Below are 144,179 nucleotides of genomic sequence, written 5' to 3'. Positions count from 1 at the left end.
TCTGATAAAGTGACTGTTTTAGGAAGACCTGGAGGTGGTGAGAGAGGGAGTTACATAGCTATAGGGGAGGAGTGTTCTGGGCAGAAGGTACAGAAAGTGTAAGGGCCCTGAGGTAGAACTATGCCCAATAGTGAAAGCAGGCATTCTCAACAGGGAAGACATTGTCCTAAGGGGGTGAAAATTCATTCTTGAAGGATGAAAAAAAATCTTACTCTTTTAATATATAAAGCACATATAGAGATGGTAGATAAATACAGTATATAGTGTATCCATGGTATTAAAATGTCCTGGAGGGCTGGGGGGCACAACTAGGAAAAAAGTGTCTAAAAAGACATTTCTGTTTTGCCCCTGGTGGGAGCAATAATTTTAAAAAGTGGAGAAACAGTGAGTTAGAGGAACAGAAAGGAGGACCAGGTGGCTGGAGTAGAGTGAACAAGAGAAAAAGTAGAAGGAGAAGAGGACAGAAAAAAATGGGGAGTGGTCTTGTAGGTCATTGTAAACCCTTCGGCTTTTACTCTGAGAAAATGAGGGACATTGCAGGTTTATGAAAGAGGAGTGATGTGACTTAGGTTTGAAAAAGAGTCCTCTGGCTGCTGTGTTGAGATTAGACTGTAAAGAGACCAGTTGGAGGTTATTCCCATAGCACAAATGAGAGATGATGGCCCTTGGTCTCGGATGGTAGAGGTGGAGATGGTGAGAAGTAGTGGATTCTGTATACATTTTAAAGATAAGACTGATAGGATATGCATGTATGGAATGTGGGGTGTGAAAGAAGGAGAAGAGTCAAGTATGACCCCAAGATTTGGCCGGAAGAACTGGAAGGGGATAGAGTTGCCATTGTTGTAGAGGGGGACCATTGAGAGAGGAGTAGGGCGAGGACTGTCAGGAGCTTGAGTTTGGTATGTTAAGTTTGAGGTGTCTATCATATATCCAAATACAGATGTTGAGTAGGCAATTGAATTTAAAAGTCTGGAGCTCAGGGGAGAGACCCAGGCTGGAGATATAAATCTGGGAATTGTACATGAGACATGGCAATGATATTAAAAAGGTGGAGGAGAGGAGGAAAAGAGGAATAGAGGAACAAAAACAGAGGAGACAAAGAGAAAACTAATACAATGGTAGATCCAAACCCAAACATATCAATAGTTATATTAAATATTAATGGATTAAACACTCCAACTAAAACACAGAGATTGTCAGATGGAGATTTTATATATATTCACTATCTAAAAGAAATGCAGTTTAGGGGCCAGCCTGGTAGCATAGTGGTTAAGTTCACGTGCTCCGCTTGGGTGGCCTGGGGTTTGCCAGTTTGGATGCTGGGCGCAGACTGACGCACTGCTCATCAAGCCATGCTGTGGCGGCATCCATATACAAAAAAAAAGTAGAGGAAGATGGACACAGGTGTTAGCTCAGAACTAATCTTCCTCAGCAAAAAGAGGAGGATTGGCAATGGATGTTAGTTCAGAGCCAGTCTTCCTTACAAAAGAAATAAAAATAAAAAAATAAAAGAAATGTGGTTTAAATATAGAAACACATATAAGCTGAAAGCAAATGGATGGAAAAAGATATGCTATGAAAACGGTAAGCATAAGAAGGCTGGAGTGGCTATATTAATACCAGATAAAATAGACTTCAAGATAAAAAGTATTCCCGGAGATAAAGAGGGGCATTTCATCATGACTAAAATGGTCAATTCATCAGGAAGACATAACAACCATAAATGTGTATGTGTCTGATAACAGAGGTTCAAAATACATGGAGCAAATATTGATATAATTAAAGAGAGAAAGACACATTTCCACAATTATAGTTGGAGATTTTAACACCCCTCTCTTAGCAATTGATAGAACAACTAGGCAAAGATCAGGAAAGACACAGATGATCTGAACACTATCAACTACATTTTTAGAACACTATACCTGACAAGGACAGAACACATGTTCTTTTCAAATACATAAGGTACGTTCACCAGAATTGACTACACACTGGGCTATAAAAAAATCTCAATAAATTTTAAAATATTGAAATCATCCAAAGTATATTCTCTTACTACAATGAAATTAAATTATAAATCAATAACAATAAGATAACTAGGAAAATCCCAAATATTTGAAAATTAAACAATACGTTTCTTTTTTCCCTCCAGCTTTATTGAGATATAATTGACATATAATATTGTAAACATCACACTTCTGGATCAAAGAAGAAATTATAAGGGAAACTCGAAAAGATTTTGAAATGAATGAGAGTAAAAATACAATATATCATTATTTGCGGAATGCAGCCAAAGCAATACTTACAGAGAAATATAGACTATAATCTTTTAATTTAGAATCTTGATGCCCAACGTAGCTCCCCCATTCTTTATTCTGAGTATTTCTGAACTTTTAATCCTTTCTCAACAAGGGAGAAGATCTCACCAAATGAGTGAAGCTCTGCAAGCTTATTGCGGAGTCCTACCCTGAACTCCAAGGAGCCCAAGTTTCTCCAGGCCAGCTGCTTGGGCTACAGAACTCAGAGCAGAAGGCAGCCCTCCCGTACAAAAGGGGCAGGCTTGCTTTGAGAGAGATTTCTGGAAGGTTAGTGAATAAAGGCCATGAAGTACAGTAGGCTTCTGCAAAGTCCAAAACTTGAAACATCACTATCCTAAATAAACTCTATAAAGCTCTGAAAACTGTAAGGATTTCTTCCCCGCTCCAGTCTAGATACGTCAGTTTTTTGGTTTTAGGTCCAACCCTGATTCCGTTTTCTAGATAAATAAACCCTCCCAAGACCTGATCCTGCAGCTTTGCTTGAGCAGACCTCCTCTGACGTCGGTGGAAGGTCTGCCAAAGTAAGGACATCACAGCTGAAGCTTGAGCTAGTATTTGATCAGACACCTACAAGCCTCTGTGATGGGGCTGTGCCTCTAGAAGAAAGATGGAGCCTCAACAGCAGTTCTGCTCAAGTGTCACCAGGCACAAACGGTTTCTAATCACAGTGTCATCGTAAAAGTCATATTTCTCACTCCTCCTTTGAATGCAGAGGGTGTCAGTGTTGAAACTCGTTTTGCCACCTCACACACCGCAACACTGATTTCTCAGCTGCCTCTTGGTCTCCACATGCTCTTCTTTCCCTTCAACCCATTTCTTTGTTAACTCAGATCGTAGACCCTCCCCCAAACTAGAGGGCGTCCCCTCCATTCAACAGGCCACGTTCAAACCAGGCCTGGCCCTTGAAGCTGCCTGAGGAGGCCCTACTCCCTTCAGCCTCCCCTCTGGGGCCTAGTGACCTTCACTACCTGGAAGGCCTTCCTTTGTCAAACCTACAAACTTTACAGAATTTTAAAATTACATTGCCCCTTGGAGCATCCTTAGTTGAGGCAAAGAACAGTTGAGCACCATCCCTCTGGTGAAACCCCTTCAGGTATCTGAAGACCGTTGTAAGACACGGCCCAACCCTTTTCGTTATGCTAATCATTCCAGTTCCTGTCCAAAGTTTACTCACCATTGGAGCTGTGACCTCTCCTCTAGCTCTGGGTACCGTGCCCTTCTTGCAGAGTTCAGTGCCGGATGCCACACTGTCTGGTAAGGGTCTGACCAGGATGGAGAACGCAACCCTCAGCTAAATTGTCAGCCCTGCCTTCCCCTTAGCAGTTCTGAGCTCCTGTGGTGTGGGCCGCCATTCTTCCCTCAGCACCCCCTGCCTTCATGACTCTGGTTTTCGAGAGCAATGAGGGGCAGAACTTGTGGCAAAGGTTAAGAGATGGGGAGCAGGGGGAAGAGGGAAGTCCTGTGCGTTGTGAACAACACTAATTCCATCTGTTTTGCTTCTTGGTGCACTAGATGGGATGAGAAGGCTTCATAGCTGCCTCAGTGCCTTCTCTGCCAAGAAGAGATGCCCAGACCTTAACTTTTTTTTTTTTTTTTTTTTGTGAGGAGATCAGCCCTGTGCTAACATCCGCCAATCCTCCTCTTTTTTTTGCTGAGGAAGACGGCCCTGGGCTAACATCTGTGCCCATCTTCCTCCACTTTACATGGGACGCCGCCACAGCATGGCTTGCCAAGCAGTGCGTCGGTGCGCGCCCGGGATCCGAACCAGCGAACGCCGGGCCGCCGCAGCGGAGCGCGCGCACTTAACCGCTTGCGCCACTGGGCCGGCCCCCCACACCTTAACTTTTGTGTGAAGAACTCCCTGCACCATGTACACCCCAGAGACGGCCTCTTCTACTCACAGCACAGGTGAGTAGGCGGCTCCCCGGCTGCAGAGGCAGCTTCAGGGCCACAACCTCCAGCTTCACACGGAGTCTCCAGAGCAATGGAAGGCCTGGAAGGGCCTGCTGGGGATGGAGCAGGAGGGACATTGCCTGTGTCTAGGCCTGCCTCTGCCAGCTTCACCCACGTCCACTTGGCCCTGCGCACTCTGCATGAGGAGAAGAGCTTAAGATTGACAGTGAGAGAACCTACCTGCTCGGCACCCCCAACCCGTGGCTGAGGAGCCTTCACCCTCTGATGTTTGCAGCAAGAGGCGCCAACGCCACAGAGCCAGGAGGAGCCAGGGGAGGTCTGCCTCCCCCGTCTCACTACCCCGACTCCCTCAGGGAGCACCCGGGACCAAAGAAGAGGCCTCCTTCCCCAGAAGAAAAAGGGCTCCTCCCGCATACTTATTTAACTCCTGGCAGAACAGCTAGAGGTGAGGAGTCAGGAAGAGCTGCTGCCTAGAAAAAGGAAGAAGCACAAAGCTCTGAGTTCAAAATAGGTCCCCAGCACATTCTATAAATTTACGTTATGGAAATACCGTCAGTCTTCACATTTTAGAGCTAATTGCTTGAATGATCACCTCAGCAGTGGATATGAGCGTATTACTAGGAGAAGGAAGGGGACGAGCAGGGGCTGCAGAGGGCAGAGGCGAGGGGAGCGTGGGGAGGAGAGAAGGAGCTGTGGCAGGAATTCGGATTGGCTTCCTAGCTCCAGTGGCTCTATTGGCCCACAAATTCCCTCCCACCTTTCCATCTTTTTTATGAGCATCTATGGGCTTCTATACCTAGAAGCCATGTGTGACTCACTCCCTTTGTCCACAACCCCTCTAGAAGAGGCCTTTCCCCTTTGAATCCCCGTTTATTTTTCCCCAACACCACCCTGACCCTTCTGACAAGGTTCGCTTGGTTCAACCTGAGAAACAACCTTTGACTCTAAGTTGGGTTGTTGGAGCAGAGGGTGCAAAGAAAAAAACTACTTTCGCTCATAATTAAACTCATTAATTCCACTGGAAGCCAGGACAAGATGAGCTGGATTCAGACCTTCTTCTAAGCAAGCAAGGGGTGTCAGCTCAGGCCAGCCATCGGATGGTTAAGGAGACACCTGTCTGGCCAGGACGCTGGGTACCAGGCCAGTAGCCCCCAGTACCCTAACAGTGGCATATAATCTATTGTCCAAACTGGAACACTTCTGAGAGTGAAAGTCAGGGCTGCTTGAGGGGCAGGACAGCAAACATTAACTGGACCTGCCTAGGGAAACCCAGATGTACAGTCACCCTCCCCAAGATGCTGATTACCCTTCAGCTGAAATGGGGGAAATTTGGGGCATAGAGGACTGTGGTTGGCATCTGGAGAAGCACAACCCCACCTGCTCTGCCTTCCTCTGGAATTCCGGAGGAAGAAAAGCAATCAACCCAACTGGATTTAGGGGTGGTTTTAGAGTCTAACAGCAAGAGGCTGATAAAAGGATCACAAAAACAAAGGTAGGTTTCTATTTTATTATATTGAACAACTCTGTTTTGCATGTCTGGCAGGCACGCAGGAACCCCTGCCCAGGGCGGTCTTCAGCATAGCTGGATGGAGAGATCCTGCTGCACATGTACGTCAAGTGCCCCTCAGGTCTCGAGGGCCTGTAGGCACAGGTGAGGAAGCCTCTCATGTCACTCCTGGAATTTCCTGGACATCTGCCCTCACCTACCTAAGGCAGGACCCCCTCCCTGGAACCTCACCCATTCACTGCCTAGAGGAACCACCCCAGCAGATTAACATTAGTGCTCCTCCAGGCCACTTGAGCGCTAGTGGGTGAGGTAGTGGAAATGAAGTCCTTCTGCTGGATCACTAGGCCCCTACCTGGATGCTGCCTCCCATTGCTCCCAGGGCTGCCAGCTGCCATAAGTGACACTGTGTCATTCACAGCCTTCAATGCACCAAAGCTGTGCCACGTCCTATGAAGAACTGGGGCAACCGCCCTATTCACTCCTTGGCAACTTTATTCTTTCAAACATGTTGGGGTCATCCTTGACTCCTCTCTTTCTCTCACACTATACATGTAGTTCATCAGGCGATGCTGTTGGGCTGCCTTCACAGTCTTCCCAGAATCCTATCTCTTGTCACTACTGTTGCTGCCTTAGCCTGGTCCAAGCCCCCAGCATCTCACACCTGGATCATGGCAGTAGCCTCCTGCAGGGGATCCCTGCTTCTCCCCTCACCACCACCCCATTCACTCTTTCTCAACACACAGCCCTTTAAAATGTAAGTCGGATCGTGTCCCTGCTCTGAGCAAAACCCTCCAAGGGGCCCATCTCACTCAGACTAAAAGCCAAAGTTCTTATGATCCCTACAAGGCCCACATGATCTGGGCACCATTACCTATCCAGCACATCTCCTGCCAGTCTCCCTGCAGATCACTTCACCCACCACACGCTAGGCATGCTCTAGCCTGGGGACCTTTGCTCTACTGTTCCTCTGCTTGATGTTCCCCCAGATGTGGCCAACTCATTCATCTCCTTCAAGTCCTGGCTTCCATGTCACCTGTCGACAACTCTATTTAAATGGCAATCAGTTCTCCTACCACCAGCACATCTGAATTTTCGTATCCTCCTCTGCCTTTTCTTTATTTGTATCACTTATGGTCTCACTCACCATATCATTTACTTATCTATTATGTTGACCATTTATTGTCTGTCTCCCCATGCAAGTATGCGTGCTCCATGGGGACAAGGCATTCTTTGTTCACTGATGTATCCCAAGGACCTATGGCATTTTCTGGCACATGAGTAGATGCTCAATTAATATCTGCTGCATGCATGGGCAAAAAGAACCTCTCTCTTGACCAATAGACGTCCCAACTTACCACTTGGACGCTGAAGCCACCCTACCGGTGCTCTGTGACTCCCGGAGTCCTGATGAAAACACCCCTTCCTGCCAATTGATAGGTCCGTCTGAGTCTCAGAGATCAGTGCACAACTGAGATTAAACTGGCATCACTGGTTTAAATCAAAGGCGGAAGGAAATTCGAGAAAGAGCTGGATGCAGCCTCTTCCACGTGCCTCCATATCAGAGGAAACAGAGTGCGGTGAAGCAGCTTGATCTGCTTCAAAGAGCTGCGTTCAACTCCCAACCACCCAGTTACCACTTGGGCAGGTGAATGACATCCACCCCGCAGGGTGGTGGCGTTGGTTATACAGATTATTTTGTGCAATCACCTAATAAATAGCAGGTGCTTGATAAATGATTGAACTTAAGTATCTGCCTTTTTAGCCCAAGAAGCAGGGCTGTATTTGCCATTAAAAGTGGGTTCAGCATTTCCTAGGCCCATTACTGTTGTCTGGGCACCACCAGCTCGGTTGGCAGCTGCCTCATATGAGTAACACCTAATCGTCCTGGCCGTGTGAGCGAACTGGCCTGGAATGGACAGCTGGAAGCTAAGAGAAATGCAGTGCACAAAGCAATCACTTACACAAAAATAACCGACTGGTTAAATATGCTAGTTGTCTTCACGCTTTCCAACTGAAGGATGGCACAAATGAAGATACAGTATACAGTGAAGGTCATACACACATACGTTCCCAGGTCAAATTAAACACCCTCAAGTGTTAACTGCTAAATCTGAAGATTTTTCAGCTTTCTTCTTCTTCAGGGAAAGAAAAGAAATCTGAGCTTTGCTTACAGAGCAGCCACTGGTACTGCGCGCAGCTCTGCTACGGTAGGAGCGGCACCCGCTCGCTAGTCCGTGCTCAGTCGTGAACTAGCCTCTCTCTGGAGAAGGGAGGGATGCTGTTTCATGCCGTAGGTTTGGTTTGGATTCTGCTTCCTTGTCTTCCCCTCTGTGATCTAAGTGAAAAAGCAAAGATCAGAACTAAGCGGGCCCGTACCGACATCATCAGCCTCCTGATGTCTCTTTTTCCTTTTAATTTCTCGCCAACTCCTTAGAATTACAACCCTCATTATCTTAATAACGCCTGCTTTTCACCAAATTATATAGATATAATGCATACTATGTATTTAGTCCATTCCGTGTGCCAAACACTGAGCTACGTACGTGTTTTACGTTATCTCATTTAATTGTCACAACCGCCATCCAAGGAAGGTCACACCATCCCCATGTGACACGTGAGGAAGCTCGCCCTCCCAGAGCCTATCTGCCCAAGGTCTCGTGATTAGAAATCAGCAGAGTTGAGATTTGAACTCAGGTCCACCTGAATTTTTTTCCACTGATTGTCCTGGCTGACAATTTAGTGTTCACAGTGGAGATTAATTCATCTTGCTCTGTCCTATAAACCTAGAGGAAGCCCATGTACCCATGTGCAAGCTGAGTTCAGCTTGTCCCCAGTCCTCTCATGATGCTGACCTGCCTTAGTTTCTCTGTCATCCAACCCAAACCCTACTGAGAACAGAGCCCTGCCCTCAACTACTTTGTGGGTTCCTTGCAAGGTGGGACCTTCGTGGTCCAGTCTAGACACTCACAAAGTGGTCATGGTTGTTGAACTAGACCCCAGTCTCCTCGCCCATGGCCTAGTCATTTTTCCTAGTTCATCCAGACCCCACCCCTGAGGACCAGTCCTGCTATCAGCCCCCGGCTGGCATCTTCCTGTGTAGACTGATCACTGTTCACTTTGGGCTATTGTCCACCTTTACTCCTGACCCTGTGCCACCCACTTGCCAGTGGCACGCTCATCAGATGGCCCTCTTTTCCCCCAGCTACCGTTCTCCTATTTCCAATTAGCCCAGTTTCTTTCTCCTCCAAACCAGTCTGTGGCACGTTGGTACCAGCACATTTTTCAGTCAAGCCTGCTTGCGTGATGAGAGTGTGGGGTTAGTAGGCCTCTGCTGGCCACCAGCTTTTGGATTTTTCAGAGTGGCTAAAATAAGGGAGGCAGACTGCTTCCTGCAACAGCCCAGCACATCCTTCCTGCAGGTTTCGTGTTGCTCCAATGATTTCCTCCTCTGTTCCTTCCCTTTGTCCTAGGCACTGCCCTAGTCTGCTCATCTCCAAGAGCACGTCTAAGTGGTTTGTCCATAGGCTTATCGGAATAGTGACCTCGAGGACATTTTCCAGCTCTGAAAACTCTAACTCTACAATTTAAACAACAAACGATAAACCTGCAGCCAAAGAAATAGCCCAAACAGCCAAGAACTACTATGCACAAGGCAGGTACTCCAAATGCTGCAAATTTGAGAGCGGTAGTGGGCCCTGCTTACATGCAGACAGCTACAGAACTATCAGTTCAAATGGAACAATTAGAAAGTTTCAGATAAAGGGCTGAGGGAATTTGCCAGAGGGTATGATTGCTTCCAGTTTGAGGGTGGGGGGTTTACTCATTCAACAAATCTTTCTTAAGCACGTATGTGCCAGGTCCTGTTCTAGGCTCTAGAGACACCTCAGTAAACAAACCAGGCAGATACAGTCCACGCCCTTGTGGAGTTTATTGCTCAAGTGGTGGGAGGAAAGTCACAAATACATCAAAAATAAAATGAGATGAGCTTTTCTGAGGCTTATAGATAAATCAGTGTAAACTTAGAGAATGACTTAATGCCACGATGAAGAAAGTTTCCAGAGGAATAGGGTAAGAGTGGCCAGGAAGGGAAGGCCCCCTAAGAAGGTGCCATTGCAGATCTGGATGGTAAGAAGGATCAGCCACATGAGAATCTAGGGGAAAGAAATTCCAGGCAGGGGAAACAGCTCGAGATAGCAGAGTGGATTTGGGGTGAGAAGTGGCATTGGCACAGCTAATGAAGGATGCTGGGTGCAGATGCATAGAGGGAGAGGAGGGCATCCCCAGTCCCCACAGAAAGCTGGAGGAAAGGTGGTAAGGTCCAGAGCATGTCATTGGAGGGTAGACTAAATTGGCTGGAAAGTGGGGTTGAGGTGGGCAGTCGTGTGAGCGGGTGGGGACGGCCCTGGGACAGCTTTCGGGCTGGGATGAGCCACCTAGAGACCTTTGAGTCCTTTCCACCCCCCACTTAGGAGAGGCTAACACTGCCACATGGGGCAAAGCAGCTGGTGAGGACACTCAGAAGGGAGCTTGGTGAAGCAGGCAGAGGGCTTGAATATCTCCAGCCACAGTTCCTTCCAGGCTGGTTTTGTGCTACTATTTGCTGAACCAAAATCAGGACCTTGTCCGTCAAGTCACTTATACTACAGGACAGGCTCTCTGAGGCCAGGGTTGATGTCTGCAGCACAGTCCTGCTCTGAACACACGGTGCTGTCCATCTACCTAACCCTGCAAAAGAATCCACTGTCCACCCAACATGGGTAGCTCTGGAAAACAGCTTGGCTAGAGCAGAGGAAGAAGAGGTTTTCAAGATGATAAAGCCAACAGCGACTCAGTCGTGGAAAGAAATGAATAATCATAACAACAGCCAACATGCCGCGCGCGCTTGCGTCATTTCAGGCGCTGTGCCAAGGGCTTTCCGTGCATTGTCTTGTTTATCCCTCCAGCAGTCCTACATACACGATAAAGCACAACCAAGCCTTCTCCGGATCAAGTTGATTGTCAGTGGCAAGTCAACTCTGAAGGGACAGAACCTGGGCTGGAATTCAGAAGGTCAGACTCCTGAAACAGTGCTCAATATATCCCCCCAAAAGAAGTGTGTTCATTAAAATGAGTTCTCTGTCATCTGCCTGCTTCCTGTCTCTTCGGGGCTGCCCGCCGTTCTAACATTTACTTTGAAAACGTAACCATCCTTCTCTTGCTCCCTCCCTGAAGTTCCTTGGGGAGCCTGTTGTCAGTTTGGATGATCTGGCCGAATGCAGCCCAACACCGCCACCTGCTGTCAGCAGCGGGATGGCCCAGGTCTAGAAGAGCCAGTGGCCACACACTGTTGAGACTCCTGGTTCTGATGCAGCTTCAAACACTTTGGGTGGGGTTTTTTTTGTTTTTGTTTTTGTTTTTTTCTGACTGCAAAAGAATATGCCCATTGTAAAATTTTTGAGTATGCTTGTAAAGAATGGTTCTAAAAGCCCACTTAAAGGTGGAAAGCCAAATAGCCCTGCTTTGACCTCCATATGGATATTTCTATAATTTTCCTTGACCCTTAAATCCCACCAAATTGTGCCTATACTTGATAAAAGTGTTACGGTTATGTAGCGTAATAGCCTTATTCTTAGGAGAGTCACGCTAAAGTTTGTAGGGGTAAGTTCCACAGTGTCTGCAACTGGCTGTCAGACGGGTTTGGGAAAAAGAGAGCAGGGTGGCAGGAACACTTTCCCCTGCTTGATAAGCTCCGCGACTCCAACCAAACGAAATATGGTAAATCTTACACAGCATTAAATGGAAGAGCTTCATAGTATAATCAACACGAGTGATGATCTGGAAGAGAGAGGATGCAAGGCGAGGGGTCCTCACGATGAGTGGCCACCAAGCCATCACCGCTGGCCTGCAGCAAAGCCTGGGAGATGGCCCTCAAGTTTGAGTTGACTGGTCTACTGATCACAGTTTTTCTTTTCTGGTTGTTACACAGGAGCAGCTCCATCCTCTTGATACCGAACCTCTTAATCTCAAGTTCGTGTGCCCGATGCCCAGCAAGCCAAACACTGAGACATCGGTGCTTGGAGGTGAGAAAGGTTTATTTGAATTGGCCAAAATGAGTAGGTGGGAGCCTGGGTTCCCTCAAATCCGCCTCCCCAAGAACAGAAAGCACGGGGGTTTATAGAGCTAAGGGGCTTCGCAGGAGGGGCTTCAGGGAAACAAAGGGGTCACTCCCGATGACCCTCTGGGCACTCTGACCTCTGGGCTTCAACACCTGCTGAGGACCAGCCATCCCGTCATCAGTGATCGCAAGCTCCCCGAAGACGTGCTCTTTCTCCTGCAAAACAAGCTCACATTTCCTCTGGAAAACAAGCTCTCACAAGTCCTCTGCAAAACAAACTCGCAAATCCTCGAGACCCCTGAGTCACCCCTCAAGTTAAACAGGAAAAACAGCAAATTGGTTTAACATCTACAGTACCCCTCAGATACCCGGCTTCACTCTCCTCTAAAAGTTGGACACATTTCTCCTCATAAGCTCTCACTTTCAGTCCTCAGTAGCAGCTGATATGACATCTCTGTTTTTATGCTAAAGCAGGAAATGCTACATCCTAGCAAAAGGAATCAAAAACAAAATGAAAAATCACAATAGGTTAAGAGGCTCAACTAAGGTCCCCAAAGTGTAAGTTGATACTCTTTGTGGGGAGGGGTGCTTGGGGCAAGAGGAAAGGGAGAGTTTGAAAAGAGCCTGATCAGACTGACAGATCATGTGAACCAGAGATGGCCATCTTTCTGAAGTTAATCACTCCAGTCACCTGAAAAATTTTTGTTGTGGACATATATTTGGCTAAAGTAAATGTTTGAAAATTTCTGCAACTTGTTCACATAATTGGAAACATCATTGAAGGACACAAAGGCAGGGAAAGGGCCTTTGGTAAGCAAGCCTCTCTCCCCCCTGATTTGCATCCTTTTCCTCCGGGCCTGCTGTGAGATTTCTCTAAGGTAATTCACACTGTGTTAGGAACAGTATTCGGAAGTCATATTTTGCAGGGCACAGAGGCTTCACTTCCTTTTGAGGCTGGTCCTGGGTGAAAAAGGATCTGGCAGAGCTCGCCTGCCTACTGTCTTTCTTTTCGGTCATGTCCATCTGCAGTACATGGGAAAGTGTGGCCTGAGGATTTGTCCACGTTTTTACTGACTAAACATTTTTTACTGTGATAATACTAGTAGTATATGCAGAGGTGTGTGGATAAATATTTAACAACAGGTTTTGGGAAGTGAAGGCCGATTTGAGGGTTAGCCCGTTTCCATGGTTGTAAATATTACCATCATGGCCAATTTCAAGCTGCCTATGTGAGGTCACCAAACACAGAGTTGGGAATAGATGTCCACCATTGCACAATCAGTGCTCTAGAGCTTGGCTCTAGGACATCAGTGAAGACCACAGTAGAAAATGCAAAGCATAAGAATCGTATTAAATGGAAGAAGTCTCTCTTCCTTCGCTTCTAGTCATTCTTTTCAAAGTTAGCCACTATTAATTTATGTATATATTCAAAATATACTTAATGCATATGCTTCTCTCTGCATGTGTGTATATCTTTATGCATCTGCTTTTCAAATAATTGCTCAAATGAACTCATACTCTACTTACTGTTTTGTGTCTTGCATCTTTTACTTAATAAAAATCTTGGAGATCTTTCTTTATTAGTACTGCTAAAAACCGAAATTCAACTCAGTAAATTTTAAAGATCTTATTGGCTTTATTCAACCATTCATGAATCGGGCAGCATCCCATCTAGCAGACAGAAAGGAGCAGCTGTACAAAATGGAAGAGTTTTACAGGCAGAAAGGAGTGGAGTGAGGAAGTTACACCAGCAAAAAGCAGATTGGTTGTGGCAAGGTCTCTTTACTTGAGTGGACGGCAGGGTTCTGTGTGGCCAATGATCTCACTGGTGTTGACCAAGTGATTCCTGATTGGTTGAGATTCCACTTCTGGGAAAGACTGAAACTGGAATAAGTTAAGTCTTAGTTTGGTGAACGGTGGGTGGGGTGAGTGGGGCTTAGCGTCAGTGACTCCATTTTGGAGTTTTTTTTACAGTATATACAGTACCTACCGGTCTACAACATTCCCTCTGATGTCTGCATAGCATTCCATTGTGTGAATGTGCCAATGTTAATTACTAGTCTCCTACTGATATTTAGTTTATTTCTCTTTTTTGTTGTTGCTAATATAAACAATGCTGTAATGATCATTCCTGTACCTTGACCTACTTTTGTGAATATATCCATGTAGCAGTGAACTTGCTGGATCTTGCGGTAAGTGCATTTAAAAATTTAAAAATATTACCAAATGAACGCCTGTTTCCTGTGTATTTACCAATATTGAGTTTTATCAAGTTTGTGATTTTTGTAAATATAATTGTTGGAAATTGACATCTTATTGCTTTGATCTGCATTTCATTCGTTCACTCATTCCACAAATATTTATTGAGTGTTTACTATGTACCAGGCACTCTGATGTTTTATAAAAGGCCCAATAAGTAGTGAAGTGAACATGTTCTCATAGACTTTATCAGCTATTTATATTTCTTCTTCTAGGGGCTGCTTGTTTATATCCTGCTGCATTTTTCTTGGGTTGTTCCTATTCTTCTTTTAGATTTGTAGGGACTCTTTGTGAAGACCTCTCCAGTTTTTCATGCATGGCAAGTTTTTCCCCACTTTATTTTTGGTATGTTGAGTTTGTTTAGGATTTTTAAACTTTGTTTTGTTTTTTCCATAGAGAAGTTTTTAGTTCCTATGTAGTAAAAATAATTTTGCTTTATGGCATCTAGGTTTTGTATCTGGCTTAGAAATGACTTCCTCATCCAAGATTATATGTAAATCCTCCCATGATTTCTTCTACAATTTTTATATTTAAACTTTTAACATTTAAATGTTTGATTCATCAACAGAAAGATTCAGATCCAGATTTATAACTTTTAAAATTGCTGGCCAGTTTTCCCTAGTTTTGAATAGTTACTATTTCTACACCAGTTTGAATATCTACTATTGCATGTGGCTGTCCAATTTTCCCAACACCATTTATTGAAGAGACTGTCCTTTCCCCATTGTATGTTCTTGGCTCCTTTGTTTTAAATTAAATGACCATATATTCATGGGTTTATTTCTGGGCTCTTCTATTCCATTGATCTATGTGTCTGTTTTTATAACATCCTAAGTTCATATTTATATTTTCAGACTTTTCTGGACTGCCTATTATTTCTGTTACCTTGTCTGCTAGTTATACAATTTGTGCGTTTTATTTAATATTAATGTAAATAATACATAAAACGTTATAGTAATATGTTTTAATATATGTTTAAGATACCTCCCATTAGCCATTTTTTTCAATCCTGTGAATTTCTTATTATTCCTCATATCAATTAGGATGTTTTTGCCTGTAAGTCACAGAACAACTGACTAAAAATAAGGAAGCCTTGTTATCTCCCACAACGAGAAGAGAGGATGAGCTGTTTCTAGGACTGGTTAACTCAGCTGAAGCAGCGGCGAGGATATAGGCAGGTGTTTTCCATCTTGCTCTGCCATTCTCAGTGAGTGTCAGAAGAAGGCTGCAAAGTTCCTGTAGATGCAACATCCAGCAAAGGATGTTTTATAATGTGTATCTGAGTTTTTCTCCCCCAGTTTTAAAAACATTTTATTTTGGAAAAAGTTTAACATTTACAAAAGTAGATAGACATGATATCTATGATATTTTGTGTGATAAACCCCTGCTCCCATTAGCCAGTTTCAACAATTGTCAACTCATGTTTAATCTTTTTCATCTATATCCCACAAACCACTACCTCCTACCAGATTATTTATTATTTACAAATTCCAGCCATTATTTAATCTCATCCATAAATATTTCAATATGTACACATCCAAAAGTAGTAACTTTTTTAAAAAGCATAATCCAAATATCATAATCATGTGTAAAAATGTTAACAATAATTGCTTAATATTATCAAATATAGTTAGTGTTCAAGCTTCTATGATTGTTTTATAAGTATTTTGCCCTTCTTTCTTTTTAATTTTTTTATTCAATTTATTTAAACAAAAAACAAAAACAGTTCACCCGTTTCTCCCACCATACCCTCCTCCCCATCTCTGGCAACCACCAATCTGTTCTCTGTATCTATAAGCCTAGTTTTATATATATATATTTTTTTTTTTTTTTCCAGATTCCACATATAAGAGAGATCATATGGTATGTGTTTTTCTCTATCTGACTTATTTCACTTAGCGTATAATGCCCTCAAGGTCCATCTATGTAGTTGCAAATTGGCAAGATTTCATCTTTTTATGGCTGAATAATATTCCATCGTATATATATATATTTATATATATATATATATATATATACCACAGTTTCTTCATCCATTCATCCATTGATGGACACTTAGGTTGTTTCCATAGCTTGGCTATTGTAAATAATGTTGCAGTGAGGATGCACATATCTTTTTGAATTAGTGTTTTCTTTTTTTTTTTTCCAGAAAAATACCAGAGGTGCAATTGCTGGATCATATGGTAGTTCTATTTTTATTTCCTGAGGAACTTCCATACTGTTTTCCATAGTGGCTGCACCACTTTACATTTCCACTAACAGTGCACAACGGTACCCTTTTCTCCACATCCTCGCCAACACTTGTTATTTCTAGTCTTTTTGATAATGGTCATTCTAACAGGTGTGAGGTGCTATCTCATTGTGGTTTGAGTTGCATTTCCCTGATGATTAATGATGCAGAGCATCTTTTCATGTGCCCTTTGGCCATCAGTATGTCTTCTTTGGAAAAATGTCTACTTGGATCTTCTGCCCATTTTATAATTGATGGTTTGTTTTTTTGCTCTTGAGTTGTATCAGTTCTTTATATATTTTGGTTATTAGCCTTTTATCAGATATATGATTTACAAGTATTTTCTCCCATTCAGGAGGTTGCCTTTTGATTTTGTTGATGGTTTCCTTCACTGAGCAGAGGCTTTCTAGTTTCATGTAGTCTTATTTGTTTGTTTTTGCTTTTGGTGTCAGATTCAAAACATCACTGCCAAATCCTATGTCAAGAAGCTTACTGCCGGGCCGGCCCGTGGCTTATCGGTTAAGTGTGCACGCTCCGCTGCTGGCGGCCCGGGTTCGGATCCCGGACGCGCACCGACACACTGCTTCTCCGGCCATGCTGAGGCCACGTCCCACATACAGCAACTAGAAGGATGTGCAGCTATGACATACAACTATCTACTGGGGCTTTGGGGGAAAAAATAAATAAATAAAAATTATTAAAAAAATAAAAAAGAAGCTTACTGCCTATGTTTTCTTCAAGGAGTTTTACGGTCTTATGTTTCAAGTCTTTAATCCATTTTGAGTTAATCTTTGTGTATGGTGTAAGCTAGTGGTCCAGTCTCATTCTTTTGCATGTGGCTGTCCAATTTTCCCAACACCATTTATTGAAGAGACTGTCCTTTCCCCATTGTATGTTCTTGGCTCCTTTGTTGTAAATTAATTGACCATATGTTTGTGGGTTTATTTCTGGGCTTTTCTATTCCATTGATCTGTGTGTCTGTTTTTATGTCAATATGATACTCTTTTAGTTACTATAATTTTGTAATATAGTTTGAAATCAGGGAGTGTGATGCCTCCAGCTTTGTTCTTCTTTCTCAAGATTGCTTTGGCTATTCGGAGTCTTTTATAGTTTCGTACAAATTTTAAGATTTTTTGTTCTATTTCTGTGGAAATGCCATTAGAATTTTGATAAGGATTGCACTGAATCTGTATATTGCTTTGGGTAGTATGGACATTTTAACAATATTAATTATTCTAATTCATGAACACAATATCTTTCCATTTATTTGTCTTCTTCAATATCTTTTATTAATGTCTTGTGATTTTCAATATACAGGTCTTTCACCTTATTTCTCCTTGGTTAAATTTAAAGTCCCCTACTATCATTGTGTTGCTGTCTATTTCTCCCTTTAGGTCTGTTAATATTTGTTTTATATATTTAGATGCTCCTGTGTTGGGCACATAAATATTTACAAATGTTATATCTTCTTGTTGTATTGACACCTTTCTCATTACATAATGCCTTTCTTTGTCTCTTATTATAGTCTTTGTTTTAAAGTCTATTTTGTCTGATATAAGTAAAACTACTCCAGCTTTCTTTTGGTTGTCATTGGCATGGAATATCTTTTTCCATCCCTTCACTTTCAGTCTGTCTGTGTCCTTATATCTGAAGTGAGTCACTTGCAGACAGCATATAAAGGGATCCTGTTTTTTAATCCATTCAGCCATTCTATGTCTTTTGATTGGAGACTTTAGTCAATTTACAGTTAAATTAATTGTTGATAGGTATGTGCTTATTGCCATTTTGTTAATTGTTTTTATAGTCCCTCTCTGTTCCTTTCTTCTTCTCTTGCTCTCTTTCTTTGTGATTTGAAGACTTTCCTTAGTGGTATGCTTATATTCCTTTCTCCTTATCTTTTGTGTATTTACTATAGGTTTTTGCTTTGTGGTTACCATGAGGCTTACATATAACAACTTGTATCTATAACAGTCTGTTTTAAGTTGATAATAACTTAAGCTTGATCCCACTGTAAAACTGCACATTATTACTCTCCCCCCACACATTTTGTTTTTGATTTTACATCTTTTTATCTTGTGTATCCCTTAACTAATTATTGTAATCATAGTTATTTTTACTACTTTTGTCTTTTAACCTTCATACTAGCTTTATAAATGATTAGTCGACTATTGTTACTATATACTTACCTTTCCAGTGAGATTTATTCCTTCACATGTGTTTGTTTGTTTTTTTTATAATTTTATTTATTTATTTATTTTTCCTCCCAAAGCCCCAGTAGATAGTTGTATGTCATAGCTGCACATCCTTCTAGTTGCTGTATGTGGGACGCGGCCTCAGCATGGCCGGAGAAGCAGTGCGTCGGTGCGCACCTGGGATCCGAACCCGGGCCGCCAGCAGCGGAGCGTGCACACTTAACCGCTAAGCCACGGGGCCGGCCCTCTTCACGTGTGTTTTGTTACCAATTAGTGCCCTTTCTTTTCAGTTTAAAGAAATCTCTTTAGCATTTCTTGTAAGGCCAGCTTACTGATGAACTCCTTTAGCTTTTGCTTGTCTGAAAAACTCTTTGTTTCTGCTGAAAAATCTCTATTAGTGTTATGGGGATTCCCTTATACATAACAAGTTGTTTTTCGCTTGCTGCTTTTAAGATTCTCTTCTTGTCTTAAACGTTTGACATTTTAGTTATAATGTGTTTTGATGTGGGTCTCTTTGGGTTCCTTTTATTTTGAACTCTCTGGGCTTCCTGGATCTGGATGTCTGTTTCCTTCCCTAGGTTAGAGAAGTTTTCAGCCATTATTTCTTCAAATAAGATTTCTGCCCCTTTCTCTCTCTCCTGCTCCTTCTGGGAGCCCTGTGATGCAAATGTTAGTCTGTTTGATGTTGTCCTGTAAGTCTCTTAAGCTGTCTGCACTTTTTTAAAATTCTTTTTTATTTTTACTATTCTGATTGCTTGAGTTCCACTGGCTTGTCTTTGAGTTGACTGGTCCTTTCTTCTGCTTCATCTAGTCTGCTGATGAAGCCCTCTCATGTATTTTTCAGTTCAGTTACTGTATTCCTCAGCTCTGTGACTTTTATTTGGTACTTTCTGATATTTTTCATCTCTTTATTGAAGTTCTCACTGTGTTCATTTCATCCATATTCTCCCCAGTTCAGTGAGCATTTTTATGACCATTACTTTGAACTCTTTATCAGGTGAACTACTTATCTCTGTTTCATTAAAGGTTTTTCCTGAAGTTTTATCTTGTTTTTTTCATTTGGAACATATTCCTTTGTTTCTTCATTTTTCTTGACTCTCTGTGTTTGTTTCTATACAGTTTATAAAACAACCACCTCTCCCAGTCTTGAAGGAGTGGCCTCATGTAGGAGATGAACCTTATCTTTCAACCCTGCCTCAGCTCCTGATGTCTCTCAAACCTCTGTGCTTGTGCATGCAGCCTACTATATTTTTAATAGCTCCCAGTGGCTGAGGGTATGCCAAGACCTGTCAGTGTCCCAAAGGGGAGGATCGTAGCACCTAGATTCAGTCTGACTGGAAGCCAGACCTTCAGGCATCTATTTTTTAAAAGTATACAAATATATATATGCCTATGGGACTATAAGCATAAGCCCCACTGGCCACCAAAGCCAGGTAATCTGCAGATGTCCCCAGAGCAGCAGTCACAGAAATCAGGGCTCCAGACGAATGTATAAGCTCTTTTCTGGGTGATAGTGGCAAGCTGGAGCAAGGCAGAGGGAGAGTGCCAAGAAGGTGTCCACAGCATACATTCCTTAAGAGCAGCTCCACGGGCCACTAAATTTGTGCCAAACCTAACACCTGCCCCTCAGGCCAAAGCTCCAGGACAAGCAAAGAGTCCTCCTTCACAGAAAGACTGGGGAGCGAGCTTCAGTCCACTGTCTGTGCAGCGCCCTGGGGGTGGCAGCCTGCCAAGAACTGTCTCTCTGATTTCCATAGTCCTGTGGGGCCCAGGAGTGCAAGCCCCGCCTGGCCACCAGAGCCAGGCAATCAGTGGGCATTACATGGGCAGCAGCCCCCAAAACCAGGGCACCAGACATAGAAAACAGGGCACCAGACACATGTAAAGGTCTCCTTCAGGAGACACTGGTGCTCTGGTGTGTGGCAAAGGGTGAGTGCAAAGATAGCATCGGCCCTAAGAGTTCTCTGGAAAGGATTACAGTTAGTCCCAAGATGCACTGTCTGCCAGAGCAGGTGATGTAGAGGTGTCTCCTGGCAACAGTTGCAAAAATCAGGGCACAAGACAGGGGTATGAGCTCCTTTCTGGATGACAACAATTATTACAGTCCCATGGAATCAGGAATGCAAGCTCCCCTGGCCTCCAGAGCCAGGCAATCTAGAGGCGCCCCCTAGGTGGCAACTGCAAAAATCTGGCTCCAGACATGTGCAAAAGCTCCACTGGAGGAGACAGTGGTGCTCTGGAGCATTGCAAAGGGAAACCGCAAAGATGACACCCATCCCGGGAGAGTGTTCCAGCAGGCTCCTAGATGTGTATGTTAAATTAGATGCCTGCTTCTCAGGCCTACACTTTAAGAAAGGCAGGTGAGCCTCCTTCACTTTAAGTCTGGGAATGATGGGCTTCCTCTGACCTGGGCCATGATGGCTTCTCAGATCACTAGAGTCTTGTGGGTCTCCAGCCACAAGCCCCATTGGCTTTCAAAGCCAGATGCTTTGGGGACTCATCTCTCAAGTGTACATCTCAAAAGTTGGGATGCCCGATGAAAGGTTCAAACCCCTTGCTCCTCAGGAAGAAGCTCCAGTTCCGAGTTCCGTCCTGGTTGTGGGGCGCCTTGCTGGGAGTGGGGTTTATGGCGAGATTTTGTCCCAGCCTCTCCTTCCCACCTCAATGTGGTTTTCTTCTCATTGCCTGATGTGTAGGCGTTACTCAGCCAGCCTTTAGGTTTTCTTTAAGAGGAAATTGTTCCATATGTAGCTGTAGACTCAGTGTGTCCCTGGCAGGAGATGAGTTCAGGATCTTCCTATGTCGCCGTCTTGAACCGCCATCCTGAGTGGACTTTAGCCTTTTCAAAAAGAATTTTCCTGATAATCTATACATTTACTTTTCCAGGTGAACATAGGTATTGTTCTATCAAATTCTCCTCCAAAAATCTTGTTGGTATTTAATTGGAATTATGTTGGGAATTATGTTGACTATATTGAGGATTTTGACATTTTTTAAAATATTGAGTCTTCCTATCAAAAATATGTATGTTTGCTATTTAAGCCGTATTTTCTATCCCAAAGAAAAGCTTTAAAGTTTTTTTCACATAGACCCTATCCGTGTCTTTTTTTCCCCCAGCTTTACTGAGAAATAATTCACATATAATGTTGTGTAAGTTTAAAGTGCACAACATGATGATTTGATAAATGTATATATTGCAAAATAATTACCATAATAAGATTAGTTAACGTATCCATCACCTCACGTGATTAAATTTTTTTTGTAGTTAGAGCATTTACTCTCTTAGCAACTTTCAAGTATACACTACAGTATTAACTATATTCATCATGCAGCACGTTGGATCCCCAGAATTTATTCATCTTATAACTGCAAGTTTGTACCCTTTGACCGATGTCTTCCCATTTCCCCAACTCCCAGCCCCTGGTAACCATCAGTCTACTCTCCGTTTCTATGAGTTCAGCTTTTTTAGATTCCACATATAAGTGAGATCATGCAGTATTTGTCTTTCTTTGACTTATTTCACTTAGCATAATGCCCTTGAGGTCCATCTATGTTGTTGCAAATGGCAGGATTTCCTTCTTTTTCAGTGGCTGAATAATCTTCTATTGTATATATACCACATTTTCTTTATCCATTCATCTGGTGATGGACACTTAGGTTGTTTCCATATCGTGGCTATTGTGAATAATGCTGCAGTGAACATGGGGGTGCACATATCTCTTAGAGATAGTGATTTCATTTCCTTCAGATGTATACCCCCAGAAGTAAGATCACTGGATCATGTGGTAGTTCTATTTTTAACTTTTTGCTGAGCCTCCATACTGTTTTCCATAGTGGCTGTACCAATTGACATTCCCACCAAGAGTGTACAGGGTTCCCTTTTTACCACATCCTCACCAACATGTTATCTCTTGTTTTTCTGATGATAGGCATTGTAAGAGGTGTGAGATGATATCTCTTTTTGGTTTTGCTTTGCATTTCTCACATGATTAGTGATGTTGAGTACCTTTTCATGTACCTTTTGGCCATTTGTACGTCTTCTTTGGAAAAATGTCTATTCAGGTCCTTTGCCCATTTTTTAATTGGACTGTTTTTTTGCTATTGAGTTGTATGAGTTCCTCATATATTTTGGATATTAACTTCTTGTCAGATAGATGATTTGCACAGATAGCCTTTTCATTTTGTTGATTGTTTTTCCCCTGTGCAAAAGCTTTTTGTTCAATGCAGTTCTGCTTGTTGATTTCTGCTTTTGTTGCTTGTGCTTTTGGTGTCATATCCAAAAAACCATTGCCAAGACCAATGTCAAGGAACTTCTTTCCCATGTTTTCTTCTAGGAGTTTTATAGTTTCAGGTCTTATATTTAAGTCTTTGATCCATTTCAAGTTAATTTTTGTGAGTGGTGTAAAATAGGGGTCGATTTCGTTATTTTGCATGTGAATATTCAGTTTTCCCAACACTATTTATTGAAGAGACTATCCTATATATGTCTTATTCATTTTATTGATGTAGTAAGTTAAGTCTTTACTTCAATTTTATTTTCTATGTAGCAAAGCTACTGATGTTTGCGTATAAAACTAGTAATTTACTCTCTTACTGAGTTCTCCTTTCTTTAGTAGTTTTCTTTTTATTTTCCAGGTATACATCACTGAAAATAATCATGATTTGCTTTCCTCCTTTCCATTTTTATAGCCCATCTTTTTTCCTGTCTAATTGCATTAGCTAGTATTTCCCAAACAGTACTGGAACAGTACAGAGGTGATAAAAGTCTTTTTTTGTTCTTGAATTTTATGGGATTGCTTCTAGTGTTTTGTCATTAAGCATGATATGATGTTGAGATTCACATGACTGTCTTGTTCTCATTCTTCAGATCTCAGCTTGGAGGTCACATCTTCAAGGAGGCTTTTCTTAACAATATGATCTAAAATCCCTTGTGGGTCTCTAATTTATTATCTTGTTTTATTTTCTTCACAACCTATATTTCTGTATTTATTGTGCATTATGTACTGAACTATGAATTCTTTGTGCATTTACTTCTTAAAAATGTTATTGTTCTTCCTTCACTTAAATGTAAGCTTCACTAGAGCAAGAACCTGATCTGCCTAGTACATAGTACCTTTCTTTTTTTTTTTTAATTGATTTCATAATAGTTTACAACATTGTGAAGTTTTAGTTGTACGTTATTGTTTGTCAGTCACCATGTAAATGCATCCCTTCACCCCTTGTGCCCAGCTCCCAGCCCCCTTCCCCCTGGTAACCACCAAACTGTTGTCTCTGTCTGTGAGTTAGTTTATCTTCCACACATGAGTGAAATCATGCAGTCTTTGCCTTTCTCTGTCTGGCTTATTTCGCTTAACATAATATCCTCCAGGTCCATCGATGTTGCTGCAAATGGGACGATTTTGTCTTTTTTATGGCTGAGTAGTATTCCATTATATATATATACCACATCTTCTTTATCCATTCATCAGCTGAGGGACACTTGGGTTGCTTCCTTTTCTTGGCTATAGTGAAAAATGCTGCAGTGAACACAGGGGTGCATAACCCTCTTTGGACTGTTGATTTCAGGTTCTTTGGATAAATACCCAGTAGTGGGATAGCTGGGTCATAAGGTATTTCTATTTTTAATTTTTCGAGGACTCTCCATACCATTTTCCATAGAGGCTGCACCAGTTTGCACTTCCACCAGCAGTGAATGAGAGTTCCTAAATTAAGAATACCATCCCATTTACAATTGCAACAAAAAGAATAAAATACCTAGGAATAAACTTAACCAAAGTGGTGAAAGAGCTGTACACGGAAAACTATAAAACATTGCTGAAAGAAATTGAAAAAGACACAAAGAAATGGAAAGATATTCCGTGCTCTTGGATTGGAAGAATTAACATAGTTAAGATGTCCATACTTTCTAAAGCCATCTATAGATTCAATGCAATCCCTATCAAAGTTCCAACAACATTTTTCACAGAAATAGAACAAAGAATCCTAAAATTTATGTGGAACAACAAAAGACCCTGAATAGCTAAAGGAATCCTGAGAAAAAAGAACAAAGCTGGAGGTATCACACTCCCTGATTTCAAAATATACCACAAAGCTATAGTAACTAAAACAGCATGGTACTGGCACAAAAACAGACACACAGATCAATGGAATAGAATTGAAAGCCCAGAAATAAACCCACACATCTATGGACAGCTAATCTTTGACAAAGGAGCCAAGAACATACAATGGAGAAAAGAAAGTCTCTTCAAAAAATGGTGTTGGGAAAACTGGATAGCCACATGCAAAAAAATGAAAGTAGACCCTTACGTTACACCATACACAAAAATTAACTCCAAATGGACTAAAGACTTGAATGTAAGACCTGAAACTATGAAACTTCTAGAAGAAAACATAGGCAGTACGCTCTTCGACATCGGTCTTAGCAACATATTTTCAAGCACCATATCTGACCGGGCAAGAGAAACAATAGAAAAAATAAACAAATGGGACTACATCAAACTAAAAAGCTTCTGCACAGCAAAGGAAACCATCAACAAAACGAAAAGACAACCTAACAATTGGGAGAAGATATTTGCAAACCATACATCTGATAAGGGCTTAATCTCCAAAATATATAAAGAACTCATGCATCTCAACAACAAAAAAACTGCCAACCCAATTAAAAAATGGGCAAAAGACCTGAATAGATATTTCTCCAAAGAAGATATACAGATGGCCAACAGACATATGAAAAGATGTTCAAAATCATTAACTATCAGGGAAATGCAAATCAAAACTACAATGAGTTATCACCTCACACCCGTCAGAATGGCTATAATTAACAAGACAGGAAACAACATGTGTTGGAGAGGATGTGGAGAGAAGGGAACTCTCATACACTGCTGGTGGGAGTACAAACTGGTGCAGCCACTATGGAAAACAGTATGGAGATTCCTCAAAAAATCAAGGATAGAACTACCATATGATCCAGCTATTCCACTGCTGGGTATTTATTCAAAGAACTTGAAAACACCAATGCCTAAAGATACATGCACCCCTGTGTTCATTGCAGCATTATTCACAATAGCCAAGACTTGGATGCAATCTAAGTGCCCATCAAGGGACGAATGGATAAAGAAGATGTGGTATATAGACACAATGGAATACTACTCAGCCATAAGAAAGGATGAAATCCAGCCATTTGTGACAACATGGATGGACATTGAGGGTATTATGCAAAGTGAAATAAGTCAGAGGGAGAAGGTCAAATACCGTATGATTTCCTTCATTAAGTAGTAGATAATAACAATAATAAACAAACACATAGAGACAGAGATTGGATTGGTGGTTACCAGAGGGGAAGGGGGGAGGGAGGAGGGTGAAAGGGATAATTCAGCACATGTGTGAGGTGATGGGTTGTAATTAGTATTTGGGTGGTGAACATGATGTAATCTATGCAGAAATAGAAGTATAATGATGTACACCTGAAATTTATACAATGTTATAAACCAATGTTACTGCAATAAACAAAAATTAAAAAAAAAAAGAGTGTACTGCCTATATTTTCTTCCAGGACTTTTATAGTTTCAGATCTTACCTTCAAGTCTTTGATCCATTTTGAGTTAATTTTTGTGTATGGTGAAAGAAAATGGTCTACTTTCATTCTTTTGCATGTGGCTGTCCAGTTTTCCCAGCACGTTTACTGAAGAGACTTTCCTTTTTACATTCTATGTTCTTAGCTCCTTTGTTAAAGATTAGCTGTCCATATATGTGTGGTTTTATTTCTGGGCTTTCAATTCTGTTCCATTGATCTATGTGTCTATTTTTGTACCAGTACCATGCTATTTTAATTATTATAGCTTTGTAGTATATTTTGAGGTCAGGGATTGTGATGCCTCCAGCTTTGTTCTTTTTTCTCAGGGTTGCTTTAGCTATTCGAAGTCTTTTGTTGCCCCATATGAATTTTAGTATTCTTTGTTCTTTTTCCATGAATAATATCACTGGGATTCTGATTGGGATTGCAGTGAATCTGTAGATAGTTTTAGGTAGTATGGACATTTTAACTATGTTTATTCTTCCAATCCATGTGCATGGGATGTCTTTCCAATTCTTTAAGTCATCATTGATTTCTTTCAATAATGCCTTATACTTTTAATTGCATAGGTCTTTCACCTCCTTGGTTAAATTTATTCCTAGATATTTTATTATGTTTGTTGCGATTGTAAATGAGATTGTCATCTTGAGTTCTCTTTCTGTTAGTTCATTATTAGAGTATAGAAATGCAACTGATTTTTGTAAATTGATTTTGTACCCTGCAAATTTGCTGTAGTTGTTGATTATTTCTAATAGTTTTCCAATGGATTCTTTGGGGTTTTCTATATATAAAATCATGTCATCTGCAAACAGGGAGAGTTTCACTTCTTTGTTGCCTATTTGGATTCCTTTTATTCCTTTTTCTTGCCCAATTGTTCTGGCCAAGACTTCCAGTACTATGTTGAATAAGAGTGGTGAGAGTGGGCACCCTTGTCTTGTTCCTGTTCTCAGAGGACTGGCTTTCAGTTTTTCCCCATTGAGTATGATGTTGGCTGTGGGTTTCTCATATATGGCCTTTATCATGTTGAGATACTTTCCTTCTATATTCATTTTGTTGAGAGTTTTTATCATAAACGGATTTGGATCTTGTCAAATGCTTTCTCTGCATCTATTGAGATGATCGTGTGGTTTTTATTCCTTGTTTTGTTAATGTGGTGTATCACATTGATTTGCAGAGGTTGAACCATCCCTGTGACCCTGGTATAAATCCCACTTGATCATAGTGTATGATCCTTTTAATGTATTGCTGTATTCAGTTTGCCAACATTTTGTTGAGGATTTTTGCATCTGTGTTCATCAGTGACATTGGCCTGTAATTTTCCTTCTTTGTATTGTCCTTATCTGGCTTTGGTATCAGGGTGATGTTGGCCTCATAGAATGTGTTAGGAACTGTTCCATCTTCCTCTATTTTTTGGAATAGTTTGAGAAGGCTAGGTATTAAATCTTCTTTGGATGTTTGGTAAAATTCTCCCGAGATGCCATCTGGTCCTGGACTTTTGTTTTTGGGGAGGTTTTTGATTACTGTATCAATCTCTTTACTTGTGATTGGTCTATTCAGATTCTCTATTTCTTCTTGATTCAGTTTTAGGAGGTTGTATGAGTCTAAGAACTTATCCATTTCTTCTAGATTGTCCAATTTGTTGACATATAGTTTTTCATACTATTTTCTTATAATCCTTTGTATTTCAGTGGTATCCATTGTAATTTCTCCTCTTTCATTTCTAATTTTATTTATTTGAGCCTTCTCTCTTTTTTTCTTAGTGAATCTGGGTAGGGGTTTGTCAATTTTGTTTATCTTCTCAAAGAACTAGCTCTTTGTTTCATTGATACTTTCTACTGTTTTTATGGTTTCAATTTCATTTATTTCTGCTCTAATTTTTATTATTTCCCTCCTTCTGCTGACTTTGGGCTTTGTTTGTTCTTTTTCTAGTTGTTAGGTATAATTTAAGATTACTTATTTGACATTTTTCTTGTTTCCTAAGGTGGGCCAGTATTGCTATGAGTTTCCCTCTCAGGACTGATTTTGCTGCATCCCATATGAGTTGGTATGGTGTGTTTTCATTTTTGTTTCTCTCCAGATATTTTTTGATATCTCCTTTAATTTCTTCAGTGATCCATTGGTTGTTCAGTAGCATGTTGTTTAGTCTCCAGATCTTCATCACTTTCCCAGTTTTTTTCTTGTAGTTTATTTCTAGTTTCATAGCATTATGGTCAGAAAAGTTGCTTCTTATGATTTCAATCTTCTTAAATTTATAGAGGCTTGCCTTGTTTCCCAACATACGGTCTATCCTTGAGAATGTTCCACGTGCACTAGAGAATAATGTGTAATCTGCTCTGTTTGGATGGAGTGCTCTCTCTATATCTATTAAGTCCATCTCGTCTAGTTTTTCATTTAAGTCCACAATTTCCTTATTGACTTTCTGTCTGGATGATCTACCCATTGATGTAAATGGGGTGTTAAGATCCCCTACTATTATTGTGTTGTTGTTAATATCTCCTTTTAGGTTTGTTAATAGTTGTTTTACGTACTTTGGTGCTCCTGTGTGGGGTGCATATATATTTATACGTGATAAGTCTTCTTGGTGGAGTGTCCCTTTTATCATTATATATTGCCCCTCTTTGTCTCATTACCTGTTTTTTCTTGTAGTCTACTTTGTCTGATATAAGTATGGCAACACCTGCTTTCTTTTGTTTGTCATTATCTTGGAGTATCATCTTCCATCCTTCACTCCGAGCCTGTGTTTGTCTTTAGAGCTGAGATGTGTTTCCTGGAGGCAGTATATTGTTGGATCTTGTCTTTTAATCCATCCCATCATTCTGTGTCTTTGGATTGGAGAATTCAATACATTTACATTTAGAGTGATTATTGATATATGAGGGCTTAATGTTGCTATTTTATCTCTTATTTTACAATTCTTTTGCATTTGCTTTGTTTCTCATCCTGTGTGTTTCAGACTACCAATTCAGTTGGTAGATCTGTATGATGGTTTTCTTAGTTTTCTCTTTATTTATCGTATGTGTCTCTGTTCTGATTATTTGTTTAGTGGTTACCATGAGGTTTACATAAAAAATCTCATAGATGAGATAGTTCTTTCTGATGGCCTTTTATTTCATTAAACTAAGTCAACTCCATCCCTTTCCTCTTCCCTTTCTAAGTTATTGTTGTCACGACTTATTCCATCTTGTGTTGTGAATTTGTGTTTGAAGTGATGAGTTTGGGCTGGCCCCGTGGATAGCAGCTGGGTGCGCGCACTCTGCTGCTGGCGGCCCAGGTTTGGATCCTGGGCGCACACTGATGCACCGCTTGTCAAGCCATGCTGTGGTGGCATCCCATATAAAGTGGAGGAAGATGGGCACAGATGTTAGCCCAGGGCCAGTCTTCCTCAGCAAAAAAGAGGGGCATTGGCATGGATGTTAGCTCAGGGCTGATCTTCCTCACAAAAATAAAAAAATAAAATAAATAAATAAATAAACTGATGAGGTTATGTTTGTTTGGTGTCTTCCTTCCCCTAATCTTTGATGTTATAATTAAGTGTTTGCTAACCTTTCTGATAGATAGCTGCAATTTTTCTGATTTTGTCTACCTATTTTTCTCCTTGCTCAAAGCTTTGTATCCCCTTTCTCTTTTTTTTTTTTTCAGGCATGAGGGCCTTCTTGAGTATTTCTTGTAGTGGGGGTCTTGTGGCAATGAACTCCCTTAGCTTTTGTTTATCTGGGATAGTTATTATTTCTCTATCATATCTGAGGGATATTTTTGCTGGGTAGAGTATTCTTGGCTGAAGGTTTTTGTCTTTCAGAATTTTGAATATACCATTCCACTCTCTCCTAGCCTGTAAAGTTTCTGCAGAGAAATTGGCTGAAAGCCTGATAGGAACTCCTTTGTACGTTATTTTCTTTTCGTCTAGCTGCCCTTAATATTGTTTCTGTGTCATTGACTTTTGCCAGGTTTACTACTATATGCCTTGGAGAGGGTCTTTTTATGTCACTGTATTTAGGAGATCTATTGACTTCATTCACTTGTATTTCCCACTCCTTCCCCAGGTTTGGGAAATTCTCAGCTATTGTTTCTTTGAACAAGCTATCTGCTCCCTTTTCCCTCTCTTCTGTCTCCGGAATACCTATAATCCTTATGTTGCATTTCCTAATTGAGTCAGATTTTTCTCAGAGAATTTCTTCATTGCTTTTTAGTCTTAGTTCTCTCTCCTCCTCCATCTGGCGCATTTCTGCATTCTTATCCTCAATAATGCTAATTCTTTCCTCCACATTGTCAGCTCTGTTCTTTAAAGATTCCAGATTTTTCTTTATCTCCTCCATTGTGTTATTTATTTATTTATTTATTTTTTAAATCTTTTCTTGGTGCTTTTTTTATTTTATTTTAAGATTTTAATTATTTATTTATTTATTTTCCCCCCAAAGTCCCAGTAGATAGTTGTATGCCATAGTTGCACATCCTTCTAGTTGCTGTATGTGGGACGCAGCCTCAGCATGGCCGGAGAAGCGGTGCGTCGGTGCGCGCCCGGGATCTGAACCCAGGCTGCCAGCAGTGGAGCACGCACTTAACCGCTAAGCCATGGGGCCGGCCTCCATTGTGTTTTTCATCTCCAACATTTCTGATTGGTTTTTCTTTATAGTTTCAATCTCTTTTGTGAAGAAGTTCCTGATTTCATTGAATTGTCTATCTGTGTTTTGTAATTTGTTGAGCTTTTTTATGATAGCTATTTTGAATTCTTTGTCATTTAGGTTCTACATTTCTGTGCCTTCAGGATTGATTTCTGGCTGCTTATCATTTTCCTTCTGGTCTGGAGATTTAACATATTTTTGCATACTGCTTGAGGGTGTGGGCTTATTTTTCCTCATGCTGAAAATGTCTGGTAGCAGCTTCCACCTGCCACCATGGGTGGGGGTCAAGAGCTGTGTATTCAGAGCCCGCCAAGAGCCTTGGGTGCTCTGGCCAACCAGTTGTGTGGGAGCACCGGGTTGGGGGAGGGACTCTTTCTTTTCGCCTGCCCTATCCCAGGGGCTTCTCGCTCTTCCCTCGCTATCTGCTCTCCTGGGGTGCTAGCTTGATGAAGGCATCCCTGCAACAGTTCTGTCCCCTCTGTATGGGAATTTCCCACAGGCTGTGAGAGAACTTGGCGAGTGACAGTTTTCCCACAGAGGGCCGCCCCTCCCCCACTCTCTCTGAGAGCTGTGTGGTCCTGGTCCCAGGGTCGCTGTCATTGGGGAAGGAGAGGAGTTCTCCTTACCTCCTTCCACTTCCTCCAGGGGTTCCAGCACCTCCACCTTCAGATGTAAGGCTGTGTGGGTCTCTCAGACGTCTTTTGTGTTGGTGAATGTCCTCTATTGGTATATGTATGTCCTTTTTGCTTTATCTTAGAGGGGAAGAGTCTAAGTGGGAAAGCTCACTCTGCCATGATGCTGACATCACACCAATACCTTTCTATTTTTGATCAGTGAACACTGGACTTCCCTGCTAAGAAAAAAATGAATGCACTTATATTTTCTCTCATCTTATCACCATCTCCCATTTTATTATTTCAACATTGCCACATTTTACTACACTAATGTACTACATTTCCCATCGTTCTGTAGTTGCATATGTAAATTGCTTCTATATCACCAACACCACTTTTACCACCATTCTCCATTCATCTCTTGGTTATATTTTGTCAGTTGCTGTTTTCTTCAAGGTCTCATGAGTGCAATAATAGTCTCTGACCTTTTCATGTTTGGGAGTCTCTTTATATTTGAACAATTTACTAAGTATAATATTTGGGTCATGGGCTGGCCTCATGGCTTAGCGGTTAAGTGCGTGTGCTCCGCTACTGGTGGCCTGGGTTTGGATCACTGGCACGCACTGACACACCACTTCTCTGGCCATGCTGAGGCCATGTCCCACATACAGCAACTAGAAGGATGTGCAACTATGACATACAACTATCTACTAGGGCTTTGGGGAAACAAAAAAAAGGAGGAGGATTGGCAATAGATGTTAGCTCAGAGCTGGTCTTCCTCAGCAAAAAGAAGAGGATTAGCATGGATGTTAGCTCAGGGCTGATCTTCCTCACAAAAAAAATAATAAATCAAACTGTTAAAAAAAATACTTGGGTCACAATACATTTTCTTAGACATTTCTTAGAACTTCATAGACATTACCCCCATTATTTTTGTCAGAGAATGTTGTTCAAATTGGCATACTTTCTCTCTTCCCTTCTTCTGCTAGTGGGGTCAGAGGTTGTACTGGCTATTTGCTTGTTTGCTTTCAGGTTCATTTTTCTCCCTTTTATTCCCTTCTCAGCATTACAGGGACTATCCCAAGCTCTCTCGCCTTCTTGCTTCTGGCAAAGTTACGCTAGTGTAGGCAGAACTAGAGGAGGAGCGGGAAAGCCTGGGTTTCTCCCTCTCTCTGCTTCAGATGGCATCGTAGTCAGTGGCTTTGTGTTTTCCTGGGATCCAGCTCCCTCCATGCTGCCGCTCTGTCCATACTCCCAGCTCTCTTCTTTGTCATTTCCACCAGTGAGGCCTGCCTTGGTTTTATCCTCCACCAGTTTCAAATTACCTCCTTTCGAAATACCTCAAGTGACTTCCATTTTCTGACTAATTTGGGAGCGATTAGATGTGCTAAACTACATCAAAATTTTCTATCTTCCTTTCTTTCCAACCATCATCTTTCAAAGATTGTAGAACAGTTTTGTGCTTCTTTCATTGTTTTGATATTTGTGGAAGAATATTTTGGCCCTTTAAATACTTTTGTTTTGTTAAGCATTGGGGGATATTTCATCAGCTATCTTATCCTGCAATTCCATTATCAGTATTTTACGTAGTGTCTTTAGAACTCTTGTGCTTGTCAAACAGGTATACAGAGATGTAGCCTGAGACTCTGCATTGGAATTTTAAAAATTAGAGCTCTTGTGAAAAATGTTTATCATTTTAATAGTTTTAGCTCATAAAGATGATAAAATGTCAAGGTATCAAAATGAAAAAAAAAAGTGAAATTTGAGAGGCTTGTTGACTTGAAATTTCAGTGACTCTCTGCTGAAACTCTCCTCTTGAATCACGATTTTTTTTTAAATAAAAATATTTTTGAAAACATTAAGCTTAAATATTAAATACAAAATTAAGCAATCTCACAGAGCAAATATTTTAAATGTATACTTCCTTCACTCATTCATGCAAAAATATTTGAGCACCCACTATGTGACTTTTCTGGGTAATGGGGATACAAAATACACGAAAGAGAGAAAAATTATTGTCCTTGCATTCTTCTTTTCTCATCCAAGGTAATAACCCCAGAACTACCTAAACAGGATAAGAAAACTTATTGTGATCCTCACACACACACATAGCAGGCATCTTAAAAAAGGAAAAAAAATGCCCATTTATGAAGTACATATAATGGCATCAAGTGATTTATGAAGTACATACAATGGCATCCAGTGCCTGTCCAATCTTTATCTTCTTACCTCTGTCACAAAGGCAGGGAGTTCTCACATCCCAGTCATTTTCCTATAGGATGGATATGTGGAGTACAGATGTTCCATTAGTGACACATCTTAGAATGTGACTCAAGTGTTGCCTGCCTACACCCGTCCTAAAAAGTCAGAAGGGTCTGGTTGGATGCCAAGGCATCATCTGAACCAAGAGATGGACCTATCAAAGTGTTCTACCTTGTGAAACCAGGACACAGTCCCCAAATCCCATGCCTCACCCAATCATGCCCTTCAGAAGCTAGGGCCAGTTCCTGCTGGTCCATCTTCCTAAACTCATCACATCAGAAGTAGCATCTTGCTTCTCATTGGCTTATTTACTTCTAAAATGTGTTCACAGGAGGCTAATTATTACTAGTTCAGTTGATTAACTTGCTTAGACCACATTTCATAGTGCTAACAAAACAGGCTTGGAGTTAGGTTTTGGTTACCACCAGTAAATTGTAATAATTTCTTAAAAGAAGAAAAAAAAAAAAAAAAGCTAGTTGCTGTTCCTTTCCTATCGCCCAAGGTGAGAGGACCAAAATCAAACCATGAAGAAAAAATTTTCAGTAATCTTTGTAAATTTTCGTAAATTGATTCTGTCCATAGCCCATTAACATACATAATTCATTCAACAAGTATTTATGGAGTACTTATTATGTATCAGACACTGTTCTTTCATACAAAACTAGAGAAAAACAGCAATGGTGTCCTTTTAGTTGGGAGATCAGGAAAAGGACTCTTGAGCAGGCGACCTTTGAAAAGAAACTGAATGGAGAGCAAACTGTGCAAGTCTCCAAAGAACAGAGCTTTCCAACAGAGAGAAAATGCAAAAAACCCTGAAGTGGGATTGCAGTGAGAAAGGGAGAAACTAGTGGATGCGACAAGATTGTGGTGATATTCAGGGGCCTGAACACAGAAGCCACAGTAGGAGCTTCAGATTTTGTTCTGAGTATGAAATCACTGGAGGCTTACGAACAGAATGTGACACGGTTTATGTTTCACTCTGGCAGCTGTACCTGCAGAACAGATTGTGTATGTATGGCGGTAGTCAGAGGAGTAGAAGCAGAGGAAGGTTAGGAGGTTGTGGCAGTGGTCTGGTTCAAAGATCACTGTGGATTGGACTGTAGTGGCAAACATGGTGGTAGTGAGAAGCTCTCAAATCCAAAATACATTTTGAAGGCAGAGCTTGTGGGTCTTGATGGATTAAATATAGGGTGTCAGAGAAGAAAACCCTCTGTTTGGACCTTGAGCAACTAGGGCAAATGATGGTTATCAATTACTAAAAATAGGAACACTGGAGAACAAAGTCTGAAGCACAGATCAAGAGTTGTTTAGAGAACTTGCCGTGTTAAGCTAAGTATCTGAACTCACCATTGTTAAGAGCTCGAGGAAGAGATCAGGACTGGAGATAATTTGGATAAAATTGACGTAAGAGTGGGATTCTTAAAGAGAAGGGCCTGGATGAGACCACCTAGGCAGACTGCAACTTAGCACACTCCCAAGAAATCAAGACCAAAAAAAAAAAAAAAACAGGTACAGCAAATTACAACAGAATCTCAAGAACCCCAACTTCAAGCCAAAATTCTCACTGAAATAGCTCAACTAAGAAACTACGTTGAGGGGCCGGCCCGGTGGCATAGTGCTTAAGTTTGTGCGGTCCGCTTTGGCGGCCTGGGGTTCACAGGTTCATATCCTGGGCATGGACCTACGCACTGCTTATCAAGCCACGCTGTAGCAGGCGACCCACATATAGACTGGAGGGAGATGGGCACAGATGTTAGCTCAGGGCCAATCTTCCTCACCAAAAAAAAAAAAAAAAAAAAGAAATTATGTTGACAGTATTGAAACATGATGACTGCTATTAAAATTTTCGTAGTAATCTGGTATTTTCTCTCCAATACAAATGCAAATTATGCATTCTAAGGCTTTCAAAACAGTTCTGAAATAACTGCACAATATAGTCAAAACATATTTATTACTTTTTAGCGTCATTGTGTACACTCCAGTACAAATACAAGAATATAGCCATATTTACAGGTATTGAAAAGAAATCTGTATATTCAAACCCTATATCTAAATACAGTAGCTTTAAGTCCTGAACTACAATAGTTCTGGTTTGCAGAGTGAATTTACTTCATATTCTGCCCTCTCCCCTTCGAAATAATCCCTTGAAGCTAAGGCTGTGTTTAAACAGAACAGATTGCTTTTGAAATGGGGTAACAGTGCATTCTTTGAAAAGTTTTAAGCACCTCCTTTCAAGAATTTACAAGTGTGAAACAGATATATAAAATTTAGAAGATAAAACCATTCATTGGGACTATTAAAAGCAGCATGTCTTTAAAAAGGCTGAAGCGTGGAGTTTTCAGTGTGCTTAAAATCTGGTTATAGTCCAAGTTTTAAAAGTAAAAGTTAAACTAGTTAAATAGGAAACAGGAAAAAAAGGTAGGGAAGCTGGTTCTTCAGAGGAAATACTAACAGACCCACCATCACAAAATACATTTTATTACAGTATCAGTTTTTAAGGTCTGAATATAAGACTACTAACATCCTTTTTAAAACAGAAAAATAAAAAATAAAAATCCTGAGGTTTTCTAGGGGCTATTCATATTTCTGTTTCCAAATTATCAGAACCAAGGTGCCCATCAAAATGAGATACATGTTCAAAGCCAAGGCAACAGGCCAACTAGATAAAGAAGTCTCAGATATTATGCCTATTTTAATAAATATTCCCTGGTTAACTCAAAAAGGTTAGTAGCTGGACACCCATGTCTGTACTAAAGTGCGATATTTAAAATAATTTACTACAGAAAAATAAGTGAATCAAGTATTGTAAAAATATTTCCACAAAAATTTTAATTTTCTGTTTAAAAATTCACCAAGAAATTTCAAATTAGGAATCTTCTATAAACACGTGAGCAGTCCACTTAGGAATGTAAACATTTGTTAAAGCAAACGAATAAGGTGACATAGATCAATAAACTATTAGCAAATCAAATTCAAATTTACCTTAAATCACAAGTCAAGTTGCTATCTGATCAGGAAATATTTGCCTACTACATCACAAATTGCTCACTTTCCAGGAAAGACACAGGACTGCATCTAACTTAACACAGTTCTTCGGAGTTTCACTTACATGCACTAAGCAAGTCCAGCAAATGTTAACAATCTCACAGGTATGAACATTTCATGACGATATGACATGTCTTTTCTTACATTTTAAAAGCACTCAAGTTACAGTAAAAAAAAAAAAAAAAAAAAATCAGTTGCCAGGATAAGATTTTAATTCCTCTTAATTACACTGGAACATTTTTTGTATTTTAGACAATATCGTCCATACTATTGCTTACAATTTACTTTTTAAAATTTATTTAAAAGTCTGAGCATTAGCTTCTATACTTTAAATATGCTCAAAGCACAAGAGCAATTTCAAAATTTTAGTATCCCAGAATGTAATAACATTAACGTCTCTCATCACAAAATAAGCCCTTGGTGCTGGCAGTTCTGAAAGCACATGAATACATCTGCCTCAACAGGAAAAAACAAGTCTCTAACTTGGGCAAGTTAAGATTTTGAAATTAAAAAGATTTTTCTGCATAAAGAAACCCTTGTGATTTGATATAATACTGGCAGTGTCATGCTAAGGCCATGTGACCAATATTTTAGCAAAGAAAAAAAAAGCCAAGGTAATTTTATAGTAGCAATAGTTTCTTTTTTTATTTTAATATACTTTAAGAAACAATATACAAAGCTGAGCTTTCCCGCCATTTCCAGATAACAGCAGGAAGCTCCAATTACACCAATTTAGCGTTTTGTGATGGCTAAGAACAGCAGTCAGCACCAGACTTGAACAGTTAGCTACAACACAAACATCCTTCAAAATGAAATGTCATAATAGCAAGACAGGTAAACCAAGGTTTAACAAATGACAACCACTTGGGAAATGACAATCATTCTTGTTGAATTTCATATTTCATTAAATATCTTATACACAATTTCCTGTTAATGTGTTTTAAACAAAACCTCCCTTAAGGAATTATTTCAATTAAGTATAAATAGTCAACAAGAATAGTTCTGATAAAGAATCCCCAGGTAGTTTAAATTCTAATATGCATTGACCGAAGGAAAAGAAAAGTAACAATTTTCGTTTGTTTTAACATGTTTATTACAACAGATACAATTCACATCTGACTAGCTTTGTTTCCTCTTTCCCCTCCCACAACCATGTTCATTGGGCCGTTTCCTTATATGTGAGCAATCCATGTACTTTCAGCACACATGCCCAGCAGTACTTTTAAGTCCATTCTTACAGGGTGCAAATGGATTTCAATAATTTATACAAACAGTGGGTTATGCTCAATCACTGCAAGTTTAAGCTACTGTACACAGGAATGAAAAGGTTATAGAAAAGTGCCATAGCAACAGTGCCTTAAGAAAGGAGAAAAAGAGGAGCCTTAAAAAATGGATAAAATCAGATCAAGGATTTCAGAGGAAAATGGAACACACAGGAAATGAAAAACATTTCTCTGCAAAACAAATGGAGAAGCACTGCTCTTGATCAGGTGCAAGTGTGAAAACAGTTGTTTCATGATATTTTGTACACTGCCCATATGGTTCAAAATCGTATCCTTAGACACAGATCGCCTGGCGCTTGCACTGAATTTTTGAAAATGCAAGATTTCTGAATGATAAATTAACCCCCCAATTTTTTTTTTTTTAAAAAAAGCTAATTTTGCAGACAGGTTTACATGTAAAAGGCTAGGTATTTAGCCACCTCAGCATTGATTAGTTTTGGATGTCTAAGCTCTGTTACACATGGCTTCCCATGGCTTCACTCTACAAAACATATTTACAACGTGAAGAATACATCTACAAGAAATCTACATTTCAAGGGTTTTACAAATCAATCTTGTATCTTTCCCCTGAATTGACTCACAGACCCCGTCCCCTTGTCATTTCCTTTGCCCAGCTTAACGGTCCAAAGTCTACTTAAATGCAGCTCAAAAATGTTAAGATTGGGCAATAGATTTACAGTTCCTGTACTGAAAACCATGTGCAATTATTCACATCTTCACACCATGAAGGAATTCTGATTTTTTAGCTTTTCGAGTTCCTTAATTTGTTGTCTCAAAAATAGTATCCTGAAAAATAAAAGAAGGCATTAGAATCTGTGTGGTCATATAAATGTTACAGAAAAATCAAACTTTTAACTACAGTAATATCTTATGAGTAATTACTAGTTAAGACAAAATAATTAAAAACTGATTAGTCTACAGTTAAGACAAAATAATCATTGAATATATGTGATATATATTAAAGTACTAGGGTGACAAAAGTTAGAATGTTTCCTAGTTTTCTAACAATTTCTCAATAATTAACTTGACTAGAAAGACATTTAAAATGTAGTTGTTCACTGTATCATCACACACACAAGGCAGCAGATATTAAACATGAGATAAACCTATATTACATGTCTTCTGGGCCACAATATAGTAAGTCTAGAATTAACTAGGTGCAAGAGGCTAATTGTTTTGAAGAACAATATAAATGTAGGTTCATAAAAGTGGAGCCTAGTCAAAGTCCAATTGACATGTATATTTAAGACAAAAGACAAAACACAAATGCCATAGCTAACTAGATTTCCATAAACTTCATAAAATCGTTCCTTTTCTGACCCCTCTCTTCTGTGATCTATGACATTTATTGCCAATACCAGTGAATTAGGTATAGTCATATACTGGCTTGATATTTGACTGTGTATACTGTTTCAATAAGTTACAATAATTTCCTGAAGTCAAATCACCTGTTTAGCAAGCCAAAATGAAGTTTTACGTATGTCAGAACTACTTTCAGAGCAATCCTAGAGTAAAAAATTCCCAGTTGATATTCAAAAAGTACCTCCAGATATTTCAGTAATTGAAACATTAGATAAAAACTCCCTTTTCCAAGTTTAGTATAAACCCAACTTGGTTTTTACCAAATATTTGTGGTTTCGAGACAAGATTAACCCTATCTGTGACTTATAGAGACAGGATGTGAAGCCATTGAAAGTTTGTCCTCAATTTTCTAATAGGCACTTAAAAAAATATCTATACTATTTATCAGGATGTAGATATCCTACTTAAGTATGGTAACAGATTATGAAATAATAAGAGCTCAGGTGTAAACAGTAAGAAAACAGATATACATCATTAAACCTGTTGGACAACTAAATTCTTGCTGTAATTTCCAAGATATCTATCAGGGATGCAAGAACAATGTAAACAGAACGTAATCTGAAATTTCAACTAAAGTATGCTCAGCAGTAGAGTGCTACTCTCAATTCAAGAGGGAACTCTTATTAGTTGCCGTCAACAATTCACTTTTCAAATAGTATATTACTGTATCTTATAAAGTTATAACATAAGAAAAAATCCAATGCAGTATTTACCATGGGTTAAGAGAAATAAATCTAGATGCCATTACTGTTCACCAGGAATATTAACAAATTATGAAAACAAAGTTATAGTATTATGGAACATGATATAATACATTAAAGAGAACTTTAAATTTCAGAAATAAAATTTATGTTTTTCAGTCTACTTTAAGATATATATAATGCTAAGAAACATAAAAACTTATTTCAGCAAAAGCCTTACCTTTGCTCTCGCAAAGTTGCTTGAATTTCACATACTCGGACTAGAGATCTTAAATTTTTTAATTCAGTACAAATTTCTGACATGTGAACGCTTCCCATGTTATGGGCTTCTTCTCGTAATCTTGATGCCTATATAATAAAGAAATGAAAATCACATAAAATATGTCACATTCACATACAAAAAATAAAACATTAAATTTCTGAGTAGAACTTGATACAATTACAGAATAATCGTTTTCCCTTTACGTCCACAAAAATGCTGGTGAATCTAAGGGGGAAAATGATTATCTTTTAAAAAACTGTCTCTAATCGTGGAAGGTAATTATTTTAAGATTTCCCCTTCGGGTTTCTTGAGAAAATAGTACTTCTAATCTCAGAAAAGTATAGCACTAGGATAGATGGACTCATGATTTGTGGTTAATAAAAGATGCTGGGTCAGCCAAAGCAGAGTTCACTGTTCAGCCAAAGCAAAGTTCACCAAAGCAGTTTATAACACTGATAAAAGGGCCTCACTGTATTTCTGTATCATGAGATACACAACCTATCTCTTTAAACTTACAGAACATCTCAGATGGTCAGTTATCTGATAAAAGGGAGAAGCCAATGGCAGTAACTGCAATGTCCTAAGGTCCCTCACCCCAAAGCAAAAAATGTTTCCTAACTTCTAGTAGCTAGTCTAGTGGGAGAGTCATAAGATTAATAGTACTAACAGATTCTAAAACTACCAGAGTGGCAGGTTGAGTGGAAAAAGCACACTGGCTTTGAGCCACATTCACTGTATTAACTGGGTCAATTTGGTATAATCTATTGGGTCTTAATGGCCTCGCTGGTAAAATGGGAAAACTCATTATTGCCCTGGTTAGCAGTTTTACGAAGTGGAGAAAATTAACATAAAGCACTTAGCACAGAGTTGAATGCTGAGTACTTGACAATGGTAGCTATAACGATAATTATATTAAAATATTTTATGTGAAACCACAAAAAGTTACCTCATAAATACCCTGTAAGTACATATCAAATGTTTTCTAAAATGACTACAATCTAATTAGAAATTTGTTGTTTTAACTATAGCTTGAATTCAGTGGTCCAGATTAGATTTTCTAACAGTAGAATTAAATTATATTTTGCTAGTCATCCTAAGGTAAAACATCTGCTGTGAATCATGTAACATACCTGCTTCTCTGCATGATCTGCAGGCCATCCTTGAACATGTTTTATGAGATTTTCATTGAAGTGTGCTGCTAGCGTAGGTGTTAATGAACACGTAGGTCGGGCAGATGAATTCTGTGGTACAACTGTTGCATTTGAGGCATTACTATTGGAAGTATGATTTGGACCAGGTGATGGACTTCTCTGGCTACTGGAAAACACAATTGTATGTGTAGTATGTTTAAAAGCAGTTTCTAGGTATCCTAGAAATTGTCTGTCAACATCTTCTAATAATTTAAAGATATCCAAATTCCTAAGACAAATTTGTTTTTTTAATATCAAATAAATAGAATTTAAAATCCAAAGTACATTTGTATCATGTATTTGTCAATACACTTTTGGGGTAAAAAAGAGCCCTTTAAACAATAACGTCAGAGTCAAATTCAAAAACAGTACTCTCCAAATTTGACAGCAAAACCTGTTGATTTTGTATACTACAAACACTAATCAGAATGTAACTAAGAAAGGGTCACATTTTAACAGTTGTAGATATAAGGCACATGTGAATATTATATCTTAAATACATGTAGATAAGGAGGGGAAAAATATGTTGTCTTTGTTTAAATAATAGAACAAAGTATTGAATCAGAGGGTAAAGTAATGTGAAGCAAAATACAGGCATATTATAGGATAGCAATGAATGAGTTTAGTGGCAAAATAAGACCAAAAAAGTAACACTCTGAGATTGGTTATCTTCTTTTAAAACTGTATGGTTTGGGCTAGGGTTTGGGGAATATGGTAGTGAGAACCAAAAATTTAATCACCCAAGTTGATTTCCTACCTGCTTCACCAGACTTGGCTCTGAATGAATTTCAGTTATTTCCAAAAACTAAATCTCCCAAAGGATGAAGAGTTTTCATCACTGAGGATATTTAAAATAATACTGCAGCCTCTAAAGACAATTTAAAAGAAGAATTTCCCAAAAGTGTTCCGAGCAATGGCAACATTGCTGGAGTAAGCAGACAGCTTCCCAAGGTGATTATTTTGAAAGGAACAACTCTCATTTGGATGTGTAAGTTCTGAAATGCTTGTTTAGAAAACAACAATAAAAACAACAGTTGAATTATTTTGCCACCTCAGAGCAAGAAATAAAAATAGGAAAATCAATCAAATGAAAATCATCTGAAGTTGTATTGTTAATTAATAAAGAAAAATGACAACACAATACAGCTCTATCTGACAAGCAATCCATATAGGGTCAGAGTTTCATGAAGCTCCCAGGAAAGCCTGACACACACCAGCTGGAAAATATTGGCCCAAGTTTCAGATGTGAGATTTTTGGCTTCATCAATACACTCAAATCTAAAACCGCTATGAGGATGTTAAAAATGCCGTCATTTACAACAAATAAAGTATTATAAAATCTTGTGCCAAATCTTGTGCCCTCTTTATACAAGCATCACATATTTTGTTGCTTCTATCATATTTCACTAAGTGAAATTCTAAAGAGTCACTTTCTTTAAAACAACCCAGGCTTCCCTACTAGAGACAATAATCTACTTGTTGTAGATGACATTTGTCTTTGTAAATTTTATAATATAAAACTAAATTAGGCTGTCCATGGATTCTTCCAAGATCAAGTACTGTTACACATACATATTTATAATATTCTAACAATGCCATAGTAAGGAAAAAATAATGTTGTCTCAACACACAATATCAACTTACTTTGAGCGCTGAAGACTTCGAGGAGAGACAGGTTCATGACCTTGCTGCTTGTCAGCAGTTACAGGCTGCTGTGTGGCCGATTGTGAAACTGGTCCTTGCTTAACTACTGGAGTACTGACCTGAAATGTCAAAATCTGGTGAGATGGGCTTCTATGACATAGGGCAAATAGCATGCAAACTAGATAAAAGCAAAAGTTCTATCAATGAAACTTTCCAGTTATTTTTATTCTTCAGTGATTTTTAAGAAAATAAGAGTTGTCCTAAGTCTGTTTCATAATAAGATTAATATTAGTGATACAGACATATTTAATTGTGTAAATTATCATTTAGGCCCCCAAATCCACATACTCCTCCAACTCTAGTTATTAATCTTAAACACTGTAAAATCTAGAGATTTAAAGAAGTGGAATCAAACGAGTTTCCAAAGGTCATGTAGTTAGAAGAGAGTCAAGTTTTGAGACTTAATTTCTTCATAAAATGGCCCAAGGCCACAAAATTACTTTCTTAGCACACCAGCATAAGAAACCAGTCCTCCTGTTTTTGAGCCCAGTTTTCTTTCCAATACACTATAATACCTCGTCTGATTTACTGTTACTTCTATATCAATAAAAATAAACGTTACTATATCATGCAAATACAGCTGCTCAAATTTCAACCACACATGGAGAGAATGTATAGATTGGTCTATCAGAGAATGAGCCCACACAAATCCAACTTAAATGGTTTTCATAGAGATGTTACCCTACAAAGGTAGACCAAGAGGTCTATGATTGCCAGTGAGGATACACATACTATTCATATTCAGATGACACAGAAAGAAAACAAGCAATTTTAAGCCCCAAATTAAGGCACCAAGGCAGATGAAGCCATTTGTGATTTAGGTCACATGCACAAGCAGTTTTTTGTTCGGGATTTTTTTTTTGGATGATTAATATTCTCCCAAACAAATATGGATAGCCCTGCTACTTCTGAATATAAAAGAACATGTTCTTTTATAAAACATTTTTATAAAATCTACATAATCAAATGTGCACTTATTTTTAAAAATGACTCGAAAAAGTTTTTGAATGTAAAAACTGCCATCTGCTTAAGGGATTTGAAACTCTAATTTTATAACTGACTGTAAAACTAACACTACCACTTAGTACACTTTTAGTCATTATTTATTGTACTCTTAAGATACCACCCTGAAGACAAGTTTTAAGATCTAAGAATAAGATCTCTTGCTGAAACTCACATTTTAATTCTTCTCTCATCAAAATATAGGCAAACAATAAGGAATCGCATAACAAAAAAATCAACAAACAAACAATAATAACTCAGAATTTTAAAAAAATCTAGATTGACCCTAAACATGCATAGATAAATGACTGAAGTAGGGAAGGGATGAGCCAATAGGAAGACCTTAAAGCTGGCCTACCATCAATTTCAAGCTATGTTTCAATGCATTTATTTTTAGGCTTCTGCTTATGATTTTACTTGAATAAAGAATTCTTTGGCATGAAAGTTTGAAACAGCTCATTGTTTTACAATAACTAAAAAAAATTTCCTCCTGCATTTACCATTAAGAGTAAATATATACCAACTTCCAAATCTCTCAATGTTTTACTGGTGGTATGCTACAAAGCAAAAAATGAGTATGACTGGGATTTGCTTATGAATTTGTGGACAAGACTCAAATGATGTACGACAAAATTTGACTACAGCAGTGTAAGGTCCTGTTCGTAGTCCAGTAAGAACAGGCCAGCAATTTTCTAACTGTGCCCTGAGGAGCCATCCATGGAAGATTTTGCTTGGATAAACACGGGTAAGCACAGCTTAGTAAAATGGGTTGTATTTCAGAAAGAACTAAGCCTCAAATTCTGACTCCGCCACAAAAACTAGATTTAATCAAAAGTTTAGTTTTCTCATCTATTAAATGAGGCAAATAGTGGTTGATTCTCATGATGTGGAAGTTAAATATAATACATATAAAGTTCTTAGCACAGAAACAGACTCATTTCTGAAATAAAAGTATGGGAAAAAAGTCCCTGGGAAACATGTTCTCTCATATCTCTTAGAGTTTAAAAATTCTACAAATATTAAGATTCAATTAGTATATCCTTCTTTATCCTACTGTCCATGTCACAAATCCCAAAGCCAATAAAGAGAACAGACTCAGTGCATAAAAGTGGCAGAGATGCAACTCCCCCCTCGATCCCTCAGTTAACTGACAGTTTCCAACCTGCATCTATTCTCACTCACCAGTCATTCACTCCACCACTATTTCATTCTCAGAAAGGCCCTTTTCTACAATACAGATTCTCCAACATTATTAAACTTGTTTTTCCAAAAGTAAGTGATTTCTTTTCCAAATGTCCCTCAAAGGAAACATACCTTTGGCTGTGATGAAACAGGAGGAGTACTAATCAAAGGTTTGATAGGGACTGTGTTAGTTTGAGGTGTGCTTATTCTTGGAGAGACATACGATCTTGGGGATGATGCATCAGACGTTAAAGACATCGGAGACTGATTAGATGGCTGGGCTGTAAAAGAGTGAAGTAATTAATTTCAAATAAACCCAAAACCTCTGCCATATATATGGGGGAGATCTTTTTATCTCTCTATACGTCCCACGTCCCCCGAAGAGAACATTTATCTGAAAAAGTCAGAATGAAGTACTCACTGGGGCCACGCTGAATAAACGAGCTGTGTGACAGAGATAAGCACACCCAGTGTAGGCCCCCCTCTCTCTTTCTAAGGATGGAGTGAGAAGGTAGGCCTGAACTTATTCTCACATGGAAGGCATCCTCATCATCCTTATTTCTTCTTTCTTATTCTACATTTAGGCCCCATTATGTCCTTTAGTCTCCTGCCTCATGAAGCTAACCAGAGGGTTGTAACAGTCTTTTCACTATTATACTTCAATTTTAGACCAGGTATTCCTGCTCAATTAATCAGCTTTCTGAGTTGGGGTTGGGGAACAAGTCAAAGTGACCCTTTTCATTTCCCTTTTGTTCCTAAGTGTATCTCTTTCCACTGGATACCTTCACAGAGAAGAGGGACAGCTAATTCACAGCAGGACTTGAGCATTCCTGTATCCTCTAGTCAAAAACTATTCTAACGTCAACTTGAACCAAACTTCAACTCTTAAAACATGTTCAATGTTTCGCAAAGATTGAGGGCATATCGTAGTTTACTTTCAGGTTTGGAGTAACATATCTCATTAACAACTTAAATTCTGAATTAAATATATATTACAGATTTGACAGAGATACTGTAAGATAAATATCAAAGCTTGTTCATCTAAAAAGAAAAGGTATATAAAAATATTATGGTATATAGTAGTGTTAAAAATCAAACACAATAAAATCATTATTATAGCTAATCTCTTCAAAGACTAAAAAAAATTGCTATTAATCCCCCCCCAAATCAAGATATAATTCTAGAGATACCTAAGAATATGAATACCTTGTGTAGAGAGCTGAGCAGCTTGAGAGATCAGAGAAGTTATGTTGAAAGCAGATGGTCCAGCAGTAAGAAACTTATGAATTATAGACTGCAGTGAGGCTTGTGTCACAGCTGCTGTAAGAACTAAAAACATAATATATCTTAAATTCAAATAAAAACACCGAGGCATATGTGGCATTAGTAACAACCTGAAAACTGAAGAAGAGCCCAGAAAAAACTGGAGTGTTTCAAATCAGAACTCTCAAAATCAAAGTCTAGAAGATAGGAGTAGGGCCGGCCCTGTGGCTTAGCGGTTAAGTGCGCACACTCCGCTACTGGCGGCCCGGGTTTGGATCCCGGGCGCGCACCGACGCACCGCTTCTCCGGCCATGCTGAGGCCGCGTCCCACATGCAGCAACTAGAAGGATGTGCAGCTATGACATACAACTATCTACTGGGGCTTTGGGGGAAAAAATAAATAAATAAATTATAGAAAATAGGAGTAATATAATAGGTCTAAAGATGTGAAATGATCTGAGGCAGAGGAAAGGAAATTTAATGGGTTTATAATAAAGGAAAATAGTACAGTTTTCTTTACACTATAACTTGGGGGTTCAGTTAAAAAAAAACTCCTGGATAAGACTTTTTTAAAAAACAGTAAAGAGTGTTCACTGGAACTTCTGATTATACCAGAAACATATCCATATAAAGTGCTTAGTACATTACGTGGAATTAACTGGATAAATGGTAGCTATTTCACGCAACTGCTTTATTAGACAAGCTAACCACTCCCTACATGAACACCCACCCCAACAATCTTTTTTAAAAATGGATATTAAAAGCTGAGTACTTAAGAAGACTATGTATTTTTGAAGCATAAGATCTTTTATTATTGACATTTTCTTATGCTACTGTTTCTTCAATCTGTTGCCCCACTTTGCCTAGTAAAACATTAACAAAGGAGAGAATAGAATGGTTATCTTACAGAATAAAATCAAAATACAGAAAAGTTGAGGACAAAAATAGAAGATTAAAGACCAAGTAGCCTGAGATAGCTCCATTTTTAGGGTAAAGGAAGAACTTAACCACGGAACACTACTGTTAAATATATTATGCGAAAGCGTACACATATAGAAAATTTTGCAATGCTCTTAGGATTTAATGTTTGAACCTGAATGGTTTATGAATTAAAACTACATCCACTTTTATTCAGACTTCTTTGAGGTGACTGCCTAAATACTTTAGTAGCATACTGAAAAGCAAAGCTGGAATTAACAGTGCAATTAACCAGGAAAAGTAACAAAATGTTATCCATTACCTCACCTCCTTTCTCAATTATTTTTCAAGTATTGTAAGAAGGAACTATCTGAATTCCTATACTTTTAGTAATTAGCGTATTTTTAATATTCCAAATAATTAATTCCACATATCAGGTTTTTTTTGAAATATGCTAAAAATCAAATGTTTTTATATCAGTTTTAACAAATGCTCTTTACTTCATTTTTACTTAAAAAAAAGTTCATCATACACATTAAGCAGACAGAACAGCTTATCTTTGGTAATTACCAGGTACAAAGCAAGTCTTGAAAAATATACAGAAAATCCAGGTATTGTTAACTTGCTTACAATACCAAAGGCCTTAAACTATGGGGAATATAAATTGCAAAGAATGAAGTTCAAATGTGCATTTCAAAATGAAACAAAGACTATTCCTAAATTGAGGATTTTACTAATTACATAATTTTGCACAATGCAAATGAATTTTTAAAAGTAGTTACTATAAAAATTTACCTTCATTTATTTTGGATATGTCCACATTAGAATTATTAAGTTGCAGTGTGGCTTGCAGAGCAGGAAGCAACTGTCTGAGAAGATTTGGGTCCTGAAGTAATGGAGGTATCGGTGACTGTGGAACAGGAGAAACAGGGATTGCTGAAGCAGATGTTGGAGGTGCAGATGTGGGATTCAGCCCAGAGGCAGACGACGTGGAAGGAGTTGTGCAAGAATGTGATACAGATTTGTCTCCTGATGTAGATTCTAAATAAAAAGGAGATAGCAAGGCTGAAAAAAATTACTTGAACAGAGGAAACTGGAACCAACACCAAACAAGCAACTTCCATGTGCCCGGCACCTAACTCAAGTAATCTCATTTAATCTTTACAGGGTAGCACATAGAAGGGACTCAGTAAATATGTGATTGACTAGAAATAATGAGGTAGGCATTTTTATAGCCCTATTTCACAGGTGAAAAAAATCGAACAAGATTACATAACTTGCTTGAAGTCATAAAACCTGGTAAAGCAGTGATTCAACCACATCCATGTCTGATTCTAAAAGTACCATACTCTGTTTATTAGTAATGGTGTCTCAAACACAGTTATTTATTAACCACACATTCAAATAAAATTCCATTAGGATAAAGGGACAATACAATTCTCCAGAACTTAATTTATATGTCTGGTAAAATAACTTAAGGTGAAAATGTTTATGACAATAACAACCTACCTACCTAAATATGACAATGGCTTTAATACGAATCAGGATAGGCACCATGGTGAGCAAGCCCATATGGGCTAAGTATGTGAGGAGTAAGAGGAGACTCCTACTTTGAACTTTTATATTAACAATTAACTTTTAGAATTACATCTTTCCCTTTTGTAATTAAATATGAGACAATGAGCTATTTCTATTTTTATCATTTAAAGATTATCAGCACTAAAAAGAACACTTTTAATAGCCAAAAAACACCACCCTCAGTATTTTAAAAATAAAAACATGTACAAAATATGCATGGAAAATTATTATTTGAAAGCTGTCATTGCAAATTATTCATATAGATTCAATGCAACTGCAATCAAAACCCCAATAGCATTTTTGGTAGCATTTGACAAGTTCATTCTATAACTTATTTGAAAGAGATAAGGGCTAGTAACAGCCATGAAATTCCTCAAGAAAACAAGATAGATAGTGATGTACCTTTCAGATGTAAAAATTTACATTTAAAACAAAACCAGGGGCCGGCCCAGTGGCGCAAGCGGTTAAGTGCGCGCGCTCCGCTGCGGCGGCCCAGGGTTCGCTGGTTCGGATCCCGGGCGCGCACCGACGCACTGCTTGGTAAGCCATGCTGTGGCGGCGTCCCATATAAAGTGGAGGAAGATAGGCACAGATGTTAGCCCAGGGCCGTCTTCCTCAGCAAAAAAAGAGGAGGATTGGCGGATGTTAGCTCAGGGCTGATCTCCTCACCAAAAAAAAAAAAAACACAATTTAAGGTATACTAAACTTTTGTATATATATTTAAGTCTTTAGAACTAGAAGAGGAAAACACAGCAAGATATCTTTGACTGATATCAGGATGCAGAAAATTACAAAAAGCAAAACAATTAAATCTAAAGTATTGGTAACCAAAATATTTTAAGGAACTCCTCTAAATTAAAAAAGACATTCATGGAGAGACAGTCATAGAAAAAAGAACAAAACATATTTCACAGAAGGAAAAACTCGAATGGTTAAAAAAACGTGAAAGACGCTCCACTTCATTGATAATCAAGAAAATGCAAATTAAAAGCAACAGGATATCCTTTTATGCTCACCAGATTGACAAAAATTTAAAAGTATGACAATACCAAATGTTAGTAAGGAGTAATGGGAACACAACATTTCTTTTAAAGACTAAAATGATCTAACCACACTGGAAAATAATTTGGCATTATCTAGAAAAACTGCAGATGCACATACTTCATGACCCAGTCATTCCCCTTAGTATACATCCTTAGAGAAACTCTGATGTACATAAATCAGGAGAAACATTCAACAATTTTTATAACACTATTATAGCTTGTTTTATTTTAGCACAAAACTAGAAACAAACCAAGTGTCCAACATCAGGAAAATGAACACAAACTGGTATTTTCAAACCATGGAATTTTACTAATACAGTGACTTTAATGGAAGTAAAAGAGAATTAGAAACAGAGGCCCTGTGGGTAACAACATTAAGACTGTACTGAAGATGTTCATACATATTCTCTTACAACATTGGTCTAAAGACTAAACATGAAAATGTGCTAAAGCATCTTTAAATCCCCATACATATCCACTCCTTGAAGATTTTCAAGCTCATATATATATATATATATATATATACATTATATAACTGAATTAAGACTGCTATTATGATGTACAGAAGTTTCAGCAACAATGCATTTGACTATTACACTGCTACCTAATAACTAGATCTTCATTTCCAACTAATAACTGAACATTCATTAACCTTCATGGTCCTAGAGAAGCTGAGAATTACCAGCAAGCTTACTGAAAAGGGACTCCTTTATCAGTCTTTTTAGGACACTACTCTAACGGTCAAAAGAACTAGGGACAATAGCTCTCTAAAATATGGACCTCATAGCTGCTTTAAGTTCATTTCAAGGATGTGTTGATCAATTATGATCAACTCAGACAGCCTAAGACATTTTAATTTTTGTAAGGCAGACATTTTAATTTTTCTAAGGCACACATTTAAAAGGAGGGTCTGTAAGGCTAAAAGATTGCCTATTGCGTTTAGCTTTGCTGTTTTGGATTCATAGACAAGTATAAAGAAACTTGAATGAAATAAGATTTTCCTTGTGAAAACCTGCTGTCAGTTATTACAGTGTATGGGGCAACTACAGACTACAGCAGCAGTTTTCTCCAGATCACATCCCTTAGGGTTCAGCTTAGGGGCATCTTTAATGTTTAGAATTAAACAAGTTCTGTACTTGTACATCCTGCATGAACAATTAAATTAGTACTTATACCCCTCTGCAACGATCCTCTTTTTTGATACTTTTACTGTGGTTTTTGTCTGCTTTTAATGACAGGAGTTGGAGAAGGTGTGAGTTGTTTTCAAATTTGTTTTGGTGCTGCTACATCTATCCATAGATTTGAAAAATTAACACAGGCCTGAAAATTCTTCAGTGTTGCCCTTTAATCCAAGAAGAGGAAACGCCCCCAAATAAGAAAACTAATACATATTACCATAAAGAAATAAAACCACAAAAACTACACATCCTTAACTTCTAATTTTTATAAGTTTATTTACACTGAGGATAGATTTCTTCTGCAGTTTTCTGAGAGATTATCGATGAATAGCAAGGAAACCAGCTGATACTACTTAATACTTATGGTACCCTTGAGCAACTGATATCTCTTTAGGCCAGAATTTCTCTATTAAAAAGTTTGATTTTGGGGCCGGCCAGGTGGCACAGTGGTTAAGTTCACGTGCTCCGTTTCAGTGGTCTGGGGTTCATGGGTTCAGATCCCGGGTGCAGATCTATGCAGCACTCATCAAGCCATGCTGCGGCGGTGTCCCATATATAAAGTAGAGGAAGACTGGCACAGATGTTAGCTCAGCAATAATCTTCCTCATCACAAAAAAAAAAGTTTGATTTTGAGTATGAGTTTTCAAAAAAATGCTTATCAGAATCACCTGTAAAGTTAAAAAAAAAAAATAATACAGATACCAGGGCTCCATCCCAGATCTAATGAACCTGGGGAGACCCAAGCATATGTTGAACTTGTAAGAAAGAGTTCTATGGATGATTCTGGCACCCCTTGCTGCTTATGAAAACATAGAGAACTTCCAAGGTTCCTTTTAACTTTAAAAACAAAAGGAAACAGACAAAACAAAATAAAAAAACATAGCACGAACATGGAGAACTGAAAGGAGAAAGAGTTAAGATCAAAGACAGGAAAGCTAAATCGCTCTTCCTGGCAGGTCTTCAGCATGCTATTTTCACACTGTTTTTAAAAATAGCTCCATTCATCCCTTCTCCCTAAATGACACACCCATACAAATGCCCTTCCAAAGCTCGTTTTAATATTATTTGCCTCAATCTACAAGTATAGTTGAGAATAAATGATGAGTTTAACAATTAATATAAATGTAAAATGCTATCCTGAAAGGCAGTCTTAGTTTTATCACTAAAATATTATAAAATAAAGGTATTGGTTGGGTGCCCCTCTTCTGTGTTCAGAGTGCCCTAAAACAGATTATATTACCCAGAATCTTCTATTATATAGCTTATTATCTTTCCCTTCTATTAGAACATGAACTTCTTCAGGAGACGAATTTTGTTGTATTTATCTCTGTAGCCCTGGTACAAAATGGGACTTGGCACCAGGATGGCATCAACATATATTTGTTGACTGGATGCCTGATTCTGCAATAAAGGCCCAGGTGCATGTATATGTGCTCTCTTTCTTAGTCTCTAGATTCAAACCGTACGATAATGGGGAGGAAAGTCAAAGGTCTCCATAAATAATTGACAAAGCAGACGATGAACAGCTCACTTTACGCTGTTTTCATAAAGCTGAGTAACATTATATAGTTGTTGAGACAAACAACTCATTTAGATTTATTTTAAATAATCTTATAAAATAATCAACCACTTTTTTTTTTCTTTTACACACAAAAGCAACAAAACTACTATTTGGAACAAGTATACAGTCACTGAGTGTGTCTTTTCTATATAGATAATTTTAATTAACAGTTCTGTTTGTCTGAAATCTTTTAAGCTAGAATCTAATCTGTTAGGATGTGAGGCTAATATACCTAATAACACGTTTATACAGATTTGTATCAAACAAATAAATAAAAAATCTGGATCTTTGAAAACAGCTGAAGACGAATAACGAGTTTACATAAGAAGATTAATGTAGTGTTTTGCATTACAAAGCAATTTCAATAGACTCTTCTGCTTTTTAAGAATATCAGCCTCTAGTTTCAATCCTTAAATGCCAACTTTCCCGAGCCATTCAACAAACCTAGGTTACTTTAAGCATTTTTTCACAGTCTTTGGCAATAGAATGGTATCTAGTTTTAGTTCTAGCATTTTAATTGTGTGTGTGTGCCTATGATCTTTTTAAGGATATTTAATGATCTCTTCCTAAGCTATTTTAAATTTAAATGAACTAAATCACTTTCCTACCTGATTATTTCTATGACTTGCAGATCGCTAACCAATTCTTTACTTTAATATGAGCCACAAAATATGTTACCCTTTGATTTTAATTTAAACTGTATATATTTGCTTTGATAAAACCTTTTTCTCTTCCTTTATGCTTATAATTATGAATTATTCATTTATATTTCCAATTTTTACCAGTAGGGGGAGTAACCTACCAAAGACTAGACTTCACATAGAAACCTGTTACCAAAACCTAACTTTCTCAGGTTTAAAGTAACATCACTCATCTCTTCTAATTATAGGCATCCTTTCAAAACACCTAAGAGAGCATACACCAAAGTCAAAATTTGTTTCTGACCTATATTTTTCTGGTATGCCAAATAACTCCGTTTCTATCTATAATAAGATCTAAAGAGATACTGCACTTGAGTAAAAGGTACTAATTTAATTTCTAATCATTAATTTCCTATGACGTTCTGACAGTTGCTGTAATAATACTGAACAGGACATGTGAACACAACTCAAACTACTGATAAAGGCAGCCTGCTTCTTCCATTTTGAAGTAGTGGTATTACACAGGAAAGTACAACATGGAGAAATTATAAAGAAAAACAAAGTATACAAGTATAGTAGAAAAAAATATAAGCTTGCTAGGTGACAACATTTAGTATATAACCTGTGACTTTCATTTTAATTTATTTTTAATTTTATAATTCATCAATATTTTTAATCATGTATCCAGCCAGAACTTCCTCTATGTATTTAGAAATACACATAAATATAATGTCGATGTTTTTTAACATAAACATATATTTTTGCAACTTGCCTTTTTGTTCAACTGAGAAAATCTTCAAGTTAATACACAGAAAGGATAAGCATGTTTTAAAACTTTAAGATTTTACTAAAGTGACCTCTGCAATAACCAACTTACAGACTCACACCAACTGTTTCCCTGAATTCAATCATTAATCGTCACTAAACTTAAGGGTGAAAAAAACCCTCATTTTAATCTAATTTCCAATGTTTTGGTACTCTTTCTCTTGAAATTTTTTATGCTAATAAAATACATATAAAATTTACCATTTTAACTATTTCTAGGTTTACAATTCAGTGGCATTAAGTATATTCACATTGTTGTGCAACCATCACACCACTATTCGTCTCCAGAATTTGTCATCTTTCCAAATAGAAACTCTCTACCCAACTAAACAATAGCTCCCCATCTCCCCAGTAACCACTAATCTATTTTCTGTCTCTACGAATTTTCCCATTCTGGGGTACCTCATCTAAGTGGAATCATACAATATTTGCCCTTTTGTGTCTGGCGTATTTCACTTAGCATAAGGTTTTCACGGTTCATTTGTGTTGTAGCATGTATCAGAATTCATTCCTTTTTAAGGCTGAGTAATATTGCACATATATATACCACATTTTGTTTATCTGCTTTATCTGTTGATGGACACTTGGATTGCTTCCACCTTTTGGCTATTGTGAATAATGCTGCTATGAACACTGGTGTATAAATACTTGTTTGATTCCCTGGCTTTCAATTCTTTTGGTTATATACCTAGGTGTGAAATTGCCTGGATCCTATGGTAATTCTATGTTTCACTTTTTGAGGAACTGCCAAACTGTATCACAGCAGTTGTGTCATTTTACACTCCTACCAGAAAAGCACAAGGGTTCCAATTTCTCTAGGTCCTCAAAACCACTTGTATTTTCCATTGTTGTTTTCATAACAGTCATCATAATGGGTGTGAAGTGGTATTTCATTGTGGTTTTGATTTGCTTTCCCTAATGATTAATGATGTTAAGCACCTTTTCATGTTTATTGGCCATCAGAATATCTTCTTTGGAGAAATGTCTATTCAAGTCCTTTGCCCATTTTTGAACTGGCTTGTTTGTTTCATTTTGTTGTTGAGTTATAGGATTTTATATATTCTGGATGTTAAGCCCTTATCAGATATATGATTTACAAATATTTCCTCCCATTCTGTGGGTTGTCTTTTCTCTCTGGAGTATCCTTTGAGGCACAAAAGGTTTTAATTTTGATGAAATCCAATTTATCTATTTTTCCTTTTGTTGCCTGTGCTTTTGGTGTCGCATCCAAGAAATCACCACTAAATCCAACATCATAAAGACTTTCTCCTGTTTTCCTCTAAGAGTGTTATAGTTTCAGCTCCTAAGTTTTAAGTCTTTGATCCATTTTGAATTCATTTTTGTAACTGCTGTAAGGCAAGGCTGGCAATTTTAAATGCCTCTTCTGTTAACTGTTCATATCTTTTGCTCCTTTTTCTAATGGATTGTCTTTTTCATATTGCTTTGATGAATTCTTAACGTATCCTTAATGTACTGTTATATATGGTGCAAATTCTTTCTCCCAATTTGATACTTGTCTTTCGACCTTTATTGTATTTCTGTCACAGAAAAGTTTTAAATGTCTTATGTGATGAAATTTATCAACTTTTTTTTTAAGGCAAAGGCATTTTGGATCTTGATTAACAGGGCCTTCCCTACCCGTCATGTTACAAACAATATTTTCTAATATTCTTTCATCACAAACTTACCAACTAAAGCAGACTAAATTCCTCCACTAATATATTCAGTTATTCAATAAACATTTGAGTAAATCTATGGCCAATCATTCTAATTTTCCATGAATATTTAGTAATCCTGAAAATTATTTTAAAGCAACAGAGGGATGGAATGTGGTCTCACTGAATAGGTCTGCTTCAGTGGCTACTTTGTTTACTTTTCAAACTTCTCTATGCCAATAAATCATAACTCTAAATTACCAAATAAAAAACTTGTTAATTAATGTCATTGAACTCTTCTGACTCGGGCAATTATTTGGCCAAAGCAATGAACAAGGACCCACATCTGCTGCCTATTTTGTCATTTACAAATCTGGAAGGGAGGGTGGAGTTAGGTCCAGTTTAGAATGATCAATGGGGTTGCCAACTAATAAAAATCAGTTTTAGATTTTTTAGCACATCAGAGTTTCTCTGTTAAAGTAATAAAGTAATCTTGTCCAATCTAAAGTAATCTTGCCCACAGATGTTCAAATGTCACCCTAACAAACAGATATAGATCTAAAAGGAGGTACCTGACCCCTTTGTTTTGCCTCACCTAACACCAGAACTCTTCTCTGCAAAACCAGAGCTTCACAGCTTCTCCACATCTCTGTCCCTCAAGCAAGCCTAGACTTTGACTTATCTTAGGTTCTTTTTCTCGAAAGACACACTGACAGTAAACAGATCTAAGTCTATTGCTGGTATCTTTTAATTAGATGCACAACACATATGACACTCTTCTTTTTCTCCAAATAGATTTTTTAAACCAGGACCAATGCAGGTGCTTCCCCAGCCCTCAACATATTTATCGCCATTCTTTCAGTTATTTATCCATCTACAACAAATATTTACTGAAGCCTATTATTTGTCAAGCACTAGGGATAGAGCAGTGGTTAAGAAAACAAAGATCCTGCTCTTGTACTATTTAACATAGCATCCTACTGTTGACATCCTTAGATACAGTTTTGCTATACTATTAGCACTTAAGACCACAAAACCAATCTTACTTGAACCATCAACCTCTTAATATAAATTATTTGTTAAGGAAAATCCAAATAAGGAAATCACTATGTTGATGAGAAGAGTCAACAGTAAGCTTACTTTAAATACCATGGATGTCTCCACTGAGAAAAAATATATATTTCAAATTAATGGACGCTTCACAAATTTAGACTAACTGGAAAACAATCTGAAAAGATCCAAATTGTTGTACAATTTACTTAAGGAAATAATACTGTCTTCAATCTACATGCAGAGAGAAGTACTTGGAAAGAGTGCACAATTTTCCCTATATAAATATGCACTTCCAAGGTAATGGAGTTTCTTCCTGTAAGTTTAAAATTATATATAAAATTTTCATATAAAGTTTTCCATTAGCAAACATACTTTGTAGAATTTACATTTGAATCACCTAAGGGGCTGGCCCCGTGGTGTAGCAGTTAAGTGCAAGCGCTCTGCATTGGCGGCCCGGGGTTTGCAGCTTCGGATCCCGGGCACACACTGATGCACCGCTTGTCAAGCCATGCTGTGGTGGCATCCCACATAACGTAGAGGAAGATGGGCATAGATGTTAGCCCAGGGCAAATCTTCCTCAGCAAAAAAGGAGGATTGGCATCGGATGTTAGCTCAGGGCTAATCTTCCCCACCAAAAAAATAAAAGAGGAATCACCTAAGATTTGTCAGGAATTCTGAATTACTAGAATCCAAATTAATATAGATTTGTTGTATCTTTCACTACCTGTGGTTTCGTGGAAAGAACACGGACTTTGGAGAAGCTGCCTCTAATACCATGTGTTTAAACTGTGGCAATGTTTAGGCTCTTCATATCTAAGAGACACCACCTTCCCTCAAAATGTTGTTTTAAGGAATAAACTAAAATGTATATAAAACACTTAGCACCAAACCGAGTACACGGTTAATTTTTAATTATTTTAAGTTTGTCAGGAATGGTGCTTGAAACATGGAGGGAGAGGGAAGAAGGTGAACAAATAACAAAATGCAATAAAACCTAACGTCTAACCCTAAATAAGATACAGTCTAATTGAAGGAACTAAAACTATAATGTGTTAAGTGCTATAACAGACCAAGTGTTTGGGAAACAGAGATTGGGAGAGGTTAACTGACATGGAGAACCCAAAGACTTAAAAAGAATGGGAATGGAGGCAAGAAAACGTCCTTTTCAGCTAAGGCTCAAAACATGAAAGAATATAACATGCCCTAAGATATGTACAAGTTTATAACAGATGGATTATAGGGAAGGAAAGAATGGAATGCTGGAGATCAAGCTAATAAGACAGACTGCAATCAGACTGTCAAGTATTTGCTATAATCTTACTAAGAAATCTAAGTATGGACTTTATCCTTTGGATGATGGAAAATCATTAGAAAATTTTAAGCAAAGAAGTGACACAATCCAATTTAAATTTTATAATGATGCCACCATAAGTGGACAGCCTGGGCAGAAGGAAGCAGAGCAGTAATCAGGAGGTTATTTCAAGAGAGATGACCTTTCAATAATGGCAGTGGCATAACAAGAGAAAGGATATACACAAGTAAGATATAGAAGGAAGAATCCAGGATTTGTCAATGGGTGGGTAGGGGTAGGTGGGCAAGAAATGTTGAAAAGGAATAGTTGGGGGATAGTGCTGTCACTTACTGAGAACCTAAGAATAAACTGTGGGAAAAGGGATTTGGGACACACTGTATTCTGAGGAGATATAACAAATAACAAATGCTTATAGAAGGGAAGCAGATATATGTGTGAGTTAGAAATAATGATTTGGGAGTCACTTATGTAGACAAGGTAGTCACAAGAATGACTGCCCAGCAAGAGACACATTGAGCAAGAAAAAACAGTAAAAGACTAAACTTATTGATATTTAAGGGGCAAAAAGGCGATAGGATGTTTTTCTAACTGACAAAGATTTTAAAAACTTTTTCTGAGACTAAATAATCAAAATAAAAATTTAAGAACTGAAAACCATAACATCCTTTAGAAAGTACTACCACATTAACAATTACTGCGTTAATTCAGATTTCATCTCTCAAGAATTCTCTTTGTAAATTTAATTCTATATCAGGGTAAATATGACTTGTACATATGAATTTTGGTAAAAACCATCTTTGGGGAATTTGACAACATTTGCATAAAAGTATGGTTTAGTAAAGTGTAACAACTCATTTGGAAGAAGCTGTTTAATGTATCATGCACTATATGATAAAAGTATGGTTTAGTAAAGTATAACAACTGTTACAAGGGAAATTCAAATAAAAGGAAAGGAAACTAGAAGCAAAAGAAACCCAATTATCTGAACCCTTTGTCAACAAATTAAATCAACATGAAATAATGAATCAGACAATAGATTAAAAGCTTAAAGACTCATCAGGTCCATACAGTATCTTCTTTTTTTTTTTAATAATTTTTATTTATTTATTTTTTTCCCCCAAAGCCCCAGTAGATAGCTGTATGTCATAGTTGCACAGCCTTCTAGTTGTTGTATGTGGGACGCGGCCTCAGCATGGCCGGAGAAGTGGTGTGTCGGTGCGCGCCCGGGATCCGAACCCGGGCCACCAGCAGCGGAGCGCGCGCACTTAACCGCTAAGCCACGGGGCTGGCCCCATGTAGTATCTTCTAAACCCACAGGACATTTAAAAGTTCCTCAACATTTACTGATCCCAATCTGCTAATCAGTCTGCTAATGTACCCATCATTTATTTACTTATTGCCTTTTAACTTTTTTAGTGTCTTAAAACATACTATAAAAGTTTAAGTTTGGAATTGTGAGTGGTCTATGCAAATATACTTATCCCATCACTTTGCTTCTGTTACATGTCACCTCTCAAGTAGTTGACACAATTTTTCTCTCACTCTTTTGAACATGCTATGAACATGTTATTAGCACTGAGTCAAACACGCTATGAACATGTTTTTAGCAGTGAGTTAAATAAACACAATTTGGATTACAAAGTTTAACTTCTCTTCAGACATTAAGACTTCTTATCTTGTGACCCATGACTCAGTTTTCTAATTCACAAACTGAAACCAATAGTTGCACATTATGTAGAAATGATAAGTTTTAAAATGTTTCTATTCATATTAAATTGTAATTAATAGGAAATTCAGACAATTTCAAAACTCAACCATTAAGACAATTATCACAAAAACCAAAAATTACTTCACACAAATATGAAGGGACAGTCATTTGGCTTTGATAAATTATTTAAACCATTACTGTTAAAATTAAGCACTCGACTTCAAGGTGTCAAAGGCAAAAAACAGTACTGAGGCGTCATAATGAAAAATTAAAAGAAAAAGCTGAATATGGCTAACTCTAGACCTAAATCTATGCAGCAACATTCTAAAAGATTTTTTAAAAGAATTTATAATTAAGAGTCTTATTTAGGCTAATGAATATAATGTAATATAATCAGAAACTATAATTCAACGTGCAGCATCTAGTAATAATGGCATACCTTTTCTTTCTGTTTTCTGTGCAGGGACAGAAGATGTGGGTGTAGGCAGTTTTGATAAAGTAGATGCTCCATTAGCATCAAATGATTTCTTTGGCTGGTGATCAGACTGTAGCGTAAATGGACTAGAAGGAACAGTGCTTGGGGTAGCAGTTGGATGAACCACTGGTTTGATGGGGTGCTGTACTGGCGTAGAACTACTGTGAGTCTCTGCTCTTGGCAGTCTGTAGTCTCTGTCATTGTGTCTGCTTGTTTGAGACAAAATATTCTGTGGGAGCAAACTACTGGCATCACTGGAATGCTTGTCTTCCACTTTAGGTCACAGTTCGAAAAAAGAGATGTTGGAATGACGGAAGGGGGAAGAAAAAAGATTACGTTAGAATCCTGTCTTTCACATCAGCTAATTTAGCAACATACTTGTACTTATATCTTTTTATAAAACTGCAAGCCCAGTTAGTGTCTGCAGTTTTGGCACTAGCATATAGCTATCCAAATACTGGAAGAGGAATTTTAGCTCAACTATAAATATTAATCTATACTCAGATTTCAAGTGGGCTACTAGTTTTTGGGAATTCTTTAGAACCACACTGTAGTTTAAAAAAAATATTAAAAAATCAATATATGAAGTTATATAACATTTTACTCAAATAAAAAATTTTTTAATATTTTAAAAACAAAGTAAATGATAAATTTTTTAAAAACATGGATCATAGGTTCTAATAACTGAATTATCCACAGTGGTTCAACTGCAAAAGAATATTGGCTTTATTAGCCTGATTTTTCTGAATACTAAAGTAGCTAATTAGTGGGTTCTAAAGTAGGTTGTGCTAGGGCTTAAATGAACTCATTTTGGGATAGCTGAGTTTATGAAGAACTGTGCATTCAATAAGTAACTCAATTCACGTTTTAAATAATGCTAACAAACATCATCATTATAAAATCAAGTTATGTTATCTGAAAAGAGAAGTCCTACAATCTGCAGCACAGTCAGAAAAATCTACTTGCTATTATCAGTTGTATTAAAAAGAGGTCCTCTTCCAAATTAAAGCCACAAAAATATTTTAAACTGAGAAATAAGTACTTTTGCTTACACAAAAAAATTACAAAAGAAGAAAAATTTCAACACTCGTGGTAACAAAATTTATATTTATCAAAAAATCTCTAGCCTAAATTACAATAGTCTAATCAGTAACTAAAGAATTAGAGCAACTTTTAAGTGGAGAAACATCTTAGGATTCAAGTACATGGTATGTAATGATATTACCAAAGGATGCCCTCCCTGTTGAATATTGTGTTGTTTTTTCCAACTCATGGTTCCTCCAAGTCTAGAGACCAGGACAGCACAAAGGAGGAAGTATGCTTAAACTACAAGTCAGTTTTCAAGTTGTCAGTGCACAACTCCTACATGTTACACCAAAACAAAAGGTACTGGATACTGCCAAAAAACTTCACTCACATCAAAACACAAGGTCTTTAGACTTAATGACTTAATAAATGAACTTCAGTGTTATAAATTACACATATATCATCAGAAAAATGAACAAATAGACTGAGCTATCATAGCAGAATACAAACACCTGTTGCATGATATCAGTAAACTATCAAGTTGCATGCGCATAAAACTTAAGAATACTACAATAGACACTTTTAAGTCAAATAGAAATAATACCATGCCTAATTCCCACCAATCCTGTCACTTGATTACCTAGAACTTTTATTTCCTTGACCAAGAAAACTCCCCTTCAGTTCTGTATTGACTACAGCCAAAATGTATCAAGCAAATGTACTCCCATGAAAATGAAAGATGATACTACTTCTAACATTTGTAAGCTTTGGAGAAAAAAAAAACAGCAGCTGCATTAGAGGAACTGAGAAAGTTACAGCTGCAACAACTTTCTATTACTTGGCAACTCTAGACAGAACATAGTTAAAGCAGTGACTCTGTCTGCACACCCCCCACAAGGACATTTAGCAAATGTCTAGACACGTTTTTGGTTGTCATTTTGGCTGTCTTTCTAAAATCTATTTTTCTACCTTTATCTCTTTACATATAAAATATTCCCAATCCTCCTGCATCCCCTACACACACACACACACACACACACACACACACACTCTCTCTCTCTCTCTCTCTCTCTCTCCTTTTATTAGCAGTTAGGAATTACAAAGCTTTAAGCTTTACCCTATATGAACACCAATATACTAAACATATGGGAAAACTCTGCCAACTGTGCCTATTTTTTGAATAGACAAAGTTAAGCACTTAAATGGCTTAGTGACTGTATTACTACCACACCAAGTATAGCTCAGCTGACCAATTAAAAAAGAAAAAGCAATACAGCTCAAGTACTTGCTCAAACATGATTTAAAACTCAAAAAGTGTGATACATGACTACATTTCAACACAATCACAGATGCATTGACTCATCATTTGCACTTCTAGAAATTTAGCTAAGGAAGTAATCAGATAAGTGGGCAAAAACAGGAATCATAGCATTGTTTATAATAGGAAAAGGCTAAAAACCACCTAAGCATCGAGGATTATTTATAAATGAGGGCACATCCAAAAAATGAAATACCATGCAGTCAAGGTAACAAATGTAGAATTATAAACTGACACGGAAACATATCCTTGAAATATTATTGAACAAAAGAAAAGGTTAAAAACAGTAACATATCTCATTTTTGGCATAAAACACATACATATGTAATTTTTATACATTTATATGCAGACAGAAAAAAGTATATGTCCCCAAATGTTACTGGGTCATGAGATTAAAATTTTTCCCTCTCTTTACCTTTTTAATAACAAATAGTCCTTGCTTTTGAAATCATAAAGAAAAAAACAAACCAAAAAAAACCCCCAATTTCATTGTTTGAAAAAGATGCACACAGATAATTTAAAAACACAACTCTGGTTTTATTTCTTTAAAGATGGCTTATTAAAAAGACAAAAGTAATATTTTTACTCCCATCAATATTTCTATCAAATTTCTAATTACTCCTCTTCATTCACTCTACCCCAAGGGAAAAATGACTTAAATGATAGGTTATTTTGGAAAGAACACGGCAGACATACAAGGCTCTGATCTTTTCCCTCTCTGGGAACTATCAGCCAGGAAGTAGAAAGACCTGGCCCAACAACAAAAAAACTTGTCCTCACACCCATTTGCTACTCTTCCTCGATACTCCTCCCCCAATTTGTTCAGGAGGCCCACAAGCTGTGTGCTTTTTTTTTTTTTCCCTTGGAAAGTAAAACTTTTATCTCATTTTTAACTGTCTGCCAAAAGTCAGTTACTTAAGACATTAAGTAAAATGGGACTAGAACCCAAGCCTTCAGTCTTAAGATACAATATTCTTAATTTCCTAACTTCAGTATTTTAAATGATTTTGTCTTCTGAGAATTAAGTACAATTTTACCAATATAAATCAATATTTTCTGCTGAGACCAAATACATCCTCTACTTTTTTGTTTTGAGTTAGAGGAGAATTCAAATGCTTAAGTCTAAGAATTCACAGAACACATCTTAAAATTTCAAAATTTGACAACGTGCCTAAGAGCTCTATGTGGCATTTAAATTTTATTCTCAGCAAAGGAAGCCACTAGGAATAGAATATGTTTAGTAAAAGCTTCAAATTCAAATATAATTTGAATTAAAAGACAAATGTATCTTACCCATATTGTCCCACATGGACAAAATCTAGCCTTAGAAGAACATTAAGGTGAGCACACAGTATGGAGATGTCACACAGGTCTATGATCATGATGAAATCAGTTTTCAAATATAAGGATAAACAAGTTTCTCACTGATAACACATAACGCCAATAAGTACTTTGATGTCACTATCTGTGTGTGGCTATTATTCAATTATTAGATTAGCACTCAGGGAGTTTTCGAAGGGATTTCAGTGTCCAGTTTAATAGGACACAATTCAGGGTGGGGGGAAGCTCCTGTTTTAAAAAGAAGTCAATCCACAACATGAAATTTTATTTTTTACCAACTCAACTGTATTATAGCCATTATGGGTAGTGATGAATACATATGTGTACTATTTCATTGTGCACCCTTTCCCATTTTAGGAACGAAAATAGTGGAGGTTGGGGGGACAGATCCAACATAAAAGAAACCCTTATGTTTCTATTTATTTTAGTTTACACATGTAAATGGATATGCATATAGATTTGTAAAGCAAAGGAACTACAGGAATGAATCAAACATTATAGTGTTTCACAGAAAAAAATTAAATACTTACTTCCACTGGCAAACCCACTAGTAGCTGTTGCTTGCATCACCTCTCTTCTGTAATCCCTATCTTTTGGGAAGCTATTAACTGCCATCTTGTTTGCTTCTTTTTGCCTCTGTTCTCTAAAAATCAAAATTAGATAAACCCATAAAAATTACATCAGGTACAATGAGTCTACATATAACACTTCTGGCCAAATGCTCAAAAGAACTGAACATGGCCACATCATTTAACTGGTGTGGGAGATGGGATGTAGCAAATAGAACATTAATGTTTCTCACTGATGGCAATATTGTATCAATTATTTATATGCCATTAACCCTACAACCAAAACCCTGCAATATTAATTCTACATATATAATGGAAACATATTATTGTCCTACAAGAAATATAAAGATTTCTATGATAAATTTTAAGGGAGATGCATAAATGTAGATTAATATAAATTTTTAAATTAAATATACAAACAGTTCACAAGGCCCTTGTGGACAGTTTCTTACCTGTCCTGTGTGTTTTTTTTTTTTTAAGGTAAAGAGAAATTATGGAAAACACAGACAATGGGCCAACCACTGCAATTAAAAAGGGAAGTGATGAGTATCACTATAAGAAACCTAAACTTAGAATGTTTTAATGTTCTAAGATGTTAACCTATAGAGTCAAGAATGAGAAATATTATTCAATTATATTAAGAGCAAATACCTTTCAAGCCACTCTTTTGGTTTTTCCCATTGTGAAACTTCCGTTCGACAATTGTAGTAGTATTTTTTCCCAGAAGAGCTAATATGCTCAGACCAGTCATCTGCAGAATCATAAGGCTTAAAAACACATTTTTAAAAATTAGAAAATGTTAAAGACTATCTAATCACTTGATATAAAATATCAAGACTATCAATGGTTTTCAAAGCATACATATGGGAGAAGACTTGAGATGAAGATGCCCTCAACTAGAATGTAATTATCTGCATATATCTCTTAGAAGACCTTAGTCTACGAAAATTTTTAAAGACAACAATGGAAAACCCAATAAAATATCAAATTAAACAGAGTAATAAATATTAGTTTATTAGGCAAAGGAAGAAAAATGCAAAATTAATACCTTGATTTTAGAAAAGCATTACAAAAGTTCCCTGTTATCATAATTTTAATTGCTGAAATCCAGTCACATGGGGAGGGATGTTAGGGAACCCACTCTCAACTGACTGACTTGATGGCATGAGAGCACATCAGTTCCAAACTAAGGCACAATAGTAATCATATATAGTGTAACAGAGAACCACCTGCTTGCACTGACTGTTACTTGGTGGGGAAAAAGCACAAAAAAATTTTTAAATGTAAACACAAAGCTAATTAGAAACTATAAATTTGTTTCACCTTCAAAATCCATGAGACGGGTCAAGTATTAACTAAACCTTGCCTCACGTAATATATAGGATCAGCAGCATCACTCATTTTCCCTTAACTAAAACTGGTCTGTCTTTCGAAAGTTCTCAGATACAGTCTCTTGAAGGTATTTTATAGGCACCGTAAGATTATAATAAGATTAGAAAAATCTGAAAGGCCCAGTTTTCATGGAACTGATTTCAAAAAAGGTAACACTGAAGTGCCTGCACTGGCCCCAGCAAATCTGATTGAATCCCAAGTATACTTCTAGATGAACTATTTTTTCAAAGGAGCTTTGAGATTAAAATGAAACAATGTTATACTCTGGTACTCTATCCTTCTTCTGGGTTCACCACAGCGTATATCTATTTAAAAAAAAGCTTGAGGAAAAGAACTCTTATGTTCTGCCTACTCAGTTATAATTTTACCAAGTAGAAAATGAGCTGAGAGAAATTACGATTTGTCCACAGGTCACAAAACTAGTTAGTGGTAGAAGAAAGGATCAAAACTCAGGTTTCCCGATGTCCATTATTTAATTCACTAAATCAACACCAATTCTGGAAAGGCTGTAATAATTCTGAGGGTAGTTGAAGAAATACTGTAGATTGGGCCATATGTTGTATGCTCTCGGGTTTATGTCCCAAAATAATGAAGCTATTGGAAATCAGCCCTGTGCCTCCAAACCTCTAAAATCAACCGAGAGTTAATTCTCAATCCCACTAACTTCTGAAAGCAGGCTACACCAAGCTGCAGGAACCCATTCAGAGAAGACCAAATTCAAAAAGTTCTCTACCACCCACCACTCCCTATACCTAAACTGTTATGCAAACTGAGATCTTCTGTGGATGTATCTGGAAGATTTGGTTTACTTGGCAAGTGGTTATATGGGATTACTGGGTAGGTCTGAAGACAGAGAACAAGATTTGAGGCAGGTAGACAGAAGACACCAAGAGTAGAGCAGAGTGGTCTAGACCAGTGCTCTTCAAAGTGATGGGTTTGAGAACTGTTTCCTGTCCTGGAGGTAAGGAGCTTGCATCAGAATATGTATAAACACAGTGCTTCCCTCACCAAAAAGTCTTGCTTTAAGAAAAAGAAATTCAGCTCAACTAAACAGTGTATTTAACAACATTTAATTTACATTCTGGCACAACCTTCAGGACAGTTAAAAGTTCACACACCAGAAGCTTGAAGAAGTCTATGACACTGCATGATTTTGCTTATCAAATCCTAGGTCAGTACAAGTTAATGTTCACTTTAACAAAATGTGTCCCAGGGTACAACATTACAATCACATACCAGTAACTTTAGTTTATCTTCTCCACCCCACTTCCATCCTCAAAAAAGGTTAAGGAAAACAAAAAAAAGTAATGGGGTAACTTTTAAAATATTGATGTGTAACAGCAAGTGTTAAATTTCTTTTTTTATTGTTTTTTTTTTTTTCAGTTTTATTGAGGTATAATTGACAAATAAAATATTTAAAGCATACATAGTGATGATATGACACACATGTACATTGTGAAAGGATTCTGCCGATCTAGGTAATCAACACATCCATTATCTCACATACCTTTTTTTTTTTGGTGAGAACATGTAAGTTCTACTCTATTAGCAAATTTCAACTATATAACACAGTGTTATCAATCATTGTCACCATACTATACATTAGATCCTCAGGTGTTTAATTTCTTGATTTTAAAAAAAGAATAGCTAAAATTAAGAACTAAATAAAGAAAAGGCCTGCATGGGCTGGCCCCGGGGCTTAGCGGTTAAGGGTGCACGCTCCGCTACCGGCGGCCCGGGTTCGGATCCCAGGCGCGCACCAATGCACCGCTTCTCCGGCCATGCTGAGGCTGCGTCCCACATACAGCAACTAGAAGGATGTGCAGCTATGACATACAACTATCTACCGGGGCTTTGGGGGAAAAATAAATAAAATTTAAAAAAAAAAGGCCTGCAAACATTTCAAGTTTTCTAAATTAGGCTTGATGTAGTTGCCAACACATGCTGCAAGGCAGCAGCTCTCCAAGTGTCCTCCAGGAACCCCTGAAGGATTCTGAGATCATTTCACAAGATCAAAACTATTTTCATAATACTAAGACGATTCTGTCTTTTTCCTCCTCATTCTATCCCAAGAACACAGTGGGGTTTTCCCAGAGGCTCTACAGGAAATTTGATATCACAAAAGACTGAATGTAGAGCAGATATGAAAAAGTAAGTATCTTCTATTAAGTCAGGCTTTAAAGAGATGTTTGATTTTTTCGTTTTAGAAAGTTATTTTTCATAGAAATATATTTCATATGTTAACATGTACTAGGTTTATGACTGATTTTTAAATAAATCAAGTATTTCAAATTTATCAGTTTTAATTTTTTTTTTTTTATTGATATTTTAATGGTTTCTAACATTGTGAAATTTTGGGTTGTACATTTTTGTTTGTCCATCACCCCATATATGACTCCCTTCACCCCTTGTGCCCACCCCCCACCCCCACTTCCCGGGTAACCACAGTCCAGTTTTCTCTGTCCATGTGTTGGTTTATATTCCACATATGAGTGAGATCATACAGTGTTTGTCTTTCTCTTTCTGGCTTATTTCACTTAACATAATACGCTCCAGGCCCATCCATGTTGTTGCAAATGGGACGATTTTGTCTTTTTTTATGGCTGAGTAGTATTCCATTGTATATATATACCACATTTTCTTAATCCAATCGTCAGTCGAGGGACACTTAGGTTGCTTCCACTTCTTGGCTATGGTGAATAATGCTGCAATGAACATAGGGGTGCATAAGCCTCTTTGGATTGTTGATTTCAGGTGCGTTGGATAGATTCCCAGTAGTGGGATGGCTGGATCATAGGGCATCTCTATTTTTAATTCTTTGAGGAATCTCCATACCGTTTTCCATAGAGGCTGCACCAATTTGCATTCCCACCAACTGTGTATGAGGGTTCCTGTTTCTCCACATCCTCTCCAACATTTGTTGTTTTTTGTCTTGGTGATTATAGCCATTCTAACGGGCGTGAGGTGGTATCTTAGTGTTGTTTTGATTTGCATTTCCCTGATGATTAGTGATGTTGAGCATCTTTTCATGTGCCTATTGGCCATCTGTATATCTTCCTTGGAGAAGTGTCTGTTCATTTCCTTTGCCCATTTTTTGATCGGGTTGTTTGTTTTTTTGTTGTTCAATTGTGTGAGTTCTTTATATATTATGGAGATCAACCCCTTGTCAGATGTATGTTTTGCAAATATTCTCTCCCAGCTGGTTGGTTGTTTGTTCATCTTGATTCTGATTTCATTTGTCTTATAAAAGCTCTTTAGTCTGATAAAGTCCCACTTGTTTATTTTTTCTTTAGTTTCCCTAGTCTGGGTAGGCATGTCATCCGAAAAGATTCCTTTAAACCCAATGTCAAATAGTGTGTTGCCTATATTTTCTTCTATGAGTTTTATAGTTTCAGGTCTCACCTTCAGGTCTTTGATCCATTTTGAGTTAATTTTTGTGAATGGCGATAGCACATGGTCCACTTTCATTCTTTTGCATGTGGATGTCCAGTTTTCCCAACACCATTTATTGAAGAGACTTTCCTTTCTCCATTGCATGTCCTTAGCACCTTTGTCGAAAATTAGCTGTCCGTATATGTGTGGTTTTATTTCTGGGCTTTCAATTCTGTTCCATTGATCTGTGTGTCTGTTTTTGTACCAGTACCATGCTGTTTTGATTACTATTGCTTTGTAGTATGTTTTGAAGTCAGGAATTGTGATGCCTCCTGCTTTGTTCTTTTTCTTTAGGATTTCTTTAGCTATTCGGGGTCTTTTGTTGCCCCATATAAATTTTAGTATTCTTTTTTCTATTTCTGTGAAGAATGTCATTGGGATTCTGATTGGGATTGCATTGAATCTGTAGATTGCTTTAGGTAATATAGACATTTTAACTATGTTTATTCTTCCAATCCACGTGCATGGGATATCTTTCCATTTCTTTATGTCATCGTAGATTTCCCTCAATAATGTCTTGTAGTTCTCATTGTATAGGTCCTTCACCTCCTTGGTAAGATTTATTCCTAGGTATTTTATTCTTTTTGATGCAATTGTAAATGGTATTATCTTTTTGAGCTCTCTTTCTGTTAGTTCATTATTAGCATATAGAAATGCAACTGATTTTTGTAGATTGATTTTGTACCCTGCAACTTTGCTGTAGTTGTTGATTGTTTCTAACAGTTTTCCAACAGATTCTTTAGGGTTTTCTATATATACAATCATGTCATCTGCAAATAGTGAGAGTTTCACTTCTTCGTTACCTATTTGGATTCCTTTTATTCCTTTTTCTTGCCTAATTGCTCTGGCCAAAACCTCCAGTACTATGTTGAACAGGAGTGGTGAGAGTGGGCAGCCCTGCCTCGTTCCTGTTCTCAGAGGAATGGCTTTCAGTCTTTCCCCGTTGAGTATGATGTTAGCTGTGGGTTTGTCATATATGGCCTTTATTATGTTGAGGTACTTTCCTTCTATTCCCATTTTATTGAGAGTTTTTATCATAAATGGATGTTGTATCTTGTCAAATGCCTTCTCTGCGTCTATTGAGATGATCATGTGGTTTTTATTCTTTGTTTTGTTGATGTGATGTATCACGTTGATTGATTTGCGGATGTTGAACCATCCCTGCGTCTCTGGTATAAATCCCACTTGATCATGGTGTATTATCTTTTTAATATATTGTTGTATTCGGTTTGCCAATATTTTGTTGAGGATTTTTGCATCAATGTTCATCAGCGATATTGGCCTGTAATTTTCTTTCTTTGTATTGTCTTTGTCTGGTTTCGGTATCAGGGTGATGTTGGCCTCATAGAATGATTCAGGAAGTGTTCCATCTTCCTCTATTTTTTGGAATAGTTTGAGGAGGATGGGTATTAAATCTTCTTTGAATGTTTGGTAAAATTCACTGGAGAAGCCATCTGGTCCTGGACTTTTATTTTTTGGGAGGTTTTTGATTACTGTTTCAATCTCTTTACTTGTGATTGGTCTATTCAGATTCTCCATTTCTTCTTGGTTCAATTTTGGGAGGTTGTATAAGTCTAAGAATTTATCCATTTCTTCTAGATTGTCCAATTTGTTGGCATATAATTTCTCATAGTATTCTCTTATAATCCTCTGTATTTCCATGGTATCCGTTGTAATTTCTCCTCTTTCATTTCTAATTTTATTTACTTGAGCCTTTTCTCTTTTTTTCTTAGTTAGCCTGGCTAAGGGTTTGTCTATTTTGTTTATCTTCTCGAAGAACCAACTCTTTGTTTCATTAATCCTTTCTACTGTTTTTTTGGTCTCAATATCATTTATTTCTGCTCTGATTTTTATTATTTCTCTCCTTCTGCTGGCTTTGGGCTTTGTTTGTTCTTCTTTTTCTAGTTCTGTTAGGTGTAATTTAAGGTTGCCTATTAGGGCTTTTTCTTGTTTGTTAAGGTGGGCTTGTATCGCTATGAGTTTCCCTCTCAGGACCGCTTTTGCTGCGTCCCATATGGTTTGATATGGCATGTTATCATTTTCGTTTGTTTCCAGATAGTTTTTGATTTCTCCTTTAATTTCATCAATGATCCATTGGTTGTTCAGTAGCATGTTGTTTAATCTCCACATTTTTGTCACTTTCCCAGTTTTTTTTTCCTGGTTCATTTCCAGTTTCATAGCCTTATGGTCTGAAAAGATGCTTGTTATGATTTCAATCTTCTTAAATTTATTGAGGCTTGCTTTGTTTCCCAACATATGGTCTATCCTAGAGAATGTTCCATGCGCGCTTGAGAAGAATGTGTAGTCAGCTGTTTTTGGGTGGAGTGCTCTGTATATGTCTACTAGGTCCATCTCGTCCAGTTTTTCATTTAAGTCTAATATTTCTTTATTAACTTTTTGTCTGGATGATCTATCCATTGCTGTAAGTGGGGTGTTAAGATCCCCTACTATTATTGTGTTGTTGTTGATTTCTCCTTTTAGGTTTGTTAATAGTTGTTTTATGTACATTGGTGCTCCTATGTTGGGTGCATATATATTTATAAGTGATATGTCTTCTTGATGGAGTGTCCCTTTTATCATTATATATTTCCCTTCTTTGTCTTTCTTAACCTGTTTTATCTTGAAGTCTACTTTGTCTGATATGAGTATGGCAACACCTGCTTTCTTTTGTTTGCCATTAGCTTGGAGTATTGTCTTCCATCCTTTCACTCTGAGCCTGTGCTTGTCTTTAGTGCTAAGATGTGTTTCCTGAAGGCAGCATATTGTTGGGTCTTGCTTTTTAATCCATCCTGCCACTCTGTATCTTTTGATTGGAGAGTTCAATCCATTTACATTTAGGGTAATTATTGAAATATGAGGGTTGAATGTTGCTGTTTTGTCACTTATTTTCTGGTTCTTTTGCATTTCCTTTGTTTCTTGTCCCATTTGTTTTGGACTGCCAATTCAGTTTGGTTGTTCTGTCTTATGATTCTTCTAGTTTTCTCTTTGTTTATCATATGTGGTTTTAATTTGATTATTTGTTTAGTGGTTACCTTGAGGTTTGGGTGAAAAATCTTCTGTATGAGATAGTCCATTATCTGATAGCCTCCTATTTCCTTATACTAAGTCAATTCAGTCACTTTCCTCTTCCCCTTCTAAGTTGCTCTTGTTATACCTTATTCTATCTTGTGTTGTGGCTGTGTGTTTACAGTGATGAGGTTAAATTTATTTTTGGTGAATTTCTTCCTTTGATCTTTGAGTTTAGTATTTAAGTGGTTGCTAACCTATTCCGGTAAAGATCTACTATTTCTCTGATTTTGTCTACCTACTTTTCTCCTTACTCCAAGCTTTGTGTTCCCTTTCTCTTCTTGTTTTCAGGCCTGAGGGCCTTCTTGAGTATTTCTTGTAGTGGCGGTCTCGTGGCCATGAACTCCCTTAGCTTTTGTTTATCTAGGAGAGTTACTATTTCTCCATCATATTTGAAGGATATTTTTGCTGGATAGAGTATTCTTGGCTGAAAGTTTTTGTCTTTTAGTATTTTGAATATATCATTCCAGTCTCTTCTAGCCTGAAAAGTTTCTGTTGAGAAATCCGCTGAGAGCCTGATGGGAGTTCCTTTGTACGTTATTTTTTGTTTTTGTCTAGCTGCCCTTAATATTGTTTCTTTGTCGTTGACCCTGGCTAGCCTTACCACTAGGTGTCGTGGTGAAGGCCTTTGTCTGTTAATATATATAGGAGTCCTGTTGGCTTCGCTTACTGGTATTTCCTGCTCCTTCCCCAGATTTGGGAAATTTTCAGCTATTATTTCCTTGAATAGGCTCTCTGTTCCTCTTTCCCTCTCCTCTCCCTCAGGAATACCTATAATTCTTATGTTACATTTTCTAATAGAGTCCGATATTTCTCGGAGTCTTTCTTCATTTCTTTTTAGTCTTAGTTCTCTCTCTTCTTCCATCTGGAGTATATCTGTATTCCTATCCTCTAAAGTACTAATTCTTTCCTCCATATTGTCAGCTCTGTTCTTTAAAGATTCCAGATTCTCCTTTATCTCCTCCATTGTGTTCTTCATCTCCATCAGCCCTGATAGGTTTTTCTTTATGATTTCAATCTCTTTTGTGAAGAAACTCCTAATCTCATTTAATTGTTTGTCTGTGTTGTCTCGTATTTCGTTGAGTGTTTTTATGATAGCTATTTTGAAATCTCTGTCATTTAGTTTATGGATTTCTGTGTCTTCGGGGTTGATTTCTGGGTGCTTGTCATTTTGTTTCTGGTCTGGTGATTTCATATATTTTTGCATTGTGGTTCCTGTGTTGGTTTTGATTTTCCTCATCCTGGAAGTCTCTGGTTGCAACTTCCACCTGCCGCCACTGTGTGGTGGTAAAGGGCTGTGTAGTCTAAGCCCCCTGCGCTCTGCCCCAGTTTTTCTGCTGCGATGCGCAGTTTTGTTTTGTTTTGTTTTGTTTCTTTTCCCCACTGCGATCCACGGGTCCAGTCCAGTTTATTGAGGTCTGCCTCAGACCGCTAGATCTGGTCGAGCTGCAGACTCCGGGTTGCGGGGAGGGGGGAGCTCTCTCTTTTGCCCTCTGGGTCCCTGACGTGGGAAGCTTCTCGTTTGCCCCTCTTTATCCGCTCTCTGGGTTGCTCAGATGTTGATGGTAGCCCTGTGGCTCCTCTGAGCCCTCTGTGCGGGAGTTTCCCACTGGCTGAGAGCGCCCGAAGAGCTACAGTTTCCCGCCGAGGGCCGCCCCTCCCCCCTCTCTGGGAGCCGCGCGGACCGGATCGCTGATCTGATGGGGAGGGAGAGGAGTTCTCCTTACCTCTCCCCACTTCCTCCAGGGGCCCAGCACGTTCCGCTCTCAGATGTGCGGCAGTGTGGATCCCTCCGCTCCAGCTTTTGACTGTCTGGGATTCCGTTGTTGGTCTGTGGCTGTTACTTTTGTTGTATTTTGTGGGGGAAGAATTCACGGGAAAGCTCACTCCGCCATGATGCTGACGTCCTCTTTCCCAGTTTTAATTTTTAATATGGGAAATATTGATGATAGAGTTCACATAAACAAAAGCTCTCTATTTCCATGAATGTAGACAGGTCTTGAGACTAACAAGTATGAAAATGGCTGCTCTAAAAGAATAGCACTAAACAGTTACTGAAGCACCTATCTGCTCTCCTTCAATTCAAAATGTCTTTTAAAACTCTTATGTGAATGCTGCTTTTCTCTTCTTAAAAAAAAAAAGCATCTTTCTACCTTTCCACTTTGTCTTTGAAATATGGAGTCCCACTACTACTTCTCTAAGTTCAACTATGGAAAAGAAACAGTTAATCTTGGAATTAATTTATGAATTATTAATAAAGAATAGTTCATTCAATAACAACATCAAAGATGGCATTCACTGTAACAAAGAATTTCATGGCGTCCTAAGAGTTCTCTGATAAATTTCTATTTTTTTAAATTACGTAGAATATCTTCAGGCAAGATTGGTTACAAAGACTAGATCCTGAGAGCCTCAAACTTAATAGCTCCAAAATATGCAGAAGATATTTAACTGATAATAAGAGGAGTTAGAATATAAATGCAAAGTTCTTTAGGACTGAATTTAAAGTGCTTCCCAGCAACAAATCAAATTTGGTGAAGGATACTCAGAAGATTCCAATTATAATGTCTGTAAGTGCAAATAAAAAATTTTTTTCTAAATGAAGACTCAGAGGTCTCTTTGGGGAAAAAAAAAAATCACAAATATGAATAACTAATCTAAAACATTCTACATAACATCTTTAAGTCCTATCGTGACTTAGATCAGGAAAAAAGAGGCATTCAACAAGCTTTTTCTAAATATACATTTTTTTTTTACGAGAAAGATTAGCCCTGAGCTAACATCCGCTGCCAATCCTCCTCTTTTTGCTGAGGAAGACTGGCCCTGGGCTAACATCCATGCCCATCTTCCTCTACTTTATATGGGATGCCACCATAGCATGGCTTGACAAGCAGCATGTTGGTCCGTGCTCGGGATCAGAATCTGCGAACCCCGGGCCACCCAAAAGGAGCATGTAAACTTAACCGCCTCCCTTTTCCTAAATATTTACCATAGGCTAGGCTTTGTGTTAAACATACTACAATCAATGTTCATCTTAGGACTTAGCAGGGAACTACATGTGAATATCTTAATGTAATACTGAAAAAATATGGTAATTTCAACTCCACTTTCAACAGTTAACTTGATAAAATATATATAAATATAAATCACCCACACAAGCAAATGTCTGTGTAGATAACTCTACATAATATTTTTACTGATGTTCCAAGACAGATTTAAAACATGAAAACCTCTAAGAGAAAAAAACCCCACTTTTTAAAAAAGCTATTCCATATTTTAACCTGGGTTAAAATAGTGTGTTAACCTGGGTTACCTAACATTCACTCGTTCATTTATTCTTTCATTAGGAAAATACTAGATGAAAGGTAATTTTATTTTTACTTACTACTCAAAAAATTCTATTACAAGTGATTTTAAGACAAGGTCAGTTCACAAGTAACCTTCGGAAATGTTCAAAAGCCGACTTCTTAGGTAAGATTAAATGCATAGTTTATAAATGATATATGATGTGTCATGCCTAATGAGTACACTAAAATGAAAAAGACCACTACTTAGAGATTAATCACACACCTACAGCTGAAGTCTACAGAAAGGGAAACCAATTCTGAAAATACATAACATTTAATCCATTCTGGTAATGGTCTTCAGTCTCCACTCACATAAATGAAATCCTCTGACACCCTTTATGACTTGGGTCTTTCAAGCTTATCTGATGCTTATTATTTATTCTTTCTGATTTTACGATGTTAATCCATCTCTTGAAAATCAAAATAATCAGGATCTGTTTTCCCTGAACAAGGAATTTTTTTACCAAAAGAATATTCACATAGCCTGCCTCCGTCCTAACAGCAAATACCAAATCAGAATTGTCAGTGATAAATGGAGCTTTAGGTTAGTATTATCTTAATGGGGCCATTTTTCACAAAAATAGAGATATTCATTCTAAAATCCTGAATACACGCCTTATTGAAAATGACTCATCACAAGCAGTCTGATGGTAACACCTGTGAAGGTTTATCAAGCTGTTATCTCAGCCTCAATAACACCCTTCTATATTTTGTTCTGTGATGCAGGGCTGGGATAAGGCAAAGTACATTCTATTTAGCCAGCTGGCTCTGTTAGATTCTGTCAACAAATACTAGGCATCAGAGGGAGACTGGAGGCAGGAGAAAAGAGAAGCCTAGCAGCCACGGTCAGTCTCAGTTTGCAACTCTCTGCCATCCACCCCAACCAGAACTAGCTTCATCGCACTACTCAGAGGTACTACCACCAGCTCCGCGGGGCTCCTCCCCTAAGCTCCGATAATCCCAAACTCTTCCTATTGCTCCCCAGCCCCAAGGGCTGATCACTATGTATGCGTTACCTCAGTGTTTCCTTTTGTTTTTTCAGTCCTCAATACCTGCAATATCTGCTTAACCAATCCTGTATATGAAATTTTCTGTGTGATCTAGACCCTGATTAATACCATCTTTAAAACTATGCTAAATTTATTTTTATGACAATGTTATTATTGATGTCTCAATTTTCTATAGAAATATACTATCCACACCACTTCAACAAGGGACAAGAAATAATAAACTCTGAGGGTTTTCAATGCCAGTTAACGTATGATGATCATCCAAATATCCAAGGCAAAATCTGCTGGATTCAATCTACACTTCTATAGCCTTCTAGTTGTCCTTTCCTTCCTATAAGGTATTTTCCATACTGCTGATATAATTTTTTAAACTGCAAACATGATGTTACTTCACCAATTATACCCTTCAACAGCTCTCCATCACCTTTATATAAAATTCATATTCCTTGGCAAGATATGTAACTCTTTGTTGTCTGGCCCCAACTTATCTCTGTAACCTGAGCTCCTGCCATTCTTCTGCACTATCAAAATGCTCGCAAGTTCTCCAAACATGCTATGCTTTTTCACACTTCTGTGTCTTTGTAGGTGCTGTTCCTTTACATGCTGCACAAATTTGAAACCTCTTCAACTGGCTAAGTCATACTCAAGCTGTTGGATAGCGTTACTTATACTTTAACAGCTTCCTCACCCAAGGTGGGAGCCCCTCTCCGAAAGCAACTTGAACATGCACTGTTTTGTTTACTTTTTGGTCTGCACCACAGGCCCGAAAGTTTCTTTAACATGGGCCACGCTTTCTTAGTGCTATATATTTACAACCTAGCATATGCTTGGCAAATGGAAACCTTATTAAATTTTTGTTGAATAAATGTATTGGAACTTTCATTTAAACCTTGACTTTAAAAAATTCAAACTGAGTAATAACAGCTACTTCATTAACAGTTACTTCATTTTAGAAATATCTAAAATTCCTCATTGGGTTTCACGCCCTTGAGGACAGGGACCTTACATCACTAGTGTCTAGTAGAGTGCTCAACACACAGTAGACGCTAAATAAATATATGCCCTAAAAAGCATATATATTATGGAAAGAGCAAGCTCAAGTTAAATCACTTTAAGTAACTACAGAAGTTTCACTTTATATCTCAGTTATTCCTATGGTAAAATTTTGCTCTGATGAAATAATACCAAGATGGTATCTTTTGACTATGCTCAGTTCTACTAATAAGGTTAGCTCATTAGTTCAAATACATTGAGAAAAGGTCAACTTTGATTAAAAATTTTTTTAAAGAAAAGACATTAGATTTAACAAGACTTGGTGTGAGGTTTTTGTTTTTTTGCAATAAATTCGAAAAAGAAAAAATTAGGCATGTTTATATACTTACTGCATCTGAAGTTTTGCTCGGATTATTGCTTGGATTAGAAGAATGTGAATTTGAACTATGAAGAGCACTGTGGTTGTGTGAGTTTTCTTGTGGAGAGTAACTGGTCCCTTAAAAAAATAAAGAGCAAAGTGAATTATAAGTAAGTTGTATTTCATGTTTAATTTAAACTGCTCATTATATATCCCTAAATCAGCATTTTACATAAGTATCAGGAATATACACATATTCATACTACTTATAGTATATAAAATATTTGTCAGCCTACTGAAGATGTGGCTTAAAGAGCACATACACTACATGGCTAATAACCTATGGAACAATGTTATTTATAACGAGACGAACAAAACTTTATGTATATCATGTCTAGCAACTTGTATGCTTTTTTTTTAAATAGAAGTTTTATTAGGGAAAGACAGATATACAACGTACATGAAGAAAACAAGCACAAAAATCCAACTGATAACAGAAGTAAAAGTCACAACGATCCAAGGTTTTTGCAATTATTTTTCAGTTTCTTAAATAGTCTCCATGACTTATTTTTTAATATTTTTGCCAATTGTTCAATTAAAACAGTATCAAGTTTTCAAAAAGTTAAGTCTCAGGGAAGGTACTTGCTTTCGTGATGGTAAAAATGACATCAAGTTTCCTAACAACAGGTCCAACTCGACCTAAACATGGCTTTAAAGTAACTCAGGAGCTTTATGAATAACCTACACATTTCAGAGACTATCAGGGGTGATCGTTTTTTATTGTCTTAAGAAAAGCCAAGGTATAAAAATCTAGACATGCAAAAATACTCTGATTAATGATACAAAAAGGTACACCACAAAACTCTAATTTTTAGTATTTCAATTTTATTTCACATATTTATTTTCCAGCATCAAGGTAACATAATTCAACTTATTTTTTTAACTGAGTTAGCAGTGGTGTGGAGGGTACACTATAACGAACAAAAAGTGGAAGTGGGAAGAGCAATTTAAATGGTCCAGTGGTCTAGGAATTAGTTAGCAGTCAGAACCAGAGTTGTTAGGAACAGATATAAATAAGAACTATTTCAATCAACAGGGAAAACTAAATGCATAAGAAAAGTGAACTGGGACAGACAGAAGATGACTATAAGGTTTTAGATATCCAAGTGGAAATGGTGAGCAGATCTATGTAGAACCAGGAATTCTGAAGTGGATCTGGAAGTCTCTTCCATTAGAGTGGAAAGGTAGGAGACTCTTAACTTAGCCTTGCATATAATAAATAAGCAATATGAGCTCCGAATGAAATCAAGAGTATGGCAAGAGAAAAGGCAATGGCCAAGATTTAATCTTGGATGGGGGCCAGCTTATAAGGGAAGCTAGAAGCAGATTCAAAGACTGTAAGTCCTCTTAGAGAACCACTGAACCTGGGGGTGGTCTGAGGACTCCAACATACTCAGTTACTAAGAAAAAGTAATACTCCAAGTTTTGAAGAAAATCTTGAGATCTACGCTGAAATTTGTACTTTTCAGAAGTAACTCAAAGATTTTTTTAAAAGTCAAGTTTACTGCTGAATACAAATAAGAAATGGACTACCAGACTACCATAGTTATACACTACTAGTAGAGTTGAGATTTCCATGGAAATTTCCATAAATATGTGAGCAAAATGGAGAAAAGGCCAATCTTATTGACTGAAATGAACCCCAGAGTAATCCATCAAGAAGCCTGGGTTAGATGCCCTGACATTTATCTGCATACATTCTTGAGCAAGATGCTCTACACTTAAATCTATGAAATAAAAGTGCCACGTTAAAGATTTGTTAAAAGACATGATAGGTAGAGTGCTCTATAAACATAAGTTATATTAGGAATGAGGTCTATTGATCTGTCATGAGGTTAAGATCCAGGAATTCACTCCACTTTAGTGTTGTTCTTATTATCAACGAAAATTTTAAAAATTTACAACTATCCAATTAATTAAGCTTTTACCTCTGAAGAAATGGTATGTCTTTGACCAGCCTGACAGACGTTATCAGATAGCTTTTAGCTCTAGTATATGTGTTTTCACAGGGCATAATGCAATAATCAAAAATCATAAGCATTAAGGCACACTAGCCTAAGTTCAGTCAAGAGAAAACTGAATCAGCTGTTGAGAGGGAAGTCATTTCAGAGACAGGAGCTTTTTGAATAGGGACCAGATTCCACATTCTATGAAATAATTTATCTAGACCACTTAGCAAAACTAACTGAAACTTAAAAAAAGAAGTGAAGAACAAGATAAAGATATACAGATATTTTAATAAAAGACTAAAAATAAACTGACATTCTTAAATAGAATCCAAAACTAAGTAAAAGAGGTTTTATAGAAAGCATGGTATGGTAAAGTAGGCAACAGAACTTTAGATTCCAGCCAGAAGAATGTGCTTAAGAACTAAAGGGAGGGTAGATTTGCCCCAGAATAACATGACTATAATAAGCTAAACCAAGCTAACTCTCTATAACGAAAGCTACAATTTATATTATCTTCCCCAGGGTCAGAGTAATGATGGTGGTGGTGGTGGTGGTGATGATTTTCCAGAGCCACGTCTACAAAAGTGCTACAACACAATGTTACTTTGAAATCTCCTACCTTATCTTAAAAACTCACATGAATTTTTGTATTCTACCCCATGATGAACTTGTGCGTTTCAGGATAAGAATGCAAGCTTTTTTATTAGTAGTATAATATTAATAATACAGTGTAGAATCTAAGGCTGAGCAAAAGAGTAAGTGATTTGTGGATGGTAACACATCCAAAGAAGAGTAGAGCCATACACAAAACTTGAACTCAGAATGTTCATGCTCAATCTAGTATTAGTAACTATTCAAGTGCAGAAAGGAAGATAACATATACGCTGGTGAGACAGAGTCTCACGGATGCTGTGCGGCCCAACAAAGTAATGAGAGCAAAAGCTGTTTCTACGGTCCAGTGCCCTTTGTGTTCTCTGTACATTACCAAGAAAAAGGTTCACTACTTTAAAGAAAAAGAAAATAGCTCCTTGAGAAAAGTAGTATTTGTAGATAAGTGGGATGAAATTAGTTTTAAATGATTCACATTTAAACCAAACTTAAGAAATGAAAGTAGGACTGATAAAGCTAGTCCTAAAGGCTTGGAAGAAAGGGGTACTATTGAGAATTATCTGGGTTTTCTTTTTTTTGGGGGGAGGGGGGAGTGGCGGAAACGAAGGGGTCATATGGTTATGCTTGCCAACTTGAAGAACCTAAAGGGTGAGCAAAGTTCTCCTGTCCAGTGCTTAACCAAAGGTAGATATGAAATGGAGATGTAACATGATTGGATGCTAGTATCAGACTAGAATCTAAGGGTCAGCAAACTACAACCTGCTGGGTGTGTTTTTACTAATAAAAAGTTTCATCACAACACAGCTGCAGCGAATCATTTAATATTATCTATGGCTACTTTTGCTTTTTAATTGTGAAAATGACCGTGTGGCCTACAAGACTAAAATATTTATTATCCAGCTCTTTAAGAAAAAGTTTGCCGACTTCTGGACTAGACGTTAATCTAAGTAGTACAATACAATACAATACAACAATGTGAGATAATGACCTTTTCCCTAACAGAATCTTCAATATTTAAAAGGCAGAATAATCCCTACTTGGCATCCATCAAAACTTCAGAAGCTAGATCTTAAAGGGTAAGGAGGATATAACCTACAATCTGAGAAGAGAAAGGTGGAGCCCTAGGAGAGGACTCTGGGAAACGGGCCAAAAAATGCAGCCGAACACATCTGACTCAGCAACAAATGGGCATTAAACAATTAGATTGCCTCTCATTTAGAAAAGGGAACTTGGATATTAGAGGGAAAACGGGAAGTATATACGGTTCTATATGATCAAACACGGTATGGAAATGCAACTAGCTTTTCCACAAGTGAAACAACAGTTTTCACTCTACTCAGGGGCAAAACATTATGGCATTTATGTCCTTATTTAGAACATGACAACCACTAAAATTCACTACCAGATCCTCAGACCTAGAAATTAAATCTTAATACATAAGGTATATCTATAATACTAAATGAAAGATTTCAAGGACATACACCATCCCAAACTCCTTTTCAAACTAATAAAAGCAGATACCAGGTATGAATGAATAAGGTTCAGCAGTGGATCTCTAACTTCAGTAAATTTAAAAATGTAGATTTCAAGGTTGCATCTCACAAAGAATTTGATTCACAGTATTCGGAATGGGACCCCAAGATCTGAATTTTTAATAAGCATTCTCAAGATAGTTTTGGTGTGGTCAGTATCCGGGCCACACTTAATTCTAAATGTTACGTTGCCTTCCACTGTCTTTGGTCCTCCTCTTAGCACTCCAAAACCAGAAACCACAAACATTTAAAAATATGGGGATTTCACAAAGAAAGCCATACCTCTCATGGGTATTTTTGCCATAACACAGATGTTTTCCTGAAAAACCCTGAATTCTGCAAAACGGTACAGTAAAAACAAAAGTTTTAGGGGAAAAATAGAGTAGCAGCAAATCACTTAAAACTACGCAACTCTGTTATAACCAGAGCACTAACAAAACTTGAATAGCACAGGCAAGCAGCTCAGCATGGTTGTGGATTGCTTCAGGGGATATTAAAAATGCAAAAAACATTAGGATAGAAATGTGGCTTGCTGGGGCTGAGAACATGGAAGTGAAGTTCTGAGCATTGAGGCTACAGGTAAAATGGACAGCGGAGAAAGTGCAACTTGCCAGACAGGGAGCCATGCAAGGCTAGGGAGACAGATTTGAATTTTCTTTAGGGGTCTTGCCTGTGTAGCAGCTGGTTGAGGGCTTTTTCCTTTCTATTTGAAGGTTATAACCCTACTCCTGCTATTCTGATTCTCCTTGCCTAGAAAAAAAAAATTTCACATATGAACCAACACAACTTCAATTTATATAGCTGTCATTCTCCAATTTACCAATTGTATATGAGCTAACTGGTAATGAAAAGCAAGAGTTGTAGCTAACCAGACTATGTCTCTTAGGGAACGGGGAAACATGAGACGGTGTGACAACAACAGGCTTCCATTTGAGTTACTCCCTCTAGATATGTGCTATCCAAATGATAGCCACTAGGCACACACAAGCTATTGAGCACTTGAAATCTGGCTACTCTAAATTAAGATTTGCTGTATGTGTAAAATACACACTGGATTCAAGACTTAGTACAAAAAGAATGTAAAATAGCACATACATATTTTTATATTGATTACATGATGAGCTATTTTTTTGTTAAATAGTATATATTACTAAAATTAATTCCAGATGTCAGCTACTAGAAAATTTAAAATTGCATACATGGTTCACTGGATAGCACTGCTCTAGATGAAGATGCCCACTGATACTTAATGAAAAGGGGCCAGGGATGCCTACTGTGCACAGGACTTTTCTCAAAGAACTGTCCCATGTCTGAAAAAATCAGCTTATAATTAGCTGAGCCTAGAACCTAATTCTGCTTAACATAATATGCTGAATCTTCTTGGAATATAACTGCTATGCAAATTGTACTGCAGAGTACTTAGATTTGTTTCAAACTTTTACCAAGGTGTTTACTACTTGGAAAAATCTCACCACCAAAAACAATGCCATACAATAATGCTGCACTTCTATCTATTATAAGCGAATGATATCAAGATTATTTTGTTAACAGAGTTAGGACCAAAAATTATTAAATGAAAGATGCAGCTCTCACTGAATTTCATTAATAAAGCTTGTTTTAAAAACAGTACTGCTATCTTATATGTTTATCTCAAATGAATACGCTAAATATTTCTAGCACAGTGACACAAATTACTTTGTGAAAATTATGTATTACATTATTACCTTCAAAATTACTCATATCTTTCCTACTCTTATGTGTAGGTAGCATGTAATATTTATGTTTATTAGCAGGCTAGAAATGGAGATTTTACAAAATACTTAAGGGAAGGTGCACATGCAAAAGAATGAAGTTGAGTTAGACCCTTTCCTCACACCATACACAAAACCAATTCAAAATGAATCACAGACCTAAATATAAGAGTTGAAACTCTAAAACTCTTACAAGAAAATACAGGCATAAACCATGACCAAAAGTACAAGCAAAAAAAGAAAAAAAGAGATAAACTAGACTTTGTCCAAATTAAAAACTACAGTGCTTCAAAGGCCACCATCAAGAAAGTGAGAAGACAATCCACAAAATGGGAGAACATATTTGCAAATCATATCCAAAGGACTTTTATCTAGTTTTCTACTAGCAGAAACTCTTACAACTCAATAAAAAAGATAAATAATCCATTTTTAAAATGAGGGACAGATCTCAACAAACATTTCTCCAAAGAAGACATACAAATGGCCAAAAAGCGCATGAAAAGATGCTCTACAACATTAGCCATTAGGGAATTGCAAATTCAACCAGGAATGAGATAACACTTCACACCCATTATGATAGCTACAGTCAAAAAAAAACCAGACTATAACAAGTGTTGTTGAGGATGTAGAGAAACTGGAACCCTTATACACACTGCTGCTGTGAATATAAAATACTCAGCTGCTTTGGAAAACCATCTGGCAGTTCCTGAAAAGGTTAAACATAGAGTTATCATATGACCCAGCAACTCTACTTCTAGGTAAAATGTCCAAGAGAAATAAAAACACGTCCACAAATGTCCACAGCACATTATTCTTTTTTTTTTTTTTGGAGGAAGATTGGCCCTTTGCTAACATCTGTTGCCAATCTTCCTCTTTTTTCCTTTTTCTCCCCAAAGTGCCAGTACATAGCTGTGTATCATAGCTGTAGAGTTGTAGCTCATCTACGTGGGATGCCATCCCAGCACGGCTTGACGAGCAGTGAGCAGGTCCATGCCCAGGATCTGAACCGGCGAACCCCAGGCCACCAAAGCGGAGCATACGAACCCAACCGCTACGCCACCAGGCCGGCCCTACAGCACATTATTCTTAACAGCCAAAAGATGGAAACCAATGTCCATCAACTTATTAATGGATAAATCAAACATGGTATATCTATACAATGGAATATATTTTTTGTGTGCGTGAGGAAGATTAGCCCTGAGCTAACAACTGTTGCCAATCCTCCTCTTTCTGCTGAGGAAGATTGGCCCTGGAGCTAACATCCACGCCCATCTTCCTCTACTCTATATGTGGGATGCCTGCCACGACATGGCTTGGTAAGTGTTGCAGTAGGTCCATGCCCAGGATCTGAACCTGTGATCTATAGAGGCAAATCTATAGAGACAGAAAGGACATTAATGGTTGCCTAGGTCTGGGAGCAAAAGGGTATAGGGGGGGCACTGAGGAGTGATAGCTAGATGGTTTCTTTTTGAGTGATGAAAATGTTCTAAAATTGGTTGTGATGATGGTTGCACAACTGTGAATATATTAAAAACCACGGAATAGCACACTTTAGATGGGTGAACTGCACAGCAGGTGAATTATACATCAATAAAACTGTTACCAAAAAAAGGTCACCATACCTTACATGTTACTTCGACTTGTCTAGCTTAGACAGAAGTCCCTAATTCATCATTTCTCAAACTCTAATTCTATGAGATGCTTTGAATAAAAAATGTTGCATGGTCATGTAAATCTGGAGAAAGCTGTACATGATATTCTCTCACAGAAAATGTCAGTGTACTTTAAAGGCTCTGAGAATTACTGAAGTAAAGAAACTTTAACCTGGGGGGAAAAAAAAAGGAATTATGTCCTGATGCACGATACAACATAGATGAACCTTGAAAACACTATGCTAAGTGAAAGAAGCCAGTCACAAGAGACCATGTATTATATAATCCACTTAGATGAAATGTTCACAAAAGGAAAATTATCAAGACAGAAAGTAGATCAGTGATTGGGGAGTAGGCAGGGAGGGGAAGAAAATGGGGAGTGACTGCTAAAAGATATGTTTTGGGGATGGAGGGTGATAATTGCATGGCACGTGAATTATATCTCAAATTTTTTAAATTAGTCATTTAAAATATCTTTTAAAGGGTGGGGAGGTTGAGAATCACTCATTTAGTGAAAAGAGCACTCAATCAGGCAATCCGAGCTTTAGTCCAGATTTTACCTCTACCTTATAAATAAAAATGAGGAGGTCACCTAACTTCTATGGTTATCTTCACTTGTCAAATAAGGTACTGGTTGAATATGCAATACTGCAAAGATCACAACTAAGTCTGAAATGCTATACTTACGAACGTTATTAACCTCTTTTGACCTCTGCCATCTGACTTTTTACTAAGGGACTAATGAAGATATTAGAGTAAGATTTTTTATCCTCCCTTCTCTTAGCTCTTGGTGAGGGTTTTATTAACAAAGTAACAATAAAAGCCAGGCTCTTCAGCACTGTGGCTTAGCGGTTGGGTGCGCGTGCTCTGCTGCTGGCGGCCCGGGTTCGGATCCCGGGCGCGCATCAACACAGCGCTTCTCTGGCCATGCTGAGGCCATGTCCCACATACAGCAACTAGAAGGATGTGCAGCTATGACATACAACTATCTACTGGGGCTTTGGGGGAAAAAAATAAATAAATAAATAAAATTATAAAAGCCTAGATCCTTTTAATTGCCTATGCCCTCAAGACTCAGTGTCTTATGCTTCTATTTGCTTAGAAAAATTATCAACACATAACTCTCGACTCTTCAGTGATCTCAGACACTTGATTCAGTACCACACAGAGCAAAGAGTCAGTTAGCATTACAGGGCAATGTAGAATTAATCCTAGAGTAAGGATCTCCTTGTTCTTACTGACTCCAGTAGAAATTCACTCAGTTCAGCGTAATATTTAAACTGCTCTCCCACTTTCATTCTCATCTCCATTTCAAAACACTCTCTACAGAACAGTCAAAGTAATCTTTTAAACACGTATCTCAGAATTCATGTTTTTGAATTTTAATGAGTACAGAGGGAAGCCATTCACACTTCTCTGGCCTCACTTACCTTTCCAGCCTCATCCTGCAACACTCACCACCTTCCTAAGCTGACACCTTTAGAGATACAGTACAGCAAACAAGGAGAAAGAGAGGCAGGTCTTGGCATGCCTGTAGGTAATTCTACCTCCTGACTAATCAACTGAGCAAGAAGTAGCTGATTTCAACTTTGGAAACCTCATGGTATCCTCAATCTAAGAATGGGTGAAAAATGAATGCAAAGGAATCTTCAAGTATGTGCTACGCCCTCACATGTTTCACACACTTAAAATCTCAGTTACATTAAGATAGTAAGAGAAATTACAAAGATCATCTAAAACGAGAAGGGGTTTAACCGGGTACAAGGAAGAATAAACTTCAGTCAAGGGACACAATATGAGCAACGGCATAAAAATAGGAAAGCACAGGGTGACAAGGATTCTGAGGGCAATGAGTAAAACTAGTTTGACAGAAACATGAGATGCCTGTATATGAGATAAAAGGGGTGTAAAGCTAAGTTAAGCTAAAGACTACTCAAGGGCCCTGGAAGCGAAACTAAGGAAAAAACGGATTTTATCTTCTGGACAAGGAACTCACAAAATAAATAAAAACCTAATTTTTGTTTTTGAGTATTTTTTTTGATGCTTGTGAACAGTACCAGGTGCATCATGAAAAAAAGCAGACTAAAAGCATACATCTTTAAAGATAAGACAAAAGACTAAAGAAGAGGATTCTTTCTCAAGTAAAGGCTGTCTAATATTTTCCCCAAATTTAAGCCACAAATTCTTTCCTTACATGGCTGGTTGCTCATCGTTCAGGTGTCAATTCACAAGGTTACCCCCTAAAAAAGCCTTTCCCTCACCACCTCCTACCACCTGCCTATCTCTCTGTCATCACCATTTCAAATCACTATTTATTTCCTTTATAGCTTAAATCACAATATGAAATTATCCTGTTTGTCTGTTTTAAATTGTTTGTCTCTTCCACTAGGAGAGAAACTCCCCGAGCACAGGGACCTTGTCTGTCATGCCATGGCTATGATTCCTGTAATTACAACAGTACCTGGGTCTGTCAGTAGACTCTAAAATAAAATAAACGCATGAAAGTAAGCCCCATACTTAAAACAGGAGCCGCTCTTATTGCCAGGGGGTAGTGGGGGATTAAGGATCAACTAACCCAGCCACATTCTTGGAACCTCTAGGCTCCATACAGCATCATTTAAAAACGAATGATATATTGGGGCTGGCCTGGTGGCGCAAGCAGTCACGCGCACACGGTCTGCTGCGGCGGCCCGGGGTTCGCCGGTTTGGATCCCGGGCGCACACCGACACACCGCCTGTCGAGTCATGCTGCGGCGTCCCATATAAAGCGGAGGACATGGGCACGGATGTTAGCCCAGGGCCAGTCTTCCTCAGCAAAAAGAGGATTGGCAACGGATGTTAGCTCAGGGCCAATCTTCCTCACACACATACAAAAAAATATGCTATCAACAGATACTGAGAGAACATTTGATAAATAAAATTCAAACAGACTTCTAACAAAGCATTAACAACTAACTGTAGGAATAAATGGATGTTGCCTTAATATAAAAAAGATAAACTTCAAAGAGGGATGATCTTTACATAATGATCATTTATCACCAAGCAATACCTTTTAATACCAAGAAGAAAATTCCCAATTAAGAGTCTTTTTTTTTATGTTTACTATTTTTTTTGAAATTGCAATAACTGTTTATCTCCTTTTCTAAAATAAAGAACAGGTATTAAATTATAACCAGAAGCTGGAGAAAAACATTAGGAAAGATAAATCCACCCTCAAAGGCTTTTTTCTACATGTACAAATAAATACCCATAGATGGAATCAAACTGATTTCTACTTAACATTCACTCATCAATAAATGCGGTTCTACATCATCATTTTTAATAGCAACATTATACTCCACAGTGCATGCATATATCATAATACGTAATCAGAGGAACATTTATGTTCTCTATTTAGCATTCATCTAGGTGTTGGAATTCCCAACCCATTGAATTAGCAATATCTAACACTGAAAAGAACCATGTTAAAGTCATCTTAATAGCTTTTAAAATCAATTTGGAAATAGTCTTTTAATTCAATGATTGGAATGATAAATACCTTTTAACAAAATCAGCACAAAAATTTGATGATAAAAATTACATTAAAAGCAGATTTTCAGAAAGATGACAGCATGAGAATGTTTCTATATTTGCTCTCTATAAAACCTATCAAAATTAACTCAAAAAAAAACCAAAAAAGGAAATTTAATCAAATCCAACAAGAGTCACAACCCAATAAACTGGAACTGACAAATGATTTCAAGAGACAATTAAATCCATACTCAAGTGCAGAAAAATACTAAAAGCCAACATCCAATTCCTCTTAAGTCTATTAGAAGACATATTTTGAAAACTATGGCAGGCTGAAGAGGTGGGAGAGAAGGGTCGCTTGGCCCAGTAAGTTGACTTTTTTGGCCCAGTTAAGTAGAGAAACTACCTGAATCAGAGCAGAGCCCTGCCACTCTAAATCTCTCCCTGGACCCCCAGATATGATCTCCGGAAAGAGAATTAAACAAATACAGTGGAAGTTCAGAGAAACTAGAATGAACTGCTCTTTTCTCACATTATCCCCCTCCTTCTAACAGACATGTCCCACACCTCTTTCCCTGATCTGGACTCATATTAAAAACCACCAACTTCTAAGAATACAATTAAAATAGTGTCCAGGAGAATAAGAAACAGAATCGAAGAGAACCTAATCACACTTTAGATTCTACATATATATTTTAAACCTATATATATATTTTAAAGGCCCAACAGAATAACTTCACTCAAGATAAGTACACAGAAACCATCCCACACAGAGCCTGTGCAGAGATCAAAGTACGGGTATACAACATAAACAGATGAAGAAAATACTTTGAAAGAAATCTCAGGAAACCAGTAGCTTTTCAGACAAATTCTGTTCTATCTCAAAGAGTAAAGAGAACATGAATTCTATAAAACAAAACAAAACAAAACAAAACAAAACAAGAGATAAGAGGATACAAAAGGAGGAGGGAGCCGGAATAAATGAGGAACTTACAGAAAAGATGAAATGGAAGCAAAAACCACATTAGAAGTAATAAAAGAATCAACACTGCTGAAAGCAATGTCAACCATAAAGAACACAGACCTGAGAAATATCACAAAGCATACAGGGTAAAAGGCCAGAGATGACAGCACTTAGAGATAAGAAGCCAGATATGAACTATGAAGACAACATATGTAAAACTGGAGGTTCTGAAGAAGAGAATAGAAAACAAGGACACTGAAGAGTATAATAAAAGCAAGCTTTCCTGAAATAAAGAAAGATCTCAATCTGGAGACTGAAGTAGGCTCACCATGTACCAAGAAACAGTAATAAAAAACCAATAAAAACTGACACACATCTTCACATCCTGGTGAAGCTGCTGAATTTTAAGCATAAAGAAAGAATTCTTAAAGCATCCATGTAGCAGAAGTATATCATTTACAAAACAAAGAAAGGCTGACCTCCGACTTCCCCATAGAAACACTAAATTCCAGAAGACAATGTAGTAAAGTTTTGTGCTAAGAAAATAAAATGGATGTGACCCAGAGAATTATTTTTCCAATCAGGATGTCATTTACGAGTAAGAAGAATAGGAGGACATTCTCAAATACTCAAGAATTCAAAAATTAAAGCACTCATAACTTGGGCGGGGTGTGGGGTTAGTAGATAAACAGACTAACACTGACAATCCTAAGAAAAATCAAAATAAACTGGCAAATGGAGAAGCTGTACTTTGAAGACCGGCAGCACGCCCCGAATGCAGCTAAACTCATCCGTTTAATATCTGAGATCAAAAGCCACTTAATTACCAAGTGTTTATTTTGATACCTGTTTTGTGCCAAATGACTGACGTTATACAGCAAATGTTAATTTACTCGAAATATACTCTTTAAACTTTTCTTTTGTCGTAATTTTATTTAACAAAATCTGTCAATAACATTCCACCCCCCACCCCCCACAGAGTACTCATTTACCAATATTTAATTTACTGAACATTTACTATAAGCCAAAGATGGTGCAAGACACTAAGAGAATAAGACAGAAATCATTCTTCCCTGGATCTTAGTTTAGTTTCCCAAAGTTAACTACGTATCAAAAGAAACTGAGGTGCTTTTTAAACAGTTACGATTCCTACTTCCATTCTACCACTTTTAATAATCTGAGGATTTTCAGATTTGTTTGCTTGAACTTCCCAGGTGATTCTGATAGATAGCCAGGTTTAGAAACTACAGGTCTGCCACAGTTACAACATGCAATGCAACTTCTTCAAGTGTCCTAAATCTTCAAAGGCACATTAAATAACATCCAGTAATTTTACCATTGACTGTATTTTATCCTATTGTAAATTTTCTGACAATGGCAGTGTAACAGGTATGTCACTTTGCTATAAACGGCAGATTCTAGAGTGTGTCACTGCTTTTTGAACACTCAATTTTTAAATGTCTAAAAATAGAGTAGTAGCAACATGGACCTCTGTGAAAATGTGTAATATCCCAAGAGTTTGATAGGTTAAAAACAAATTACTTTAAATATATTTCACAAAGAGTATGTGTGTTCCAACAAATCTGAAAGTACAGGTTATCAAGAAGAGTTGCTTATATTATTTTCTGAGCAAAATGAAGAACAAATCTAGTACATATCACTCCACATTACACACAAATATTAAACTAGCATCCAATAATCAAATGCCTTTCCTTAAAAAAATTGAGGTATTTGTGTAATGACTTACAGAAGAATGTGTTTAGAGAGGACAACAGACAGAATAACTGGCAACAGTAATAATTTATAATAATATAGTTATGACTGACGACTATGACTTTCTTGCTTGTAGCTGTGATTAAAAAGTTAAGCAGCTAATCTACCATATGATCCAGCAATCGTACTTCTAGGCATTTGTAACAGAGAAATGAAGTTATTTCACACAAAAAATCTGTACATTAATGTACAGCTATGTTGGTTAACAGCCAGAAACTGGAAACAACCCAAATGTCCTTCAATGGTTAAACAAACTGAGGGACATCATACCACAGAACACTACTCAGCAATAAAACAGAAACGCGTTCTTGATACACACATTCTCTTGGTTCTCAAGGGAATTAAGCTGAGTGAATAAAACCAGTCTCAAAAAGCTACATACTGTGATTCCATTTATATAACATTCTGGAAATGACAAAATTATAGAGATTGAGAACAGATTAGTGGTTGCTAGGGGTTAGGGAAGAATAGAAAGAGGGAGGTGGCTGTGGCTATAAAAAGAGTAGCACAGAAATTGTTATGATGAACCGTTCTGTATCTTGACTGTGGTGGTAGTCACATTAATCTACTCATGATAAAATTGCATGGAACTAAACACACACACACACACACACACTGAATGCATGTAAAACTGGTGAAATCTGAACAGGGCCAGTGGACTGTATCAATGTCAATTTCCTGGTTATGATAGTACACTAGTTATGCGAGATGTTACTGTTGCGGCAAACTAGATAAAAGGTATACTGCATCTCTCTATAATATGTTTTACAGATGCAAGCAAATCTACAACTACCTCAAAAACCAAAAAAAAGTTTTTTTAAAAAAGTAAGCCAGCTAAAAACAGTTGGGATTTAAACCCAAGTGTGACTGCTCCTTCTACTTTCCTGCCTGTTGACAAATATGTGTGGTGTGGTTTCGTTCTCTCATTGCCGCTAATCATCAAGTCATTCTTGCTGGAGGTGCTCTTTCATCACTGCTCCTCACTATCCCCACAGAATTTCCTCATCTCCACTAATGTATGTTTAACCACTCCTACTCACTTGTCTAACCCCTTGGCTTTTCTCTCATTCCATCACCATGACTTCAGTCAGTATCAAAACTTTCTCCAAATAAATCATTTTGCCTTCTAGAGACAATACAACAATAACAACCAATCATGTCAATGAACTCTACACTACACTTTCCTTTCTCATTGTTCTTGTTCCTTGATTTTTCTGTTTTTTTAAACACTGGATTTGACACCATTTCAGAAAATCTCTCTTCAAATATTTTAATATAATTCTCCTTAAAAATACAGTAGAGTCTCTTGTGTTATTATTACTAAATTGCCATGAATTTGAACAAGTTGAAAGTAACCAAAAAGACTTAAGATGTTTTATGAGTCAAGATTCACTGTAAAATTCCCAAACCTAACTGATTAGTGCTATAAAATATAGCATTTTAAAAGTTAAACTTTAAGAAATATTTTCAAAAAAAGAAAAAGCAGTGCCACATTTAACCTTCCCCCCCTTTTTAACTCTAAAATCTCATCTGCTTTTCCTCATAGAACACAATCACCAATCTTGACTATAAGCCAAAACTAAGAAAAGACAGAAATATTAGGTATTACTAAACATTCCAAGTATAGAGAAAAAGAGAATACTTGAAAAGAGTAACACTGAAAGAATAATATGGTTCTTTGTGTCTAAATCCAAATAGATTTTTACTCAGTATCATAAAACAAGAAAAACAAAAAACATAAGTTACAGATTTCAGGCACATTATTCCATTTAATCCTCAAGCAAATCTTTGGGGGGGGTAGTAAAAATACCTATTTTACAGTTCAAAAAACAGGAAAATTTTAAACAATGAGCCCAAAGCTACAGAGTTAATAAGTGGAAGACAAACATGGGTTAGAGTCCTTGCTGTAACGCTAACTTGACGTTATTTTCATTGTACCGCAATGCTATTAATGCACCACTATTTACATAATTGACATTTGGAACAGAATAGCTAATATTTAATTACTTTAACCCCTTCAAATAAGGGACAGAATGAAATGCCTAAATATTGTCAATTTTATTAATTTTGTTACCTTTCTTATCTCCTAAAAGTATATTCTTAAACTATAATCAAATTCAGAAACAACTATTAAGCCTCACATTATCTGCTCATTAAATCACCATATTATTCAGCACCTACTATGTGCAAGGACAACGAGTATCAGACCAAAAAGTGTGTGTAAATAGTCAGATCACTCTGTTTGAACCAGATTTTCAATTGATGTCAATCCCCTTAAGGAACTGTGGGAAAAAACATTTAGAAAATCTATTAGAAAACAGAACTCATCTTAAATGCCTGCAGCATATCATGTATCACAATCAGTTCCTGGCTCTCTGTCCTGCTACCCTCTCATCCTAACCCTTTCCTTCCCCCACAATAAGATCCTGATTCAATAGTTTAGAAGAGAAAGCTGTAATATTTCACCTACCATCCCACCTAATGAAAAAACTTAAAAGTTCTGTAATCCTTGTTTCCCCCTTTAGGGTCAAATCCCATTAAAACACACATATCCACACATCCTAATTGTTTCAAACTATCCTTTTCAAAAACACCATTTAAAAGTGAACTTTTCATTTCTAGTTAAATTTTTGCCAAAAGAAAACCTATAAAAGTGCATTTTAGATAAACACAAAATCACAACAAAACAGTCAAATTCACAGGAATGACAAACATCAAAATCAGGACAATTCTGGGAAAGGGGCAGGGGTGAGGGTGGGGTGTCCAGAGGATAATGTGACTGAGAAAGGGCAGGACACAAGGGTCTCCCTTTATCTGTAATGTTTTATTTTTTAAATTAAGTGGAGAGTACACAGCTCTGGAGAGCTACAGCAGATCACCTTGCATTACCCTTCTTTAACTTTGACATCTATCGTTTCATATTAACAGTATATAAACCAAAATATTTTGAAAAGTGCTTTTCAAAACCTATAAAAAAGAAACTCTTTCCAAAATGAAATCTTACCCAGAACGGATATATAAAACAGATAAGAGTAGACAACTGGTCTCTCTTCTCTTGCTCCTAAAAGTGACCTGCAAGATACTTTTGCTCAACACCCATGGCACCAAAGGCTGCATTTTGAAAACATTAAGGAGACCCATTTAGCAACTTTAAGTTTCAAATAAACATTCCCATGTTAACTTAAAAAATGGTGCCACAGTGATCTCTCCAGCTATAATTAAGTAAACGGCAAATAATCAGTATATACACTATAACAGTAATAAGCTGCCTTCTTATTATCAATGAACTGTTAATGCTCCAATCTAAGGCCAACCCTTTAATTTGTACACTAAATCTCAACATTACTCCAGCAATTGTCCCTCCCCAATTTTTTCCTCTACTAGATCAGTCCTATTAGCATATCAATATGCTTCAGTGGCTCCCATCTTTAAAAAAAAAGAAAAAGGAACCCTTTTTTCCTTTAACCCATATCCTACTCCAGCCACAGTTTTGTTCTCTATTCTCCTTTTATTAGCAAAACTTCTCTATAAAGAGTTAGTCAGTCTTCATCTCCTACTCTCTTAAACCACTCCAATCAGGTCTTCATTCCCCCTGGGTCCACTGAAACTGCTCTCAACAAGGTCAACGTGCTCTAGGTCGCCAATTCTCAGTTCTCACATTATCCAACCTACTAGCAGACCTCGACACAAGTGATCATACACATTCCAAGTAAACATTTTCTCCACTTGGCTTCCAGGAGATACTCTCTGTAGGTTCCTTCTTTTCCACTGGCTGCCCCTTCTCAATCTCCTTTGCTAGTTCCTCCTCAAGTTTCTGATTCCTAAACATCATAGTACCACAGGATCAATGTGCAGCTATCCTTTTCTTTTCCCTGTCTATAGCAGGGGTAGGCAAACTTTCTGCTGGTCAAATCAGACCACATCCATTCCTTTACACAATGTCTATGGCTGCATTTACACTATATCGGTAGAGCTGAGTTATTTACAAGAGACTACGACTGCAAAGATGAAAATATTTACTATCTAGCCCTTTACAGAAACTCTGCAGACCCCTGGTCTTGACTCATTTTCTATAGAGTCTGGGTGAAATCTAGTCTCATTGTTTTAAATTCACTCTATATAATGATGACTCTAGCCTGATCTCTTCCTTAAACTTCAGACTCAGCCATCCGCCTACTCCACATCTCCACTGGGTGCCTAAAAAGGATTCTCAGATGTAAGACAACCCAACAACACAAAACTCCTGATTCTCCCCACACCCCAAACCTTCTGTTCTATAGTCTTCTCCATCTCAACAAATGACAATTCCAGCTTACAAGTAGTTAGGCTAAAAGTCTTGGAGTCATTCTTAATTTCCAGTTCATCAGCTGCTTCTTTCAAAATACATCCAGAATTACACCACTTCTACATTCCAAGAAGTCAGTAAGGACAAGAATATCCTGTTTGCAAGGACTAATGAACCTGGACTTGCTGATGACCGAATTGCTAACCAATCAATGAAGTACCAGTCTAGCCTTTTGCCTGGTGACTGAATCTCAAGCCAATCTATGAAGTACAAACCTAGCCTTAGCTCATCTAGCCCCAATGAACTCCTCTTTAATATAACTTACCTCATCTTCCTCCCTTTTTCCCTTAAAAACCCTGAGCCCCTCTCCAGTAATCAGAACACAATTTGGGTTTCTATCTGAATCTGTGCTCCCTGAACCGCAGTTCTTTGATCTCAAATAAACACTTTGCCTCTTAAACTGGTTTCTGTTTTTATAGATTGACACATCCTAATCCAAGCCACCACTGTCTCACTTTCAACTAATGCAACAGTGTCCTAAGTGATCTCCCTGCTTGTCTTATTCACACAGATTAAGTCACTCAATATCCTATGATGGCTTTTCATCTTATTCAGAGTAAAAGCCTAAATCCTTTCCAAAGCCTACAAGGTCCATCTGGCCCTTGCTATAACCTCTCTGAGATCATCTTCTATCACTTCCTCACTCTAAAAACACTGGTGGCTATCTTGTTCAAACACAACACACTCTCACCAGAAGGTCTTCACACTTACTGTTCTCTGCCTGAAATATAGTTCCTTCACCCCAGATTTTCATGCCTACCTTCATTTCTATACATCAACCCTACTTCCCTACTTCCAACATTTCTATAAAACAACCCTTACTTACCAAGATTACCTTATTTCCTCTTATTCAGCTATATTTTTCTATGAGGGAGCACTTTTCGTTAACTCTTACATATTATTTATTATCTCTCCGAAGACGGTGTCAGTTTCTTGAGGGCAGATTTAACCGCTTTGTTTTCTGCAATATCCAGAGTACCTGGCACACAGTAGGTATTCAATATATTTGTGTGTGCTTAATCAATATTTCATGGAAAATATCATGCTCCCCCTAATGTTTTCTTACTTTACATATTTCCATTTGCTACATCAACAAGTTCATCTTGATTGATTTGTACCAAGGTACTACTACACATTCTTCATTCTACAATTTTCTGGTATCTTCTAACCCTTCACTTCTAGTCAACCTTTGATTCTAGGTGCCTACCAATTATATCAACTAAAAAGCCTTCAGTGCACAAAAATTATGTTCCACTCTTTGTAGAGTGTCTTTATTCCCCCCAAGATAAGCCCACCTTGGGATTCCTTGAACATCTTGAGTGCACCAGATTTTATTGATTCTGAAGCAAACTCAGTATTATTTTACTTGCTTTCATTAATATCAACAATTGTAGTCTTTGACACAATGAAATGCAATAATGAAGACCAAAGAGATAAATGGAAAATTCTTAACTTACACAGGTTATATAAAACTTATATAAAACTTCTTATAATTTATATTTATAAAAGTAGATTGCTACACATAACACTGGAGAACAAAGTAAAGTGGCAGCAGGAAAAAAAATGAAGAAAAACAATTTCACAGAGTTCAAGTTTTATCTCTGAAGACTGAGCTTGCTAAATCTCATATCCTTTATATATGTAATAATACTGTTATGACACTAATACAGTTTTATAATACTTTTGTTATATTGCCTCATTATGTGATTTTTACTTGCATTAAAAATGCATTAAACTACGTCTAACAGTTTATTAGTTGATTATACAGGTACTCAAGTTAATTTTAAACACCACAGGGTATAACCACCCATTTTAGAGGTTTTTATTAGAAAAAGACTGTTTCAAGTTAAATAATCTTCACCTAAGCAGCCTTTTCAGAAATGTAACCGAAGTATGCAATTACCAGTCCCAAATGTTTAGGACACCCTCCATCTTAAAATTGCTATACATTAAATGGATTAAAGTGGCAAAGTTTTCATTTAACAAAACTACTGCTAACAGGCAGGAAAAACATAGCCTTTCTCAACTCAAAATAACCCATTCACATCCAGGCTAAAAACTGAGTGCTAACGTAGAACAGTTCACAATTACTGTAACAAACACCAAGAATTTTTTTGTTTTTGTTTTTTGGTGAGGAAGATTGTCGCTGAGCTAACATCTATGCCAGTATTCCTCTATTTTGTATGTGGGATGCTGCCACAGCATGGCTTGATAAGCAGTGTGTAGGTCCGTGCCCAGGGTTGCAAACCTGCGAACCCCGAGCCGCCGAAGTGGGGCTCACGAACTTGACCACTGTGCCATGAAGCTGCCCCACACCTGGAATTTTTTCATGCAACCTAATCGCTAAGATAAAAAAGACATTTCCCGAGAAAACAGGGGTTTGCAAAAATCTTTACAGTATTGTATGTGTGTTTCTGTGGTTTGAATCAAAGGATATTCCCAAGGTTCTCTAGTGTAATCCCCACAAAACGTCACTAAGAATTCGAAGATGCATGAATACTGACAACTCCAACTGGATCCTTATTTAGTCCCAAAATATGTCATACCTTTTTTAGTCCCAAAAAACGTCAAGGGTCATAACGTTTTCTCATGTCCCAGAAAAAAACGAAGGATACTTCTGCAGACTTAAAGGGCCCCTGTGCTCTTAGCATCAAAATTTTAAGTCATAGTTTCTTAAACTTTTAAATATATTTAAATTTTTTTTTAAGTTTTAAAAAATTTTAAAGTCTATCCCAGATTTTCCGCCACTAATCATGCCGTGGAATTATTAGTTCCTCTATTCCATTATAACCCTATCATACATATAGCACAAAGCAGTGGTTGTCACTTTTATGTATATCAATATGACTTTTGGGAGCATGTTAAATATGTAGACATCCAGGTCTCATCACCCAGAGGTTCTGATTCAGTTGGTCTTGAGTGGAACTGAGTAGCATTTTTAAGCACGTCAAGTGATTCTGAGGCAAGTGGTCCACAAACCACTCTTTGAGAAACAATGGTACAAGTTTTTGACCATGAAAAAAAAAAGCCAGCATGTTTCTCTGATATATAATGAATATAGATTTCTCCAAAACAGACTGTAGTACGTTCTGAAGAATTGACAAGACCAGTTAATATTACTGGCAGTATATTTTATAGTATATGTTCACTTTTTATTAAAAAAACAAAACCCTCTATAGACCCTAAATAACTGCACTGGATTTAGTCTTTAAAATTAGATATTTAGTCCTCCGGCAGGAGAAAAGATTCATGAGAAATCAAGCATTTGAACAATCTGTTGCTGCCCTGGGTAAGAACCGCAGTACCAAAGATATCACTATAAACCTTTTGATTATTCCATTTCAATTCACTCAATATGTTATTACTCTCTAGTAATTACTCTTAATCACACATTTTATATATCATTTTCAAACTACCTAAATGACAGAAGATATCTGAAATATCCAGTAAGAAGGAAGAGCAGGGGCCGGCCCAGTGGCACAGCAGTTAAGTGCGCGGGCTCTGCTCCGGCAGCCTGGGATTCACAGGTTCAGATCCCGGGAGCGCACCAATGCACTACTTGTCAGGCCATGCTGTGGCGGCGTCCCATATAAAGTAGAGGAAGATGGACACGGATGTTAGCTCACGGCCAATCTTCCTCAGCAAAGAGAGGAGGATTTGCATTGGATGTTAGCTCAGGGCTGATCTTCCTCACGAAAAAAAGACGATGGAAGACCAAAGATAGAGACTGTGAGGCAAGAATGCCCAAAGAACTCCAAGAATGTCAGTGTGGCTAAAGTTCAGCAAATGAAGAGTAGAATCTAGAGACATAAGGTCAGAAGAGGTAACAACGGGGTAGTAACAAATCACATAGGGCCTGTGGGTCACTGTAAGGACATCTGAGAGGGTTTTGAGCAAAGGGGTAACTTCATACGACTGCTGCACTGAAAATAAACTGAAGAGTTGGAAGGTAGGAAAGCAGAAAGACCGGTTAGGAGGCTCAAGATTATTGGTCTGAGCCAACTGGGAGGCTGTAGTTCTATTAACAAAATACAGAAGACCATGGGAAAAGCAGGTCTGAGAAGGGAAAATGAAAGGCTCAGTTTTGGACACTACAATATAATCACCATAAATAAAGTGTTATATGTGACAGCAGATATGCTAACTATCTAGACTGGGGATTGGCGATCAAAGGAAATAACTCCTACGGTGAAGTCTGAAAACAGGAAGAAATTAACTAGGCAAAAAGTGGCTGGAGGAGAGAGAGTATTCCAGAAGGAAACAGCATGTGTGAAGTACTCATGTGTAACAGAACTTTTATCTTCAAAGAACTGAAGCATTTAGGAGAGCCAGAGAAATACAAAGAGATGTAGCAAGCTGTTTTTCAAACATTTGCACTTTATCTTAAGGGCAGCAGGAAGACAGAGAGAGTTTTACATAAAGAACAAGCAAATGTACTTTTCTTAACAGGTGATTCTGGCCCAGATGCAAAGAATGAACTGGAGGGAGGGGAGCAGCAGTATGCTACTGCTTTAACTCAGGCAAAACAGGACCATGGTCTGAGCTAGAAAAAATGAATAGATTCAAATGCTATTTCAGAGGCAAGATCTAAGAGACTCAGTAAGGGGTACTGGGGATAAGAGAAAATAATGGCATTATGAGTCAAGAGCTAATAAGCAAAGTAAACAAAACCAAGATGCAAAGAGAACCTAAGCTCATACAACCAGTAAATGGAATTCCAGAATGTTTCACCCAAACCTTAGCGCTCATTCCATTCCACAGCTACAGACACCTACATAACGTTACAAATATTTACTCATGATAGATACATGCCTTCTGAAAAATCCATTTTCACCAAAAATAAAATGCTAACTTTAGGTATAAACATTTACACTCTACTTATATACTTGAAACTTAAAATGAGTAATGAAATTCCCTCAATCTTAAATAACACTACATAATTGCATAATGACTTTGTTTATAATACCATTAAGTATCTTATCTTTTAAGTAAAAATCAGAAAAAGCTGTACATTTAAAATACAAAGAATACATAATGATTTCTGGAATATGAAATTAGTATCTCTCTTTTTTTTAAAGAAAACCCACCAGAAACTGGCATTTGGCCAACAGATTAAGTTTAAAATGTTTAATACTCTGTATTTTGAGAGTCAAATTGAGTATTTCCCGTGTTAAAGCAAAAAATGAATACCGTATGGTGGGCAATTTAAGACTAATAAATTGGACACTGTAGTGACAAGGTTACAAACTAAACTACTTTTTATGTAAATAAAACTGATTTTTGCAATACATATAGTACATACAGTAAAAACTTCAGGACTTCTGTTTATAATAGTCTTGAAAATTTTCAATGTTATTTCTCAATTTAAACTTAACAAATACAGAGAAAACTACAGCACTATTCTACCATTCTCTATATAGTGATGAAAATACTAAATGAACATTGGTGGGAAATATTCCAAAGGTCCATCCACACAAACAAACAAAGCCATACATACTACACTACAGTTCTGGCAGGGAGTGAGTTTTAGTTACCATGGTATGGCAGGACACACAGCAAATATCTGAAAGCATAAATTAAAGCACAAAACTCAGAAGGTTCTCCTACACACATCTCAAGCTATTTACTTGGAAAGGACCTTGGAGATTACCAATTCAAGCTCATTGAAAAAAGGGGAAGGAAAAAAAAAAAGCTGCAGCCAAGAAGTTCTATGATTTGCCCATGGTCAAAAAGTTAATAACCAGCAAAACAAAAACTATAACATCCAGTTCTCAAGACTGGTTCCACTTTACATTTTCCACTTTACGTTTTCTCACCTTAATTCTTGTTATCAAGTTAACAACCATCTATCTCCAGCAGCAAACCATCCTAAAACATATCCTAACCCAAAAAGAAACTTTCTTACAGACAATTAGAATCCAGTCAATATTCAGAGTTCTGGCTCTATGAATCAACATTTTCTTTTTTTAGGTTTTAAAATTTTATTTGGTAGTACTTCTTTAACATGATGCTTTGACGTGTATATGTAAAACCCAAAGGCCAACCAATAAGGGTCTTCGGAAATAACACCGTACGAGACAAAACAGAAGTTCTCGATATGCTTCCCTGCCTTCCTCCATTGTTGCCAATCTAAATGCCACTGAAAGGATTACAGAGAGGTAATGTTATGTCATAAAGAAGAGACAAAGCTAACAAACTAAAAACTTAGATACCACTCTGACCAACACATCTGAATTTTTCCACCTGATTTGATCAATTTTGAGCCTACAGAGAGGAAACATCATATAACACACCATTCCAATCTGCAAAAATAAATTAGTGCTTTTTTAAGCCAGAAGACAGCTTTTTAAAAACCACACATATCCTTAAGAATAACACTGAGAGGGGGCCAGCCTGGTGGTGTAGTGGTCAAGTTTACGCGCTCTGCTTTGGCGGCCTGGGGTTCACACGTTCGGATCCCAGGTGCAGACCTACACACAACTCATCAAGCCATGCTGTGGTGGCGGCCCACATACAAAAAATACAGGAAGACCGGCATAGACGCTAGCTCAGGGACAACCTTCCTCAAGCAAAAAGAGGAAGATTGGCAATAGATGTTTGCTTAGCGCCAATCTTCCTCACCAAAAAAAAAAAACGTTAACACAGCGAAAAAATTAGAAAGGTGATGAAGAATGTGATTTCTTAAAAAAACAAACATTAGAACCTCATACAGAAAAAAATAGACAGGAACCTTCAAAGCATTTACCTTAAGGAGTCTCCAATGATGTCAACTCTCAAAACATTTATTTCTCCTCTTTGAGAAACCATTTCAGAGCCTATAGCATATTCATCAAATACCTTAAGCTAATTCTTCAATCACTGAAGACGGGTTTGACTAATAACAATGAATAATTCAATGAAAATACTGGTAAATAAGGTAGAAGGAAAGTTGGCTAATATTGTTTCAGATCAAAAGCAAAATGGGATTAAGAGAAACTAAGAATACTGTGGCTCTTGAATTTTCAACAAGATGTGAATTCAACCCCAAAAGACTTCAACTGAGCCATTGCTGGTTTAAAATAGTTTATATTCTTTCAATGAGTTTACTTTTAGAACTCATAGTTTTACCATCAAAATGCACGAGTTCAAGGGCTGAAGTATGCCATGTTATACTTGCATTCTTTTTTCTCCCTGATACAAAACGATGTTCAGGTAACATTTTAGTCACTTTCAGGAATGAAACCACAAGACAATGAATCACTAATTAAAAATAATTAGAGCAGAGATTCTCAAGGGTAAAGGAAATGGAGCTCCACATGTGAGAATTTCTAGAGAAATTCTTAATCTCAATAAGCTTAAAAAAACCTTACTGAATATTCAAATATAGGGTTATATTTGGAAAACAGACCAACACCAACCAAAAAACACCCCCAAACCCAAAATCCAACCTAACATACTAGTGAAAGTAAAACTATACAATCTCCTTAACTTAGTGGGGCATGAATTTAAGAGGATTTGAAAAATAACGATTTAGGAAAGGAACAGTCAAAAATTAATAAAAAGCCTATAGAATTTTAAATGTCATTTTATTACTCAAATTACATATAGGATTTTATAGGATTACAATAAAGCAACTGATACTAGTCTAACAATCAAGGCCACTTAAGAGATTGCTAATATGTTGGAATTAACATACCAATTATATACACATTTTTTTTAAAGTTTATAATGAAAAGTTTACATAGTTTCCTGAAAGTCTGAATAAACTATTTGCTTCCTTCATAAACGTACAAATGCAACTTCAATCCAACCACTTTAGGAATTCTAGAAGAGTCAATTCTTATTATTTTACTCTTTACTGCATCTGAAAAATTAACTTTCAATTGAACCCAATTAACTCTCTGAAGCTTACTACCACTCAACTGTTTCTGACATGTACTAGATATGTCAAATGGCATATAAGACATTAATTTAACATTGCTGAGCACCTACATTTATATGCCAGGCCCTGATACAATAAAAATTAAAACATCGTCTCTGCCTTCTAGGAGCTCACAGCAGAGCAGGAAGACCACACATGTAAACAATTAAAATTGTAAAAGAGCTGTAACAGAAATAGGTTCAAGGAAGGAAAGTTCCTACAATAAAGAACTAGGATCTTGAAGGGTTAAGAAGTTTGCCAAGAAAAAAAAGGTGGAGTGGAGAGAGGACAGTTTTGGCTTGACAATACTTTATAAAGAGGGACAACAGCATTTGATATTCTAGAACTGGGTAAGTGGTTTTACATGACTGTAGTATAGAGAGAGGAGAGGGTGGCTGAGAAAAGAGAGAAGTTTGGCAATGGTGACTCAGAAGATTTTAAATTCTTCAAATTTTCAAGCTATATTTACAAGCAGAAAATCTATTCTGAGATGCCAGCTTTCTGGCATGAACAAAACAGTGTTTTCTTATTGTTTCAGTGTATACCAGATAGGAAGATTTCCCAGAGAAGTATATGAGGAAGTAGGGAGGAAAATTCATGTTTGGACAATTATGTTGTCAATACAACATAACGAAGACCTATAAAATTCAGGCTTTAAGGGTTAATGAAGGAAATAATATGTTTAAATTTATAGTCTAAAATTTTTACTCAGACAGCAATGTGTTAAGAATGAGACAACAGAGCTGTTAAAAGGATACTGTAACAGTTAAGAAAAGGGCGATGAGGTCTAGAATTCCCCCTAAACACAAGAGAAAAGAAAAGGAAAAGGAGTCAAGGACGACTTCTGAAGCACTAACCAGGACAAGGAATACTCAAGTTAGGAAGAGATTTTAGAAAGGTATCTATGAAACATCATATGAAACATGCCTAATAAGCAAAAACATATGTGGGCCTGGAAATCAAAGGCTAGGATTTGAAGAATGAGAAGCAGCAAGCACAGAACACCTCAGGGAATACTAACTTCTCAGTGCAGGTAAAATAGACTCAGAGCTCAGGAATAAGATTAAAACAGTAGACCAGAAAGGAAAATCAACATCATGAAAAATCAAAAAACTCAATGGGGAAGGAGAAATCACTTCAAAGGACTTAAGTCAAGTCAAGTAAGATAAGGACTGAAAGATTTTCAGTGACCTTGGTAACCAAGAGATTATGAGCAATTGCAAAAAGAGAAATCTCAATAGTGAGAAGTATATAACAGAAATGGGCTAAATTTAAATTAAATAACATTAAAACTTGAGCTTCTGAGTTGCACTAGCCACATTTCAAAGGTCCAACAGGCACATGTGGCTAGTGGCTACCATACGGGACAGTTCAGATATTGAACACTGTCAAACACACAAACGTTCTATTGGACAGGGGCTAACCTAGACTCTCATTCCCAAATGTGAACAGACAACTACAAACAGCAAACATCTGAGGAAGTTAATAACATGGAAGAGATGGACCAAACTCAAAAAGAAATCTTCTGAGAAAACATATTTGACATGGAAAAAACTAAAATATAATTAAAATCTGAGTATTTCTATTTAATCAGATTCATAAAACTACAGGAAGCTATACAAAAATTAAAAGTAGATCGTCCAAAATAAAATTTTCAATAGGTGGATGAAATGACCTTAGCTTTAAATATAATTAGTGTGCTGGAAGAACATGGCAAGGAATTCTCCCAAAAGTAAAATGTATTATCACTCAAAAAGTATCCAAATACCTACTATTTACCAGGCAAGAAATATGTAGAACAGAATCAAAAGATATCTAACATGAGTTCCAAAAGAAGAGTCAGAAACAATTTTAAAAAGAGAGGAAGGGTAGCAGGAAGAGGAGGGAGGAAATGACTCTTAAGGACTATCTTCAGACCAAAACAGCTGTAAGCAAGAAGTATGAAAAAAGACCACACTTATAAAGAGAGACTGGAGAAGTTTTAGATCTTAAGGGAAAAAAACAAAAACAAAAACCCACCTAAAGGCTTTCAAGGTGGGGGTGGGAGAGTACAGTAACAGACACATCATTATGGATAAGCTACCTATAAATAAGAACTAAATTTGATATCAGACTTCTCATCTGCAACAGTGAATGGTAATCATCAATTCAGCACTATCTTCAGAAAAAAAAATAAAGATTCAAGGAAAAATGATTCTTTAATCTAGCCGAAAGACTATTTTTCACGTTTAAGGACAAAATGAAGACATGTCTGGGCATGCAAAGCCTCAAATTACTACTCATAAAAAAAATAATCGTTATGAATCTTTATGCAAACATAAAAATAAAAATGCTTTAAAAAAATGAGAAGTGAAATCAACTACCATACTGAAAAACTTTCTCACCTGTCAGAAAAAAGATCAAGCAAAAATTAAGCATACAAAGGATTTATATTAGGGGCCAGCCCCCTGGCTTAGCGGTTTAGTGCGCGGGCTCCACTATTAGCGGCCCAGGTTCGGATCCTGGGCGCGCACCGACGCACCACTTGTCCAGCCATGCTGAGGCAGTGTCCCACATACAGCAACTAGAAGCATGTGCAACTATGACATACAACTATCTACTGGGGCTTTGGGGGAGAAAAAGGGAAAAAAAGGAGGAGGATTGGCATGGATGTTAGCTCAGGGCTGATCTTCCTCACAAAAAAAAACAAAAAACAAAACAAAGGATGTATATTAGTTATGTATTACATAATTAAAGAACTTGATCTGACAAAGTCCTTTGTACCAAAGAGAAAATACATTATTTTCAAACATCCAAAAAGTATTTACAATAATTAACAAAGTATTCTGAGATAAGGAAAGAAAATCTTAATTCTAAGAAGCCAATGAAATTAGAGTTTAACAGAAAGACAAATAATAATAATTCAAAAAAATACTAATTTATGAAATTTATTTACAAAGTTTAAAACACACTTCTAAATACTCCTGGGCTAAAAAAAGAAAAGTCATAACTGAAATCACATTTAGGCTTGAATAAAAATGAAATCACTCCGTAACTCTGCATCAAAACCTATGCAATATGAACAAAGCCGCAAAGTTTAAAAAATTCACATATTTAAATATTTTCAATAAACAACAAAAAAATTAAAATAAACTAAGTACTCAGAGAAATTAAGGCCAAAAAAGAATCCAATAAAAGTTGAAATAATAAAATACAAATTTTAAACTTTATACCAATCAATTTTCTAAAAGAGAAAGGAAAATCAATAACCATAGGAAAAGTGGGAAAACAGACCAAGTTCTACCCCTCAATAAGGCAACAATACCAGAATTTTAAAGCAGAATTCAACCATAGCTTTCAGAAATAGATAATTCCTATATTATTTAAGCTGCTTCAGGGCACAGAAAAATAAATCTTTCTAACCCAGTCTAAATAATCCTTCTCATTTATGGACATAAAGGAAAAAAAAAGTTAAATAAAATATCAGCACATCAAAATCATAAATATTATGATCAAGAAAAAGTTTTTCAACATTAAAAACGTTTCAACGTTAAGAAACCTATTATAATTTATTACATCAGTAAACTGAAGAAAAACCATATGATCATCTCTCTTAACAGCTATAAAAAAAGCATGAGATTCAACATCCATTCCTGATAAGTACTCTTGCCAAACTAAGAAAAGAAGGAAAGTGCCCTAACTTGGTAAAATATCTACCAGAAAACTAAAAGAAGCATTCTTTAAAGGTGAGACTCCAGAGGTACGTCCATTAAAGTCAGGAACAAGGATGCCCATTATCAACACGAACATTTTTGGATGCTCATCTTTGGCAATATCCAGCCCTGGTGGAGTAGTCATTAAGATTCGACATTGAAGCCCAGGTTCGTTTCCAGTCAGGGAACCATACCACCCATCTGTTGGTTGTCATACTGTGGCAGCTACGTGTTGCTGTGATGCTGAAAGCTATGCCACCAGTATTTCACGTACCAGCAGCATCACCCCTGGCGGACAGGTTTCAGCAGAGCTTCTGGACTAAGACAGACTAGGAAGAAAGACCTGGCCACTCACTTGTGACAAAACTGGCCATGAGTACCCTGTGAATAGCAGCAGAGCACTGTCTCACATAGAGCCTGAAGGTGAAAGGATGGAGCAGAAAGACCAGGCAGGGTTGCACTCTGCTGTACAAAGGGTCACTAGAAGTCAGAATCGATTCCACAGCATTAACGACAACAACCTCTGGCAATAAACAGAAGTAAAAAAAAAAATTATCCAGACGAGAACATACATTTAAGTACATCCTGGATGTTTTTGAAAAACAAGGGGACTTGCCCTAACAAGATGCAGAATATGCTATGTATCTTTAATAGCTTAGGCTGAACCACATGTAATTGATGATTATACTTTTTTTTTTTAATCTACAAAAACAGTAATTTCATTATGATTTAAGCCAAGATAAAGCTACAGTGAGGGGCTGCAGCAGAAATGCACATTCTACCTTGCATAAATGTTGCCCAAGTAATTTTAATAAAGAAAGATAATATGCAATTAGCAGGAACTACATATAATGACCTTAAACAAGCCTTCATTGTTATAAAAGTTTGTTTTCTCTTTGGATACCTTCCTACCAATCTGATTTACGAAAATTAAGTGAACCTTTGTTTTAATATAGAAAATGTAAGACTTTTTAACTCAATCCATTCTACAATATCAAAGCAGAAATGAGAAGTTTCCACATTAGTGAAATTTTGATACGGTCCCCATAAAGCAAAATTCCAAACAAGATTATAACAGCAATAAAGAGGTCACTTAATGATAAATACAAGATGTCCAAAATCTTAACTATCTATGCTCCCATAGCCCCATTTCTCTTAGATTCTCCCAGTATATGAAGTTCAAGCTTGAGGTCTTCTTCAGCATTTCTAATCACTTGCACACTAGAATCTGTTTTTCTCTCAAAATATTCGTATCAACCACAATCCTCTTTAAATTCTACTTCCACCATCTTAATGCAAATCCTAATCACTTCAAATGTACAGTGCAACAAGTAGTGCTAATAACATGGCTTTATATAACCAAAAGTTAGCTAATATCCCCAAAATCAGCATACAAAAGGACAATTTCAAAGTGTCAAAGTATAATGTGCCAATGTGCAAAGACCTAAGGGGGAAAAAGTAGTGAACAGTGTATAATCCCCAAACTATGCTAATAACACGGGACAGACAAAGTCAAACTAAAATAAACAGCTAGAAGTAATAGCACCCAATAGTTCTCCGGCTCTAGACTGACCATACTTAGGTCTTTCCATGCATATACAATCAAAATGAAAACCAACTAACATATTAAACAGTAAAATAAGTTTTCCGATTCCCTGTGTCTGCACTAAAATAATAGTTTAACATTTAAATACTAAAATGAGCACTACATTTTGAAACCTGTTCTTCCCAAGGATCAAGAACATCCCTAAATTACAAGTCAGCACAGTCATGTGTTGCTTAATGACAGGGATACATTCTGAGAAATTCGTTGTTATAAGGCTATATTGTCCTTGTGCAAACATAATAGAGTATACTTAAACAAACCTAGATGGTAGAGCCTACTACACACCTAGGCTATACTGTACAAATCTTATGGGACCATCATTATACATGCAGTCCATTGTTGACTGAAACGTCGTTATGCGCTGACTGTATCAGGGTCTCCGCCACTCCCTGTCATGGTAATAACAAATACAACTGACCCAAATCAAATTAAAGGGGAGATTTTGAGTGGCCAAGTACTTCGTTCTACTTTTCCAAAATAATCAACACTGATATTTAACAATTACATAAAAAAGGAATTATCATAACTACAACAAAAATATAAAATTAAGGTTAGCCTATAGTTTCAGAAAGTACAGCCTTGTGACTTAACCCTCAATATTCTTTATAATTTAAATTTCCCACGATAAATGAGACTCAGATATCTGTGCATACGGTATTAAATTGAAACTTTAAACTCTTGACAAGCAGCCAACAGGCAGCAGAAACCTGACCAAAGTACCACAGAAAAGGCTGCAGGCAGTAGAGAACAGTACTAACAGCCTATCACACTGTGTTCCAACTTCCTAGCTTTTCTCCATCACAACAAATCTTTTCATGACCAACTGGCACACTTTTATTAAGTTAGAAGAGTCTGCAAAATTATTCTTCACAAATCAATTGAATACAGAAATACTTGATCATGATCCTCTCCTCATCTAAGCCAAAATATTCCAAAATAACATATTTTACTGGTATTGCTTTTTGGCTACCAGAAAGGAGTACTTCTATGAATACAGCACAGGTCAGAACCTTTCAGAAGATGCCAATACTATGTCATGCTCTTCTGCTTGTCACACAACTCAGAAGTAATCAAAGATTAAACTGGAAGACTAGCACTATCTAAATATAACAACCATACTCATCTTAGTTTGTCTTAAAACGCAATTCCTCCTTAAGCGTCAATTTTAAGAAAACTGTTTGCTAACACCTGTAGTCAGCCTGAGTATACCAACTTGGGTGAAGGCTATTTTTCAAACAGATAGAAACTAAATTAAGTTGACCACGGTACTGTCTCAGAACAGCTTCACGGCATGGGAATGGGGGGTGTGTGGCTACGGAGTGCTGAAAACAGTTTTATCTAAAGCAACGGCAGTGGCTCCAGATACTACCCAAATATATCTTACGGGCCTATCCAGTTGCTAATACTGGTTAGAAACTTCTCTGCTCCCCGGCATTAGTTCTACCTTGGGGCATCAGACGTCTCTGTCACAGGATACTAAGTTAGCTATTTAATGTGTAACTGCATACAAAATGTACTACTATCTGTGAATCAGGAAAGAAGGTGACAGAGAACAAAGTTTTTTAAAACTCAAGAAAACACAACATATGATTTGGCAAATAACCACTCTAACTTGTAGATTCCTAATGATAAAATTCACATTCCTTAATGTTCAGTTCAGGATTTCTTCTCCTCTCGTGTGTACTCTCCCTAGTTCTGCAGTTTACAAATATCTAAACTAAACCAGCGTTTGTTTAAAAAGTTTTCTAGGCTCCATCACCTATTGCTCTGATTCATGGTAATTCAGATGGAATCAGGGAACTTTAGCAGTAAAAGCTTCTCAGGTGATTCTAATAAGCAGCCAAATTTGGGGAAATTACCCTGTGTTCCGGTTTCTGAGCCCTTACAACTCTCCTAAAAATCTCTGAACTACAAAGTCCTGGGTATGAGCAGGTACCAAATTAGAATTGTCGTGCAGCCCCCTCATGTAGCTCTCATTTGCCAGACTCCTCACAGTTGGCAACTGAGCTACCCAGTATTTTCATTCCTAACTCTAAAGGAAGAAGGAAGCAGTAGTCTGAGACCTAGGGCTGCTGATCTGACACTAACTCTTAATTAGTCACAAGAATAAGATAAATATAAACAATAATTTATAAAAAATAAATCTAATAATTTACTGTGTCACAGTCCAGGCACTTAGCTAAATGCTTTAGAAGTGTTTCAGATACATAATTTCATTTAACCCCACAATAATCCTAGGGGAGTAGACACAAAAATTCAGATTACATAGTGTGCCCAAGGTCACCTAGCTACAAGTATCAGAGCCTGGACTTGAACACAAATCTAACTGAAAGAAGGCTTCACCCATTAGTTAAGAGATATGGTAACTATTAATATTCCCTAAGCACTAACTAAAAAGAACTCCTAGTCAGTCCTCTCAGATTGATATTGTCAACACCAAGTGTCTGTTGAATCTACTATGCAAATATTAAATAGAAGCCAAAAGAAAAGAGACATAATATGAAACCATTTTAATAAAAATTCTGGAAAGGCTATTTATAGAATCCCTCTGATATTTTATGGCATAAGAACGTGTCCTATGAAAAGTACTGATTTAACTCCAAATGATAGAATTCAAGGCAATTTTATCTTCCCTTTTTCTATGCATTTCCTACTTTTTCTATAAATGTGTACTAATAAAGAAAAGTTTTAGTACAAGAAGCACTATATAGTTCAAGGACCCATTAACTCCAACCTTGCCTTGCATAAATATGTTATTTCAGAAATCAGGCATATAAAAAATTTCTTCAGAGAAAGAGGAATATATATAAAGCTAGACAGACCAACAGGGTGATCGTGTTCTCCAGAACGGTGCTGTCCAATTCAGTAGCCACTAACCATATGCAGCAAGCAGGCATATGAAATGTGGCTAGTCCAAACTAAAATGGGCTTAAGTATAAAATACTGGATTTCAAAGACTTTGCACACAAAAAGGATGGTAAAGAATCTTATCAATAGTTTTTAAAATATCAAGTACATACTGAAATGATATTTTAGATATATTAGATTACATAAAATATACTGAAATTAATTTCTTTTCACTTTTACTTCAACATGGCTACTAGAAAACTACAGATGTGATTTGCACTTGAGGTTCACATTACATTCATGACAGTGCTGCTCTAGAACCTTCTTACTCACATGCAGCAGCAACATGGACACCATCTGGGATCTTGTTTAACAGGCAGACCCTTGCGCCCCACCTCCTAACTGTTGGACTAGAACACGCAGTTGAACAACATCCCCAGGTGATTAGTATACACATTCAAGTTTGAGAAGCACTGTTCTAGAAAACTGCAATTTCATGTCCCTTAAATCATAAAGATAATCGCAATATTCTTTTATCTACCTATTTATTGAAATGCCGTGTCAGGCACTGTTCTAGGCAACAGAGATACAAGGGAATAAAATCATTAATAAACTCACTCCCTGTTCTGGTGGAGCTTATACTCCACAGAAGACAAGCAAACAAATTAAAATACCGTCAGTTATACTATAATACTTGTTTTGAAAATGCAAATTTGTTCGAGCACTATTGACATATCAGGAAACTACCTGAGCATAACACAAATTTCCCACTTATATATGAGCGATTTCACCTGTGATAAACACTGGCTGCATCCAGCTGAACCAAGCTACACAAAAGATTTCACGAAGTACACAGACACACACACCTCAAACATCTGCCAGCTACCTCAGTTCATCATATAAATTATGACTCATATCCATCCACAATTGCTGTTACAACTTTCAGAGGGTTATTTCAGACAACCCCCTTCTATTACTTCACAATAACACACAATTGTGACCCACCTCCAACAGATACCCACTTCCACAAGCTAATTTTAGGTCTTTGTCAGGGTAAAGTGTCATGTTTATTGTATTGCTAATGTACTCCTTAATCATTTAATATGTGATGCTATGATTTTTACTGGGTTCCTATCTTTTTTTTCCCCAATAATTTTATTTATTTATTTTTTTCCCCCCAAAGCCCCAGTAGATAGTTGTATGTCATAGCTGCACATCCTTCTAGTTGCTGTATGTGGGACGCGGCCTCAGCATGGCCGGAGAAGCGGTGCGTCAGTGTGCACTCGGGATCCGAACCCGGGCCGCCAGCAGCAGAGCACACGCACTTAACCGCTAAGCCACGGGGCCGGCCCTCCATCTTTTTTTAATGTCCCACTGACAATGTTTTTGAATACTGTGCCCCTAATCACATTTTTCCCATAAATTCTGTGGTGCAACTTTGCACAGCATGGTGACTTTCAGGAACACATATGTCATGTTCCAGCAGAATGACTACAACTAAATAACATCAAGTCACATTAAGTACAAGGAAGAAACAAAGCAGGGGAAAGGACAGAAAATGATGGGGATGGCTGTTTCAGAGGGATCAGGATGGGTAGGCAGGCCTCTATGAGAGGGTGCCATTTAAGCAGACACATTATTGAAGTGAGAGAGTGCACCAGGACATACAGAAAGATGAACATCCCAGAAGGAAGGAGCATAACGTGCAGAACCCTTGAGACAGGAACACGCTTCTTCCTGTAGGGCCAGTATGGACAAAGCAGCACCAACAAGGGGAGGAGTGGCAGGTGAAGAGGCTTAAGAAATACTCACACACCAGATTACACACGCGTTTTTCTAGGCCTTAGTAACAGAGAGCCACTGGAGGGTTTTGAGCATGAGTGACGTGAACTGACTGACATTTTAAATGGACAACTCCATTTTAAAAGGAGCCTGGCTGTGCGGGGAAATAACTGTGTGAGGCAAGAAGGACGAAGGGACACCATTCAGGCGGCTTTTGCAGAGTCCACGTAAGAGAAGTGGGTAGCCAGGACTACAATGGTTTTATTTTCAGTACTACGGAGAAGTGGTTATACTTGGAGAATAATTTGAAGGTAGTTATAAGGTTTTATGTATAGCAAAGAAACTTGCCTTCCAGTGTCAACAATTAACAGTAGGCTAAATACTTTAATTGGATTGTACTTTCATCAGTAAAACAGGAATAATCCCAATCAGCCTATTTCAAAGGGTTGTTACGGGATCAGATAAGAAACAACTAAGAAACAACGTAAAAGAGCTTTGAAAATTATGAAGCATCATATAAATCATAAAAAGGAGACTCTTCATAGGTAATATTTTCAAGCCCTAAATAATTGGTTTCGAAATGACTGACAAACAGTATCTCCAGGACTCAGTATAGGGGTCTCAGAAGCAGAATCCAGTTACATATGTGCTCCCAGTTACAGAAACCCTATCAAGATGCCCCAGCTCATTGCTATCATCCCTCTTTCCAGCATCATAACAAAATGACAGACTACATACACCAAAACTATTCTGCACAACAGAATAAGACAACAAACAAATGCTTAACAGACACAATCTAGAATATCAATTTTCTGTGAATTACGGACCAAAAATGCTGTGTTACACCGCGAACTTTAAATACATCTTACATAACTAAAAAACAGTTCAATTAAGACCGCCTTGAAAGATCAAAGTGAACCATTCCCACATATTTCTGTGAAATAAAAATATCATTATGTCATAAACAATACATAATAACCATTTCTTCAAAAATAAAAATGTTAAAATGTGATGATTATAAGACAAATGACATGGTATGTGTTCAAATACATGCACAAATGTTTAGAGCATACATGTTTTCTAAAACTAAGGAAAAAATACTGAAGAGATGAAATATTAAGACTGCTAATCTGCCAACCTTATTCTGTTTCTCTTGAAATGGAACACCTGTTTCCTGTAGTCTTTTTTTTAACTGACCTAGGGAAATCCAATGCAAACTGCCTAGTTTACTGTCGTACTATAAAGCACAGATCAATAAAAATAGGTAATGTTTATCTCCTATTTTTACTAGACAGAAAAACACAACATTAAATTGTACTGAAATCCAAATATTAGTAAATTTTAGAGTCTGCATGAAATTTCCAAGGTGCTTTGAAAACAAATGTCTGAATATGAGGGCTTGAGAAAAACGGCTTCTTCCTAGAGAAAATTTTGGCAAGCTTTCATGCTGAAACTTATTTTTAAAAGTAAAATAGTGACGTGATAACTTGGTCTAGAACTACACACATACACTGTACCAATGGCAATGCCCTGGCTTTGCTACTGTACTATAAAGAGGTAAGTTGTAACCACTGGGGGAAGTTAGGTGAAAGCACTAAGAGGATACAAGCAAAATCACCTTTACACTAATTTGTGCCATAGTAAACACCCACCAAATCAGCTTTCAATATGCCTACATGTTTAATCTCTGACAGTGTATACAATTTAGAAAGAGTAGAAAAAGGACTAATTTCTAGACTCAACTCTGTCATTACTTGTTCAATTTCATACAAGTAAATTTTCCCTCATTTGTGAAGCTATGAAACAGGGATACTACGTTCTATCTACCTTCCAAGGTCAACATGAGGATCAAATAAGACTGTTCATTTTTATAGTACTTTCTAATATTACAAATGCAAAGCATATTCCATTTTATTCAAAACATAACATTATCTGAATAACCATAAGGCCATGTTGTACAATGTGAAAAGATCCAAACACTAGTAAATTACGTTTTTTAAAAAACTATGAAAACACCAATTAACCCCAAATGGTCCCTACTGAACAATTCCTTCAAATGTTAAGAGTAACTTTTGTATGAAAATACATTTCCAAATTTCTCCAGATACACTTAAATGACAAAACAAGCTAAAAACTTTCAGTACACAGCTAAAAACTTTAAAAGCTTTAGAGACAATCTTACTAAACCACTAAGGGCAATTTTCCTTTGTACTCAAAGATATCTGGATGCTAACTACAAAGCTTTGCAAACGCACTCAAGTCCCACAAATCAGGGAACCAATAAAGAAGAATATTTTTCAATTAACGAATGGAGCTAAGCTATTTCCCCAAAAAAGATATTTCTAACAAGTATTCCAAATATATCTTATTACAGTTAATTCTAAGAGGGATGATGAGAAAAATGGGACAACTCCCAAGAGGTTGAAGTTTTGCGGAACAGCCTTACAGAATCTCTGTAAAGATACCCTTCATTCCTAAACTCATTTATACTAGCATCATTCTTAAATTTTAAGTTACTTGGTAAAATAATCATTTAGAACTAATCCTCCAAAAAAACGTATTTTAACCAAATGGAAAGAGTTTTAAAATTCCAGAGAAGTACAAATTCAACCTGTACTGTATGTTCATACTTGTGACGTTCGGATGTCAACTGCACCTTTAAAAACATGTCTAAGCTATGAATAACAAATCTAATAATTATACCTTAAGATTCTTGCTTTTGCTTATATTTACACAAAAAATTATATCTTTTGCAGATAGATCACAGAATACATAAAAATAACTTATTTCACTAAGTTAAAGAACCTTTTTAGTAAGTTATACTCTCACATAATTTCCCTTAATTTACAATAGATAATCTACATTCCCTTTAATAAACTCTTAAGGGATAAAATCTCTGACTTATAACTGTATGTACTATGTTGCAATAAGTCTTTTCTTAACTAAAGATTTCTAGGAGTGACAATCCTTCTCAATCTCTGCTTTCTTACTTTTTATAGTATATCTTAAAGTACTTTTATACATTACTTCTGAACTGGCACTTTTCAAGGAAATCCAAGGTGCCATGAAAGAAATCGAATAATTACTGAAAAAACTATGTTGTGATGTGGATAGATACCAGAAAGCCCAATCCTGAGAAAAACATCAACACATCTTGCAAGTTCCACATTTGTTTAACTTGCTTTTGTAAAATGCAAGTTACAAATCACAGCACATAGGCTGTTATTAGATATTTACTAAAGAAAGTCATTAACTGTTTTTAAATCCTAAAATTAAAAAACAGACTTGAAATTATGTAGAACAATATAGTAACCTGTTGTTACATTGTTACTTATACATGCTGAGCGCAAAAATAATCCAACTCACTTGCATTTGACTTTGGATAATGGTTTTGAATATATATATGCACATAAAAATATTTATATATATTTAATATAAATTCATATTTATTTAAAGATAGAAATCTAAGGGAATAAAATATCTGTGATAAAATTATTCATATGCAGTTTAAAAAACTTAGTTTCAAACACATATTAGCAGTAAAAAAAAAAAAAAAAAACACCTGGAGTCAAAGTATAATGACTAAACATCTAAGTATTAAATGAGGGAAGAATTACCACTTGAGATCTTTAAAATACAGAATTAACAGCAAAAAGGCACTCTGAACTCCAGAATGGAGATCTAATATATTATGGTGTTATTATTCCTACATAGTATAAAGGAATATGGCAACGAGGTAATCTTAGAGATAGTACAGACAAGGATGGAGTTACAGCATCAGTTAAAAGGCTCCAGAGGAAGACAGACAAGCAGCTAAAAAGCAAATTAGAAAGTGAGGCCTAACTTAGCAAAGGACTAGACGAGAAAAATAAGTAAGAAGTTTCTTACAAATGGACCTAAAAAAAATCAGCAAGCAGATGCAAGTAAAAAGGAAACTAAAAGCCAACAAGAGGTTATCTGGAGTTATCATAGGAAGTAAAATTAAAATCAACAAGAAGAAAAAAGGATTACAGAAAAAGTAAGCAGCTAAACCACCACTAGCTCTCAAGAGTCAAAGCCTTTAAGAATAGCTTCAGGGCCAGGATTGCATCTTATCTTTACTTCCAGAAACACTACACAATTGTTGACACACAGTGGATGCCCAATGTTTGTTGAATGAATAAGCAACAGAATGTTCTTGGGATTATTTCACCTGTAAAAGAATTAATCAGGCATGGTTCACTGTAAATGTAACAAAGCTTTTACAGAAGTTTCCTCGAGTACCTCACTGACTTCTTCCTGGATTTGGGGACAGATGATACGTTAACTGGAACATAATCACTAAAAGAGAATCTAAGATACTTATCTATAAGGAGACGAGTTGCCACATCCTATTTTGTCACAATCCCCCAAATTTTAAAAATACAACAGTGTAACACAAATAGTACCTGCCTTCCAAGAGCTATTATCCGAAATGAAATCACTATAGAAGAATGGTTGATAACAGCATGATCTCAGACTACACATAAGACTATAGAAAATTTACCCACAAAATTGAAAATATTAATAGTTTAAGTAATTTTGTCAACAACTTCTAATACTTTAATAACCAAACGTGCCTGCTACTTCTACTTACAAATGTATGGTTTCTAAGTGCTGCATAAGCAGCACAAAGCTATATATAGCTATATTCAAAAGAGAAATATTATTTTGCACTCATCCAATAACCATCCAAACTACTTCATCTTCATTCAATCTTCTAACCATTATTAATTTCCCCAATCCAGGAACTACGTACAGAGGCGGCCAATGTTTCTCAATATCTGATCACACTGAGTAAAGCTGATTTCTGTCCTAAGAGGCAAAACAGAGGCCAAAAAGATACAGGATATTTTTTTAAAGTAAACAAAGTATTGAGAAGCTAGTTGACAATCAAAAGCAGAAAGCCACATGGTACAACACTTAGTTTCCTTAGAAGTTTATAAAAGCACAATCAATACTGTATATTCACCTCAAGGACGTTATCTACTAAGCAATATAATGTGGGAAAAATATAAATGGTATTAACCACCTTAGTGAAATTGATTTGTTCCTCCATGAATGCTTTAAACATTGAGGAACAATGAATGGTCCTCAATGAATCTGATATTTTGGTACATTTTGGGCAAATTAAGTTTAAAAATAGTTTTGAGTTTATTTTTATTTACTTTTTCTCAGCCTCGTACCACAAAGAGCTTGAGGCAAGGTAACTGAAGAGTCACAGCACTGCACAAAAGGCTAACTTTTAAAAAGTTCAATACTTCAATGAACATGGTATAGAAGTTAGGTTATTCACAAGACCCTGGAGAATACAGAATATTTTAAACGTTTACAACAAAAACCGAAAAGGAATTTTCTGAATCACAAATTTTTTTTTTAAACCTGTGAACTGTCTCAAAAAACATACTAAGTTTTTTTTTCATACTAAGTTTTTAACTGCATAATTTATCCTTAGGAAACACACTTGAACTCCTTAAAAAATAAATTCAAGTAGCAACAAGGATCTCAAAATAAACTAAGCCAAATAAACTGAAACCTTTATTTGAAAAGATTAAAGCTCCTTTCTTGGAAAAATGTCCTGTACATTTCTCTCCTTAATAAAGAATTTGGTAGACTATATTCATCAATGCATTCTCTAATTATCAACCAGTGAAGTCCATTTTCAGATCCTCAGGTCAGCACCTTACTTCTACAGTAACTTGCTTAGGAATCAAATAAGTTGATAAAAATAAAATTATTTTGATGACATAACCATATGGTAATGTCCACAAGCTGGAAATATTACCACCCCCTTGTTTATCTATTGTTTTACATAGAGCTATTGTGAAAAATAAACATACATGAAAGTTTCAACAAAAAAGCTACTCACCACCATCCCTCTCTCTAACTCTGTGAATATGCACATTTTTGGCCTTACTGTGACCTGTGCTGTCACTATATTTGTTTTCAGGACTATCAGATCTCCGCAACATTTTATTTGGTGGTGAAGGATCTGCGGCGTCTCGCATTTTTTCATGTCTGTGATCACCGCTACTGGGGTGACTCTTCGATGAATATTTAAGTGCCTGTAAAACATCACCCCCCCAAAAAGAAGAGAGAAAGAATTGAAACTTTAAACTTAACTTCCTAAATTAATTTTATCATAAAATTTGATGTTATTAAATTTATTGTTTCATAAATTTATATCAATAAAATTAAAATTTCCACTTTCAATTCTGCCTTTAAGTTAGTCAAACAAGTCTTAAATGCCTAAGAGTTACTATAAGACTCCTCACACAAATCATAATACCCTATGTAAAAGAGAAAAAATAAAAGAAAAAAAATCCACTCCATTAAGTATCTCGTAAATACAAGAAATCAGACACCTCTGTACATTAATTCCTCAATAAATTTTTCTGGGAACTAAAAAATTTAATTTAAAGAAAAGTACAAACAGTACTACTGTAAGCTATCTCTGCTCTACAACTACAAGTAAAAGTAAGCATAAGCATGTTTCTGCAAACCTACAAAAAATAAAAGCATCAGTCTCTCCAATTCTTTGATTCAAATACAGCACTTCAAACCTAACTAACCAACTCTTGCAGATGTGGGATACAATTTTAAGGTATAAAAATGTTGTGTGATATTTCTAACAAAACATAATGGAACTCCCTTCACAATGATTTTAGTTTCATTCTAAAACATATTTAAGACAACTATGATATACCAGTCTTTTACAGCATATAATTAATTATGTTCTAGAGGGGCAGATTCAACAGCGTTTAATTTTTGACTATCCAAATGTAACAAACAATGTTTTTGACGTTATCAGGGGACGTAAGGTTTTTAACTTGAGCTTTAACAACTCACGGTAGCCAGTAACAAAACTGTCAGCTTAGAAACCTACTCTCCTTTCCTTTAAGTGATCAGATGTAGAAAGTATTTACTTCTGGTGTCATCTGATAGTTACCAACCATTTATGAAGTTTTTCCTCCTGAAAAAAAGGACCACTTCCACACAATTTTTAAAAACTTTCCACACAGCAACTGCTGTAAAAAAAGGAACCAACATACCTAGCACTGTCTACATTAGAATGAGTTGTCTAAGTATCCAAAGATCTCAATTCTTTCAGAAACAAAAGCACTCTTCCACTAGTCAGGCAATTATTTGCACCAAAAACAAAACGGGAAGCGATAGGGGTTTACAACACACTTAAGAGTTGCGAATCAATTAGCTGTTTCTTCCCAGACCTTTCATTTAATCTTAATACCTTTACATTAACTTTTAGTTCTAATTTTAATATCTTTACGTTAACTTTTAGTTCCCCACTACAATAAATAAATATGGTTCAGAAGGCACCTCATCCCACCGATTCCTTCAAGCCCAAATAATCAAGTCAGGTCTTTTCTGGCCGAGAATGATTTTTTTCTAAAAAAACTGAACTTCCTCCAGTCACCTGTCAAAACAAGTCACTAACGCTCGCTGGAGAGCGCTCAGGGAACCCAACACACGATTTTCAGGGGCCCCGCGGTGCTAGTTTGGGATCTGTTGCACAGAAGGGCCTGTAGCGACTTCTGAAGCCTGCGCTCGAGTAGCAGTTCCTCCCTTCCCCCTCCGTCCCCCCATCCACCCCCCACCCCGGGCTCGGCTGGTACCTGGTAAGGCTGCGAGTCCCCCCTCCGGTCGTGACAGCTGAAAAACAGGAAGAGAGGCAGCGACATGAGACATCTCGGGGAGAGGAAGAAAACGCGCCCCCCCCGCCCCTCCCCGCGGGAGACCTCCCGAGCGGACCGGCGACCAGCCCACACGCGCGCGCGCACACACGCAGCCTCAGGCGGCCCCGAGAGGGCGAAGCCCCGCGCCCCGGCCCGCGCTCCCTCCGCACCCGCCCGTGCTCGCCCGCTCGCGCGGCGGCTCCTCCTCCCCGCCCGATCCCGAGCAGGCTTAACAACAAAAATGGCGGCGCGGCAGCACCAGCTCAGGAGGAACAGCCCCCCCGCCGCCGCCCCCCGCCCGCTGCGGCCCGGCCGGAAAGGAAAAGACGATTTACCCATCACTGAGTCTCTGCTGTTTCCTCGCATACATTACCATCAATGCCCGGCCTGTGAGTGTGTGTCGGGGGGCGGAGAGCGGCCGCGAGGGGCGGGCGGGCGCGCAGGCGGCGGGCGGGCGGGCGGCAGCACCGGCACCAGGGCCCGGCGCGCCCTCGGCGACTCTCAGCACCTCCCCGTTACTGGCGCCGGCGCTCCCGGGCCATCTCCCTGCGGTCGCACCACGCTCACACTCAGCCCGGGCAGCGGCGCCAACTACACGGCGGCAGCGGCGAACCGGGGGGAGGGGGCCAAGAAGACGCGTCCGGCTCGGCCCCGCGGAGAGCGACTGCCTCCTCCGCCTTCTCCTCCTGCTCCGCCGCCGCCTCCCCTCCTCCCCCCGCCGCCGCCGCTGCCTGGTCCTTCTCCTCCTCCTCCTCCTGCCGCCGCCGCCACCGCCGCTGCTGGTGCCGCCGCTGCCGCTCCACCAACTACATCCGGGCAACTCGGCCGCTGCGGCCTTCGGCAAACCTCGGCAGTTTCCGCCGCGCCCCTCCTCTCCCAGCCTCTGCCTCTCTCCCCGCCCCGCGCAGCTCCGGAACGCCGCCTTCGGCAAACCTCGGTTCGCCCCGGCCTTCCTCTTCCTCTGAGGCCTGTTTCGCCTCCTCGCGACCCGTCAGCTCTTTCCGGTTGCCGCTTCTTTTCCTCACGCGACGTCCGGCCAGCGCCGTTCCCTTTTAGGGATAGTCCTGCTCGGGGACCTGCTCGAGGCCGGTCCCAGGGGCCCTGCGGTGCGCGGGGAGGGAGCCGCCTTCAGGAGGAGGACGGTGGGGCGCGAGAGAAGCCATCGCGGACTAAATAGGGAGGCGGCGGCTGCTGCGCGTGCGCCCAGCGGCGCGGGGGTGGAAGGGTGCCCGCCCCTTCGGGCGCTGGCCGGGTGGTCGGCAGCCCCCGGTCAAGCGGCGGGCGGACGGCTGTCAAGGAGCTCTCTCGGTTTGCTGCGACGGCAGCCGCTTCAGGGAGGCGGGGGGCCCACCGTTCCCCCGGGCCCCTCATGGAGCCGGAACCGGGGCCTGGGCGCCTGCCCCCACCCTGCCGCCGCGCGCGCGGCCGGCCTTCGGCGGGCGGGGGCTGCTCGGAGCCCGGCGAGGGCAGTTGGCAGTAAGTCACTCCCCGGAACGTCGGGAGAGCGAGCTTTCCGAGGAGGGGAGACGACGGGGGGGGGGGGGTCTCGAGACTGCAGGGAGGCCGGGTGTCTGCGCGCTGAGGGAAGATTCTAGAGTGAGGAGGGCGCCGCTCCGGGCCGTGAAGTAGAACCTCGGGTGGGCCTGGGGCCTTAGGGGGATGGGTTGCTGGGAGAAAATGCTGAACCAATCGCCTCCTCCACATTCAGTATCTTCCACCGCCAGTCGTGCCCTCCCCACCCTCTCCTTTATTTCTCGTTTTTCTCTCTTTTAGTTCTTCTTCCTCGCTGGAGCCTTTTGGTGAAATTCCTCTGGAAGTTCTGCATGTGAATAAAGGCATGGGGGGTGCTCCACGAAATGGCTGCAAATTGAATTTTCCGTCCTGCTGCAGGCCCAGTAGCAACGCTGGCATAATGGGAGGGAACAGGTCAAGTCTGCCAGAAAATGAAGCTTTACTTGAGAGTGGCAGTAATCCGGTAATTTTTTTTTTCTGCTCTAAACTCCTTGTAAGGCAACATTAATTTAATTAAAAGGATTGTAATAAACATAAATATACAACTGTTTACACAGAATAAAAAGGTATAATAGGAAACATCACAAATAAGATCCCTCCAAAAGACAATATCAAAAACTAATTGATTTATTTGGTATCCAACAAGTTATCTTGTTGTTGGGCCTAATGAAGAAATGGAATGATGTGAGGAAAAAGACCCTGACGTTACAACTGCTTGAAAGAAAGAATTACATACCCTTATTTGTCACAGCTGCCTGCTGAATACTAAAATTATTGCGGTTTGTGAGGACCAGTAAAAGCCTACTTCATGCCGGTAAGCTGTCGGTAACTCAGGAAAAACTGCCAGTGAGTGAAATGAGGGGAAAAAAAAAAACCTCGAGTCTTATGTGCAATTTCTAACATTTTTCTAACAAATACATTGAAAACAAGAGACACCAGCTTAGAAGAGTATAGAAAATAATATATCAATGTAGAAACTTTTTGACAACTAACAGCAACATTTGTTTTGTTTGATAATCAGACGTCTACTGAAATTGATGTATACTATTTGATTAAAAGCAGCAGACTGGGCTTAGCTATGGAGGAAACAGTTCCAAGCAGTGTACATTCAGTCCTCATTCTTCACAGATTCCATATTTGCGAATTCGCCTACTTACTAAAATTTATTTGTACCCTGAAAATCAGTATGTGCAGCGTTCATGGACATGCGCAGAGTGACAGAAAATTTAACTTGTCTGACATGCATGTGTCCAGCTGAGGTTAAGCAAGGGGACACTCTGCTGCCTTATTTCAGCTCTCATACTGTGGACAGATGTGCTTTTCACAATATACATATCATCATGTTTCTCACATTTTTGTGCTATTTATTGGTGGTTTTGCTGTTTTAAGTGCCCCCAAGCATAGTGCTGAAGTGCTGTCTGATATTCCTAAGCACAAGAAGGCTGTGATGTGCCTTGCAGAGAAAACACTGTCCTAGATAAGCTACCTTCAGACTTATCATTAGTGCTCTTGGCCATAATGAGTTCAGTATTAATGAATCAACAATATATATTAAACAAGGTGTCTAAACAGAAACACATGAAACACATTATGTATTGATGAAAATGTTGTGACCAGAGTCTCTTGGGAACTGAACCCTGCATTTCCCCCAGGAGCAGTTCAGGGTTCATGGTAACTTTATAGAACATAACTACCTCAAATAATGAGAATCGACTATTTACTAAAAGGCACATCTGAATGCTATACCCATTTTTTAAAGATTCATTGCCTACCTTAGACTGCATTATCTGTTGTTATAAACCCTCCTCTGCAGGTATCTTCAGTGCGTTCCTCCTTCTTCCTTTGTTGTACGTGCCTAAATCAGAACCCTTGTTAATTCACTGTATGCCTGCAGCAGAGCTATTGAACTTGGTTGGAGAAAAACACATCTGCACTCTGAAGTGAGCTCCTTGTGTTCCTGACCCCCTCAGGCTAATTTCCCTAATCCGTTTATCCCGCCTTCTTAAACAACTATTTAACATCTTTTAAACCTGACTGTACATCCCACTCCTCTCTAGTAAATCATTATCTTGCTTCTTATCTAAGAAAACAGAAATCAGTAGTAGTTCTCACTGTGGCACTTGCCAATCTTCCTGCATCTGAATACCCTGCTACACCAGTAACTGTAGATAAACTGTCAAAATTCCCATCTAAGACCAAACTTGCCCCTTTTGCATTGAGTTCCATTTTACTCTTGGAATTGTCCAGTTTCCTTATGAATTTTTCCCCTCTCAGCTGGATCACTTTTGTCAACTTATAAACGTGTTGATATTTTTATTTTTGCTGAGGAAGATTCACCCTGAGCTAACATCTGTTGCCAACCTTCCTGTTTCTGCTTGAGGTAGATTCACCCTGGGCTAACATCTGTGCCAGTCTTCCTCTGTTTTGTATGTGGGTTGCTGCCACAGCGTGACTGCTGACGAGTAGTGTAGGTCTGTGCCTGGGAACAGAACCAGGGCTGCTGAAGTGGAGCGTGCTGAGTTTAGCCATGGGGCCAGCCCCATAAACAGGTGTTAATAGCTACCATCTTCAAAAAAAAAAAAATCTTGACTTGTATCTCCCTCCAAATGCTGCCCCATTACTCTGATCTGCTCTCCTGTATAGAAAAACTTCATCTCCACTTCTACTCTCTTGAACCTACAAATCAGACTTGATCCTGACATTCCACTGAAATTGCTCAAAATCGTCATTAGCCTCCATGTTCTCAAATCCATTTTTTTCCCTCAGTCTTCATCTCACTTCACCTGTCAGCAGCATTTGAAACAGCTGATGACTTACTCTCTCCTTCCTGAAGCTCCTTATCTTGCCTGCCAGGATTCCATTCTGTATTTCACTCTTGCTTCTCTTCCTTCCTAAATGGCTGTTCCTTACTCCCCTTGCTGGTTCCTTCTCAGTTTCCCCCCTCTAAATGCTGGAGTGCCCCAGGATTCAAATCTCACAACTTGGACTGCTTCTCCTCTCTCTACTCTCTTTCCCTAGGCAGTCCCATCCAGATCTCCAGCCAAGTGAAACCCACATTTGAGTCTTCAGCCCACACCTTTTCCCTAAATACTGGACTTAACACTGAACTGCCTACTCTATAGCACTGCTTGACTGTCTAACAGGCTTCACAAACTTAATGTATCCAAAACCAAACTCTAATTTTTCCCCCCAAACAAATCCCAATCAGATCTTCCCTATTTCATGAAATGGCAACTGCATTCTTCCAGCTGAGGCTACAAACTTTGGAGTCATCCTTGATTCTTTCAGACCTCACATCCACTTCCCCAGCAAATCCTACCAGTATTATCTTCAGAATATACCCAGAGTCTGATTGTTCACCACCTCCATCCCATTCACTCTGGTCCAAGCCACCAACTTATATCTAGACTGTAGCAGAGGCCTCCTGCTGATCTCCTACTTCAGCCCTTGCTTCCACATGGTCTAGTCACACAGCAGTCAGAGTAATCTCTTTAAAAGTCAATATCATTCCCATCTTAAAACCCACCAGTGGCTTCCCATCTCAGAATAAAAGCCAAAGTTCTTACAATGGTCTACTGTGCTATGTAAACTGCCCCCACCCACGTTACCTCGGGCTTTATATCCAATGACTTGACTTATTCTTTTTCCACTACTCTATCCTCCCTTTTTCTCCAATATATCAAGCGTGTCTCTGTCTCAGGACCTTTGCACTATTATCCTACCTGGAATACTTTTCCTCTTGGTGCCTACCTGGCTCACACTCTCACTTCTTTAGATCTTTCTCAAATCTCACCTTATCAGAAAGGTCTTTCCGTTGAAAGCTATATAAATGGCACCCCATGGCCATCTCTCTCCCTTACCTTGCTCTATTTTTCTTATACTATTTGCTATATAGTATGTCATATATTTTGTTTATCTGTTGGGTTATCTCCCACTAAAATGAAAGCTTTGTGACAAATCAGATAAATATTTGTTGAATGAAAGGATATTTGCCTACAAAAAAATATACAAAGAAAATAACAAAATACTGTAATTCTCAAGAGGAAAAGATGTATGAGTTTATTTCTGCTTGCTTTCTAAAAACAATAAAATTATAGATCCAATCTTGCTGTCACAAATAAAATGGGGAAAAGCTGGATTATTCCTAATACAGAAAAAGGTATAACAAATAACATTTGAAAATTTACATAAATTTGCCTATATAGCAAATCTTAAGCAGACTGTTTGCATTTCTTTCTACGGAGCAATCTCAAGTTTGTAAGTGAGCAAAAGTCCCGTATTTCAACCAATAGATTAACACACATCAATCAGTAGAGGGGGAGAACTATCAGCCCACAGACTATAAGTGACCATGATTTGCATGTGATCGTATTGGTGGAGAAAGAATGAAAAAGTGAAGTCCTCAAGCTTCTAGTTGTAAAAGAGACTTAAAATAGATTTTGCTGGAATTTCTAAAGGGGCACAAAATAAGGATATATTCCCTGAAATTTTTACCTACCTCTTAGTTTCTATCGCTTTTTTCACTATCCTTGCCTTCCTCTCAGACTTGGCATAGTATAGTGATTAAAAGCGTGGGTTTTGGAATCAGAATGACATAATGTAGAGCTCTGTTATTGACTGACTAACAGTGTGACTTTGGGCAGATTACCCAAGTCTCAGATATTATGCTGCTTCATCTCTAAAATTGGCTTGAGAGGGTATAGGGCTGTTTGTAACAAGTAAATTATATAAATAATTTAGCAGCACCTGGCACATGCTCCACCAATGATGGTTATCATTCATTCATTCAAAAGCATCATTAAATGTCTGTGTATCATGGCTTAGAAACATAATATGAAGCAAATTCACTTGGTCTCTGCTCTTATGGAGTTTATATTTTAACTAACTACAATATATAACTAAAAGGAGACCCTTTGTATTCTCAGATTTGTGATGTGAGGCTTTTATTCAATTATGTGGAAAAATAGGAAAACTGCAACAAAAATTACTACTTAGAAAGAGTAAAGACCTCCAGGATAGCACCATGTCAGTGTATGGTGTATCCTTCTAAGCAGGGATAATAATACAAATAATGTAATCGGCAGATCCTGGGATCCTTTTTAACTCGTGTATTAGCAGTAGAGGGAAGTTCTGGATTTGCAAACTGGCCATTTTTTGAAGTTTCTCCAAGTGATAGAGACTAAAGTGCAGCCAAGATTGAGAAATACAACCTAGACCCTTTACCTCTGTCTGGGAAAACTTTAGCCTGAATTAACCTGACTATTCAGTTTCTCAGTACTTCTCAGCAGTTGTACACTGCTAAAGACTATTGAACAATAGAATAGACTGATTTTACTAAAATCTCGTGGTCACCAAAATCAAACGGACCCTAAGTACAGCCAAGCAATGTTACATTTCTCTCTTCGTCTTCCTCACATACTCCAACAAGTTTTTCAGACTTCCACTCTCTTCAAACCTATCCCCCTCACTTTACTAACTCTCCTTCACTTTCAGCAGATAACATCGCCTCCTTCCTCCTAAACTGAAACCATCAAATGGAAATTTCTTCCTGCTTACAAATATACAAATATACCTACACGCAACTTATCCTTATATTTACTCAACAATTTATTGAGTACCCACTGTGTGCTGGGGATACATCAATGAACAATACAAACAAAAATCTCTACTCTCCTGGAGCTTATATTCTAGTGGGAAAGGACAGGCATAAAATAAATAAATGATATAGTAGTTTAGAAGGTAGTAAGTGCTATGGAGAAGAGTGGAGGGTGATAGGAAGTACCAGATTAAGGAGTAATATATTAAATAGAGTGGTCATTGAGCAAATGACATTTGAGCAAAGACTTGAACATGATGAAGAAGCAAGCCTTATGGGTGTCTAGAGAGGACTGTTCCTGCCAAAGGGAACAGTAAGAGCAAATATCGTAAGACAGGAGTGTGCCTGATGTGTTCAAGAACAATAAGGAAAGCTGTGTGGGTGAAATGTGGTGACTGAGGGGGAAAGTATTAGGACGTGAGGTCAGATAGGTTAAAAGGAAGGGATGGGGGAGCAGATCATGAAGGATCTAATAGGCCATTTTAAAAAGGTTGGCTTTTATTTTGAGTCAGAAGAGAAGCCATTGGAGAGTTATGAGCAGAGAAGTGGCACTGGCTACTATGTTGACAATAGTTTATATGGCAAGAAAGGAAGCAGGGAAATGAGTTTGGATGCTACTGTATTGTCCTAAGGTCACTGTTTCAAAACAGGAGTTAAGCCTCCTCTCTAAGGTTATTTCCTTCACATATGTTTTCCTTCCGCCCCTTCAGTTACTTTACACTATCAATGATCTTTTTCTTTGTATACTCAAACTGTCCCTTTCATCTGGATCATTTCTGTTGGTTTTTAAACATGTCTGAATCGTATGTCAAAAAAACCCTTCCTTACCTGCAATTACTCTGTTGTATTTCTCACTTCAGCCAAACTTCCAGTAAGACTTGCCTTTGGCACCTCACTCATTTTCATGCTTCTCTATTTATATTTCAGGTCACTATACTATGACATCTGCCCTCATCACCAAAATAGATTTTCCTAAGGCAGTGGTTCTTCAAGAGGTAGTGCTGATTCTCCAGGAGGAATTTGGAAATGTGTGGCAGGATTTTTTTGGTTTTGACTTGCATATTTTTTTTATTATAACTTGAGGGTGAGGGGTACTACTGGTGTTTAGTTGTGGGAGGTTAAGGATGCCTAATATACTGCAATGTGTAGGACAGTCCCTTACATTTAAGAATTGTCCTTGGGGCTTGTCCTGTGGCCTAGTCATTAAGTTTGGCGTGCTCTGCTTCGGTGGCCCGGGTTTGGTTCCCGGGTGCAGACATGCACTACTCATCAGTGGTCATGCTGTGGCGGCAAGCCACATACAAAATAGAGGAAGACTGGCACAGATGTTAGCTCAGGGGGAATCTTCCTTAAGCAAAAAAACAAAAGAAGATTGGCGATGGATATTAGCTCATGGCGAATCTTCCTAAGTGAAAAATAAAAAAAAAAAGAATTGTTCTCAAAATACTGATATCACCCTATTGAAAAACAGTCTTAAGGTCACAAATGACTTCTGTGTACCTGTGTCCACTGAACATTTTTCAGTCTTTTTCCTACTTGATCTTAGAATATTTGACATTGATAGCTACTGTCTTTGCATTACCCTTCTCTCTTGGTGTCTGTAACACATCACATTCCTTGTTTTCTTCCTGTCTCTCTGACAGCTCCTCTCATTCCTTTTTGCAGACTCATCCTCTTCTACTCCATTACCAAATGTTGAGGTTCTTCAAGAATCAGTCCCATGGAGGTGATGTCAGCAAAAATGGCAAGTAGGGAACTCCAAGGACACATCTCTCCACATAAGCAGCAAATAAATTGGCAAAAATTGTCAGAAACAAGCTTATATCAACTCTGGAAACTGGTGAAAGGTTACAGTAGCCAGACAAACACTTAATCAAGAAAAAGGTTGTTGAATCTCAGTAGGAGACCTCTGTGTCAGTTAAACTTACCATGGCCACATTTTCCTCATCGCCAGTTCAGTGGCAATTTTGAAGATGACAACCTGCATTTCAGGTGTAGGTTCCTGGTGCCAGAGGGAGCAGAATGGACCTTGTCCTCAAAGAATTGTGATGATGTATTTTTGACCTGTCTGGTGGCTCTGTGAAGGACTGGTGCAAAAAGTTCACTCCTATTTCACCTAATTTGAACCTCTCCTGAGGCAGAGAGGTGATTACCCAGGGGGCATTTGTCAAAAACATTTAAAGGCAAGTTTATTAGCTGCTGTCACCTGGAGAAAGAAATAACAGTTGGGGCAAACAATAGACACCAAAAAGCCTAGGAGGGAAGGCTGAGGAGTGAGATACTTGGGAGAATAAAGTCTTTGAAAAGTTCCCACATGTTTCTTGGAATCTGAAAGGCCACATGCACACTCAGTGTGGGGCATATGCTCAGAAAAGACCTGAAAAGGCCCTAAGCGCTTACTTCTCGCTAAATTTCAGACTCTGCTCAAATAGGAAGTGAAGGCTAAGGTGGATTTATAAATTACCCAGCTGAATGTTGAAGGTGTGCCCCAACACATACACAGAGCCCGCTGGCAAAGACTGGAAGTGTTTTTTCTTCGTTTTTTGGTTCTAGGCATTTAAGGAAATCTCTTGAGTCACTAGCTGACCACTAAGCCAACAGAACAGAGACTTCAGTGGCCACACACAAGGAATATAGACTACAAAGTTAGTTCAGAAAAATCGTTAAACAAACAACAGAAACCACAACAAGCAGTAACAACAAACTCGAGAGAGAGAGGAGAATCTGATTTTCAGACTTGCAACATTATAATAATCGAAATGTACAGTGTTCAACAAGAAGTTACAAGACAGGCAAAAAAATGAGAAAGTATGGCCAATAGTCACGAAGAAAAGAAATAATAGAAACTGTCCCCAAGGACACACCAACATTGGACTTACTGGACAAAGACTTTCCATCAACTCTTTTAAATATGCTGGAAGTGCTAAAGAAAACCATGGACAAAGAACTAAAAGATATCAAGAGAACAATGTCTCACCAAATTGAGACTATAAATAAAGAGATTGAAATTATAAAAAGGAACCAAATAGAAATTCTGGAGTTGAAAAGTACAATAACTGAAACTAAAAATTCACTATAGGGGTTCAACTGCAGATGTGAGCAGTCATAAAAAAGAATTAGCAGACTTCAAGATAGGTCAATTAAAATTCATGTGAAGACCAGAAAGGAAAAAATAAAAATGAACAGAGCTTAAGAGACTTGTGGGACAACATGAAGAATGTACGTATAATGGTTGTCCCAGAGGAGAGGAGAGACGGGCAGAAAGAATACTTGAAGAAATAATGGTAGAAAACTTCCCAAATTTGGTGCATGATATGGATCTAGATGTCCAAGAAGCTCAATGAACTCCAAGTAGAATAAACTCAGGGAGACCCACACCAAGACATATTATAATCAAACTGTCAAAGTCAGTGCCAGAGAGAATCCTAAAAGCAGCAAGAGAAAAGTGAGTCGTTACAAGGGATCCTCAATAAGATTAACAACTGATTTCTCACCATAAACCATGGAAGCCAGGAGGCAGTAGGATGACATATTCAAAGTGCTGAAAGAAAAAAACTGTCAGCCAAGAATTCTATATCCAGCAAAACTGGCCTTCAGAAATGGAGAAATTAAGGCATCCTCAGATAAACAAAAACTGAAGAGTTTGTCACTAGTAGACCTGCCTACAAGAACTATTAAAGGGAGTCCTTCAGCCTGAAATGAAAGGACACTAGACAGTAACTTGAATCCACAGAAAGAAATAAACACTGTTAAAGGTAACTATCTAGGTAGATATCAAAGTCAGCATTAATGTATTTTGGGTTAGTAACTCTTCTTTTTTCCCCTGTATGATTTAAAAGACAACTACAAAAACAACAAGTAAAAACCTTTGTCATTGGGCACACAATGTATAAAGATGTAATTTGTGATAACAACATAAGAGGGAGAGGATGGATCATAGGAGCAAATATTTTTTATACTATTGAAACTAACTCAGTTTTTATCCAAACTAGATTGTTGTAACTTGTTAATTATAATCCCTATGGCAACTATTAAGAAAATAATTAAAAATCATGGAGTAAAACAAATGAGAAGGGAATCAAAAGGTAATCTAACAAAAGAAAGCAGTAGTGGAGGAATTGAGCAACAAAAAAGATATACAATGTATGGAAAACAAATAGCAAATGGCAAAGTCAGTCCTTATCACTAATTACATTAAATGTAAATGCATTAAACTCCAATTAACAGGCAGAGAGATTGGCAGAATGGGTTTTGTTTGTTTTTTTTTTTTGTGAGGAGATCAGCCCTGAGCTAACATCCGCCAGTCCTCTTTTTTTGCTGAGAAAGACGGCCCTGGGCCAACATCCCGTGCCTATCCTCCTCCACTTTACATGGGACGCCGCCACAGCATGGCTTACCAAGCAGTGCGTCGGTGCACGCCCGGGATCCGAACCAGCGAACCCCGGGCCGCCGCAGCAGAGCGCGCGCACTTAACCGCTTGCGCCACCGGGCCGGCCCCAGAATGGTTTTTTTTTTTTTTTAATATTGTAACTACATTCTGTCTACAGGAGACTCTAGAACCAAAGACACAAATGGGTTGAAAGTGAAAGGATAGAAAAAGATATTCCAAGATATCTCAAGTGCATATGGAACAGTCTCTGGTATAGAATATGTTGGTCCACAAAACAAGTCTCAATAAATTTTAAAAGATTGAAATCATACCGAGTATATTCTCTTACCACAATGGAATGAAACTAGAAATAGCACATCCTCAAACCACCAATGAGTCAAAGGAGAAATTAGAAAATACTTTGAGATGAGTGAAAAAGAGAATACAACACACTAAAACTTAGGAAATGCAGCAAAAGCAGTGCTCAGAGGAAAATTTATAGCTGTAAATGCCTACACTTAAAAAGAAGATCTAGAATCAGTTACCTAACCCACCATCTTAAGGAACTAGAAAAAGAAAAGCAAAGTAAACCCAAAGCTAGCAGAAGGAAGGAAATAATGAAGATTAGAGCCGAGATAAATGAAATAAACAACAGAAAACAGTAGAATCAGTGAAACCAAAAAAAAGTTGGTTCTTTGAAAAGACTGATAAAATTAACTAACCTTTAAATAGAATGACCCAGAAAAAAGATTTAAATTACTAAAATTAGAAATAAAGTGAGGGCATTTCTACCAACCTTATAGAAATAAAAAGAATACTATTAACATTTGTATGCCAATCAATTTTATGACTTAGATGAAATGTATAAATTCTTAGAAACAAACTACCAAAACTGACTCAAGAGGAAATAGAATAGACTTAACAGTACAATTAAAGTGATTGAATCAGTAATTAAAAAACTTCCAACAAAGAGAAGCCCAGAACCATATGGCTTCAAGGTGACTTCTATTAAACATTTAAAAAACAACACTAGTCCTTCTCAAATTCTTACAAAAATAGAGAAGAGGAAACATTCATTCTATGAGGCCAGCATTACCCTGATAATAAAGTTGTTACAAGAAATAAGGACTTCACAAGAAAATAAAACTACAGACCAGTATCCTTAATGAATATAGATACAAAAATCCTCAACAAAAATGAATCCAGCAGCACATTAAAAGGATTATACAGGGCCAGCCTGGTGGTACAAGTGGTTAAGTGTGTGTGCTCCGCTGCAGCAGCCCGGGGTTCGCCAGTTCGGATCCTGGGCACGTCCTGATGCACCGCTTGTTAAGCCATGCTGTGGCGGCATCCCATATAAAGTAGAGGAAGATGGGCACAGATGTTAGCCCAGGGCCAGTCTTCCTCAGCAAAACAGAGGAGGATTGGCATTGGATGTTAGCTCAGGGCTGGTCTTCCTTACAAAGAAAGAAGAGGATTATACACCATGACCAACTTGAATCTACAAAAAAAAAACAAACTATTAGAGCTAATAAACAAATTTAAAAAGTCACAAGATATAGGATCAACATACAAAAATCAGTTGTCTTTCTATATACTTGCAATGAACATTCCACAAATGAAATTATGAAAACAATTCCACTTAAAATAGCATCAAAAAGGATAAAATAATAAGTTTAAGTGTAAGACTTGTACACTGAAAACTGCAAAACATTGTTGAAAGAAATTCAAGTAGACTTAATTAATGGAAAGACGTTGTATATTCATATATTGGAAGACTTAATACCGTTAAAATGTCAGTACTCCCCAGATTTATCTACAGGTTCATTGCAATCCCTATCAAAATTTTAACTGCCTTTTTTCTGAAATTGACAAGTTCACCTTAAAATTCATACGGAATTGCAAGAGACCCCAAAAAAATTGTGAAAAGAAAATTGGAGAAGTCCTATTTCCTGATTTCAAAACTTACTACAAAGCTACAGTAATCAAAACAGTGTTGTATTGGCAGAAAGATAAATATATGTCAATGTAACCAAATTGAGAGTCCAGAAATAAACCCATACATTTATGATCAATTGATTTTTGACAAAGATATCAAGACAGATCACTGGCGAAAGAATAGTATTTTTAATAAGTGCTTCTGAGAAAACTGGATATCCACATGCAAAAGAATGAGTTTGGACCCTTAACTCACACCATATAAAAACATTAATTCAAAATGAATAAAAGAACTAAATGTAAGGGAAACTATGTAAATCTTAGAAGAAAATATTGGGGTAAATCTACATGACTTTGGATTTGGCAATGGATTCTTAGATATCTATGACATCAAAAACACAAGTAACAAAATGAAAAATAGGTAAATGGACTTCATCAAAATTTAAAACTTCTCTGCATCAAATGACACTATCAAGAAAAAGCCCATTGAGTGGGAGAAAATATTTGCATGTCATATATCTGATGAGGGTCTATTATCTTGAATATATAAATGACTCTTATAAGTCATCATTAAAAAGACAACCCAAATTAAAAGTGGGCAAAGGACTTGAATAGACATTTCTCCGAGGAAGATATTCTAATGGCCAACAAATGAAAATATGCTCAACATCCTAAGTCATTAAGGAAATACAAATCAAAACCACAGCGAGATACCACTTCACACCCACTGGGATGGCTGTAATTAAAAGACAAGTGTTGGCAAGGATGTGGAGAAATTGGAACCCTCATAAATTGCTGGTGGGAATGTAAAATGGTGCAGCCACTGTGGAAAACAGTTTAGCGGTTTCTCGGAAGTGTAAACATAGGATTACTGTATGACCCAGCAATTCTACGCCTAAATATATACTCCCAAGAACTGAAAACAGGTAAACAAAAACTTGAATGTTTATAGCCAAATAATAACCAAAAAGTGCAAACAACCAAAGTGTCCATCAACATATGAATGGATAAACAAATTACGGTATATCCATACAATGGTGTATTATTTAGCCATAAGTAGGAATGAAGTACTGATACATAGTACAGCATGGATCAACCTTGAAAAACATGCCAAATAAAAGAAGCCAGACACAAAAAGCCACATGTCATATGGTTTATGTGAAATGTTTAGGATAGGCAAATCTGGAGAGATAGAAAGCAGATTAGTAGTTGCCAGGGGGCTAGAGAGACATAGGATTAGGGAGTTACTGCTTAATGGATATGGATTTCTTTGTTTAGTGATGAAAATGTTCAAATTTAGATAGTGGTGATGGTTGCAAATATTGTGAATGTACTAGAAGTCACTGAATTGTATACTAAAATGGTGAATTTTATGTTATGTGAATTTTACTTCAATTAAAAAAAAAAGAATCAGTCCTCAGTAATTTCTTTCCACTCCCATGGCTTCTATGTATAGTTATCACCTATACACAGATGACTCACTAATTTGTATCTCTAACCCAGATCTTTTTTCTAGGTCCAGGGCTGAATATCCAACTGCTTAGATATCCAACTGCTGACTTACCTAACACCTACACATGAATGCTTCAAGTGCATCTTTGAAACATACAAAACTGAACTCATTACCTTGCCTTTCAAACTGGGTCATCTTTGAATGTTTCCTATCAGTAAAGACTAAAAATAGCTCTTACTCACTGAGGGCTCACCATGTGTTAGGGCTGAAATAAATGTTTCACATCTATTAATTCATTTAATCCTCACAAGAACCTCATATTATCTGCTTTTTGCAGTGAGAAAATTGAGAGGCAAAATAACCTGTGGATATCACACACCTTGTAAGTAAGGCTCTTTGAACAAAGGCATCCTGACTTTTCAGTCTATTTTCTTAATGATACTGCTAGACCATTATCCACCTTTTTATAGAAACCTGGAAGTCACCCTTGTTGCTTCTCTCCTTTACACACCCTATCCAATTCATCATTAGGTCCTGTTGATTCAATTTCCTAAATATCTCACTCCATCCAGTTCCTTTCATCTCTACTGCCAGCCTCATCCAAGCCACTATCTTTTGCCTGTTCAATGACCTTCTAACTGATCTCCATACTCACTGAGAACTACCAAATGAAAAATAATTATAAATATAATTTTGTCTCTTCCAAGTAGGAATTCATATTGTCTTATGTCCAAAGAGCATTTCCAAATAGTAAACAAGTGTTGCCACATAGAAAACCTTAGTGAATTTCAAAAGGTAGAACTCTTAAAAGCTACTCTTAAGATCTCAGCAAAATAAAACCTGAAATCAACAAAGATTACCTTGATTTCTTAATGCTTTTAACTTCTAGTTCATTGTCAATCTCTCCAACTCTCCTACCTTAGTTTTTGGTTATTTTAATATACACATCAATGCTCTTTCTAACACCTTGACTCCCATCTTCTTGGACACCTCTTCTTTTCACTTTTTGTAAGCCACTCCCTTGGTCATTCCCTTATTAGAGCTACTTATTACCAGTAACTGCAAACCCTCCATGACCTTGATTTCATGCATCCCCCTCTGATCATCACCTTCTATCCTTCCAGCTCACCCTTTCTATATACTTCATTCCCAACAATTCTTCAAACTCATTGGGAATTCCAATATATTGATCCTATCACTGTGTCACTGCCCCTCACCCTTTTTCCCCTCTTCACCCTGTTTAAATTCTGTAGTCAATCATTGATCACTCCCTTGGATGTTCTATTAACTTTCTCTTTTGATTCATCATACTCATCTGGCAAAACCATAATTCTAATCAGTGTTAATCTACTCCACTCTGGCTCCTGTGGAGACTGGCAGAAAAATACAAGGTGTTAAGAGGTCTCACTTTAGATTTATGAACACAAATTGCAAGTGATCTCAAAATGCTACCAGGAGATTAAATCATATTTGTTCCAAGTTTATTCACTCTTTTCTTACACAACTATTTTATACAATTCATCTCTTCAAATATCCAGCACTTTCTACTCCCAATCTTACCCTCAGTGATAACTTTTCCTATTTCCTGGAGAAAATTGCAACAATCAGAAGAGAGCTCCTTGGGCTGGCCCCGTGGCTTAGCGGTTAAGTGTGCGCGCTCCCGCTACTGGTGGCCCGGGTTTGGACCCCAGGCGGGCACTGACACACTGCTTCTCCGGCCATGCTGAGGCCACGTCCCACATACAGCAACTAGAAGGTTGTGCAGCTATGACATACAACTATCTACTGGGGCTTTGGGGGGAAAAAATAAATAAAATCTTTAGAAGAGAGCTCCTTCCACTACATCTATCTGCCTATCAGCATCTGAACTCATGTACTCTGCTTTCCGGTCTGTTACTATACAAAAACTGTGCATGCTCTCCATGCTTTTGTCTAAAATCAGCCTCTCTGCTTGTGTACGAGATCAGGGATCAGCAAACTACAGCCTGTGGGCCAAATACTGCTCTGTGTTTTCATATGGCCCATGAGCCAAGAATGGGTTTTACATTTTTAAATAGTTGGGAACAAAAAAGAATATACAACAGAGACCATGTGTGCCCCACAAAGCCTAAAATATTCACTGTTGGCCCTTACAGAAAAAGTTTTCTGATTTCTATACTACCCATCCTCTCTCACCTACTCAGTGATATTGATTCAACAATTCTCCCTTCTCTCTCCTACATTTACAAGTTTTTGCCTCCATACTAAATTATTTCCACCATCATTCAAACATTCTGTTCTCCCATTTTAAAAAAAGTACAAAATTCTTGATCCCCTGCCCCTTCCCCTGCCAGTTACTGTCCCATTTCTTTGCTCCCCTTTACAACACAGCTTCTTGAAATAATAGTCTATATTTGTCTCAAATTCTTCCCTTCTAATTCTCACTTGAATATACTTCAGTCAGGCTTTCACCCCATCTCCAAAACTGCTCTTGTCAAGGTCACCAATACACTCTGTATGCTAATTCCAATGGTTAATCTTCAATTCTAATGTTATTTAACCTAATAGCAACATTTGACACAGTGGATCATTCCTTCCTCCATGATAGACTTTCTTCTCCTCCATGATAGACTTTCTTCTCTTGATTTCCAGAACACCACACTGTGTTTTCTCTCTACATTATTGGTGTCTTCCTTTGCTGGTCTGATGCTTCTTCCTGATCTCCTCAGGGCTTAGTCCTTTCTCCATCTATACGTCTTGCTGATTTTATCTAGTTTCATGACCTTCAAAACCATCTATTTGCTGACAACTAAATTTATGTCTAGCCTTTACTTCTCTCCTGAAATCCAATCTCCTAACTGCCTATCGATATCTCCATTTGCATGTCAAATGGACATCTGAAACAACATCCAAAAGTAAATTCCTGATCTTCAACCTCATTTCACTGATGCTAACTCCATCCTTCGTGTTGCTGAGGCTAAAAACTTTAGAGTCCTCTTTGATTTCATTCTTTTACACCACACATCCATGCTAACAAAAAATTCTATTAGCTCTACCTTTGAAATAGAGCAAGAGTCTGACCACTTCTCAGTTCCTCCACTGCCACCACCCTGGTCCAAACTACTATCATCTCTCACCTGGATTACTGCTCAGTTGCCTACTACTTGATCTATCTGGTTCTACCCTTGCTCCTTTTAGTCTATGCTCAACATAATAGCCAGTGATGCTTTTTAAATGTAAATCATTTTTTGTCACACATCTGCTTAGAATTCTTCAGTGGCTCCCTATTTCATAGTGAAAGCTAAAATCATAACAATGGCCTACAAAAGCCCTATATGAATTGGCTGCCCTTACCTCTCTGACCTCATCTCCAATTCTCTGCCCTTGCTTGCTCGAGTGGCCTCCTTGTCCTTCAAGTACTCGGGGCATGCTACTACTTCAGGGCTTTTGTACAAGCTATTTATTCTGCATTCTCTGCCATATATCCACCTAGATAACTCCTTCACCTCCTTTAAGTCCTTGCTCAAATTTCACCTTCTCAATGGGGGCTAATTTGATCACCATATTTAAATTGCAGCCCCTCCTCCTGCACCCATGATTCCCCTTTCTCTGCTCTTTGTTTTACCTATAACACTTATCACCTTCTAGCATGCTATATAATTTACTTATGTTTATTATTTATTGCCTATCTCCTGCCCACTAGTGTAAACTCCATAAGGGTGGGAATCTTTGTCTCTTTTGCTCACTGATATATCCCAAGCATGTGGCTCATAGTGGATGCTCAATAAATATTTGATGAGTGAATGAACAAACGAATCAAAAAAAACAACTTACTAGTCTTTTAAACACTGTACTACACAACTATTGGATAATAGCAGAAGTCAAAGTTGAGATTACTGATTGTTTACAAATTGAAAAACTAGAACATTTCATACAAAAATATATGGGATATGAATAAAACCTAAATCCAGAGGAAAAAAATCATAGCTTTAAGGGAACATAATGCCAAACATAATAATTCTTAGTGTGATCAGAGATCTGACTTATAATGTTTTCTCTACCATCACTTCCTGCATCCATCTCAGCAAGGCTACTGGACTTTCTCTCCCAAGGTTATTACATTAGAACAGTGGTTCTCAAAGTGTAATTATTGGACTAACAGCATCAGCATCTCCTGGGAACTTGTTAGAATGCAAATTCTGTTTTAATAAGCCCTCCAAGTGATTCTGATGCATGTGATTGAAATTCAATGCATTAGAATCAGGGAGCTTATTTCTTACTGACTTTTCTCGTCCAAGGCCCAAGTAGAGGAATAGAATCTACTTTTTATTCACTTCATCTTGATTAGGAAGACACATGTAATGGATTAGACAAGTTTAGTAGATAATCAGTTCACCCATGTTAGCCAGTACAAAATTATCTTTAATTTTTGATGCATTTTGTTCACCATGTAAACTTTGAATACCTTAACTTCTGTTTTTTAAAATGAGACAAGACAAAAATATTGGCAGAAGAAAATTCACTCTTATAGGCTTCTATCTGCCTTATAGTTATTATCCTGATTTAGGTAGATAATCACAGACAGATCTTTACAGAATATCCTAGTTAATACCCAAGAATAAGTTTTAAAAGAAGTATTGAGACCTATATTGAGAACACTTCGGAATTTACTGAAGGACATAAAACAATTTGACTAAATTGAAAGCCATTTAATTTCCTGGATGGGATAATTTAATATTGTAAAGGAGGACAGTGCTGCCAAATTAATATATAAATGTAATGCAATTCCAATCACAATGACAGCACTGGGGAGGTGAGGGTTGCATTTGTCAAGTTCATTCTAAAATTTATCTTCAGAAAGGAATTCATGAAAAATTCAAAATTATGAGAAAAGCGAATAATGAGGGGAAGATTTCATACCATACGTTAAAATTTACTACAAAGCTAAAGTAATTTAAAATATATGTTATGGATATTGGAAGAGACAAATACTATATGGAACAAAATAGAGAGTCCAAAAATAGATCCATGTGGTTATAACAAATCAGTGTATTTAAAGGAGACATTCTAAATGAGTAGCAAATTGATAGAATATCAAGAAATGATGTTGAAACAATTGGCTACCCATTCTGAAGAAAAGAAAATTAGATCCCTTCTTCACATCATACTCTAAAATAAATTCTTAGAGTATTAATCTCTAAATATTAAAAACTAAAGTATAAACTACTAAAATAAAACGTAGAATAGTTTTGATCTAAGAGTCACAGGATATGAAACCCAGAAGCCGTGGAGAAAAAGACGGATAGATTTGACACATACACATTTAAAACTTCTTCATGATGAAAAATGAACCACTAACAAAAGACAAATTGTAGATTTAGAGAAATTAATTGCAATACATAAAAGAATCAAGAATTTTATATGTAAGCTATAAAAAGACAACAGAAAAGTAGATAAAATATATTAATAGATGAGTCATAAGAAGAAATACAAATGGCTGATAAACATACTGAAAATGTTCAACTTCACATATAAACTAAGAAATATAAATAAAAATAATAATAAACTTTCAGTTCAAGACTAGACTAAGCACCTGCATGTACCTCTCTTTCAAGATCTATTTTGTTTTCTTAATTTTATAGTTATATACCCTTATGTTCATCATCTCATTATTACCTTCATTTTGCAGATAAGAAAACTTGGGCACAAAGTAGTTAAATTAGTTGACCAAAGTCACACAGATAAGAAAAGCAGTGGAGCTGGGGCAATTTGGCTCTAGGATCTCCCTCTATACCACTACACCATGCTACCTCTAAATGAATTAAAGCAGAGTTTTCAAGTGTGATCTTGGAGTAGTCAAGACCCTTTCAGAAGATCTATGAAGTCAAAACTTTTCATAATAGTTAAACATTATTTGACTTTTTCACTCTCTTTCATGAGTGTTACAGTGCAGTTTTGCTGAGGCTACATGATGTGTGATGTTGCAAAAGACTGAATGCAGAAGCAGATATGAGAATACAGCTGAGTTCCATCAAGCCAGATATTAGAGATTTACAAAAATCTAAACAGTCACTTTTTTTATTTTGAAAAATACAGTTATTTTTGTAGTATTTTTTGTAATAAAATTTAGTTTATTATTTTGAATGAATTAATAAATATTTTAAAATTTTCTCAGTTTTAATTTCTAGTATAGTAAATATCAACAGATAAAACCCGCATAAACAAAGGCTCTTTGGAGTCCTCAATAATTTTTTTTTTTAATTTTTTTTTTTATTTATTTATTTTTCCCCCAAAGCCCCAGTAGATAGTTGTATGTCATAGTTGCACATCCTTCTACTTGCTGTATGTGGGACGCAACCTCAGCATGGCCGGAGAAACAGTGCGTCGGTGTGAGCCCAGGATCCGAACCCGGGCTGCCAGCATCGGAGCACACGCACTTAACCGCTAAGCCACGGGGCCGGCCCTCAATAATTTTTAAGCATGTAAAGGGGTCCTGAGACCACAAAGTCTGAGAACTACCAAGTTAAATAATTACCTTCAGACAACTGACAGCTGGGTCACTTGGGCCTCTAACCCCCTTTTCCATTTCCCTCACGTATGCAGAGCATACTCTGGGGGCATCTGTGGCTTTTCCCCCCAAGAATAAAATCTCAAGAATTGTTCTCTAGGCTCGAGCAGTGTTTCCCAAAGTATAGTATAGACAACCATTTGAGATGGTACTATGCCACCATCAGCCCATTTCTACTCCCTGGGCACAAACCTGTGCACAAGTATGAACTAGCCATTGAGCAACACCCTCTGTCCAACAAGTAGCCCCATCCCAGCAGGCTGGCAGATGTAATTGGGCTCCCTGTTAGGGAGAGGGCATGCTTATCTAGGGCCACCAGCAAGAGTTGTCCTGGATGACAAAGGAGTAAACCATGTTTGTAATCTGCTGTGGCTGGAAGGGCACCTGATTCTGGTTTTCTATTTATAGTATTGATTTAAAAGTTTCCTTTTAAGATGAATTTAATTTTAAAATTGAGTTCACTTAAAAGTATTAGAAAAAATGTTACATATTATGCAAATATGGCAAAAATTGTTAAGTGAGGGAAGTTTGAGAAACATTGCTCTAAAGCAAATTATTGATCTGTCTGAGGTAGATCTTTGATGTGGTTGTAGGGGTCTGAGAAAAATAGGGCAAAACTTGAGGTAACTCCATCCCCCCACACTAAGGGGGTAACCCAAGTGTCTGTTGACAAATAAATGGATAAACAAAATATGGTATATACAGTAC

The 144,179-nt window shown here is 37.7% G+C and overlaps 2 protein-coding genes across 8 annotated transcripts; one reads left to right on the top strand and one right to left on the bottom strand.

The window, feature by feature from the left end:
• Window positions 1-37,242: 37,242 nt before the first annotated feature.
• On the bottom strand, window positions 37,243-123,204 carry WAC (WW domain containing adaptor with coiled-coil). 7 transcript variants are annotated; one of them, XM_058532701.1, is made up of 14 exons: window positions 122,990-123,204; window positions 121,997-122,033; window positions 120,232-120,427; window positions 78,404-78,510; window positions 65,426-65,541; window positions 64,736-64,848; window positions 60,485-60,793; window positions 48,287-48,532; window positions 46,517-46,639; window positions 45,443-45,591; window positions 43,067-43,185; window positions 41,363-41,549; window positions 40,191-40,318; window positions 37,243-38,693 (listed from the first exon to the last, which is right to left on the bottom strand). In XM_058532701.1, the coding sequence occupies exons 3-14, from the start codon at window positions 120,368-120,370 to the stop codon at window positions 38,624-38,626; spliced, it is 1,806 nt and encodes a 601-aa protein (XP_058388684.1). In that variant the 5' UTR covers window positions 120,371-120,427; window positions 121,997-122,033; window positions 122,990-123,204; the 3' UTR covers window positions 37,243-38,623. The 7 variants fall into 7 exon arrangements, with proteins under 7 accessions (XP_058388684.1, XP_058388683.1, XP_058388681.1 ...); XM_058532700.1 differs by lacking the exon at window positions 122,990-123,204 and adding an exon at window positions 122,392-122,512; XM_058532698.1 differs by lacking the exon at window positions 122,990-123,204 and adding an exon at window positions 122,392-122,512 and having other exon boundaries at window positions 120,232-120,446; window positions 121,998-122,033.
• LOC131398901 (uncharacterized) lies at window positions 122,435-133,411 on the top strand. Its single transcript, XM_058532822.1, has 4 exons — window positions 122,435-122,441; window positions 122,472-123,060; window positions 123,830-124,031; window positions 130,830-133,411. Exons 1-4 carry the CDS (start codon window positions 122,435-122,437, stop codon window positions 130,914-130,916), a joined length of 885 nt encoding a protein of 294 aa, XP_058388805.1. The 3' UTR covers window positions 130,917-133,411.
• Window positions 133,412-144,179: the final 10,768 nt, after the last annotated feature.

The sequence above is a fragment of the Diceros bicornis genome, chromosome 36 (assembly GCF_020826845.1).
Source record: "Diceros bicornis minor isolate mBicDic1 chromosome 36, mDicBic1.mat.cur, whole genome shotgun sequence".
In the NCBI taxonomy this organism is placed as follows: domain Eukaryota; kingdom Metazoa; phylum Chordata; class Mammalia; order Perissodactyla; family Rhinocerotidae; genus Diceros; species Diceros bicornis.
Note: the sequence above shows the minus strand (reverse complement) of the source record. Positions and strands in the feature narration are given on the sequence as shown.

Excerpts from the sequence above, each read along its gene's own strand:
- WAC (XM_058532698.1), bottom strand. The coding sequence starts at position 122,432 with ATGGTAATGTATGCGAGGAAACAGCAGAGACTCAGTGATGG. Across the intron at positions 64,849-65,425 it reads CCAAAAGAGTGGCTTGAAAG|AGAACAGAGGCAAAAAGAAG; the intron begins GTATTTGCTCTT and ends TTTGATTTTTAG. Across the intron at positions 43,186-45,442 it reads CTGTTTCATCACAGCCAAAG|GTCAGTACTCCAGTAGTTAA; the intron begins GTATGTTTCCTT and ends TTGACATTTCAG.
- LOC131398901 (XM_058532822.1), top strand. Across the intron at positions 123,061-123,829 it reads CGACCCGTCAGCTCTTTCCG|TTCTTCTTCCTCGCTGGAGC; the intron begins GTTGCCGCTTCT and ends TCTCTCTTTTAG. Across the intron at positions 124,032-130,829 it reads TTGAGAGTGGCAGTAATCCG|ACTCATCCTCTTCTACTCCA; the intron begins GTAATTTTTTTT and ends TCCTTTTTGCAG.